This window comes from Drosophila pseudoobscura, chromosome X (assembly GCF_009870125.1).
Source record: "Drosophila pseudoobscura strain MV-25-SWS-2005 chromosome X, UCI_Dpse_MV25, whole genome shotgun sequence".
Lineage (NCBI taxonomy): Eukaryota > Metazoa > Arthropoda > Insecta > Diptera > Drosophilidae > Drosophila > Drosophila pseudoobscura.
The window spans coordinates 10,465,719-10,600,465 of NC_046683.1; the positions used below are offsets into that span (position 1 = coordinate 10,465,719).

The 134,747-nt window shown below is 45.0% G+C and overlaps 18 protein-coding genes and 4 long non-coding RNA genes across 37 annotated transcripts; 12 read left to right on the top strand and 10 right to left on the bottom strand.

Moving 5' to 3' along the window:
- Positions 1-9,121: 9,121 nt before the first annotated feature.
- On the bottom strand, positions 9,122-38,436 carry Imp (IGF-II mRNA-binding protein). Of its 9 annotated transcripts, none has more exons than XM_033383196.1 (7): positions 21,537-21,709; positions 18,952-19,290; positions 12,509-12,682; positions 11,723-12,097; positions 10,938-11,646; positions 10,617-10,772; positions 9,122-10,546 (listed from the first exon to the last, which is right to left on the bottom strand). In XM_033383196.1, the coding sequence occupies exons 2-7, from the start codon at positions 19,098-19,100 to the stop codon at positions 10,151-10,153; spliced, it is 1,959 nt and encodes a 652-aa protein (XP_033239087.1). In that variant the 5' UTR covers positions 19,101-19,290; positions 21,537-21,709; the 3' UTR covers positions 9,122-10,150. The 9 variants fall into 9 exon arrangements, with proteins under 9 accessions (XP_033239087.1, XP_033239088.1, XP_033239089.1 ...); XM_033383197.1 differs by having other exon boundaries at positions 18,952-19,295; XM_033383198.1 differs by having other exon boundaries at positions 21,661-21,675.
- Positions 29,555-33,019, bottom strand: LOC26533274 (uncharacterized). Its single transcript, XR_001452851.2, has 2 exons — positions 31,859-33,019; positions 29,555-30,126 (listed from the first exon to the last, which is right to left on the bottom strand). It is a non-coding gene; the product is annotated as an uncharacterized lncRNA (long non-coding RNA).
- Positions 38,437-50,757: 12,321 nt separating the features above from the next.
- On the top strand, positions 50,758-51,218 carry LOC4814771 (39S ribosomal protein L33, mitochondrial). The gene is made up of 3 exons (XM_001354923.3): positions 50,758-50,889; positions 50,959-51,062; positions 51,125-51,218. Exons 1-3 carry the CDS (start codon positions 50,849-50,851, stop codon positions 51,172-51,174), a joined length of 195 nt encoding a protein of 64 aa, XP_001354959.1. The 5' UTR covers positions 50,758-50,848; the 3' UTR covers positions 51,175-51,218.
- LOC6903978 (39S ribosomal protein L33, mitochondrial) lies at positions 50,758-56,047 on the top strand. Of its 2 annotated transcripts, XM_033385605.1 has the most exons (4): positions 50,758-50,829; positions 55,659-55,718; positions 55,788-55,891; positions 55,954-56,047. In XM_033385605.1, exons 2-4 carry the CDS (start codon positions 55,678-55,680, stop codon positions 56,001-56,003), a joined length of 195 nt encoding a protein of 64 aa, XP_033241496.1. In that variant the 5' UTR covers positions 50,758-50,829; positions 55,659-55,677; the 3' UTR covers positions 56,004-56,047. The 2 variants fall into 2 exon arrangements, with proteins under 2 accessions (XP_033241496.1, XP_033241495.1); XM_033385604.1 differs by lacking the exon at positions 50,758-50,829 and having other exon boundaries at positions 55,468-55,718.
- Positions 51,217-59,511, bottom strand: LOC26533390 (bifunctional lysine-specific demethylase and histidyl-hydroxylase NO66). 3 transcript variants are annotated; one of them, XM_033385598.1, is made up of 3 exons: positions 59,059-59,510; positions 57,828-58,986; positions 51,217-53,061 (listed from the first exon to the last, which is right to left on the bottom strand). In XM_033385598.1, exons 1-3 carry the CDS (start codon positions 59,312-59,314, stop codon positions 51,435-51,437), a joined length of 3,042 nt encoding a protein of 1,013 aa, XP_033241489.1. In that variant the 5' UTR covers positions 59,315-59,510; the 3' UTR covers positions 51,217-51,434. The 3 variants fall into 3 exon arrangements, with proteins under 3 accessions (XP_033241489.1, XP_033241488.1, XP_015035127.2); XM_033385597.1 differs by having other exon boundaries at positions 57,828-59,511; XM_015179641.2 differs by lacking the exons at positions 57,828-58,986; positions 59,059-59,510 and adding an exon at positions 53,243-53,663 and having other exon boundaries at positions 51,217-53,170.
- Positions 59,512-61,354: 1,843 nt separating this feature from the next.
- On the top strand, positions 61,355-61,934 carry LOC117185207 (39S ribosomal protein L33, mitochondrial). Its single transcript, XM_033385607.1, has 3 exons — positions 61,355-61,605; positions 61,675-61,778; positions 61,841-61,934. Exons 1-3 carry the CDS (start codon positions 61,565-61,567, stop codon positions 61,888-61,890), a joined length of 195 nt encoding a protein of 64 aa, XP_033241498.1. The 5' UTR covers positions 61,355-61,564; the 3' UTR covers positions 61,891-61,934.
- A 2-nt stretch (positions 61,935-61,936) lies between these two features.
- LOC117185203 (bifunctional lysine-specific demethylase and histidyl-hydroxylase NO66-like) lies at positions 61,937-65,395 on the bottom strand. Its single transcript, XM_033385599.1, has 2 exons — positions 64,946-65,395; positions 61,937-64,873 (listed from the first exon to the last, which is right to left on the bottom strand). Exons 1-2 carry the CDS (start codon positions 65,199-65,201, stop codon positions 62,151-62,153), a joined length of 2,979 nt encoding a protein of 992 aa, XP_033241490.1. The 5' UTR covers positions 65,202-65,395; the 3' UTR covers positions 61,937-62,150.
- A 1,846-nt stretch (positions 65,396-67,241) lies between these two features.
- Positions 67,242-67,821, top strand: LOC117185206 (39S ribosomal protein L33, mitochondrial). The gene is made up of 3 exons (XM_033385606.1): positions 67,242-67,492; positions 67,562-67,665; positions 67,728-67,821. Exons 1-3 carry the CDS (start codon positions 67,452-67,454, stop codon positions 67,775-67,777), a joined length of 195 nt encoding a protein of 64 aa, XP_033241497.1. The 5' UTR covers positions 67,242-67,451; the 3' UTR covers positions 67,778-67,821.
- Positions 67,822-67,823: 2 nt separating this feature from the next.
- LOC117185202 (bifunctional lysine-specific demethylase and histidyl-hydroxylase NO66-like) lies at positions 67,824-82,831 on the bottom strand. Of its 3 annotated transcripts, none has more exons than XM_033385594.1 (2): positions 82,398-82,831; positions 67,824-70,970 (listed from the first exon to the last, which is right to left on the bottom strand). In XM_033385594.1, exons 1-2 carry the CDS (start codon positions 82,654-82,656, stop codon positions 68,038-68,040), a joined length of 3,192 nt encoding a protein of 1,063 aa, XP_033241485.1. In that variant the 5' UTR covers positions 82,657-82,831; the 3' UTR covers positions 67,824-68,037. The 3 variants fall into 3 exon arrangements, with proteins under 3 accessions (XP_033241485.1, XP_033241486.1, XP_033241487.1); XM_033385595.1 differs by lacking the exon at positions 82,398-82,831 and adding an exon at positions 71,043-71,493; XM_033385596.1 differs by lacking the exon at positions 67,824-70,970 and adding an exon at positions 79,599-82,325 and having other exon boundaries at positions 82,398-82,830.
- Positions 73,340-73,918, top strand: LOC6903977 (39S ribosomal protein L33, mitochondrial). Its single transcript, XM_002136504.3, has 3 exons — positions 73,340-73,589; positions 73,659-73,762; positions 73,825-73,918. Exons 1-3 carry the CDS (start codon positions 73,549-73,551, stop codon positions 73,872-73,874), a joined length of 195 nt encoding a protein of 64 aa, XP_002136540.1. The 5' UTR covers positions 73,340-73,548; the 3' UTR covers positions 73,875-73,918.
- On the bottom strand, positions 73,921-77,160 carry LOC117183205 (bifunctional lysine-specific demethylase and histidyl-hydroxylase NO66-like). The gene is made up of 2 exons (XM_033385600.1): positions 76,720-77,160; positions 73,921-76,647 (listed from the first exon to the last, which is right to left on the bottom strand). Exons 1-2 carry the CDS (start codon positions 76,973-76,975, stop codon positions 74,135-74,137), a joined length of 2,769 nt encoding a protein of 922 aa, XP_033241491.1. The 5' UTR covers positions 76,976-77,160; the 3' UTR covers positions 73,921-74,134.
- Positions 77,325-78,057, top strand: LOC26534157 (uncharacterized). The gene is made up of 2 exons (XR_004470799.1): positions 77,325-77,696; positions 77,774-78,057. It is a non-coding gene; the product is annotated as an uncharacterized lncRNA (long non-coding RNA).
- LOC6903975 (39S ribosomal protein L33, mitochondrial) lies at positions 79,041-79,596 on the top strand. Its single transcript, XM_002136506.3, has 3 exons — positions 79,041-79,267; positions 79,337-79,440; positions 79,503-79,596. Exons 1-3 carry the CDS (start codon positions 79,227-79,229, stop codon positions 79,550-79,552), a joined length of 195 nt encoding a protein of 64 aa, XP_002136542.1. The 5' UTR covers positions 79,041-79,226; the 3' UTR covers positions 79,553-79,596.
- A 109-nt stretch (positions 82,832-82,940) lies between the features above and the next one.
- On the top strand, positions 82,941-83,738 carry LOC117185210 (uncharacterized). Its single transcript, XR_004470798.1, has 2 exons — positions 82,941-83,377; positions 83,455-83,738. It is a non-coding gene; the product is annotated as an uncharacterized lncRNA (long non-coding RNA).
- Positions 83,739-84,696: 958 nt separating this feature from the next.
- LOC117185208 (39S ribosomal protein L33, mitochondrial) lies at positions 84,697-85,275 on the top strand. The gene is made up of 3 exons (XM_033385608.1): positions 84,697-84,946; positions 85,016-85,119; positions 85,182-85,275. The coding sequence occupies exons 1-3, from the start codon at positions 84,906-84,908 to the stop codon at positions 85,229-85,231; spliced, it is 195 nt and encodes a 64-aa protein (XP_033241499.1). The 5' UTR covers positions 84,697-84,905; the 3' UTR covers positions 85,232-85,275.
- A 216-nt stretch (positions 85,276-85,491) lies between these two features.
- On the bottom strand, positions 85,492-88,530 carry LOC6903974 (bifunctional lysine-specific demethylase and histidyl-hydroxylase NO66). The gene is made up of 2 exons (XM_002136505.3): positions 88,077-88,530; positions 85,492-88,004 (listed from the first exon to the last, which is right to left on the bottom strand). Exons 1-2 carry the CDS (start codon positions 88,330-88,332, stop codon positions 85,492-85,494), a joined length of 2,769 nt encoding a protein of 922 aa, XP_002136541.3. The 5' UTR covers positions 88,333-88,530.
- A 307-nt stretch (positions 88,531-88,837) lies between these two features.
- LOC117185211 (uncharacterized) lies at positions 88,838-89,414 on the top strand. The gene is made up of 2 exons (XR_004470800.1): positions 88,838-89,053; positions 89,131-89,414. It is a non-coding gene; the product is annotated as an uncharacterized lncRNA (long non-coding RNA).
- Positions 89,415-90,373: 959 nt separating this feature from the next.
- LOC117185209 (39S ribosomal protein L33, mitochondrial) lies at positions 90,374-90,952 on the top strand. Its single transcript, XM_033385609.1, has 3 exons — positions 90,374-90,623; positions 90,693-90,796; positions 90,859-90,952. Exons 1-3 carry the CDS (start codon positions 90,583-90,585, stop codon positions 90,906-90,908), a joined length of 195 nt encoding a protein of 64 aa, XP_033241500.1. The 5' UTR covers positions 90,374-90,582; the 3' UTR covers positions 90,909-90,952.
- Positions 90,953-90,954: 2 nt separating this feature from the next.
- LOC117185205 (bifunctional lysine-specific demethylase and histidyl-hydroxylase NO66-like) lies at positions 90,955-93,787 on the bottom strand. The gene is made up of 2 exons (XM_033385601.1): positions 93,334-93,787; positions 90,955-93,261 (listed from the first exon to the last, which is right to left on the bottom strand). The coding sequence occupies exons 1-2, from the start codon at positions 93,590-93,592 to the stop codon at positions 91,169-91,171; spliced, it is 2,352 nt and encodes a 783-aa protein (XP_033241492.1). The 5' UTR covers positions 93,593-93,787; the 3' UTR covers positions 90,955-91,168.
- A 289-nt stretch (positions 93,788-94,076) lies between these two features.
- On the top strand, positions 94,077-101,758 carry Abcd3 (ATP binding cassette subfamily D member Pmp70). The gene is made up of 8 exons (XM_033385603.1): positions 94,077-94,807; positions 98,782-98,894; positions 98,974-99,164; positions 99,234-99,331; positions 99,397-99,860; positions 99,927-100,362; positions 100,441-100,615; positions 100,702-101,758. The coding sequence occupies exons 1-8, from the start codon at positions 94,695-94,697 to the stop codon at positions 101,113-101,115; spliced, it is 2,004 nt and encodes a 667-aa protein (XP_033241494.1). The 5' UTR covers positions 94,077-94,694; the 3' UTR covers positions 101,116-101,758.
- On the bottom strand, positions 101,728-104,945 carry LOC4815283 (uncharacterized). Its single transcript, XM_001354921.4, has 5 exons — positions 103,840-104,945; positions 103,059-103,769; positions 102,583-102,983; positions 102,278-102,512; positions 101,728-102,216 (listed from the first exon to the last, which is right to left on the bottom strand). Exons 1-5 carry the CDS (start codon positions 104,818-104,820, stop codon positions 101,923-101,925), a joined length of 2,622 nt encoding a protein of 873 aa, XP_001354957.3. The 5' UTR covers positions 104,821-104,945; the 3' UTR covers positions 101,728-101,922.
- Positions 104,946-110,857: 5,912 nt separating this feature from the next.
- On the bottom strand, positions 110,858-128,307 carry zld (zinc finger protein zelda). Of its 3 annotated transcripts, XM_033382327.1 has the most exons (3): positions 127,359-128,307; positions 122,397-127,136; positions 110,858-112,156 (listed from the first exon to the last, which is right to left on the bottom strand). In XM_033382327.1, exons 2-3 carry the CDS (start codon positions 126,781-126,783, stop codon positions 112,056-112,058), a joined length of 4,488 nt encoding a protein of 1,495 aa, XP_033238218.1. In that variant the 5' UTR covers positions 126,784-127,136; positions 127,359-128,307; the 3' UTR covers positions 110,858-112,055. The 3 variants fall into 3 exon arrangements, with proteins under 3 accessions (XP_033238218.1, XP_033238217.1, XP_033238216.1); XM_033382326.1 differs by lacking the exon at positions 110,858-112,156 and having other exon boundaries at positions 120,213-127,136; positions 127,476-128,306; XM_033382325.1 differs by lacking the exon at positions 110,858-112,156 and having other exon boundaries at positions 120,213-127,136; positions 127,359-128,306.
- Positions 128,308-134,747: the final 6,440 nt, after the last annotated feature.

A 134,747-nucleotide genomic window follows, 5' to 3' on the forward strand; every position in this document is an offset into this window, starting at 1 on the left:
TTTTGTAAGCATTTGGCAAAGGACTTCATCCTTTACAAGGAACATTCACAAGCGCACATGGATACTAATAGTTTGATTGATTGCGTGGCTCTGTGCAAAGATTAAAAATGCATAAAAATATCAAGTGCACAATATACATTTTCTTATTTACGAAAAATCATTTATTGAGTAAATTTCTTTTCGATTTCATTTTTTTTTTTCACATGTTCACAAAATTGTATTTGGGTTTTCTAATTTTTTCCTTGGCCTTGGGATACAATGTAAGCTTGTGGGTTGTATTTTTTGTGGGTTTTGTATTTGTGTTAGTTAGATTTTGATGTTTGTTTAATTTGGTGTGGTAAATTTTCGTATTGAGCGCTAGCAATTAACATTTAATTACACCGAAATGGGGAAAACATCTTACGCAGATTAGTACGAGTATACATCTATGTATATTTGTATAGGTTTTTGGTTTTGGTTTTGGTTTGGGGTACGGGTACGGATACGGATTGAAATTATAGAGAAGTACTTTGTAATTTTGATAATTGGTAAACAAATGCCATTTACTCGCTGGTAAATACTTGGTTCTAAACTTATATGATACAACGGCAGACATGACATGACATCCATTAGTACGTTAAATCTCTAGGGGGCGGTTTGCTTTAGCCTATGTAATGTAGTTTATATGGTTATATTGTGGTTTGTGTGTACTTTATGGCAGATATAAACACACAGAGTGGGTACAGCACATACATATGGATATGTATACATATGTATATGTGGCGTGGTGTTGTTATTGTAGAATGTACATCCAGATCCATAACAATATTGATGGCATTCTGATTGGGCATACAAATACTAGTACCTCTCCGACGTTCTTGCTCATGTCTTTTTGTTTTGTTTTTTTTTTTCTTTGAATTTCTATCTTTTTTCATAGGAAACAACAAAAATGGACGCAAAATTATTGTTATAGTAGTAGTTAAGTTGACCCATTTTGCTTTTTATGTTTGTTAAACTATTTATGTATATAGGAATATGCAAAACGTACACTTAATATATTTTATTTTTAGGTATTTTCTCGCTTTTTTTTCCCACGTTACTTCATTAAGGTTTCTGTTACTATATAGTAAATGCAGCTCTAAAACTTTGTATTCTCTGACATTGTTTATTTTTAATTTCTGTGTGGGTATTGTATATAGTCCTTATGCCTGCTCAAATACATTTAATAACATTTCTATAGAAATATTCAAAGCTGAGGTAGTTTATTCATTCATTATTCATTTACTTTAGTTTATGTTTAGTTTAGTTTACGTTTACTCCATATAGTATATATATATATGTATATATATATATACATGTATATACACGCACGTGGTTAGCTTACGGGTAGTATGACGGTATTACAGGTGTAGTCATCTGTAAACACAACTGTACCTCCATCTCTGGCATCTCATCTTATCGGTCATATTTAATTCATTTGGGGTTTCAGGGGGGTTCTGTGTTTGTGGACAATTTACTCGTAGAACATCGAAAGCGTTTCGGAAACGAACGGATCAGTTTGGATAGGACTTGAGGAATTCAGGAAACGAAACCAACTGAAACCCGACGGGGCCAAACCGAAGCGTAAAACCGGGTACAACAAAAAATAAATTACTGAAAATATGGAAACACTGAACTACAGATAAATTAAAGAAAATAATAAAAACAAGGGTGTAACAAATTTTTTTGTTTGTTTTTTTTTTGGGTTTTTTTTAATAATATTTTACTCTTTTTTTGTTATATTTATAATATTTATAGATATTTTAGCTCTGTAATGTAGATACAATTTACAATGCAGATACATCCGTGTCGTCAAATCAATCCGATTAAATGAACTTAACGTAAGATGTAAAATGTAGACGACGCAAAAAAAAAGCTCTAAACTAATTTTAGATAAAGATTACAAATAAAGGTAAATTTAAAAATAATTAATGTAAAAATATTGTGTTTTTTTTGTGTGTTTTTTTGAAACTTTTCATATTCATTGTTATTTTTTGTATGTTTTTCATGGGTTTTTTTTTAGTTTGGTAGGTATACATATATATAAATATATATATTTTTTTAAAAGGCTTTTTACTATGTAGTTTTGCTCGCCATTCAAAAAAATGATAAAAATGCTTGGTGTATATATTTTGTAATTATTTTACTGTTACGATGAGAGGGTGAGGTGTGGTATGGTGGGGCTGTTGGAAGTGTTTGGGGATATCCAGCGAGGGGCTTTAATTATAAACTACTATCACACAGGCAACCCATCGCTGGATGGAGTTATTAGGAGAAAACGGACCTTGCGGATCCAGGGGCTTCTAAGGTTTCTGGGGGCTTTATGGCGGCAAAATGAAATACACAACAACAAAAATGATACAAAATTAATCAAATTAAAGTTAATCAAAGAGGATGCCCATTATGGGTACACAATCAATTGGAAATCCAATCCTCTTCTCTCTCTCTCTCGCTCTCGCTCTCTCTCGCTCTCAAAATGCCTTCGGCTTAGTACACAACGGGTATGATACGAGTAACTATATCGTTGCTGGTTGCATCTATACACATATTGAATAGGTACTGTATATATTTATGGGTTTATTGTAGATTACGGGTTTCGGTTAAGAGTTTAGAGTGGCTTGGGCGGGGGTGGGGGAATCATTTTAATGTTGCATTTGTTGATGAGTATGGGGGGTGGCTGTGGGTGGGGTGGGGTTGCTTGTATGTGTGTATCTTTGCAATAAACATAACGGTAACTAAATATATGTTGTAGCTCAGTCTCCAGTTGATTACCGTGTATAATTTATTACAAATCGAAACAATAAAAAAATATATATAGGTATATTTATAATATTAAATCGTATTAAATTAAGGACTATCATATATATATGTATATGTATATGTATATAGAAATATATATCATATATTCAAAATGCTTGAAATGTACAAAAACAAACAAACAAAGTTTAGTGGGCTGCGGTTTAGGGTAGGGTTTTCTGGTTCGATTCGTAAAAGGAACGTACGTTTCCAGTTTCCTATTTCCTCTCCATTCCACTCGTTTCGCGTTTCGTTTCCATGCATTGGCTATACATAATATTATTCATGCATTTTCGTAGAACTATAGCAGATTTTTCTTTTTTTTTTCTGTTTCTGGTTCCTGTTGTGGTTGTTGTTTGTGTGTTGTGTTATACATTTAAATTTACGAATAGAGTGTGGTTCCGCCTATCGAATTTCACATAGAGAATTCAGTGTGTGTGTATGTGTAGGGGGGTGTATCAAAATTTCTTGATTTTTGTTTTCTTATTTTTTGTAGTAGTAATATTGTAGCTTTTTCTTTGATTATTTTTTTTGGGCTTCCCTATTTTTTTGGGGCTTTTTTAATGTTTTTTTTTTTTAGTACATTTCTCTTACGGGCTGACACAATAGGTTTATTTCTCTTCCGTTTTCGGGATGGGATCTTAAACGCTAAAAATATATAGTAAATGTTGAAAGTTGTATTTCATGTTTGTTTTCTCGTTTGCATTGAAAAATGTTTTTCGGTTTCTGTTTTTCTCGCTTTGTTTTTGTTTTTGTTTGTTTTGTGTTTACTTTTTCTGTTGTTCCGCTGTTCCAATCTCTGCGTTTCGCTAAGTTGTTTGGTACAGTTTCGGAAATTTGTTGTTGTTTTGTGTCGCGACGTCTTTCAGAGTGGGTCTGATTTTCCTTTCATTTTGTTTCATTCTGACTAACTTTGCTGACTCTTTTCGTCCTTGCTGGTATTCCTGATTTTTGCTGCTCTTGATTCTGGCTGGATTTTGCGTCCAAATTTTTTTTTCTTTTCGAAACTAAACAAAATAACCCCCAATTTGTATTTTAGTTTTTTGTTTTTTTTTTTTTAATTCTTATTCAACGTTTTCATGATCTGATCTCTTTTTCAAATGCTATTTCATCGGATCTTTATTTCATTTATAATTATTTTCTTAATTCTTCTTCTTGGTTCATTTTCATTATAGTTTTATAGTTTTCATTTAGCTCTCTTTCTGCGTGTCTGCGTTTCCCTATCGTCGATTTCACTGTGTGAGAGGCGTCTTGCGTGCTGGGCTATTTGCTGGTTTACTGCTTTGCTCTGCTTTCCGGCTTTCCGGCTGTCCGGCTTTCCTGATTTCCTGCTTTCCTGCTTTGTTATCGGTTCTGTACTCCTAGTCTAGTTGGCTTTCTTCGTTAAGTTCCTGTTGCTGCTGGCTAGGCTTACGTTAAAACTCGCTTCACATCGTTATCCCTATCGCTATCGCTAATCGTTATCTTCGCGTTTTAAAAAGAATGTCTCTGTCTCCTGTCTCACCTCCCTATCTATCTCCTGCCTTCCTGCCTTAGTGCCTTAACAATTTGAAAAACAAATCTCCCATATTTCCTCGTATAGTAATGGCTTAAAAACTTTCATTTAAATATGTAAAACTCCATTCTCATAGATGTAGATGACCAAAAAAAGATTCGAAATAAAAAATACAATAATAATAAAACTCTTGATTTGTACTCGTGTTTGTACCGCTAAAAACGTTTTCTTTCTCTCTTCAATTTTTCTTCCTTTACTTTTACTTTTACTTTTACTTTTACGTTTCCTTTTTATCTTTTTGTTTTTCTTTGTTATATAAATATTCTTGTATATGTACATACATATATAAAAAAATATGCCTTTTTTTAAAAGTATTCCCCTGCCTTGCGCTTTCATTTTCAACTCACTTCCCATCGGTATTCCTTTTAAGCTTCTTCTGTATAGAGTTTCCATTTTTGCTTTCATCTTTCATCTCATCATCTTTCAAAGAGTACAAACTGCCTTTAGTTATAAGAAATTAAAACGCTTAAAAAAAAAAAACCAAACGAAATTAAATCTTGTCAAATCTTGTGATGGCAAAGCAAATTTTTGGTTGTTTTTTTTTCTGGTTGAAGTTGTGGTTCTGGTTCATTTGGTCTTCTTCCTCTGCTGTTCCTGAATCGAGTTGTCAAAGTACTTTTGTGGTTTGGTGTGTGTCTGAGTCTGAGTTTGAGTTTGAGTGTGTGGTATTTTTTTTTTTTTGCATGTGTGTGTGTGTGCGTGTGATTGAGAGTGTTTAGGTGTTTGTGTATAAAATGTACATCAAAAGCATTTTTTGTTGTCGTTAAATAATAATAGTAGATTTGTTTTATAAATTTTAATTTTTTTTTTTTTTTGTCGTTTTGCTTTAGTAAGTAGTTTTTTATAGTTTAAATAGTTGTTAAATTTAAAAACGAGTTTATCACACCTTAAACGTTATCAGTACTTGGCACAACTTACAACACAAAAAAGTACTTTTCTCTTTTCCCATTCATTTTTCACTTTTTTCCTTCTTCCTTCTTCTTCCTATTATTTTAGCTTGCCCAAAAACTCAACTGAATTTCAACTTTTCAAACATTTTCCGAAGGTGGGAAAACTGCACAAAAAAAAAAGCGGCATGTGTGTGTCGAGGCCAACGGCCAGGATTGTCGAAGAAATACAGACACATGCCAGGGTATTTCTCTGTTCCGATTTTTGCTCAGTTTTTGCATTTTCCTTGGGTTGAAATCCAGTTTTGCTCTTGCCAAACATCCTCACATTTTCCGCTTTTATGTATGTTCGTTTTCGTTTCCTTTCTAACCGTTGCTCACCTTCTTTCTCACTTCATGCTTTAATAACGATATAAAATAGCCTCTAAATACTAAAAAATAATTTCGTTTCTGCTGTTCACTTTCCGTTCTCGACATTCCCCAAATTACAACTCTTTCGTCCTTCGTCCTTCGTCCATATCCATATCGTTATCTTTATCCCTATCGTTATCTTTGTCTTCGTTTTCAACGTTTCAACGCGCACGCTAACTCACAAGTTTTCATTTTTGTTTTTTTTTTATGTTATCCGTTCTCATCGTTATTTCTTGTTTTTGTTTATACTCGTATTATAGTATCATATCATATCATATCATTTCATTTTTAACCCCCATCGAAATAAACCAGAGCTATAGCTTAAATAAATCCTCTTTCCTTCTCTCCTTGATTCCGTCTCTCTCGCCTCGCCTCGATCTGATCTGACTTTTCTTTGATTCAGCATTTGGAATAATAGTTTTCATTTCTTTGTTCTTTCCTCTCTTCTTCGAATTCTCCTCTTTGTAGCCGGGGAATCTTTTAGAAAAATTCCTCACTTTCGTTCTTTATAAATATCGTTCTTTTAATCATAGTTCCACATGTCTATATATATCTATATATATGTATATGTATAGGTCTTTGTATTGACAACTTTGGACATTTTTCCATAGAAAAAAATAAAAAAAAATATATAATTATAATTATAATAATCCATTAGAATAATTATTTTTATAAAAAAGGGACAAAAATGATTAGATTTTGTATATATATAAATATAAATATATCTATAGATACACATTTATAGATTCTCAAGTATAACAAAACAAAATGTCACGCATTTTCAACATATACATATATATAATCGCATATATATATAGTGGCTTGATTCCCGTATATATAGATCAATGTTAATGCCTAGCAACATTCTTATATACACTTCCCATCCTATCTGCATCTGTTTATCCTCAGACTCCTACTCCTAACTCCTCCTTCTCCTTATCCTGCTCTTATCCCTCGATTTCCTCAGTTGAATCTGCTTCTGTTTCAGGTTCAGTTTCAGTTTCTGGTTCTGTTTCAGTTTCAGTTGGTCTGGCATATGTATATTATCTGGGTGGGGAGTTCGACCCGCAACAAATCTTTTGTCGCATAGGGCTTTGGTGGGTGGGTGAGTGATTGATTGGTTTGATTGGTTGCTGTGTGATTTGATTGGATTGGATTGTGGTTAGGCCTTAGCTAGTGGGATACCTTTCCTAAAAGATTCTTTTTGTCTGAGAAGATTTACGATCGAAATTGGTTTGCTTGCTTTCTTTTAGTTTTAAATGATATGCCTTTTCCAAAGTTTGAATCATTTTCGTTTGTTTGCTTGTTCTGGTTCTGGTTCTGTTTCTGTTTCCGGTTGGTATTTCTTTCTGGATTTCCTTTCCTTTCTTTCCTTCTCATTTTTATTTTTATTTTGTTTTCGTTATATTTATGTTTTGCTTACACACTAACTTTAAGGTTTAGGTTTCTCGTAATTCGTTTCATTTTCTCTTTTTTTATTTTTATTCCATTTCTGTGTTTAGCTCATTTTTAGGATATCTATTCATTATGAACGTTCTTTGTTTTGTTTTTTTGTTTTTTGTTTTTTTTTTTTTTGTTTCTTTTTGCTTTGTTTTTTCTTTTTGTAGAAGATAATGCACTTACATTGAGGTATTTTAATTACTTTTTCAATCTTCTTCATCAAAGTTCTTCTTGTGGTTTTCATCCCTTTGTTTCTTCTTAAAAAGAACAAGGAAAATCTGATATTTCAAAAAATTGGGCTGCCCCTAAGCTTGTACACGCTGCTTGCTGGCTTAAAATGCTTCTTGAATTTTGTCCAAAAATGTTGTTCTTCTCTTCTTTGTCTGATTGTTTGCGTTTTTCCACAAAATTTTGCCACTCGAAAGTTTTCATCTTGTTGCTTGTTTTGACCGAAATGTTTTTTTTTCTTTATGCTCTTTTGCGCTTGTTGTTTTTTTGTATTTTGTTTTGTTTTTGGTTTGCCGAAATGTTGATTTTTCTTTTTAGTTTTTATTTATTTTGGGTGCCTGAATATAACAGTTCTCTCTCCCTCTCTCTCTCTCTGTCTGTCTCTGATGCAAGTGTTATACAAACAAAAGGGTTGGGGCTGGCTGGGGCTTCCGGGTGTGGTTTGAATTTGATTTGATTTGATTTGTTTGGTTACATTAATTCTATGGAATAGCTACTAGCTACTAGTTGTAAGATTTACGTTAATTATTAGTTAATAAGTAATAGATGATGCCTTAAAACATCACAGAATTGGGCTATTGCTGATGCTATATGTATGTATATGTATGTATGCTTTTGGCTTGATTGTTGATTGTAGTTTGATTGTTTGCTGCTCACGGGATTCAGTTACTTGGATTGCGGTTTCTTTAGCTATGGCTTGATTCTGTCATATACTGTTCTCTACTGCACTCAACTGTGCTACTGTGCTACTGTTCTACTGCTGTCATATGGTTTGAACCATATTAAATGCACTCTTCAGTTTTATTTACTTGTGATTGTGTGTGGGGGTCAGTTTGGATTTTTGATTTTGGATTGTGGCTATGTCTATCTATGTCAATATTTCTGTGTGGTGTCCCATCCATGTATAACAGCTTGTCTCTCTCATACACGCTCAAACGTTATAACGTAACACTTAATGTAACGTAACGTAACGATAAACTTTTCTTCGTTCGATTAAAAAAAATTAACATTTCAGCACCGTTATTTCATTTCTAGTTAGTTTCTTTCACTTTCACTTTCGTTTCTTTTCGTATTCGTATTCGTATTCATTTTTTTTCTTTTGTTTTCATTTCAAGGCAAACACATTACAATAGTTTCTTTAACACTTATACTCTTTTCTTTCGCTATCGCGTCCGCTCTAGCTCTTCTGCGCTCTTCTCGTGTCTCCCTCTGTCCTCCTCTAAGTATAATCAACAATTCTTGTAACTTCTTGCCACACACACAAACAAACAAAAAGAGCTATCAATACAAACAACTATCTTTTCCAGGCATCGACAAGACTATTTTACAGCTGTACAGTACAGTTAAACATTGCTCTCGCTGGGCATTACCGGGAAAGGAAATCAAATCCCGCATAATGCCCACTCCTCTCCTCTCCTCTCCTTCCATCCATCCATCCATCCATTACATCCATTACAATGGCAGCTCGAGACTAACTCAGCTACTTACTATATTGTATACATTAGATAGTTGGGTTTCTTTCCTTAGTTATTGGTGGTTTGGTTGTTTTTAGTAGGGTAGGGTTGGGTTGGTGTTTAGGTATCTCTCTGTTACATGTACTATGTAAAACTGTTGTTGTTGGGCGTAACACCTACATCGACTGTTGGACATTGTGCTGCATATAACTGTGACAGTTTCCTGGCTGGCTTTTTCTTTTCTTTTCTCGTGTGTTGTTGGTTTTTCTTGTTGTAAATCGGCTTGAATCTCTCTTCTGTACTTTTCGGTTCGGTTCTTATCTGTTCTGTTCAATCGTTCATTGAATCTTTCGTTTTATTCTGTTTTGGGTTACAATTTCGTTTATAATTTTGCATGTGTACAATAATTTCTCTGTTGTAATTGTTGTCCAAACAAAACAAACTTTTCTTTTCCTTTCGCTTCTGCTCTTTTCTATTTCGTTCTCTTGTGTTTCTCCTTCTTTATACTCTTTCCGCTGATCGGCTTTCAATTCTTGTTTTCACTTAAATTTAAGCTTACTAAAGGTTTTGTTTAAAAAAAAAATTAAGAATTAACTTTTTATAATTAAATATATTTAAAAAAATCTAACGCATACAATGCTCAATTTTTCCTTTTCCTTTTGCTTCTGATTTCTGCTTTTCCTTCATGCACTCCATTCTGCGGGGATGTTGGGGAAGGGGGTGCGGGGGTGGTAGAATTTCTTTGACTGTGGACTTTGTGCCGTTGCTGTTGTTGTTGGTGATGGAATAACATCCCACAGTTATCTGTTTACATGGGACACACAGCACAAAGTGGGGGGAGGGTTTTTTTACCTTCTATTCAAGAATTTCGCTTTATTTCGTAGCATGCATTGATTAAACATTTTCTTGTGTTTTGTTTAGGATGGTTTCTAGTTGCCTGCTATACAACTGCAACTGTTATACACTGTTATAAACTAGGAAGAACCTCTTTCACACATGACGATTTCAACCTGTTTCTGTTTCTTTATATGTTTTCCTGTTGCGGATTGGTCGCCTGTGCCAGCACGAAGGTGGCGCCTATGGGTGGTTGTGGTAGGGTAGGGTAGGGTATGGTATGGTATGGTTTGTGGTTTCTGCTTTTGAGACGAGGGTAGGAGGTAGTATTGATGGTAGTAGTAGTAGTAGTAGTATTAGTTGTGGTAGTAGTAGTACATAAAAGAAAACCCTGCCTTGGCTATTGCTGATATCGATGGTTGCTGGTTGCAGCCTCCGATTGCTGTTGTGGCTGTTGCTGTTGCTGGTTGTTGCGGCGCTACATCTTCTCCTTCCTCGTTTCAAGTGATTTTTCTGCTTACTACTTCTTACTGCTGCGAGCTCGCCAGCTGCTGCTGGGAGGTGGCCAGAGTTTCATTGCTAGCGCTCAGTGGCGGCGACGGTTGCTGCTGCAATTGGTGCGAAGTCGCTGCCGACGACGCCTGCTGCTGTTGCTGCTGATGATGGGCAGGCGGCGTCGATGACGACGAAGACGCCGACACAGATTGATGGTGCGATTGCGGCGGCAGTGGCTGCTGCTGTTGCTGCAACGTCGGCGAAAGTTGCTGCTGCTGCTGTTGCTGAAGCTGCTGGGATCCACTGGTCGCAGCACCGGCTAAGCTCAGTTGCTGTTGTTGCAGTTGTTCTTTGGCAGCTTTCTGTTTCTTGGTCACTGGCGGCGGGTTCGTGGACAACATCATGGCCCGGATGCGACGCTGGGCGGACTGCAATAATATACATGGATGGATCACAATCTGGCGCCACTTCTCTCTTCTCTTTTGGCAAGCCACTCACCTGTACGCTGTAGAATGGCCCAATGATGTGAACGGGCGTCTCCTCATCACCGCCTGCTGGCGGGGCCAGGGCATGCTCTGGCAGCTTGATGACACTGCCCGTCACGCGCTGCAGTTCGCGCACATTCTGACCTCCCTTGCCGATAATACGGCCGACCTGTGTGTGTGGGTGTTTGTGTGTGTGCAAAAGAAAATCCATTAGTTTAAAGGAAACAAGGGTATTTCATGGCAATATATAAATAAATAAAACCCGAAACCGATCCGTATACCCATCATTCACAGATAGCCCCCCTTCGAGATAAACATCGGTATGGTTTATTACCTGAGAGCTTGCCACAAGCAGTTCGACCGTTAGACGAACATCATCGGTGCCGCACATGAAACCCTCTTCGCGCATCTTCTCAAAGATCATGTACTGCGCCTTCCACTGACCCTCCGGTGTACCAACAATCGTCACTTTACGTTCCGTTTGTTGGTCCAGCGGCTTGTCGGCATCGAGGGGTGCAATCTTCAGGGATGCATTCGAGAATCTCATTATGCTACGTATATGGGAGCCCTTAGTGCCGATGATCGCCCCAACGGCATTGTTCGGTATATAGAGATATGTCGTCTCCTGCAGATCGTTGGGGAAGACCGGCGGAACTACGCTGGCCGGCGTCTTGGACATGGCAAAGCTCTGACACGATGGGAATGGCATGCTTGTGTTAAAGACCATGCCATTGCCGGGTGTCGACATCATTGCCATGGGATGAAGGCCGGGGAACATGAGGCTCTGCGGTGCCATCGCCTGTAGGTCATTCTCGTAGCTCTGGCGCAGTTTGGTGCTGATCTGGTTCTCGGCCCGCGACATATTCTCGATCAAACCCTTCACCGTGATGATGCGCTCCAGATTGAAGCTGTTGATGTCATTGATCGAGCTGACGGTGATCTTCGTGTCGGTGTCCTGCATGATCCGTTTGATGGTGTTCCCAGACTTTCCAATGATCCTTCCAATCAGATTGTTGTGGGCCAGTATCTTCAGGCAGATTTCACTGTGGAGATGGATGGAGTGCATAGAAATGGTATGAAGGGGGATCTGACGTATGTGTTTCAGTGATTAGTGCTCACCCCTTATTCGTGGAGAGGGCCTCCTGTTGCATGACCTCCAGAATGCGCTTGCAGGCATTGGTGCAGTTCTCCGGATTACCATAGATCGTGATCGACTTCTCCAGGGAGCCGACATTCTCCTTGCGATGCACATCCACACGGGCCCGACTCTGCTGTGTGATTGTCCGGATCGTGCTGCCCTGTCGTCCGATAATGGCCCCAACCATTTCGCTCTGGACGAGAATGCGCAGCGGGAAGTCAGCCTGGCGCCCGGGTCCCGGCATACCCGGGTACGTATTGCGCTGATTGCGCTGACTGCGACGCTGGTTTTTATCCAGCTGCTCGCAATGGAGCTTGTTGCCCTCGAATTCGACTCCGTTGAGGCCGCCAGCAGCTCTGTGGATGGAAAGGGTTTCGAGATGACATACATATGTATCCATTAGTGGGGAATTTTATAGAGTGGAGATGTTGAGATCGGGGGTGTTTTGATTTCCTAAACATTGAACAACGGAAAGAGGATGCCCACACACAGACACACACACACACACAAAGTCCAAGCCCCAGCTCTCTCTCTCTCTCTCTCTCTCTCTTCTAAGAAATATATCCATGCTTAACACCGAGATTAACACAGAGATTGCTTGCTATATAATCTCGAAACCAAATGGGATCATATATCGTATTGGATTTTGCTCAATGACAATCCCGAATGTTAAGCCAGGATCTGTTGGGGGTTGGGGGTGGTGGGGGGGTCAATTGGGTCGATTGGGTAGATGGTTTTGATTTTGTTTTTGTATTGGGGGTATATACCTTTGCGCCTGCTCAGGGTTTTCGAATGTAATATGTACTGTTTGAGTAGATTGGTCCTTACTAGAAATAGCCTCGCATTGTTTCACGATGCCGAAGGGCTTCAGTAGCGGTTCGATGTCTTCGAAACGTGTTTGCATCGGTATGCCGCTTATTAAGAGTTTTGATGTCGTAACACTGCGAAGAAAATGGCGTGAAAAAAACACACACACGGTGAAAACAAAACAAAAAAAAAAAGATAGAAAAACGAAAACAAAAAAATAGTAGTAATTGTAGTAGTTGTAGTAGTAGTAGTAGTAGAAACAGTAGTAAACCGAAAACACATAGAAGAAAAAAAAAAACAACACAAAACACAAAAAAGGAAAGATGCGAAAGGTTAGGATATGGATAAGATAAGTAGAGAAATGGCAGGGAATGTGGAAAAGGGGGAGGGAGGGGAATGAAGAAAAAGAAATGCCATGAAAGGATAACGGATAATGCAATAAATAGAGCAGCGTCACAGCGAAAGCACGTCGCATTAAAAGAGGGCGACAGACAGGCAGACAGGCAGACAGACAGAACAGAGAGCTAATCAGCAAGAGAGAGAGAGCAAGAGAGAGAGAGAAAGAGAGAGAGATAAAGCCAGAGATGTAACATCGCAAATAGCATCTAGAATTTAGCGTTCCTATAGGGGTACGTATGGATGTGTGTCTGTGTTCAAGTCTGTACTAAGGGAATCGCAATCCACTTACACGAAAAGTCAGGTTATGTTGCACTAAAGAGAACACACACGCGCGCGCACAGGACAGCCAGGGAATAGGAGCACTAAAAACTAATACCCGCAGTAACGGTAGCTTTACTAAATCGCGCAGTCTATAGTTGCTGTACTAAATAACGGCTCACGCAGGCCAGGGTTGTTCTAAATAGAGCGCACGCGCAAAGGCAGAGAAACAGAGCGTCAATACGAATACACACACACACACACACATACATTTGCCGGCAAACTTTTTACCACAAGGAGGCGCCAAAAAAGGCCCGACAGAGGGCGTGTGCGCTGTGTTAGTTGTGTGTGTGTGAGTGTGAGTGTGAGTGTATACGTGTGTGTGTGTGTGCAAGCCTAAAAAACGTACAAAATCTAAGCACATTTTACAAGCCGTGAACGAACACGTGAGTTAGTTGCTTACAAATATATGTATGTATGTGGGATAAATGGGAAAGGATCTTGGTGTTAAAAAGAGACTTTCAATACTTAAGCAAACTACATATAAAGAGGATGTGAGAGATGTGGGGGCGCCCTCCCGATACACCCAACAGCAACCGTTACCTGTGCTTCGCCAACACCGTCGTATATTGAACCGCTTGATTGTTAATGTAAAATGTATAGATACAATAAGAAATCGTATCCTCATTCCATATCGACATGGTAAAGCCATCCATTATCAAAAAAAAAACCACAATTAATCACAAAAAATCGAGAGAGCCAGTCGAGTGTTCGAAATGAAATGAACTGAAGCAAACAAAAATCTGCGAATCCGGTCACAAAATCAACGCAGAACGGCGACAACGGCGCCGCTTTTGTGCTGCTGCGCCGGCGCCTCAGCCTGCTATTTTTTTTTTGTCGCCTTCTTCTTCTTCTTCTGTCTAGTTGCTGCTCGCGCTCTGCTTTGCAACAAACGTTGGGCTCAAGGCCTATGGAAATAGGGTAAGGCACTCTCCCAATTGACTATCGTTGGAGGGAGAATGGGACTTGAATGCCTCACCTTATATATAAATATTCGACCTATTTTTTTGTGTATTTTCCTCTAGCTACTGATGTTCTAACGTTCTTCTTCCTCGGCATCTTGCCCTGCAGAAAGCCACCATCAACGAAGCGTATGTATGGGCATGAGGAATGAGAATGAAAGAGGGCAATGCAATGGCAAAAACGACGCCTGGAATGTTGCACATTTAATATCGTGTTTATTTTTCTTGGAAGTAATTTCACTCCAGTCGCCCGACGGCCGACCGACGACGACCGAAGTCGCGTCGTCGCCGCCAACAACATAAAGTTGCAAAGAAGAGCGAGCGACAGAGAGAGAGAGAGAGAGATCAAATGTGAAGAGAAGCAGCAGACAGGAAGGAGGAGAGAAGTCGATTTTTTTTGCTCATTTTCATTTTGTTTTTTAATTTAAATTTCAGTTTCTGCTTCTTGTGAATGATATCCATATGTATGTATGTATATACCATTTTGTATATGTATTGCCAAACTGTTCAGTACTTGTCAAACTGTATGATGGCTTCCTTAAACTGAAAAGCTCTCAAACTTTCTCTCTCAAACTATACAATAGACAACCGGCAACGACAACGAGAAAAAGAGGGCAAAAAAATGATCTGCAGCGCATTCCATCCAGCATTCCAATCGCATTTTACCATTACAATGTACTTTGCCCCCTCCCTGACAAACGGTTGACCATCGATGCCATTTTTTCGCTCTCATGCCGTCATTGCCGTTTGTTTTTTTTTCCTTCTGCGCCGCATTTTTCAGGCGGCGGCTATGCACGCGCTCCGGCTCAGGCTCTATAGATATTTAAGTTTTTTCTTCCCGGAATTCCAGGCGAATTCTGCCAGCGTTTGCTATTTTGTTTGGTGTTGCTGCTCTCTTCGCTGGAATCTGATCGCGCCCGTTTCATCCAGTGGCCTGGATTCTGGTGGCCTGGCTGCCCCCCAGCCACATACACATACATATGTATTGAGATGTATGTATGTAACTGTAACTGCTGAGCATGCGTCACACGTCTGCATTTGAGGGCTGCAGCCCCAGCCGCAGCGCCCCAGCCTCTGCCTGAATATGCATGCAAATGTCATGTTGCAGTTCGTTGACGCTGACGCTGACGCTGGCAGAGCAGCGACCGCAGTGCATATCCAATGAGAATGCTCCATTGCTCCATTGTCTTTCTTTATTTCTCCCAGCAGCAGCAGCATTCATTACAGAGTCTCTGTTGCATTTCACCTTTCCTGCGTTCTTTTCTATTTTTTTCGACATGTGACTAAGTAAATGACCTATGAGGTCCGTGAGAGCGAGAAAGGCGCTTTTTTGCTGTTCTTCCGTTATCAATGCCGGGCGAGACACTTCTCTGCTTACCAGTTAACGGTACTACTACTTTACATGGTCTAAAAGTAACCAGCCAACACTCCCCGCTAGTGACAGAATTCATTCAGAAGTAGTCATGGGTGGTTCCCCTAGGAAAATCACCCCCTTCCACATTAGATACATTTTTCGATTGACGTGTATTAAACAATGAATGACGTTTATTTGCTGTCAGTTGATGTCACTTGGATACAAATGACACGACCAGATACCATTCGCTTTCAGTGATTTTGGCATTTTTACAATGAAATACTGAAGAGATATTGCGTCAAGTGACAGGCACACTCAATGCTAAGAGCGAATTTATTCTGAGCATCTTTCTAAAATGCTTCAAAATTGTTTAAACTTTGTTTAAACTGGTACTTTAAATTAAATATTAAATATCATTAAGTACAGATCAGAATTTGTTTTTCGTGATGGTGGAACCAACCAATCTAATCAAGATATCACACATTTATGTAACCACGGGTTTTTACATAATTCTCAATGATTTGGCAAGCACCCATCATATGTGCCGCTCACGTACACGTGTAGAACAGGGGTTAGATCCAATAAATAGTTCCGTTTTGCCTGCCGACCCCTGGTCTAAATCAAAACATTTCTTATGAGGGGAGTAAAAACCTATTTTCGATACAAAATGTGTTTTTTGTTCAATTAAACGGAAAGATCCAAATAAGTAGTTAACATCGAATGTATGCACAGCTCCATTCTGGAGTTCAGTTCCTCCCACTAGCAGCTCTTCGGTGAATGGCCGTGAATCCGCGTAGTGAAAGTAATCAGGTGTAGCCACCGGCCGGCTAGTAATTCACCGGTGAATAGCCCGCTGACTGCTTCACGAGGGGTGCCCTCTTACCCACCCTCCCACCACACAACCAATACAGGCGCAGCGCCGCAGTCAGCAACGGGGCGCCGTTGCGTGTTCTTTTTCTCTGCTCTCTGCATTTATCTCTTTCGCACATATAGAAGAAAAAAAACCCGACTCAATGCACTCACAAACACACGCATCGGCCTTTAATGCTGCGCTCGCTCGCTCTCTTGGTGCGTGTGTGTTTCACTTTGCTTTCTTTCTTCCTTTTGTTGTTGTTGTGTTTTTGTTTTGTATAACTTTTATGAATGAAAAACTCTGAAATCTGCTTTTGACGCGGCCTGAGTTGCTTTTTATTGCAACTTTATTTCTGTCTCTTGCTGGCGGACGCCGACAAACACGTGAACACATGCACAGTCTGTCTGTGTGCAGTGAATGCTCTACGGATGTGTTGGGTCGCGTGAGCGGGTGTGAGTGTGAGTGCGAGTGTGCTTCTCGTGTTCTATTTTCATTGCATTCCACAAGTTGCTGGTTGCGATTGTGGTGCAGTTAGATAGGTAGAGAGAGACAGAGAGACATAGAGAGAGAGCGGGTGAGAAGTTGGTTTTTTTTATTATTATTTGCAGAGCTTATCTATTCACCCCCTACTCTTCGCTACACTTGGCGAAAAACTGCATTAAAACAATTTGTTTTGTGAGCGAAAAAAAAACTTGTTTCCCCCGAGAGCGTGCAACCAAAAAAGAGCAGCCAGCAGCAGCAGCAGCGCTTTGACCTAAATTGGTTTTGCCTGCTTCCCCTCATTGCCTTCTCGATTGTATGGATGTACAGTGGAACCTTCCACTTGTTGCACATTCGTATAGCGTGCTCCGATTTGGATCATATTTGACAGGTTTCTGCGGATTGATGCAGTGACTGTCGTCCAAAGAATCTATAAGAAGTAAAGAGTATTCATTGGATCTATGGAGGGCCCTAAATACATAATCGCATCATATCATCTGTTTGTATCTGGTGGTTTAATTTTCGGTATATTCCCGAGCATACTTCCTTGAGCATACTTTGAGAGACCAAAGCGTGCTCCTTTTTCCGTGTATCTGTATCTGCATCTGCATTTCAAATATTTATTGATTTTATTCTCTTCCCGTGGGGCTCACTGTAGCTTTTATTAGTGCATTCCTCCTCCCACTACAATATAGTCATATGTATGCGTATATCTGTGACAAATTCGTTATTATGTGTACATTCATATTGCCGCTCTTCCCATTGCCCTGCCTCGTTATTTCTGTTTGCTTTTTATTTATTTTTTTTTTTACTTTTTTGCGAGTCCATCAACATGGAAAAGTGACTGCAAAGGACAAAATGGCGAACAAGGAGTGTGTGCTTGGAGTTGGAGGGTGGAAGGAAGGCAAGAGGAGGCTGGTGGTATTCATTGGTTGCAGCCAATACTTGAATGTGCGCTGTGTGCAACAGGGTGCAAGCAGGCGGTGTCGGCGGTGGGCGTGCCACAAAGCTGCCATATGGAGACGACAGCGATGAGACCATTGAAAGTGGACAAAGAGCCGCACCAGCAACCAGTCAACGCCACCATGCCACCATGCCACCAAGCTCGAAAGCAAACAATTACGGATGCATATATGAACTCATAGTACGCTTTGGCCACTGCAGTGGCGGCAGTGGGTTGTTTGGATTTTAATCCACTTAGGATCATATTTATATCTTCATATTCATTCTAGCTGGCATATGAAAAAGATAAGCCCAACGGACAGGGCACGTCCATGCTCCTATCGCTCCTATTTGCAAATGAGAATGTTAAAAAACAACATGCATGTTGTGTGCATGATGGGGTTTTTCTTCTTGTTGGACTCCTGATTTATAGCATAGATATTCCAGTCAAATTTCAGATGTTGCGTCCGCAAGGGTATCTCAGAGTTCGCATTTCGCTTTGGCTTTGCGTTTCATTTTAATTTGAACCAGATGACAGAATGATGAATGATATAAAGGATACACACACACACACGGAGAGAGAAAAAGAGAGACAGGGGAAATGGTGAAACTTTCTTTCACTTGAACTGGGATTAATGACCGGACATTCCCCTTAGCCACTACATATGCATGATATTTATGAATGCACCGTTCCTCCTACACCACCTACATACATACATATGTACATGCCATACTCGTATGCTCTGTATCTCATCTCTCCCATATGCGGCGGATGTAATTTATCCGATTAGTTTGATTTTGAATAGATTGATTGATTCAATTATTATCGTATGCCCCTGCCCAATAAAAGTGGTATATCTCAAAAGTTGGGACCACCACAACCACAAAATTGCAATTCCAAAAGTGTGGGAGAGAAAGAGAGAGTGTGTGAAAATGAGTACACGAATACGGGGACCAGAGATATTGTGTGCATGTAGTACATGAATGGGTGCGGATGGTGGGGTGAGGAGCGGAGGGGGAACACACACAGACGGGTGGGGCGAGGTAGGGGGGGGGGGGGGGGGAGACCGGAGACCGACCCAATAAAACACTCACCGATCCAAGTACCGTATAAATGTAGGTTGTTTTTGTTGATAGAAAACGTTGTTGTTGTTGTTGTTGGGTATATTATTGTTAATATTATTGTTATTATTATTGAGTCTGTTTTGGTTGTTGTGGATGTTGATATTGTTGTTTGCGTGCATTTTTGCTTAGTTTTTATATACTTTTATGTGTCTAGTGTGGAATTCACGAATTTCGAACTTTTTCTTATAATATTATACAAATATTATTTAACGTTTAACGCCCAGGGCCCGCGCCGCTTCTTCCACTTGCACTTCCAGACACCTTCCACTCGATCTGATCTTTTTTTGTGTGTGTTTTTCTCTCGTCTGTCTATACTTCAAAATTCGCAAATGGGAATAAGCAATAGATAGATAGATAGATAGAGAGAGAGAGAGAGGGAGACCATGAGAAGCACGGTAGAAGTGAGATAAAGCACAGTGACGTTTTTGGAAGCAGCCGAAGTCTTCTCCTACTGCTTCCGCGTTCCATTACTCTTTCACTCTCTCCCCCTCTCTCTCTCTCTCTCTCTGCTAATTATCTCTAACAATATTTCATCTCTCATTCACTCTATAATCTCTCACTTTTCACAAGATTCGAGCGCTCTCTTTCTCTCAAAAAAAAGAAGCTTTTGCTGATATGATTTTCGGTTTTCTTTAGCTTTTCTGTTCTCTGTTCTTCACTCTCTCTCACTCGGACCCAGTGCTTCTTCATTAAGCTCTTTCTGTTCCCACTCCCTCGCTCTCTGCTGGTGCTTCTTCTAGTTCTGTTCTTGTTCTTGTTATTTTTAGTGGTCATGCGTATGGGCTTTAGTTTTCTTTGTGTTTCTTTTTGGTTCGCATTTATTCTATTCCACAGCATGACTCACATGAACACTAACGCACACACATCCGTAGGGAAAGAAAGAGAAACAGCCGAAGAGAGAGAGAGAGAGAGAGAGAGTGAGGGAGCGAGCGTGTGATCGCCTATCACGCATTAGTGGGACAAGCCGCAGCACCACGCCGTGATTGAACCATTTCTAATCCGAGATCCGAAACGTGAAACGTGTTTGACTAATTAGCAGAAGCGACAGCCACAGCCACGGCCACACACTGCAGTCCGCAGTAGTCCGGTCTGGCCAGGGTTGCCACCACCAGCAGCAGTACGCAGCACCAGTTACCGTTATAGCATGGGAATGAATGCCAGAGACTGCTCAAAGCAGACGCGGGCAAAGTAGGTCAGTGTCCAGCTGCTGCTGCTGCTGCTGCTGCACGGCACATGGCACACAGGGGTTTTGGCACCAATTGATTTTCACCGTGAGTGGTGCACACTTTTCCAACAACAGCGAAAATGGCGCAAAAAAAAAAACCTTCAAGAGGAGGATCGTTAGATAAGAGCTTTCTTCATATCTTGTGCTGGCGAATTCCGACCACCACAGCAGAGCAGCAGCAGAAGCTGTAAACTGATCAGGACCATAATTCTACGAAGATGAATACGAATCTCCATTGGCAACACCCGCCGTTATTTTCCTTCTCCGATTGGGTTGAATTTTCCACAAATTGTTGGCTAAACTGAAAACTTTAAGATTTGTGTCTGCCACAGCAGTTTTCCAAAGATAAAATTGCACGAATTCAACATGATCTCCGGGTTCTGTGTCTGTGTCTGTGTCTGACACTGGCTTTAGCTCTCACTCTCAGATTCTTGGAAACAGTTTATGGGATCATCATCATCATCGACGCGATGCGATGCGATGAGACGCGGAGATGGCTTTGGTTTCCTCTGCCCTATGCTCTACTCCACGCGAGGAGCCGGGTATGCATAGTAGAAAGGCAACCAAAAGAGACGGTGAGACAGAGACTAAGAGAGAGATGAGAAAATGCGGCGCCGGCGGAAAGTGGCACACCGGTGTCTGTCATAACGGTATCCAATGCAAAGATTTGTTATTTTTGTTTTGTGTGTGGCGTTCTTCTCCACTTCACTTCACTTCACTCTACTCCACTCCACTCCATTCCACTCTTCTCACGTCTTGTCTGCTCTTCGGTCCACTCTCCATCTACACTTTATATGTATGTATGTGGATGTCTGCATGTGCTTGAGCGTGTTTGTGCCTCTGTGTGTGTGTGTGTTTTTGTAGATAAACGCACGACCACACGACAATCAGTCAGAACACGAAGAGGAGGAAGAGGAGGAGGAGGGAGAAAGAGCTGGCAAAAAACTACGAAATAGCGTGGGCAGGAGATTGGGGCTAAAGACACGACACACACTCTTGCTTTTTTTCGGCTCATTCCTTGTTGCTGTTTCTGTTGTTATTGTTGTTGTTGTTGCTTTTTTGCACTATTTTTTGGGTGTTGCAGTGACAAACAAATATTTAAAAAAATAAAAACCGGAATATTGTATCAATCATATTTCCTTTTTTCAGAATTTGATCTAAAAGCATGAGCGCTCGTAGTGTGCAAATGAAAGAATACAAAAAAATATATACATATGTATATATTCTCAAAAAAAAAAAAGAACCACACGTACACGTAGTACGAACGCACACAAACAAACACACTCATATGAACACATGCAAAACCACTCACACACACACACACACACACCAATTGGCTGTCTTATAATATTTTATAATTGTTGCTTTTGTTGTTTCTGTTCTGTTGCTTTTTGTGCAACTACGCCGCGTATTTCCAGACAACCGCAAAATGCAGAGAGTATTCGAATACTGACTTCGCCAAAGAGAAGCAGCAACAGTCAGCACAGGCACACCAGCCACACCATCACCGGCAGGCAGGCAGAGCCCCAGTAGTGGAGGCAGCGGCAGCGGCGGCGGCGGCCCCAAAGCAGAATGCGAGAGTAGCAAAAATGGAATGGTGCGGGGGAGGGGGCGTGCGGGAAGAAGGAGACGAACGAGACATGAACCCAGTCAGACGGCGACGACGACGACGGTGGCGGCGGTGGGCCGACAGTCTCCCTCCGCCAGCAACAGAAAGAGAGAGAGAGCAAGGATGGGAGAGCAACCAAGTGGGGAATGACGATGAGCGAGTCAAAGTTTCGGAGCGAACGCCAATAAAACTTCGGTGTCTCGTGTGTTTTGCGAAAAGACGGAGGAGGTAAAGTAGGAGAAGTGATGACGGAGTAGGCCCCCACAATTTACGTAAAACCATTACGTGCTTTGCCAAAGCGTGGCCAGACCGCCAAAGAGGGGAGCACGGGATTGGGTTTGGAACATTGTGAGCGTACAACAAAAAAACTTCGATATTTGATGGTCCCACATGTGCACGGAGGCAATGCAAATATTTAATCCGATTAATTAGGTTCCACTTTCACGATCCACAAGCGCGCCCGCCAGTCTGGCAACGCTCGCCTGCTGTCCGTCAAGTGTCGCAAAGAGAGCACGACCGTTCTCTTTCCCAATTGTTGCGCTCTTTACTCACGCTCTACCCTCTCTCGTGTGAATGATCAGCGGCGTCGTGCGTTTGTGTGGCTGTGTGTACGTTCATGTTTCGGCATAGTTTTTTTTTGTTTTGCAGGCGGTGGGTTCTCTTTTCATTCACGTTCTCTCTTTGTGGTTTCTCTTCCATCGGCAAAATGCAGTCTTGATTACGTGATTACGTCACGCCTTGCATGCGTGCATCGCTGCTACCGCCACGCGTGCCTTTGTATGCGTGTGTGTGTGTGTTTTTGTTGTTGTTCATGCGGTTGTTTTGGCATGGCACCCGACCCTCGACCCCCGACGCGACCCCGTCGCAGCAAAACAAAGACAACAACAGGAGCGCGCGCGCGTCAACTATTTGTTATTTCCGGTCATTGATTGCCTTTACATACAAACATCTGTACATACATTTCAGTGTCTCCATACACATGCATGTGTGATAATTACACGCTTGCCAACACTGTCAGCGCCAGCGATACATACATACATAAATACATAGTATTTACATATGTGTGTGTGTGTGTACATATGCAACCATATGCTGACCGCAAAAAAAAAAGCCCAATAATAAAAACGCGGCCAGCAAAAGTTAAGTGAATAAAGCGAGAACAACGGTTAAAACAGTTGTAAACAGGCGGCAACAAACCGCTTAACTTAATACACAAGAGAGGGAGAGAGGGAGAGGGAGTGACAGAGAGAGAGAGAGAGAGAGAGAGTGTGTGTGAGAGTGAGAGCGAGAGCTCTGCCCCGCTGCTCATTTTGGAGGTTCAATGGCCTGAACAGCGCTTCCCCCCCCCGCCCTACTTTCCCACACGTTCCCCAAAGCTCCCCCCTAAAAACCGACCGACCAGCCGACCGACCGACCGGCCGGCCGGCCACGTTGATCATGAATTGCTGATAGTGCGACGACGACGGCGGCAGAAAGAGATCGCGACTGTGGTAGCAGCGTGCTTAAAGCGCAGCAGCAGCTGGGTTGGAGCCGGGAGAGCTTTCGGTTGTCGCGGAGAATGGAATGGCATGGAATGGAAATGGAAATGGAACCCCGATACGATCGCAAACGATCGGCCAACCCTTTTTCGCGATTCGCGCGGTGAAATGCTTTCTTCTCTCTCTCTCTCTCTCTCTCTCTCTCTTCGCACACGAATAGAGGGAGAGAGTCGAGTCCTTGTTGTTGCGGGTCACTTAATTTCTATGCCCCTACCTGCGTGTCGAGAACACACGCAAGGACACTGCAAGGAGAAAAGGGTTGCCTGGCTCCCGCGATCGCGCGGCGGCTACTTGCAGCAGCTGCCACTCGCGAAAAGAAAGTGATCGCGCCACCGAAATAACGGGTATACTATTGTATGGGATGGGGGAAGAAAGCCCAAGTGTCCTGTGTGGTAAGAACAGTTGGACGAGGGAACCTCTTAGACCTCATGATGATGTTCGTTTCGTTTCAAAATGAAGGCACACCAAACCACCTCTAAAACCTTCAAAAAGAAAAAAAAAACAAAAAAACGAAAGAAAAAGGAAGCCCCAACGACGCGACCCTTCTCTTCTGCCGCCGCAGCCTCCTACTCCTGGATGTGTGTCCACTACCTTACTCTCATCGCATCGCATCGCATCGCATCGCACCATCTTTCTCCTGCATGCCTCTGGTGCCTGTGCCTTCCTTCCTTTGACAGCGTGTTTTTTGTTTTTTTGTTTTTGGTTTGTTTGAAAAACTAAGCCAGCAGTAACACGAATCTCGAGATACACATACAAATATATACATATATACATGCCCATCTCCTCACGTGTGTTTCTGTGTGTGTGTGTGTGTGTGTCGTTGTCGCTGTGGAATTCTTGGAAATTTCTAATGAACACAAACTCAAAAAGGAGCACACAAAAATGTAGTTAAACAACAAAGCAACAACAGGCAAGAATGTGCTGCCACAGAGAGAGAGAGAGAGGAGGGAGAGAGAGAGAGAGAGCAATGTAGCGCGGGAGAGCAAGAGAGATCGTTCAACAATTAGATGCCACACGATCGATACCTTGATAAATGATAACTTTAAAGAGAGATAGCGAGAGATATTCAGAGAATTCTCAAATGTATCTTCAGGTATCTTTCATGACCTTCGGCACATTCGATAACGATCACTTCGATACAGCACTACCAGGATCTTCGATATCTATCGAAGACAATCCATCAACGGAGTCGGGTGGAGGTGCCCCGCCCCAGCTTCTCTTTTATACCCGGTACTCAAAAAGAGTACTGAGGTACATATATAAGGTTTGTGGTCACAGTGCCTGAGGAAGCGTTTCCGACCCCATAAAGTATATAGTATATTCGTGATCAGCATCAATAGCCAAGTCCGTCCATCCGTCTTGCTTGGCGCCTAGTTCTCAGAGACAATAAGTTCTAGAGCAACCGAGGCCCGCCCCGCTCTCTTCCGCCTCCTCAAAGGACGCAGATTTGTGGGACCCGAAAAGGCAGAATCGTAGAGAATGACCATCAGACGAATCAGTGTTCTAGCCAAAAAGAACAAATGAAATCGCTCGGGGAATACCCTCTCTTTCACACACTCTTCGTCGTGCAGTGTGCGCCCTCTGGCGGAGGGGAACGGGTATAAATGTGCCAACGTTCCCGCTCGTTTCGTATTCTGAATGTCATTTCGAGATTCGATTCCCGAATACCGAACCGAATGTCTGTGCGTGTGTGATTACAACATATTGAAATTAGGGCAGGGCAAGACTCCGACTCCTACCACACATTGCTCCTACCTGACATCGACTCTCACACACACCACACACACACACACACAGAGAGAGAGAGAAGAACTCTGTGCCGGCGGCCGCCTCCGCGGGCTACCCGCCTACCTGCCCTCACACACAAAAACATTTGCATCCTGTTTGCCTCAGAGTCCAAAGAAGAAGTCGGTGTCCTTCTGCTCTTCCGCTGTGCCGAATCCGTACCGGCGGGATCCAGCCACGAACAATATGGGGCAACAAATACCTCAATTCGGGGCCAAAATGTAGGTAAAGTGTCCGCCGCCGCCTCTCTGTCCCACTGCCAGAGAAGAGAGTCTCTCCGTCTCTCCGTCTGTACCCCGTCTGTCTGTGGCCCTCCAGTACTTGATTTCATTCAAAACGTTTGATTCTCTATAAAGCGTAGAGTTCTTCTTCTGTTCTTCTCACACACAGGCACACAAATCTCGTGGGTCTGGCGTGAAACTGGTTTCATTTGATGCCCCACCGAAGAGAGAGAGAGGGAGAGGGGTAGAGAAGCCAAAATGAGATCGATTTATTCCATAAGCTAGCATAGGAATGTTCGGAATTCCCTGTGCAGGATATGCATTCCAAAGTATACATCAAATATCATGTATCCTTTCGCTTACGGGAAATTCGTACAGATAATTTGGATAGCCAAAAAAGAGGTCTGAATTAATTGTAAGGGTATTTGAAGCTTCGTTCGTTCGTTTCTCGCGTCTCGCTTCTAGCGTTCTTCTTCGATAAACAAAGGCGGGGGCGAACGATAGGGAAAGGATGGAGAACGGAGGATGGAGGATGGAATGGTGGAATGAATGGAAGCCGAGCAATGGACCAAGGTCAGGCGTCGAACACAGCCACAGCTGCCACAGGAGCAGCAGCAGAGCAGACTGCTTAGATTCAGCCAGGATCTAGAACCGATCCGACCGATCCAACCCCCAAAAAGCAGAGCAGAGCAGAGCAGTGAAAATACTCGTTGGCCGCAGAGCCGAAAGGATCCTTCTACTAATTTGACTGTCAATCAAAAAGCAAAAGGCGAGCAAGGACACGGAACAGGAAGCAGTAGCAGCCTCCAGCCTCCAGCCTCCTGCCTCCTGCCTGATAATCGATGGGAATCAAATTTGCTTCCAAATTTTCCCAAAAAAACCTTCTTAGAAGGGGAGCGAGCGCGAGAAGGTGCTCAAACAAGCGCCTAAGTGGCAAGCGATACAAAGATACAACAGATACCCAGATACCCAGATACACGATACAACACAGATGGCAGAAAAAGGGTTGGGAGAGAGAGTGAGATTAGATGGGAGGCAGGGAAGATGGAAGACAAATTGGCAAACGACTGGGCTTCCAGCCTCGAAGCCTCATCCCCCCCCAAGCCGCCTATCCACAGACACTGCCACGGCCACAGCCGCGGCGTTTGTCTGCCAAGTGAACAAACATTAGATGGACATACAAAAATACAAAAAAAAAAGAATGGAAAAAGGATGCCAAGGCATCCTTCATATAATTAAAAATGTTTGAGCACTCGGAGAGAGAAAGGGAGCGAGAGACAGAGAGAAACGAACGCTCTTTGGAAATTTGAGAAACGTGTTTCTGCCTAGAAAAAAAATCACACACACTCACACACAACTCTGAACAGAAGCCGAAGCCAGAAGGAATTGTGGAAGGGGAGGGAAGGGAAAAGCCCCTTCTAAACCTAAAAAAAAAGGCCAAAATCATATTTCCTCCAATCTCCAAATAAGAAATAAAAAATTGTTCTACTGAGGAGGAAACCTGATCATCATATGAGGGGCACACACACTCGAAGATACATATGAGAAGATCTCAAAGATACAACCCTTCTTTTCTAAGCACAAAACCTAAAGCAGAAGCTGCCTCCTTGTGGCAAGCGGCATGTTTCCTTTGGAGGATTAAACCAAATGCTACAGAAAAACGATTTCATTCTCTCTCTCTGTCTCTATGTATATATCTCTATATCTCTGTGTGTCTCTTGTTTCCCTGAGATCTTTTTTTTTATATTTATTTTTTTGTTTACTTTGAATTCCTGCAAAGAAATTAGTAAGGATTTTTGTTTTGTGCTGCTGCTGTGGCTGCTGCTGGGTTTGCCTAGCAGCTTAGCTGTTGTTGCAACAAGCGGCTTAACACGCAACAAGCTGTGGCAACCAGACAGCAACACAGATACACACAGTCACACCGAGGCAGATTTAAATGGCATTTAAAATGTGCTTAATAGTGGGCGAGAGAGAGAGAGAGAGTCCCGTAAGCACAACAGCCACAGGATGCGCTCAATCACAGTTCTAGGGCTTAGTGGTCCGCTTTCGGGATGAACGCAAAGCTCTCACAGATAAAGCTCTTTCTTTCTATTATTGTTAAGAGATCTTTCTCTCTTGTTTTCCATCAATGCTACCTTGAAATTTACAACACAAGCTCTGAGCTCTGATGAGCTCACATCGCACCCTCATGATGCCCAGAATTGCATTGAATTGTACATGTCGCGTGCATGATTGTATACACCGAGCAAGGCTTTTTGGCTCTACTCCAAAGATCCTTTGGATGACATAATTTTTGGAGAACTTTCCAACATCCGGAAACTTATTTTCTCCACAGAACCACAGCAGAATCTGTTCATTCATTCAGAAAATACGGTAGTACATATTCCCATCGCCTTTTTGGGATGGAGGACTGGAGGTCTTCTGTTTTCAGCCAAGAAATGATCTGTTTAGGTCTTGGATAAACATTTTCTTTTGCACTTCTTTGAGAATGGTTGGGAATGGGAAGCTGAAAGCCTCAAGAGAGTTGGGTCAAACTTTGATTTTCAGTTTGACAATTCCCATTCCCCTCCCCCCAGCTGTCTGTCCATCATTGATCTCTCTTCGCACCCTATTTGGACTCGATTCCTACTCTTCGGAGTCCAGCGTGTGTGCGTGCGGTGCGGTGCGGTGTGGCAAGTATATCAATTTTTGTCAGATCAGGAAGACTCCTCAGGCTTCGCGGGAAGGAAAGCATAAAAAGGGTTAGAGCTTAGATGCAGGTAGAGCCACTGCTTTGTAGAGCCCTTGGGGTCTCTGGTCTTTGGTTTTTATGTGACAATGATGATAGTTTCGCCTGCCCTGCCCGTCCCCTTCCCTACCCACCCTACCGTGAGGTGAGAGTTCCGTTCCATTCCTAGGGCTGCTGGGGCTGTTCCTTCCAGTGTTTGCTTACACCACTTGAGCCTTGAGGGAAACGTTGATGAGGGTCAGAGGATGAGCATGAGCATGAGGAGGATCTTTTCCTGGTCGTCTCCCTGCTCTGAGAGCCTTTTTTTTTGTTCTGCTGCTGCTGCTCCTGATGGTGATGGTGATGGTGATGCTGCTGCTACTGCTGCATGCCACTGGGTGATATGCCCAATTTATCACAGGAAATTAGCTGCTATTTAGCAGCGTTGTATGTCCAAAAGGAGTTGGTTTTGTTGTTGTTCTGCTGCTGCGGGTGTGGCACAGAGCGAGGGGCAAGCTTCATGTTATTTGGCGTGATAATTTGTGCAATTGTGGATTGGCCAGAAAGACCAATCCCTGCCCCTTTTTGCTAGGGCTTTCCATTACTTATGAGACGTTATGGAGAGTAGAGTAGATTTTTGTGGGCAGCCCAAACGAATTGGTCGCCATTTTTTATGAGAAGAATTTCAGGCACAGTCTCAAGTACTTTGGGAGTAGGGAGTAGGGTCTGGGGTCTGGGGTCTGATATCCCTGTGTTCTTGTGGGTGGCAAAGCTACAAAGCATCACACAAACAAAACTACACAAAAAAAAGGCTACAGTTTACAGTTTACAGATTACAGTGGTGGGGTGGGGTGGGGTGTGGTGAGTGGTAGGGGATTATGGGGAGTCAGTGATAGTAGATGGGTGGATTGGTTGGGGTATGGTTTTGGTTTTGGTTTTGGTTTTTCGGTACAGAGAGATAGAGGAGTATTGGATCCTTTTGGATCTTTGGTTTTTTTTTGTATACATACCTTGAGGTGCCAGCACCTTCCAACTGCTGCCGATCCAATGGCGGATCGAAGATCTGTTCGCGATCCTCCTTCGATAGCTCCAAGTCGGCGAACTGATCCAATTCGGATGCCATTTTTGCTGATTTCGTTTTTTGTTCTTTTTGTTTGTTGTTGCTTTAACGAGGATTTTGTTGTATTTGATCGAATTTCTGGCTTTGGCTTAGCTCGCGTTTATATATCTATGTATAAAGTATTTATACGATATATATATAGTGTCTAGTAGTATCTATAGGAATAATTATGTTTTCTTCTCTGCCTAAACGATATCGAAACGAAACCGAAACCGAAACTTGTGTGTGGTTTTTTTGGGGTGGAGCACTTTAGAATTCTTCGAATCGGGGATTGGTGGCGGGTGGTTCCAATAGAGCTTTCAAAATGGCTTACTCTTCGTACTCTTACTCTTACTCTTACTCTGCACTTTCTCTTTTCTTAGCTTTTCCCCTGTTTTTCATGTGTGTTTGGTGTTTTGTTTGGTGGGAGGATGGAATGATGGAACTTTTTCTGTTTTGCTCGCTCAATTAATCGATTCACACATGTCCTTGACAGATTAATTTTTAAAAATGCGTGTGTTGATTTTTTGTTGTTTGGTTTTTCGATTTGGTTTTGTTTGTTTATTTATTTGCTCTTGGTCGAAGAAACAAAACTTTTGCTGAGCCCGGAATAACTTTTGGCTGGTCAGGGATCTGGCGAGTTTTTAGTTATTTTTTGTTTTTATTTTTAATTACTTTTTCGTGTTGTCGAGTTAGCATTTCTTATGTTTTACTTATGGCTTTTTTTTTTGCTTTTGTTGTGGGTCTTTTCACCGTTCTCCGTTTTTATTTTTTCTTCGTTGTTTAATTTGTTGAAAACAGTTTTGTTGTGAAATTTTACATTGGGTTTTTTTTTGCGCTCGAATTTGTGTTTTCCTTGTTCCAAAAAAGGGTTTTTGTTTTTTAGGATTTTGTTGTTGCTGTGTGTTTTGTTGTTGTTTTTTTTTTGTGGTGTCAATTGAGCCAAAAAGGGAAGAATAATCTGTGAAAGAGAATGGTGTTAAGTGGAAGAGTATGGTTAGTTTTGTGGATGGCCGAAAGAAAAAGACAAAAAATTAAGTTTTAGGCTGTGATTTTCCGAGGCGGACAGATAGAGAGGGAGAGAGAGAGAGAGAGGGGGACACGCAGAGCTTTTTGTTCCGTGTCCACCCACTGAACAACAGCTGTTTCGCCCAGCACAGAGATCGCCGGCCGGCTTTCTTTTCTGCTTTCATTGGCGCACGCACACACACACACACGCACACGCATACACTGCTCTTTGCTTTCGTCATCAAGCTGCTCAGAGAGAGGCAGAGAGCGGGAGAGCTGGCGACTATTCGTGGGACGGTGGAACGTCGGGACGGTGGGACGGTGGGGTGGTGGACCATTAGAATAGATTTATGCGTGAGAGCGAGAGCTTTTTTGGCGGCTGCTGGCGCTGTCCCCAAAAGCTGATGACTTTGATCATGGACGCCCCACGCCCCACACAACCACCCCCCTCCCCATCGCCTTTTGTCACTCTCCCTCTTTCTCTATATTCCCGTGTGCGTATGTTTGTGTGTGTGTTAAAAAAGTACCACTTCTCGCATATGGTCTCTACAAAAAAAACAAAAAAAATGTGCCCAAAAATGGGGAAATTTTTTTCTGCTGCTTTTCTGCTTTTGTTTTGTTTCGTTTCTTTCTGGTGGCTTACATTTTGTTGTTGTTGTTGCTTTTGTTGCTATTTCTTGTGTTTTAATTTTTTATGTTTTCTTGTTGGCAGTTGGGGGGGGGGGTTGGGGCAGGGAGGTGGGGCAGCTGTGCGGAGTAGTACCGGTTAGGGGCGGGAGGGGAGTGGAGCGCAGATGATGTCAGAGTGCCGTCTTTTTTTGTGTGTTTCTTTTGCTGCCACTGCTGTTGTTTTTTGTGTGGATTTTGACTTTGATTTTTTGTTTGCACGCGTTTTGATAGTTTATTTTTTTTTGTGATTGCCAAATTTACAGAATGGAATGTTTTCAAAAAAAGGTTTTTTTTTCGGTTTGAATTTACTTATTTTGTTGGCAGGCGATCTTTTTTTTTTTGGGCAACACCAAAAAATAACACAAAAAAAATATGAGAAAAACAATATTTAGGGGACATTATTTGAAATATACATATATATTTTTTTTTGTTGCACACCCACACACCCGCACACTTACACCCGCATCGCACAAACACAAAGCAAGGAAAAGGTAAAAAAAAAAAATGTTGGGAAAAAACAAGTCAAAGTAAAAAATATGCCACGAAAAAAAAGTAACAGCAAAAACAACAGTATGGAGCAGCCCAGCCCCCCTCTCGCACTCACTACACCCCCGCGCGCTCTCTCCAGTGCTCTCTGGTGGCTCTCCTCTCTCTCTCTCCGCCTTGTTGTTTTTGTTCAAGTTTTTCTCTAATTATTTGGGGACGCAGGCGTAGGCGCACATGGGGTCGGGGGAGAACAGTGGGGGCCGCCCGTGACTGAATGAATGTCGGATCCGTGGCGCGAAACGTGGAAAAACTTGAATACTTTTTTTGTTTGTGATAACAAAACCAACAAATAAAAAAATGATAGTATGCTTGTCTTTGCGTCGTGCGGTATTTTTGTGTGTTTGGTTTAAACAAATTTGTTGTGGTATTTGTGTATATTTTTGATGGTTTTTTGGGTTTTTTCTTTCTTTTTTTTTTTTGCTGAAGGGGAGAAGGCGCTGAACACGGATCCGCGACGTTGCGTTGCTTACAGTTAGGATGGTTTTGTGGGATAATATCAACGGAAACGGAACTACTTTTCTGAATTCGGTTAAAAGCGCCAACCGCCAAAATTTTAACCAAATTTCTGTTGTTTCGTTGCCGCGGCCGAGAAAAGATTGAGGCAGCAAAAGTCCACAGTGTCTCCTTTTACATTTTTCCACAACCACCGTACAACCCGTCGCCCGACGCGCCATCGCTGCTGGCGTCGCTGTCGCTTCGGATTTTGAGTGTGATTTTGAGCGCCGCTCGCGCCTTGAGTGTTTGTTATTTTTTGAGCTGATTGTTATTTTGAAAATAGCAATTACACTCAATTGGGAGAGCTGGTATGAAAGTTTCCATACCCTATGTTTCTATGTAATCAAATGTAAACGATGCACGAGAGTGATAGTTTGTTGATAAACCTAGAAACCAAATGTTGGCCAATTCTACTTGCAAGTTACTGGTAATCCTAGTACTGTTGCAGGGAAATGTTTTGTTGAGTATGGAGCTTCCCTTCATGGAGGGAATGGAGCTTCATCTCAACCATTGTATAGTGTCCTTTTTCAAGCGTGTTCAAATGTTGCCCCATCTGTGCTTAAATGTTGCTGTAAAACGTGCCCAGAGAGACCTGGAGCGCCAAGCCGAGAGCGCCGCTCTTGCGCGTTGAGTGTGATTATTATTCGTCCCCATACAAATGACACTCAAAATCCCAACCAGCGACCGCGACGCCAGCAGCGTTGCCTGCTCGGTCTGCTTCGTTTCTCGCGATCGTCGCTGATGTTGTTGAATTGGGATGCTGAGTGCGTCTCTTATTTCTGAGTTATTTCGCTTGAAGAGAACTAACTGTTGCTGTAGCTACTAGACTCCGGCTTTAATAAGTGCAAACGTCTCATCAATTTTATATTATCCTAATTTTTCAAGGGTAGCAAGAGAAAACTCTGCTGGCGTTGCTGCTTGAGTCTAATGACTACTTTGTATGAGGGCAAGAGAGCACCAATGCTCAGTTTTGCGTGATGAGCGAGTTAGAGGCAAAATGTCATTAAAAATTTCCCTACTTTTTTATGATAAATATCAAATGTAAATAATATATTTTTTATATAAAAAATACATTTATGATATTTTTAAATATTACAACCCTCTCTCTCTCAACAGAGGATTTTGAAGTAGGCCGCCATCAAAGAGCAGCAGAAGCAGCAGCAGCAGAGCTGAAAGAGCTGCTAACAGAAGCAGCAACGAGAGAAGATAGCAGCAGCAGCAGCAGCAGCAGCGCTGCGACAGTTTCACTCGAACCACATGCCTTGTGATTCTTCTCTTTTTTCGGCAAACGTCGTTGTCGCTGCTGCCCAAAATTCCTATGCGCGTAGACAGCGTCGCGACGACGCTCACACAAGCAAACACACTCACACGCATACTCACACAGCCGGAGAGCACAGCGGCAGCGGCAGCGACAGCGACAGCACCGAACGGAACAGCAGGCAAGAAGACGCACAAAAGCAAATGCGATTGCGGTATGTATTGCCGAAAATTTCAGTGAGTGAGCGAGTGAGCTGGTGACTGAGTGAGTTGCCAAGTGGCGTCGCAGTCGCCGTCGCTGTCGCTGTCGCCGTTGCCCAAAAAATGAAGAGAACCCAGACACAGATATATATACACACAGATATACACACATACACACACCTACTGGCTGGCACACGGGGGAACCATTGTGGATGGAGAGAGATGGTGACGACGACGACGACGACGACGGCGCTTAAGCTCGAAAAGGAAGAAGGAAGCGGCAAAGGAAGTGGACACAAAAGCTGCTCCTGCTCCTGTTGCCCTCTGCCGTTTCTTAGAAGGCAGCAACAAAAAACCAAAAAAAAAAAGAGCGCAAAAAGCTGCCAAAAATTGAAAAACGAAAACGAAATGCGAGCAGTGGGAAAGGGGATGGGGGAGATTCTGTCCAAAATGCTTTAAGCTCGTTTCACATGGAACCTAGTCACAGGGGAGAGGGAAACAGAGAGGTGTTTGAGGAGGGGTGGAACACGGGGCTAGTCCTTGAGTTTATGTTTTATTTTTTTTCTTTTCGTTTCTGGCAAAAGTTTAATTCCAAAAGTACGATTAGTCCTGTTATTTTGAGCCCACACACAAAAAACAATCGACTTTTTACTATGGAGATTTAACCATGGAAAATTCCATACTCAAACTTGATTTAACTGATCCAGGAAATCCCAGGCTTCAGAGTTTTCCCATAAAGCTATGAACGGATACCAATTCTGAAGAGCAGAAACATTATTCAAAGATCCTTTAAGATTCCTCCATTATAGGAAATCCGAAGCAAAGCCAAGAATATTCTGTGTAAATGGCACGTTAGCAAAATTGAATGGAGAAATCGAAAACGTGCGGAAAGGGGTCTCCCGGAGCCCCATCATTCTATGGGAATTTCATTTCCCATCATTGGAGCCTTTCCTCTCAATTTCTCTCATGATGTTGGCATTCTTTTCGCTCACTTTCCACGTGCCCCGTCGTCCGCTGGCATTTCCTGTTGCAATTATCCAATTGAAAAGGGTTTGCCTGAAGGTCACTTGTTGCATGCAACGCGTTGCAACACTTCCACTTCTGCCAGGCTCTGGCACAGGCGCAGGCACACTCCCGTCCTCCCTGCCCTGCCCTGCCCTGCCCTGCCCTGCCGTCTTCTTCGTATTCTGCTTCTGGTTGTAAGCCCTGCACGCGTCGCAATCAAAACAAAATCAGAATCGACAAGAGTCAGCAGGGTGGAGGCAGGAGGGTACCGAGGCAAGAAAAGGAATGGAAAGGGTCCATGGTCCAGGGTCCAGGGTCCAGGGTCCAAGGGGTGTGTATATGTGGCAGTGGCTGTGGCAACTGCAGCAATTGCAGTTGTTGAAGGTGACATTAATTGGCGTTTAATAGGCATCATCTCCGACCGTTGAAAGGGTGCCGTGCCGTGCCGTGCCATGCCCTGCCGAGTCGTGCCGCCCAAGGGTTGGCGGGCGGATAGTGCATGCCCCGAACCGAACCACAACCAAAACCAAAACCGAGCCGAACCGAGCCGAATCCCCTTTCCTGACAAGCCAATTAGCGGCTTGAAAAGCTTCCTTGTTGCTGCCTCCGCAACAAAAAGCTGCAACAAAAGTGCATCGTCAGAGGGTTCAAGCAGCACCACAACCACCACAGGGGTGGCTATGGCTATGACTCGTCACGTTCCACGTTGGTGGTCGGCCGGTCGGTCGGCCGGTCGGTTGCAACAAAATCCTCCCACCACAAGGGGTTGCCCTGGCTGTTGAGTGGTCCGTCAGTGCGTCAGTGGGCGTGGGCAGGCGGTCTCCTCCTCCTCATCCCACCCCCATTTGTGCGCCATCGGCGAATAACCGAAGGCTGTCTGTCGTTCGACCCGTACCGACCCCATCCAGCCTGTTGCACTCTTTGTTGCATGCGGCACAAAATGGCGCGCGCGCAGCAAACTGCAGCAGCAGAGGCCAGAGTGTGTGTGTGTGCGGTGTGCGGTGTGTGGTGTGTGGCGCAGCAACCCCTCAAAAGTATGCAATAGCAGGCCTATCCAGCCGCCACCCCCCCACACCCGCCCACCAGCTCACGTGGCAGAGCGAAAGAGAAGGAAACCGAGTCCTGCGAATGGCATTGTCGAGAGCTATGTGCATATTTCCGTATCCGCCTGCTCGTCTGTCCGTCTATCTGTCTGTCTGTCGGTCTGCCCCTCTGCTCCTGCATATGGGTCTCTGGGTGGTGGTCATTGGATGGTGGGTGCTGGGTGCTGGGTGGCGGCCAAGTGGTGGATTGCAATTTGACGAATGCAATGGCGAATGCAGATAGACGGACAGTTGATAGATTGAAAGGAAGAAACCAATTATAATGAAAATATTGTTTGGATTGGTCTGCCACTCTTTCAAGACTTAAGATCCTTCAGTTTTTGTAATTTGTTCCTTTCTTTGCTGTTTGTTCACTTCTAAACATATGTGCTAAAAGTGCAGTCCATAATTTTCAAAGGCGAAAATATTGTCACATTAGAGACTTTCCCTTGCCAGTGCGGGATTTCTATGAAAAGTGAGCAGAATGTTATTTTTAAAAAGATGATGACCATCATTTGCTGGTCTGTATCTTGTATATATATCTAACTACATATCTTTATGTCTTATAGATTAACCACTCGAAGGACACTTCAACGGGGAAAAAGACATTTGAAACTCTCTTATGGGTAGATTTGGAATCAATAAATAAATCCCGATCAAGACAGCATTAACACGCGAAAACCTCCAAATATATGAATAAGTCGGTACCGATAATAACAAAGCACTATCTCAAATACATAACACATCGATTATAGATCATATTATATTATTGTTTATTATAGAAGCCAAAACTCAAGAAATTGTATTTTTGCAAAATACCAATCCCCGTCCCCTTTTTGTTTCAGTTTCTGTTTGTATTTGAAGATTCCATCAGAATCATAAATCATATGGTAATAGCCAGAACGATGGATCTGCCAGGGGTATCGTATCTGAGAGCAGGAAGGCGGCATGGCACAGACAAATGTGACACCGCTCTAGGGTTAATCTCTGGCATATATCCTGACGCCGGCTCTCTATCGCACACACACACATACATACGCAGGCAAAACAGAACACAGGACATTAAACAATTGAACGCGAAATGATTTGAGGGACGGGGGGAATCGGGGGAACGGAGGGGCAACGAGTGGCTACAGGACACACCATTCACCATTCACCATTATATAATAGGTGAAGCGTGCAACGGCAGAGATCGCGGGGCAACCAGCTGCCTACCTAAGCTTTTTCTTAGAGCCAAAGGCTTTCAAGGACAGGGCCACAAATCATCTCTACGCTCAAGTACAGTTGTGTCCGTTCGGGGAGAGTGCGGATTGCGGATTGCGGAAGAGAAAGAAAGAAATGGCGGGAAGAGTGCCAGAGAATATCGTTGGGGGGGATCCTCCCACAGATATCAAGGAATGTTGAGGGTTTAGGCTAATTCTAATTCAAATTCTGTTCGCTGTAGAGTTCTGTTTGTGTCCCCCGCCCCCTCCCCGAGGATGGGGAGGGGCTGTTGAACTTTAAAATTGATTTGATTTTTCGCATCTTCCATGCGCCTTTGGCCCCACTCGAGAATGCATTAAATTTAGACAGATAAGAATGAGGAAGGAAGACGAGAGAAGCAGCAACAGCATAGAGAGGCAGACACTTCATTCATGCCACGCGCGTCCCGTGCCGTCGACATTTAAAATAGACACGGATACCTCGGCATCTACCTCCGCCAGTGGCACGCCACATCCAACGCATTCATCCACAGTGGAGCCCTACCATTCTGGCACAGAACCCTCTCAACGGTGGCTCTCCGCGCCGGCTAGTGGCCAGTGGTGGTCACACTGTGGTGGTGCTACAATGTTGCTACTGTGGCAACTGTTGGACGTTGGCGTCTAGAGTTGGGGTCTAGAAATCTCCCATTAAAATTATGAATGGAAAGGACAGATGTGGGCCCCCTAGGAATACGCCTACACATAGTAGAGAATGAATCGGAATCAATGTGAATAAGAACAGAATGTAGGAGACAAAGATCGCCCACAAGCGGAGAGTGAATAAGGACATAAGGACATAGCCCTATCAGGGTCTCTTAAGGACATCTGAGAAACAGATCCCCACGGATATCAACTACTTTCTCGCAAAGATATCCTTGCCTTTTAGCAAGTATCTTAATCTACTCGTACAATCGCAGAGTTATAGAAGATTGTAAAAAAAAGCCATGGATTTTCTGCAGGTCCCATCATCATCATCAACCAGTAGATGCTCAATCATTTCAGTAACGAAGATCTCACATCCTTAGCTCTTTTAGGAGATTTGATTGATATAGAAAGCATTTCATGGTATCCCTTTGTTTAAAATGTGTTAAGTACGAGTAGATGATCGTCGACCATACTTGGTCTGATTCTGATTATGGATTATGGAATTGGTTGTACGAGTAATGATAGCCCAGATATACTCACAAATTAAATTCGATTGGGGGAATCTGATCATTCACGAGATAGATTTTGACTGATTGATTCATACAGACTGAAACAGATTGGATGCTTGGATGACGGCGGGACTTATGTATGGTTGATAGAGCGCTCCAGTGCCTATTGATTTGATCAGTTTCCAATTAATCGAACTGGGCTTCGATTGTAGGGGCTTGGGTTATGTACTGTCGAGAGGTTTGCTGTGAATGAAAGTATGTGAGCCTTCCAGCTCTACTTCTAATACATTCCGCAATCCATTTAATATGTTCCATACAATATACAACGTTGACTTTGTTGAAATGATGATCTGCTAGGGATCACTATTGATTATAGATCTGAACCGATTGATGGATCGAATCGTTGGGGTAGTTGCCTAATTTCGAATGTGTAACGAAAGGTCTGTGTCTGTCTGTATGTGTCTGGGGGCGGCTGGTTATGGGTTTTTTTTGTTTTTCAATACACTGATGGTTATATTCCGCGTGCCCGATGGTGTGATAGTGGGAGAGTGTGATTTTTGTTTTTTGAAGAATTTGGCAAAACGAGAAAATTTTTAAACTGAATTGAAAAGGAACTAAAATTTATATTGAACTGACAGGAGGGTAAATGTTGTTCGAGTTCGAGTTGGGAGATCAGAGTTTTCATTTTGTTTTTGTTCAGGTTGGCATATGGGTGGGTAGGGGGTGGGTAGGGGGTGCACTTGTATTTTCTTACGATGAAGAAAGTTGAAGAAACACACAAAAGTTTTGTTTTGCTTTCATTCGATTGGATTCCTTTTTTTTTTTGGGTTCCTTCTATGGTTTATTGATTTTTGCTTAGGTGACAACTCTGGTTTTGGGGTGGCTATGTGCGTGTATGTATGCGTGTGCGTGTGTGCTGGTGCGAGCGAGATGGCAGTAGCTGGAAGTGCGTGAAGTGCGTACAAAAAAAAAAAATAGAAAAGGAAAACGAAAAAGGAAAGCTGGAAAACGCTGTCTCTTCCTCTCTCTTTTCCTTGCTCTTCCCACTCTCTCTCTCTCTCTCTCTCTCCGTCTCTCTGTCTCTTACACTTCCTCCCTCTCTCTATATCTTGTTTAAGCTGCTTACAATATTGAGGATTGAGGATTTTCGGAATATTTTGTTTTTTGCGGAATGAAATTCCTTTCGTATTTCTTGGGCTCACTTTTTCACTTGTACAATATTTTCGTTTTGGTATTTGTCACTGGCATTCAGCTGGAGGTTGCATCAACTTAAAAAAAACGACGATAACCGACGGCGTCAGATTTTTCCGGCAGCTAAACGATAAGCGATATAGCGATATAGCGATACAACGATGGCGGTTACTGTTCCGGTGCTATAGCTGGTCGCTGTGGCTGTGCCTGTGCCTGTGCCTGTGGTGCTGTGGTTGGACCTGAACCTGGAACTGGACCTGGACCCTGGACCCTGGAGCTGTGACTGTAACTGTAACTGTGACTGTGACTGTGACTGTGGCTGGAACTGTGGCTGAGAGTCGAGTTGAGAGTCAAACGAACTAATGCGACGGCGACGACGAGTGAACTGGCAGCCCGGGCACTGGCGGCGACCCTCGGATGTATGTGGCTCGATGGAAATGCGAGGAAAACTCTGCGCCAGCAGAGCCAGCGGCAGAGCAGCCGGCAGCAAGGCAGCGGCGTCACATTTTCCCCATACAGAACACACACACACACACACACAAAGCGGTAGTGAAAGTTAAGTAAAGACCTCGGAAACCAAAATGGCTGACCATCCCATCCGTGCGGGTCGGTGTCGGTGTCGGTGTCGGTCGTCCCCCCGTGTGCGGCGTCTGTAATCCGCCTGTTTATCCGTTCCGAAGAGCCAGCAGCAGCAGCAGCAGCCTGCTTACAGCACAGTCACTCACAATTGTGTTCCGCCATCCATCATAAGCGCCATTCCAAGTGCAGGAGTGGGCGAGAAAAAAAACGCCATAAACTCCACACAAAAATTGGTGCCAATAGCCTACAAATTGCTATAAAAAATACGGGGGAGCATTCCACATATTAATTTGTAGTTTAAAAGTATAATGGAAACCACAAAAAAATTGTTGAACAAACTGGTTTTAATGTGGGCAAAAAAGGAGCAGTATTTTTTTTTTAAATTTGTAAAACTATTTAAAAAAAAATTGTTTAAAAATAGGTAAAGGGTGTTTGGCCTAAGTTTACATATTTCTCCATCAGTATAAATTTGATTTTCAATTATTTAACTAATGGCTTAGAAGTTAAAGCACTTTTATGGTCATGTTTAAGAATATGAATTTGAATAGATTCTGTGAAATTTCATTGATCTATCTAGGATTTACACTGTCATCGAATTTCACTCTGTGCATCTGGTAAATATTGACAAGAATTTAAAATGGCATTTAAGGGTATTTAAAAAGATTTTGTAGTCTATGCAAAGTATCCTATTTCCTATGCCAACTCATTGTTTTTAGTTCAACTTTTTCAAATTCGAATAAAATGTAATTCGGTTAATTTATCTTTTAAAAGGCACATATATATGTAAGTAGAGGTATAAAGATTAATTATAAGATTAATTAATAAGATTATTAAGATCTAGATATCTGAAAAATAAACACAGAATCATGAATTACAGACGTACAGTCATGGAAAAAATAATATGAAATGTTACCTCTATAATTTGTCTACAAGCATTTTAGAAAAAGATTATAATAAGAATAAGATTTTGGCAAAAACAGATGGTTTTTTGTATTTTTTTTTAATATATTTGTTAACAAAAAAATGTTCACCGAATAAAATTTAAAAAAATACGCATTATGAGCATTACTTTTTCCATTTCCATTACTACTTCCATCGTACAGAACTTGGGGCATTATTCTTTTCCTGTCTGTTTGATCTCGAGGAGGGGAGGGGCATCGCATCGGGGGTAGAAGGACTTCTGGCGCTCACTGTCACGATCCAGGACGGGCGGCCTGGACCTGTGGGCGGCCGGCGGTGTTAAGGCTAAGAAATGCTCTCTGGGCACCTAGGGAAAAGTGGCAGAGAGCGACGACGGATAAACGTATGTATATTTTCCATCTGATTGGTTTGGTTTTGGTCTTCTGTTAAACGGTGACGACGCTGCGCAGTCGACGCAGGCATTGGCGTTGTCGTCGGCGTCGGCGTTGGCGTTGGCGTTGACTCTGCTGCGCTGTCGACGTCACGAGGGTGAGTGTGAAAAGCGAAATTTTCATTGTCACAGAACACTGCCGGATAGGCAGAGGAGGGAAAACTCATGGAAAACTCTAAAAACAAGGGTAGCAAGAGCAGCAACAGACGCCAACGCTCACTCGCTCTCTCTCTCTCTCTCTCTCGCTCGCTGTCTCTCTTTTTTTCCGACTGTCTGTGTGTCCGTCCTCGTGTCTGTTTTCCCTGTTGGTTCGTATAAATGTCGGAAAATTCTGCTTGTCGGCACAGCTGCTCTGCTCCTCGATGAAAATCTACTCAGGAATTGGACAGGAAGAAAGGAAGAAGGGAACAGAGAGAGCGATAGGAAGGAAGCGAATGAGGATGAGAGCAATATGGGAAAAGAGAGAGAGAGAGAGAGCATATTGACAAATTTAATTTTGTACCAAAAAAGAAAACTACAATAAATGTACCCACACACAGAGATGTACCCAATTGCAGCCCAAGATCATAACATTTCCAATTTGTTCCAACCGCAATTTATTGGAATACATATGAGATTTTGTGTGTACATGTTTTTAGCTTTCTTTTCTGTCAAAGGTCATGCAATCAGAGGCAGTGAAACATCTCATTTCTGTGGAAATTCGTTCTAATAAATAAAGGTAAATAAATAGAGGTATACATAGATATATTTAGACATTCCATTGTAACTGTTACTAAGTGGGGATCTCTGGAACTGCTGGAAACCGAAAAGTCAGCAAAACTTAATGGCAGAGAGTGCCTTTAAGCCGTGGTGCCCATCCTTTGAAGTATCGTATTAATACTGAAAAAATACTAGTAATACTGTAATTAGAAATAAATACTGTACCAGTGCTGGTACCAAATGAATCGAATAGAAGGCAGGATCTAAACAATAGACGATCAACAGGAATTAAAAGGAATTCGATAGAAGAACAGAAGAAAGAAGAGAGTCCAGAATGGTGTAGAAAGAGGATAACAGGAGCAGAGGAAGAGTGGTAGTGTTGCAATTAGATCAGGATGGACCCATTGATCTGTTCCTTGCACCGTCGTTATCACTCTCTTTTCTATGACCTTGCTGGTATGAATGTAAACACATTTCGTACGTCTGCTTCCTCATTTTCACTTTCCAATTTTCTTCCTCTTTGGCTGGCTCTGCCTCCTCTTTGTCTGCTCTTTCGCCATGCCGTCCACTTCGACCTTCCTTCGACTGCTTCATCTTTCACTTCCACATCCACTCCGACCTTCCTCTTTCGCTATAGAGCTAAATCCGATGCGCACCCCGAATAGCCGCAAAAATTCAGAAATATCCGACTGTTACCAACCCAACACAGCCCACACACACACACACACACACGCACACACACACACGCACACATACCCGAATTGTTTTCTATCCCGTTTCTGAATTTCATGTAACCGAACTGTTTTTTCAACCCCAAAAAACGGGACAAGGACAAGGTCGAGGATACGGCATATGTCTGCGTGTGTGTGTGTGTGTGTGTGTGTGCACGATGCGTGTGCGTGCGGCAGGAATATACAGGACCTTACAGCCGGCTCTCGCACTGTCCTGGGCCGTAGCTCTAGCTCTAGCTCTACCTCTAGCCATGATTGAGGGGGGATACTGCGAGAGTTAGACAACAATCGACGAGCCACCACCCACCCCCGAGGACGAAACTGCGACGCACTTTTCAATATCGGGTTGCGATTTTGATTCGGGATAACGGTGAGCATTCCTTTCCATTCCATTCCGTTGCGTTGCGTCGCTACGACGCTACGCCTTCCACCGACGGCATAGAGAATGTCCTCATGTGCAGATTTACCCTCCAACAGTCGGTTCACACTGCCCACCATCCCACATCAACTTCTGGGATGACCCGTAAGGATTTTCCGTTCCGAAAATGTATCAGATATTCCGCCATTCCACACGTTTCTATGCGATGTTTAGCCGATAGGTGTAGAAGGTGTTGTGATCGATCGAGAAAATGGAGGAATGGTGAAATCTCCGTAGAAAAATCGCCATGGCCTACTCCATTTACTAGCCATCTCCATTTCTCTATGTATATCGACTGTTTCCTCAGTCTCGATCTGGCCAGCGAATCGCTTGAATGGCACATGCCATGGTAGAAAAGCGTCGGTGGAAAAGGTGTCGTGTGGCAGTAGTTTGGGCGAGTATCCCGTTTGTCATGCCGCTGCTGCGGATCGAAAATCGGATGTATGTACATATGTATATGATAAACGGGACTTTGTACAGCAGCCACCCCGCCGCACAGCCAGCACTCTCCTCCCCTGCCCTTGGCTTATTTAATTTTTTTTTATTATTATTATTTCATTAGATTGCAACCCTCGTGTGTGTCAACCCCCCTTTCATAACCATACACATGCCCATTCCCCTTTACCCCTCGGCTGCTGTGTTGTCCCGTGCCGGAATAGAGGACCGGGGAGGACGGAAAAGTGCGTATCTGGACGGGATGGGTTCCGTTCCGGAGTCCTGGCTTGGGGTGAGGTGATCTGACGTCACCAAGTGGAATGTCGTTCCGAAATGGTGCAGGTTATGGATCACCTTAATCCTTAATGGATCATATCCCATAGGAGTGATGTCTGAAAGAAGGATCTGTGGTGAAAGGATGCGAAAGGGTATAGGTATGTATGAGTATGTCCAGAACTGAACACAGGGGCAACGTGTGCCTTTGATTAGTTTTATTCCTCGTATTCTGCTTTTCCCGTTTCATCTGCTTATTGGAACTTGTATCCTTTCTCTTCTTGTTCTAACAGTTCTTCATTCTCGCCTTCTGCTTCATTTCCTTCACTTCCTCACCTTCACCTTCCTGGTGCGATGACCTCAATGCGTTTTTAATAAGTTCTGCCTCCGACACCGCCAGTTCTCCCGAACTCGGTCTAGGCTGATTGGATGATGATAATCTCACGGCAGGACCCTTGCTCCACTCTCCCCATTCTCTCTCTCTCTCTCTCTCTCTGTCCATGGCAGAAGAAGAAAGCGCATGCGGCATGCAACATGCATCCTGCGCGGCCAGTCAGCGAAAGTGCCTGCCAGTCGCACTCTCCCTTGGGGCCAGGTCAGCACCCGTGCCGTGCCTCAACTGGACTGAACCCTATCATCGGCAATCGGGGATCGTGGATCGAGGATCGAGGATCGAGGATCGGCGATCCTTGATCTCCTCCATCGTCATCAGGTGCACCTGCTGCTGCCGCTGCCCGTGTTTGTTGGTTTTTCTTTCATTTAGCAGCTCCCCCGTTTTGGATTCTTCTCGTTGCCTTATTATTTTGGCCATCAAAGGGGTATTACCGTTATAGCCAGAGCTGTGCCACCACCACAGAAGAAAGCATTGCAAAGGACATTCAAATATATTTAAATTTATGGAAACTTTACAAATTTTGCCTAAATCGTAATCGCAAGAATATTGCGAAAACTGGAGCAGGGCTGATCTGATCTGAAGAATGCATCTGCAAAGGGTATCCAGAAGATTCGGTCTCTCTCTCTCTCTCTCGGTGCTGTTCCCCCATTTCTTGGTTAACGGTGAACGATGAACGGTGAATGGTTAACGGGAATGCAGTTGAGGGTGTGACTCAGAGAGGGGGCAAAGGCAGAGACAGAGGCAGAGGCAGAGCTGTTGCAATAGATGCTGCTGCTGCCTGACCCTAACCCATTCCCCTACCATTCTCCTGGCACCATTCCCTGGCAATGCACCGAACGGGCCGTGCCATGTCATGCTCTCCTTCCCTCCACTTCCCACCCCACCCGTCGGCGGTGCCATTCGATACTCGTAATCTTGACTCTTCTCATAATTATCATATCAACAACGACAACAACCAGCTCAAAGAAGAAGGGGGGAATGAAGGATAAAGGATTGCATTTCGCCAAGGTGGTAGGTGCCGTGCCACGAGAGGCAGCAAGGAGACGGTGGACGGGGGATGGGGGGGGAAATGCAGGACCAAGTCGCGTGCCCATTTGCCGGTGGATGGCCAGCCAGCCACAACCCCTCTCTGCTGTGTGCACTGTTGCATCGTTGCAGACTCCCTCTTTCTCTTTCTCTTTCTTCTTCTTCAGTAGAGAGAAACGCGTGTGCCACATGGCTCCTGCCTCTGCCTCTGCCTGTGCCCCTACCCCTGCCCCTACCCTTGTGCAGTGCAGGCAGGATCTTGTGCAATCTGATCTGCCTGCATCGCGTTGTCGCTTTGCATATTGTGGTCCCAAGTTGCAGGTTCCATGTTGCAGGTTGCAGGCTGGACGGTTCCCCGACGTTTACCAGCTCGTCCCAAGTGTCTTAATCAGCGCTTAATGAGTTGTGATTGCGTAATCGGAGAGGACTCCGAGAGCACACGGGACAGCGAGAGGTGGGGGATGTGGCAGCCCCAACAGCAGATGGTTTACCTGTTGAGGCTGCTGTGCGGTTGTTGGTGCTCGCCCCAAATATAGCAATTATGAGAAGTCGCAGCTCCGACATCCTGCCCCCAAGAGGGAGGTGTGGCCCGATAATGTTGTCAGCTCAATTACAAGAAACTGACGGCCCCTCCTCTACCCTTCCCCCCCTTTCCCCCTGTTCAAGGAGCTGTGGAGCAACAAAAAGAATGCAACGCGAAAGGAAAAAAATGGAAACGGGAAACGCAGCGCAAATGAAAACATAAAATTTCAATATTCCAGCATGAACAAACAAAAATAAAGGATAAAGGATAAAGACTACAAATTGGTGGGTAGGACTAGTGCCAGCAGAGACTAGGGCTACGAAGGGCTGGGGGCCCTGGAATTGCCTGGAATCATCTCTCAAGTGGCAGCAAAGCCCCTACAAATGCAGAAACAAGTAGACAGAACCCCTGGTACCCTGGTTATTTATGGGAAAATCGATTCTCAGGGAAACGATACAAAAAGATTCGATTCAAAGGGCAATTGATTGAACGGGAACAGCTGTTGATAAAAGAATTCCAGGATAGCGAAAATATAAGCCACAGACACCATTGAAAGCTTTCCAATGTTAAAAGAGTGTTAGGGAATCGATGGATGGGGAATCTATTAATTAACAAACTAGTAGAGCAATTCTGGAAGGAAGAATTGGAATAGGAAGGCAACTTATTGGAAGAGGAGTCATTGATACAGGTCTGATATATGGGGGGTACCTATAGATGGAATACCGGAAACGGTATGAACGGATTTCAGCAGAAAGGGTAAACAGTAACGGCCCTCGAAAAGCGGTCGAATGGAAAGAGGAACAATGGAAGGAGACATTCTTGATTCGGAACGATGGGAAGACTAAAGTGCGGGACAGGGAATGGTAAGGATTGAAATCATGTAGGGAAGGCTGTATAGGCAAAAGATCATACATATGCATGTGCTCACCGATAAAGCAGATTCCTTACTTATACAGGATCGGATCCACTGATGCCCGGATTGCCAGCCCAACATTTTGAGTATCTCTCGCCTGATTGAAAGTCCAGTGCTGTCGCCACCTCAGGCACCTCAGGCACCTCAGGCACCGCAAACCGGTCAGTCATCAGCGCTTTGGGGTGTCATCGGCAGATTGCAGTTGCAGCCTTGTTACGTGTATGATCCCCTCAATAAAAAGTTTATTATTTATTATAAAAACAATCAGCAACTGAAAATTGAAACGACTTGCGCCGAAGGAGACGGAGGGACCGGGACCGGGACCGGGACCGGGACCAGGGCAGTTATTGGCGCGAGATCAAGGGAGAAGCACCGGGATAGTCCCTGACCATCTGCAGGCCACCCAGGACCATGCTTTGGGGTATCCTTTGGCCGGGTCCGGCCTCGTCGTGCTCATTAACGCCGCGAATTAACGGGCATTTAGCCACAAAACAAAAGGTGAACAAAATGTCCCTGGCACTGCCACTGGCAGAACACCAACGAAGCAGCAATAGCCTGGGTGGGGTATGGGGCATGGGGCATGCAGCTGAGGCAGGCTCGTCTTGCATGTCTGGCGGCCATAAAAAAATGCATATTTAAAATGCATAACAATGAGAAAGCAGCACGCAAAACTTTTACGGCCAGCGCTAGGATCGGCTTGGAGCGGAGCGGAGGGGATCGGATCAAGGAATCGGAACGCGGATATGCACCCACATAGGAGTGCCAGTTGCTCGAGGGTAAACCGCTGAGCAAACAGCCACAACACCACCACCAAAAAAAAAAAAACAAAAAACGAAAAACGAAAAACAAATGCAGCAGCAAAAATTAAGCTGGAATTTTGAGTGGCACGCGCCGTTCGCGATCCACGAGCCATGATCCACGATCCTCGATCCCCGAGCCACGATCCACGATCCTCGATCACCGAACCTCCTTCACTGCACTGCTTATCCTTAATTTTGTTGGCTCTTCTCCTGCTGTCCGGCTGTCGTCTGGCTACTGCTCTCTCCCTGTCCTGCTCCTTGCTCTCCTTGTGGGACAGGTGCAAAAAACTCTTCTTTTTTTTCCGTTTGTATTTTTGTTTTTCTTTTCTTTGTGTGTGTTTTTCAGACACACACAGACACAGAGACAGAGACATGTACAGTTCTACATCCCTGATCGTGGCTGCCCTTGTGCCGGGCTCTGCATTAATTCGCTTCTTTATTTTTCGGTAATTGCCGAAAAGGTTCCGAATGAACGAGCGAATCCTCGTGCTCATACACCCTGGCCAATGTCCCATGTCCCTGCTATTCGTGCTCTGATCCAGCGTCAGCCGGATTATAGCGACCAGACCACACCATCCTATACATATATGTACATATATGCACTACCATACTATACCCATACCCCTGCCCAAAACATCCAAAGCCGACTCTTACTGTCCCGTCCCGTCCTGTTCAGTTCAGTTCTGTTCTGTTCTGGGGCTGATCCTTTGCGCTTGATTACGATTTTTGGGGCACTTCCCATTTCTCAAAAGTCACCTCTGCAGCCGTGCGATCATTGACTCTTGTCAGGCAATGAACAGGCACTCACGCACACACTAGTGTGCAGTGTGTCCTGGATGTTTCTGGATGCCTTTAAGTTTGTAGTCTTTTCGTTGGGACCTATTTGGTATTTTACTTTGATTTTTCTATAAAACCCAAAAAATTTGAATCTTAAAAAATGTTGAAAATTACATAACACTGAGAGCAATGGAGGACAGGGACATATGTCCATATCCAGCAGACGCTAGAACGTTAGGATGACATGTTTCTTGAAGTTTTGGGCGCCATTCGAGAGCCACAGCAGATGCAGGGCATCTTCCTGGTCCAGTCCAGTTCTCCCTTTCGATTTTGGCTAATTTTGAATAACAAAAGGCCCTAAAATTGTAGCCTGATCCGTCTATACAAACCATATTTCCATATCCATTGTGCGGATCGCAGCGGCCGTCTTGGGATGCTGTGCGTCCGCCACTTCTCACGCTGACCAGTCCAGTCCACGTCCACTTCGACTGACCGCCCAGTCTGGCCCGTGTCCAGGTCCAGGTCCAGTCCCAGTCCCAGTCCGATCTGGTCCTGCCCTCGACCGGACAGCTGTGTCGCTGCCCAAAAAGCTGCGAAACTAGAAAAAGCTTATTGTTATTTGATTCCTTTGTTGTCCCCACAATAGCCACCAATGATCATAGTCCTTTGGACATCTTGGACATTTGGGTGCTGTGCTCTGGGCGGGTACAAAAATAAGAATAGAACAGGGTCGGTCCGGACCGGACCGGAGTGGACCAGACCAGAACGTTTCCAACTGGTTCGAAGGTAGGACTCTTTGAATGGAGCAATCTTTAAGCTTATTCTGCTCTTAGAAAATATGATCTATTCGAAGTAGGGGGAAATGTTCCCACAGTTACAATTCCCATCGGAAGTCAAATGCTGGTCAGTCCTGGCTGATCTCCACAAACAGATCTGACAGATTATATCTGAAATATAGAAGCTAGTTAAGATTTTGGAACGTCCTTCTACAGCAAGATGACTTTATGAGAGACTTTATGGATTGAACAAAATAGATCATCGAACAGCGGAACTATATGACAAAACTTATCTCCTTTCAGTAAGAAATAATCCTTCAATGTACAAGATATTGTTATTTATCATCTCTAAATGTCCTTTCCATTCGACCCTTGAAAGTAGTTAGTGGGTTTAGTGGAATAGGATTATTTGTTGAACCATTCCTTGGCGTCTGACAGATATAGGACCCTATTGATGGCCACTTTACGTTTGTTGATGAGTATATGTATAAAGCTCCTAGCATATGAGTCCAATTCATTTATCTCTGATACTTATGATAATAGTGATTATTTCTTAAGTCCCTATCAAATCAGGCTTGGCCAATATGATGGCCATTTTTGAATGTTTTGTACAGTCTCATTTAATAAATGCGTTCCGATAATTGCCATTTCGAGTGCCACATGATGTTCCCGATGTACTTAGAAGACATCTCGAGTTGATATCAAATCAATAACATCTGCATTATCAATTGTTGTAATTGTGTAAAAACCTAAAATACTCGTAAGCATGATAGTAGAATCCCAACCAATCGTAGACTATATTCCGCTTCCAGGGTTTTTTTTTTGCATATTAGCTCAAAAATTGTATGCATAATCTGCGTTTTTTTTTCATAAAAACTAGAACTCTGACTTGGAGGGCTGAAAATTTCTAAATTCGATCAGCTGAAACACTTAAACACACTTAATTTTGCTTGTATTTAATTTAAAAAAAACGGTCAAAAATATTGTATACGTGCACAGGTGTCGCTTTTGATAACTACATAAAATGTAGTTCTTATGTAGCAAATGTGTAGTTAGCGTGTCGTTACCACGATTTTATACCTAACGGCGTTGAACTGTTTAAATAGAGGGGGCTTAAGTGAGTTAAGTTATTGTGTTTCATCAATCTATTAAACTTAATTTTCAATGTTATATAGAAATCCAATAAAAACAAGAGTTTAAATTAAGCCAGTCAAGTAGAAAATTGATTCATTAATCGGATAAAATTATGTGGGCAGAACTCAGAGATCTATATAGCTGAGAATTTTTGACGGAAGAAAGAATAACCAGGAATTAGTCGTCATAACCGGTTGACAACAATGATTACCGGCAACACTAATTTTCATACCCTAGGGAAGAGGATATTATAGAGTTAAGAAAATGTTTGTCATCCCAAGCTCAGTAGGTATGAGGATCGAGGTAAATATATACAAAATGCTAATAAATAATAAATATGTCTAAAACGTATCAATTTGAGAAAAGGTCTTTATAAATTACGTTTTATCTTCATATCAAATTAACGAAATAGGGTATAAAAGTGCCTATACACGCAACCTGTCTTCAAATACCAGCAACATTGCGACTGTTTTTTTGGTTGACCTTTTTTGTTTAAACCTTGCTTACTAAAAACTAGCCAATCTTGTAGAAAATGTTTTCATTAATGGCCTGAAATTATACGGGAAAAGCTAAAGGTTTTAGTTAGGCAGCATTATTCAACGGTATAAAAAAATTGAGCAATTGGAATAATTTTTCTCTTACGTATTTTTGTGTGACCTATTTCGCAAAATCCTTGTTTTGTTTGAACTCTTTCGCTAAAACCTTTTTTAAACAAGATCCAACAAAAGCAAGTATTTAGAGTAAGCCAGTTAAGTGAAAAATTGATTCATCAGTCGTATAAAATTATGTGGGCATGGCTAAATATTCTATATAGCTGAGAATATTCCACGGACGATCAAAAACGAGCAATATGTAAAAAAGAATTTGAATTCGTCAGTACATTTACGGTATATTTCTGAGGGTCGGTCACACTGGATCAGCTGTTTCCCTGCTTGCACAACTTTTGCGGTGTTTTGTTGCAATTTTAGCCGTTTTTTCTATATAAAATCAAATTATTGACTCAAAATGCGCCTCACCAATGTCCTATTCAAGAAGGTGAAGAGCAAGTAAGTATGTTTACCTGAGAGACAGGGATAATTGGGTAATTTGTTGTCTGGTGTGTTGTGTTCCCGTAGACGCATCATGGTCGTGCTGGAGAGCGTGGTCAGCGGGCATCAGTACAATGCGTTCCGCGAACGCCTGGCCGAGAAGATCGAGGTGATACGCTTCGATCCGTACAGTGAGTATATATATATGGACAGCTGAAATAGAAATTTTTTCTCATCCGACTTATCTCCGCAGTTCAACAGGATAGCCTCTACCGCGAGCGCAAGAGAATCCGCAGCGCCTGAACATGTAGAATAAATAAATGTTACACCACACAAACACACGCAAATGTTGCATCCCTTGGATTATTTATTTGTTCTTTTAATTAATGTTCTTGTTAATTTTCATGCTGTTGGCGCTGCCCTAGGACTCGACACATAACATTAAAGACACTGCGGGCTAACAAAAATTACAAATGGTGAACAGAACAGGGAATATCTTAGATTACTAGGACTCGACTCTCGCTTTGGGTTCGTTTATTTTGAGGGGGGAAGAATTCCCGAGCCTATACTTTTTTGAAGGGCTTCTCAACCATAAGGATTCCGCGCTCCCAGAGGGCTTCGACAAACTCCAAGCGGTCTTCATCGTTTCCCATCGGGGGTAGATCTTTGATCTTTGTATAATCGGGATAGGCATGAATTAGCGTCTCAATAACAGTACCATGGAACGGTTCCAGCTCAAAGAAGTTTGGCTCATATTTACAATACTCCAAACCATTGTCCGTGTAGTAGTAGCAGCGCAGGACACCCTCGTCGACCGTCAGGCGTACGATATTGGCACGCAGCAGACGCACTGCCGTCCCCTCTGCGAGTTCGTAATCAAGTGAGCAATGGCCATTCCTATCGGCGGTAGCCTGTGCACCGAATACAGTGCGTTTCAACTCCTGGGGCGCAATGGTGGGTGGCAGGGCCTCGTGCTGGAATTTTATGGCCAATTGGTCCAAGGCCCGATCGATCTGACCCTCGGTGGGCACCAGACGCTGTGCTAGATTCTGGATATGCTGTATCAACTTTTGGCGATGCACGCCGTTCCATTCGGCGTTGGCCACGCCAAGGTTCTGAAAGATGTCCAGCGGAAGCCCCTTGCGCAGCTTCAAGGTCTGCTCGACACTCTCCTTAACAACCAGGGGCATGAGCTTCTCCATCAGATTGGCGTACGATTGCTGCTGGTAGGCGCTGAGGGTAATGTGCAGCGAATGGGAGTCCTTCTCTGTGATGGCCTGGTGGATCCAGCCGCGTGGGAAGTATAAGAGATCGCCGGGCATCAGTACTATATCCATTATGGGATCGCCCAATTCGGTCTGGCTGAGGTTGCCCGACGATTCACGGGGCAGTTCTTTGGTGGGGGCGTAGATGCGCCAGCGCTTCTTGCCCTCCACCTGGAGAACAAAGGCTTCAATATCATCGTAATGCGGTGCGAATCCCTGGCTCTCGGGGGGCGTCAGGTAGACATTGGCCCCCACCAGGCAATGGAAAAACTCCTGCAGCTTGACGCACAACTGCCTCAGCTGGACAAGGTAGCTGGAGGGATTCAGGATACGGATGCTGCAGCCGCGTTGATAGTGGGCCCAAACGCTAGGGGGCAAGGCACGACCGTCAGGGTTCAAGGTCTTCCGCACGCCGTCCTCATAGCTGGTTACATCGATGTTGGTGGTATACTCCACGTGGTTCTGGATCAGCATTTGGTCGATCATCTTGAACGATATTAGATTGGAGAATCCACCTGAGGTCGTTGTTTTCACTCTAAATGGACTCTTCTCCCAGTGGTCACGCAAGAAAGTGGCCATCGTCATCGGAGCAATGAGCTGAGCCAGGGTCCGCTTTCCCACTTCAATGCTGTTTTCCTTGTGCACTTCATGGCATGGCTCCAGGCGGTTTACGGCCTGACCAGCGCCAGCCTCTGCTCCTACATCACCTCCGGGTTGAACAGATTTAATTAAACCGATTTTAACTCTGCATAACATGCTGTCCCCTGGTTCCTTCTTGATCGACTGTGGGGACAGCAACGCGCGGTTAGGCGACGCCACCTCCACCTTGACTGGAACCGTATTCTTTTTGCTGGGCAGCGGACATGACCTACGTTGGAGGGGGCAGGAGGGCGCCTTTGGCTGCTGTATCGACCTGGCAGCCGATGTCGACTGGCCGACTGGAGTGGATGAAGTACGCTTGGCGCCGATGGGCTTGCTGCCCTCCGCATCATCGTTGCGACGCTTCAGTGACTCACGAGTATTAGCCGGAGTTTCTGGCGAGGATTGAGACGAGTGGCTGTTCAGCGTGTATTCCTCGCCACTCTCGGACGAATCATACAACTCACCACTGCTGTCGGTGCTGTCGTCCTCCTCGTCTTCGCCGCTGCTGCTGCTGCCGTTGTCGCCGTCGCTGTAGCTACCGTTCTTCTTTGGCGGACCCTTCTGCTTTCCGCCATTTTTGGAGGCCAAGTTCCTGTTGTTGTTTTTGGCGGCACCATTTTTGTCGGAATTCTTTGTTCCTTTTTGTACATCATTCTTTGAGGTTGTGGAGCCGCGATAGGCGGCAAAGGCCGAAACCTTTTTATTCTTGTCGGACATCTTTAAACTGTTATAATCTACAATCAGTCGATTGTCAAATACCAGTTACATCAAATCGCTTGTTCCACAAAAATAGAATACTTAATTTCACCGAAAATTATATTTTAACCTCTGGCTGGTTTTGGCAAGTTTTCGTTTCTTCGGATTTTTTTGAAAATGAGACGGTATATTTCGGTATATTTCTGAGGGTCACACTCACACTCCTGCAACGAAAAAATGAGTCGTCATTTTGAATGGGCTGTAAAAAAGGGTATGGACAGCAGGCAAAAACAGCCAAGGCAAGTTGCAAGGTTCCTACGAACCTCACCTCGCGTGTGAAGACAATATACCTAGAAGACAAGGTATATAAGGCAAAGGGGGGAGTTTTACCTTGCGCGCGTTGCACTTTCAGTTCCGTTTTGGCTGTTGTCCATACCCTCTTTCTCATCCCATTCATGTAGCACGTGTGTAGTAGCCGTGTAGAGCTGCCAAGTAACATGTAATAAACTGAGCAAAATGTAAACATTTTAGAAATTCAGAAATTCCAATTTTTTGAACCGATCGGGTGGGGTGCTGCGCGTCGTTGCAAAGTAAATAAAACAAATTTGGTAACGCCCTTCTACAGAAAGACGATAATAGGTACAAGTTATCCGCCCTGATGTTGCGTTTCTTTATGGATTGAACAAAATAGATCATCGAACAGCGGAACTATATGACAAAACTTATCTCCTTTCAGTAAGAAATAATCCTTCAATGTACAAGATATTGTTATTTATCAACTCTAAATGTCCTTTCTATTCGACCCTTGAAAGTATTTAGTGGGTTTAGTGGAATAGGATTATTTGTTGAACCATTCCTTGGCGTCTGACAGATATAGGACCCTATTGATGGCCACTTTACGTTTGTTGATGAGTATACATATGTATAAAGCTCCTAGCATATGAGTCCAATTCATTTATCTCTGATACTTATGATAATAGTGATTATTTCTTAAGTCCCTATCAAATCAGGCTTGGCCAATATGATGGCCATTTTTGAATGTTTTGTACAGTCTCATTTAATAAATGCGTTCCGATAATTGCCATTTCGAGTGCCACATGATGTTCCCGATGTACTTAGAAGACATCTCGAGTTGATATCAAATCAATAACATCTGCATTATCAATTGTTGTAATTGTGTAAAAACCTAAAATACTCGTAAGCATGATAGTAGAATCCCAACCAATCGTAGACTATATTCCGCTTCCAGGGTTTTTTTTTGCATATTAGCTCAGAAATTGTATGCATAATCTGCGTTTTTTTTCATAAAAACTAGAACTCTGACTTGGAGGGCTGAAAATTTCTAAATTCGATCAGCTGAAACACTTAAACACACTTAATTTTTCTTGCACAGGTGTCGCTTTTGATAACTACATAAAATGTAGTTCTTATGTAGCAAATGTGTAGTTAGCGTGTCGTTACCACGATCTTATACCTAACGGCGTTGAACTGTTTAAATAGAGGGGGCTTAAGTGAGTTAAGTTATTGTGTTTCATCAATCTATTAAACTTAATTTTCAATGTTATATAGAAATCCAATAAAAACAAGAGTTTAAATTAAGCCAGTCAAGTAGAAAATTGATTCATTAATCGGATAAAATTATGTGGGCAGAACTCAGAGATCTATATAGCTGGGAATTTTCGACGGAAGAAAGAATAACCAGGAATTAGTCGTCATAACCGGTTGACAACAATGATTACCGGCAACACTAATTTTCATACCCTAGGGAAGAGGATATTATAGAGTTTAGAAAATGTTTGTCATCCCAAGCTCAGAAGGTATGAGTGCTAATAAATAATGAATATGTCTGAAACGTATCAATTTCAGAAAAGGTCTTTATAAATTACGTTTTATCTTCATATCAAATTAACGAAATAGGGTATAAAAGTGCCTATACACGCAACCTGTCTTCAAATACCAGCAACATTGCGACTGTTTTTTTGGTTGACCTTTTTTGTTTAAACCTTGCTGCAGTCAAAATACAATAAATGGGAGTACTAAAAACTAGCCAATCTTGTAGAAAATGTTTTCATTAATGGCCTGAAATTATACGGGAAAAGCTAAAGGTTTTAGTTAGGCAGCATTATTCAACGGTATAAAAAAATTGAGCAATTGGAATAATTTTAGCCGTTTTTTCTATATAAAATCAAATTATTGACTCAAAATGCGCCTCACCAATGTCCTATTCAAGAAGGTGAAGAGCAAGTAAGTATGTTTACCTGAGAGACAGGGATAATTGGGTAATTTGTTGTCTGGTGTGTTGTGTTCCCGTAGACGCATCATGGTCGTGCTGGAGAGCGTGGTCAGCGGGCATCAGTACAATGCGTTCCGCGAACGCCTGGCCGAGAAGATCGAGGTGATACGCTTCGATCCGTACAGTGAGTATATATATATGGACAGCTGAAATAGAAATTTTTTCTCATCCGACTTATCTCCGCAGTTCAACAGGATAGCCTCTACCGCGAGCGCAAGAGAATCCGCAGCGCCTGAACATGTAGAATAAATAAATGTTACACCACACAAACACACGCAAATGTTGCATCCCTTGGATTATTTATTTGTTCTTTTAATTAATGTTCTTGTTAATTTTCATGCTGTTGGCGCTGCCCTAGGACTCGACACATAACATTAAAGACACTGCGGGCTAACAAAAATTACAAATGGTGAACAGAACAGGGAATATCTTAGATTACTAGGACTAGACTCTCGCTTTGGGTTCGTTTATTTTGAGGGGGGAAGAATTCCCGAGCCTATACTTTTTTGAAGGGCTTCTCAACCATAAGGATTCCGCGCTCCCAGAGGGCTTCGACAAACTCCAAGCGGTCTTCATCGTTTCCCATCGGGGGTAGATCTTTGATCTTTGTATAATCGGGATAGGCATGAATTAGCGTCTCAATAACAGTACCATGGAACGGTTCCAGCTCAAAGAAGTTTGGCTCATATTTACAATACTCCAAACCATTGTCCGTGTAGTAGTAGCAGCGCAGGACACCCTCGTCGACCGTCAGGCGTACGATATTGGCACGCAGCAGACGCACTGCCGTCCCCTCTGCGAGTTCGTAATCAAGTGAGCAATGGCCATTCCTATCGGCGGTAGCCTGTGCACCGAATACAGTGCGTTTCAACTCCTGGGGCGCAATGGTGGGTGGCAGGGCCTCGTGCTGGAATTTTATGGCCAATTGGTCCAAGGCCCGATCGATCTGACCCTCGGTGGGCACCAGACGCTGTGCTAGATTCTGGATATGCTGTATCAACTTTTGGCGATGCACGCCGTTCCATTCGGCGTTGGCCACGCCAAGGTTCTGAAAGATGTCCAGTGGAAACCCCTTGCGCAGCTTCAAGGTGTGCTCGACACTCTCCTTAACAACCAGGGGCATGAGCTTCTCCATCAGATTGGCGTACGATTGCTGCTGGTAGGCGCTGAGGGTAATGTGCAGCGAATGGGAGTCCTTCTCTGTGATGGCCTGGTGGATCCAGCCGCGTGGGAAGTATAAGAGATCGCCGGGCATCAGTACTATATCCATTATGGGATCGCCCAATTCGGTCTGGCTGAGGTTGCCCGACGATTCACGGGGCAGTTCTTTGGTGGGGGCGTAGATGCGCCAGCGCTTCTTGCCCTCCACCTGGAGAACAAAGGCTTCAATATCATCGTAATGCGGTGCGAATCCCTGGCTCTCGGGGGGCGTCAGGTAGACATTGGCCCCCACCAGGCAATGGAAAAACTCCTGCAGCTTGACGCACAACTGCCTCAGCTGGACAAGGTAGCTGGAGGGATTCAGGATACGGATGCTGCAGCCGCGTTGATAGTGGGCCCAAACGCTAGGGGGCAAGGCACGACCGTCAGGGTTCAAGGTCTTCCGCACGCCGTCCTCATAGCTTGTTACATCGATGTTGGTGGTATACTCCACGTGGTTCTGGATCAGCATTTTGTCGATCATCTTGAACGATATTAGATTGGAGAATCCACCTGAGGTCGTTGTTATCACTCTAAATGGACTCTTTTCCCAGTGGTCACGCAAAAAAGTGGCCATAGTCATCGGAGCAATGAGCTGAGCCAGGGTCCGCTTTCCCACTTCAATGCTGTTTTCCTTGTGCACTTCATGGCATGGCTCCAGGCGGTTTACGGCCTGACCAGCGCCAGCCTCTGCTCCTACATCACCTCCGGGTTGAACAGATTTAATTACACCGATTTTAATTCTGCAAAACATGCTGTCCCCTGGTTCCATCTCGATCGACTGTGGGGACAGCAACGCGCGGTTTGGCGTCGCCACCTCCACCTTGACTGGAACCGTATTCTTCTTGCTGGCAGCCGATGTCGACTGGCCGACTGGAGTGGATGAAGTACGCTTGGCGCCGATGGGCTTGCTGCCCTCCGCCTCATAGTTGCGACGCTTCAGTGACTCACGAGTATTAGCCGGAGTTTCTGGCGAGGATTGAGACGAGTGGCTGTTCAGCGTGTATTCCTCGCCACTCTCGGACGAATCATACAATTCACCACTGCTGTCGGTGCTGTCGTCCTCCTCGTCTTTCTGGCCGACTGGAGTGGATGAAGTACGCTTGGCGCCGATGGGCTTGCTGCCCTCCGCCTCATCGTTGCGACGCTTCAGTGACTCACGAGTATTAGCCGGAGTTTCTGGCGAGGATTGAGACGAGTGGCTGTTCAGCGTGTATTCCTCGCCACTCTCGGACGAATCATACAATTCACCACTGCTGTCGGTGCTGTCGTCCTCCTCGTCTTTCTGGCCGACTGGAGTGGATGAAGTACGCTTGGCGCCGATGGGCTTGCTGCCCTCCGCCTCATCGTTGCGACGCTTCAGTGACTCACGAGTATTAGCCGGAGTTTCTGGCGAGGATTGATACGAGTGGCTGTTCAGCGTGTATTCCTCGCCACTCTCGGACGAATCATACAATTCACCACTGCTGTCGGTGCTGTCGTCCTCCTCGTCTTTCTGGCCGACTGGAGTGGATGAAGTACGCTTGGCGCCGATGGGCTTGCTGCCCTCCGCCTCATCGTTGCGACGGTTCAGTGACTCACGAGTATTAGCCGGAGTTTCTGGCGAGGATTGAGACGAGTGGCTGTTCAGCGTGTATTCCTCGCCACTCTCGGACGAATCATACAATTCACCATTGCTGTCGGTGCTGTCGTCCTCCTCGTCTTTCTGGCCGACTGGAGTGGATGAAGTACGCTTGGCGCCGATGGGCTTGCTGCCCTCCGCCTCATCGTTGCGACGGTTCAGTGACTCACGAGTATTAGCCGGAGTTTCTGGCGAGGATTGAGACGAGTGGCTGTTCAGCGTGTATTCCTCGCCACTCTCGGACGAATCATACAATTCACCATTGCTGTCGGTGCTGTCGTCCTCCTCGTCTTTCTGGCCGACTGGAGTGGATGAAGTACGCTTGGCGCCGATGGGCTTGCTGCCCTCCGCCTCATCGTTGCGACGCTTCAGTGACTCACGAGTATAAGCCGGAGTTTCTGGCGAGGATTGAGACGAGTGGTTGTTCAGCGTGTATTCCTCGCCACTCTCGGAGGAATCATACAACTCACCTCTGCTGTCGGTGCTGTCGTCCTCCTCGTCTTCGCCGCTGCTGCTGCTGCTGCCGTTGTCGCCGTCGCTATAGCTACCGCTCCTTTTTAGCGGACCCTTCAGCTTTCCCCCATTTTTGGAGGCCAAGTTCCTGTTGTTATTTTTGGCGGCACCATTTTTGTCGAAATTCTTTGTTCCTTTTTGTACATAATTTTTTGAGGTTGCGGAGCCGCGATAGGCGGCAAAGACCGAAACCTTTTTATTCTTGTCGAACATCTTTAAACTGTTATAATCTACAATCAGTCGATTGTCAAATACCAGTTACATCAAATCGCTTGTTCCACAAAAATAGAAGACTTAATTTTCACCGCAAAATTATATTTTAACCTCTGGCTGGTTTTGGCAAGCTTTCGTTTCTTCGGAATTTTTTTTAAAAAGAGGCGGTATATTTCGGTATATTTCTGAGGGTCACAGTCACACTCCTGTAACGAAAAAATGAGTCGTCATTTTGAATGGGCTGTAAAAAAGGGTATGGACAGCAGGCAAAAACAGCCAAGGCAAGTTGCTAGTTCCTAAGAACCTCACCTCGCGTGTGAAGACAATATACCTAGAAGACAAGGTATATAAGGCAAAGGGGGGAGTTTTACCTTGCGCGCGTTGCACTTTCAGTTCCGTTTTGGCTGTTGTCCATACCCTCTTTCTCATCCCATTCATGTAGCACGTGTGTAGTAGCCGTGTAGAGCTGCCAAGTAACATGTAATAAACTGAGCAAAATGTAAACATTTTAGAAATTCAAAAATTCCAATTTTTTTGAACCGATCGGGTGGGGTGCTGCGCGTCGTTGCAAAGTAAATAAAACAAATTTGGTAACGCCCTTCTACAGAAAGACTATAATAGGTACAAGTTATCCGCCCTGATGTTGCGTCTCTTTATGGATTGAACAAAATAGATCATCGAACAGCTAGCGGAACTATATGACAAAACTTATCTCCTTTCAGTAAGAAATAATCCTTCAATGTACAAGATATTGTTATTTATCATCTCTAAATGTCCTTTCCATTCGACCCTTGAAAGTATTCAGTGGGTTTAGTGGAATAGGATTATTTGTTGAACCATTCCTTGGCGTCTGACAGATATAGGACCCTATTGATGGCCACTTTACGTTTGTTGATGAGTATATGTATAAAGCTCCTAGCATATGAGTCCAATTCATTTATCTCTGATACTTATGATAATAGTGATTATTTCTTAAGTCCCTATCAAATCAGGCTTGGCCAATATGATGGCCATTTTTGAATGTTTTGTACAGTCTCATTTAATAAATGCGTTCCGATAATTGCCATTTCGAGTGCCACATGATGTTCCCGATGTACTTAGAAGACATATCGAGATGATATCAAATCAATAACATCTGCATTATCAATTGTTGTAATTGTGTAAAAACCTAAAATACTCGTCAGCATGATAGTAGAATCCCAACCAATCGTAGACTATATTCCGCTTCCAGGGTTTTTTTTTGCATATTAGCTCAAAAATTGTATGCATAATCTGCGTTTTTTTTTCATAAAAACTAGAACTCTGACTTGGAGGGCTGAAAATTTCTAAATTCGATCAGCTGAAACACTTAAACACACTTAATTTTGCTTGTATTTAATTTAAAAAAAACGGTCAAAAATATTGTATACGTGCACAGGTGTCGCTTTTGATAATTACATAGAATGTAGTTCCTATGTAGCAAATGTGTAGTTAGCGTGTCGTTACCACGATTTTATACCTAACGGCGTTGAACTGTTTAAATAGAGGGGGCTTAAGTGAGTTAAGTTATTGTGTTTCATCAATCTATTAAACTTAATTTTCAATGTTATATAGAAATCCAATAAAAACAAGAGTTTAAATTAAGCCAGTCAAGTAGAAAATTGATTCATTAATCGGATAAAATTATGTGGGCAGAACTCAGAGATCTATATAGCTGGGAATTTTCGACGGAAGAAAGAATAACCAGGAATTAGTCGTCATAACCGGTTGACAACAATGATTACCGGCAACACTAATTTTCATACCCTAGGGAAGAGGATATTATAGAGTTGAGAAAATGTTTGTCATCCCAAGCTCAGTAGGTATGAGGATCGAGGTAAATATATACAAAATGCTAATAAATAATGAATATGTCTAAAACGTATCAGTTTGAGAAAAGGTCTTTATAAATTACGTTTTATCTTCATATCAAATTAACGAAATAGGGTATAAAAGTGCCTATACACGCAACCTGTCTTCAAATACCAGCAACATTGCGACTGTTTTTTTGGTTGACCTTTTTTGTTTAAACCTTGCTGCAGTCAAAATACAATAAATGGGAGTACTAAAAACTAGCCAATCTTGTAGAAAATGTTTTCATTAATGGCCTGAAATTATACGGGAAAAGCTAAAGGTTTTAGTTAGGCAGCATTATTCAACGGTATAAAAAAATTGAGCAATTGGAATAATTTTAGCCGTTTTTTCTATATAAAATCAAATTATTGACTCAAAATGCGCCTCACCAATGTCCTATTCAAGAAGGTGAAGAGCAAGTAAGTATGTTTACCTGAGAGACAGGGATAATTGGGTAATTTGTTGTCTGGTGTGTTGTGTTCCCGTAGACGCATCATGGTCGTGCTGGAGAGCGTGGTCAGCGGGCATCAGTACAATGCGTTCCGCGAACGCCTGGCCGAGAAGATCGAGGTGATACGCTTCGATCCGTACAGTGAGTATATATATATGGACAGCTGAAATAGAAATTTTTTCTCATCCGACTTATCTCCGCAGTTCAACAGGATAGCCTCTACCGCGAGCGCAAGAGAATCCGCAGCGCCTGAACATGTAGAATAAATAAATGTTACACCACACAAACACACGCAAATGTTGCATCCCTTGGATTATTTATTTGTTCTTTTAATTAATGTTCTTGTTAATTTTCATGCTGTTGGCGCTGCCCTAGGACTCGACACATAACATTAAAGACACTGCGGGCTAACAAAAATTACAAATGGTGAACAGAACAGGGAATATCTTAGATTACTAGGACTAGACTCTCGCTTTGGGTTCGTTTATTTTGAGGGGGGAAGAATTCCCGAGCCTATACTTTTTTGAAGGGCTTCTCAACCATAAGGATTCCGCGCTCCCAGAGGGCTTCGACAAACTCCAAGCGGTCTTCATCGTTTCCCATCGGGGGTAGATCTTTGATCTTTGTATAATCGGGATAGGCATGAATTAGCGTCTCAATAACAGTACCATGGAACGGTTCCAGCTCAAAGAAGTTTGGCTCATATTTACAATACTCCAAACCATTGTCCGTGTAGTAGTAGCAGCGCAGGACACCCTCGTCGACCGTCAGGCGTACGATATTGGCACGCAGCAGACGCACTGCCGTCCCCTCTGCGAGTTCGTAATCAAGTGAGCAATGGCCATTCCTATCGGCGGTAGCCTGTGCACCGAATACAGTGCGTTTCAACTCCTGGGGCGCAATGGTGGGTGGCAGGGCCTCGTGCTGGAATTTTATGGCCAATTGGTCCAAGGCCCGATCGATCTGACCCTCGGTGGGCACCAGACGCTGTGCTAGATTCTGGATATGCTGTATCAACTTTTGGCGATGCACGCCGTTCCATTCGGCGTTGGCCACGCCAAGGTTCTGAAAGATGTCCAGTGGAAACCCCTTGCGCAGCTTCAAGGTGTGCTCGACACTCTCCTTAACAACCAGGGGCATGAGCTTCTCCATCAGATTGGCGTACGATTGCTGCTGGTAGGCGCTGAGGGTAATGTGCAGCGAATGGGAGTCCTTCTCTGTGATGGCCTGGTGGATCCAGCCGCGTGGGAAGTATAAGAGATCGCCGGGCATCAGTACTATATCCATTATGGGATCGCCCAATTCGGTCTGGCTGAGGTTGCCCGACGATTCACGGGGCAGTTCTTTGGTGGGGGCGTAGATGCGCCAGCGCTTCTTGCCCTCCACCTGGAGAACAAAGGCTTCAATATCATCGTAATGCGGTGCGAATCCCTGGCTCTCGGGGGGCGTCAGGTAGACATTGGCCCCCACCAGGCAATGGAAAAACTCCTGCAGCTTGACGCACAACTGCCTCAGCTGGACAAGGTAGCTGGAGGGATTCAGGATACGGATGCTGCAGCCGCGTTGATAGTGGGCCCAAACGCTAGGGGGCAAGGCACGACCGTCAGGGTTCAAGGTCTTCCGCACGCCGTCCTCATAGCTTGTTACATCGATGTTGGTGGTATACTCCACGTGGTTCTGGATCAGCATTTTGTCGATCATCTTGAACGATATTAGATTGGAGAATCCACCTGAGGTCGTTGTTATCACTCTAAATGGACTCTTTTCCCAGTGGTCACGCAAAAAAGTGGCCATAGTCATCGGAGCAATGAGCTGAGCCAGGGTCCGCTTTCCCACTTCAATGCTGTTTTCCTTGTGCACTTCATGGCATGGCTCCAGGCGGTTTACGGCCTGACCAGCGCCAGCCTCTGCTCCTACATCACCTCCGGGTTGAACAGATTTAATTACACCGATTTTAATTCTGCAAAACATGCTGTCCCCTGGTTCCATCTCGATCGACTGTGGGGACAGCAACGCGCGGTTTGGCGTCGCCACCTCCACCTTGACTGGAACCGTATTCTTCTTGCTGGCAGCCGATGTCGACTGGCCGACTGGAGTGGATGAAGTACGCTTGGCGCCGATGGGCTTGCTGCCCTCCGCCTCATAGTTGCGACGCTTCAGTGACTCACGAGTATTAGCCGGAGTTTCTGGCGAGGATTGAGACGAGTGGCTGTTCAGCGTGTATTCCTCGCCACTCTCGGACGAATCATACAATTCACCACTGCTGTCGGTGCTGTCGTCCTCCTCGTCTTTCTGGCCGACTGGAGTGGATGAAGTACGCTTGGCGCCGATGGGCTTGCTGCCCTCCGCCTCATCGTTGCGACGCTTCAGTGACTCACGAGTATTAGCCGGAGTTTCTGGCGAGGATTGAGACGAGTGGCTGTTCAGCGTGTATTCCTCGCCACTCTCGGACGAATCATACAATTCACCACTGCTGTCGGTGCTGTCGTCCTCCTCGTCTTTCTGGCCGACTGGAGTGGATGAAGTACGCTTGGCGCCGATGGGCTTGCTGCCCTCCGCCTCATCGTTGCGACGCTTCAGTGACTCACGAGTATTAGCCGGAGTTTCTGGCGAGGATTGATACGAGTGGCTGTTCAGCGTGTATTCCTCGCCACTCTCGGACGAATCATACAATTCACCACTGCTGTCGGTGCTGTCGTCCTCCTCGTCTTTCTGGCCGACTGGAGTGGATGAAGTACGCTTGGCGCCGATGGGCTTGCTGCCCTCCGCCTCATCGTTGCGACGGTTCAGTGACTCACGAGTATTAGCCGGAGTTTCTGGCGAGGATTGAGACGAGTGGCTGTTCAGCGTGTATTCCTCGCCACTCTCGGACGAATCATACAATTCACCATTGCTGTCGGTGCTGTCGTCCTCCTCGTCTTTCTGGCCGACTGGAGTGGATGAAGTACGCTTGGCGCCGATGGGCTTGCTGCCCTCCGCCTCATCGTTGCGACGGTTCAGTGACTCACGAGTATTAGCCGGAGTTTCTGGCGAGGATTGAGACGAGTGGCTGTTCAGCGTGTATTCCTCGCCACTCTCGGACGAATCATACAATTCACCATTGCTGTCGGTGCTGTCGTCCTCCTCGTCTTTCTGGCCGACTGGAGTGGATGAAGTACGCTTGGCGCCGATGGGCTTGCTGCCCTCCGCCTCATCGTTGCGACGCTTCAGTGACTCACGAGTATAAGCCGGAGTTTCTGGCGAGGATTGAGACGAGTGGTTGTTCAGCGTGTATTCCTCGCCACTCTCGGAGGAATCATACAACTCACCTCTGCTGTCGGTGCTGTCGTCCTCCTCGTCTTCGCCGCTGCTGCTGCTGCTGCCGTTGTCGCCGTCGCTATAGCTACCGCTCCTTTTTAGCGGACCCTTCAGCTTTCCCCCATTTTTGGAGGCCAAGTTCCTGTTGTTATTTTTGGCGGCACCATTTTTGTCGAAATTCTTTGTTCCTTTTTGTACATAATTTTTTGAGGTTGCGGAGCCGCGATAGGCGGCAAAGACCGAAACCTTTTTATTCTTGTCGAACATCTTTAAACTGTTATAATCTACAATCAGTCGATTGTCAAATACCAGTTACATCAAATCGCTTGTTCCACAAAAATAGAAGACTTAATTTTCACCGCAAAATTATATTTTAACCTCTGGCTGGTTTTGGCAAGCTTTCGTTTCTTCGGAATTTTTTTTAAAAAGAGGCGGTATATTTCGGTATATTTCTGAGGGTCACAGTCACACTCCTGTAACGAAAAAATGAGTCGTCATTTTGAATGGGCTGTAAAAAAGGGTATGGACAGCAGGCAAAAACAGCCAAGGCAAGTTGCTAGTTCCTAAGAACCTCACCTCGCGTGTGAAGACAATATACCTAGAAGACAAGGTATATAAGGCAAAGGGGGGAGTTTTACCTTGCGCGCGTTGCACTTTCAGTTCCGTTTTGGCTGTTGTCCATACCCTCTTTCTCATCCCATTCATGTAGCACGTGTGTAGTAGCCGTGTAGAGCTGCCAAGTAACATGTAATAAACTGAGCAAAATGTAAACATTTTAGAAATTCAAAAATTCCAATTTTTTTGAACCGATCGGGTGGGGTGCTGCGCGTCGTTGCAAAGTAAATAAAACAAATTTGGTAACGCCCTTCTACAGAAAGACTATAATAGGTACAAGTTATCCGCCCTGATGTTGCGTCTCTTTATGGATTGAACAAAATAGATCATCGAACAGCTAGCGGAACTATATGACAAAACTTATCTCCTTTCAGTAAGAAATAATCCTTCAATGTACAAGATATTGTTATTTATCATCTCTAAATGTCCTTTCCATTCGACCCTTGAAAGTATTCAGTGGGTTTAGTGGAATAGGATTATTTGTTGAACCATTCCTTGGCGTCTGACAGATATAGGACCCTATTGATGGCCACTTTACGTTTGTTGATGAGTATATGTATAAAGCTCCTAGCATATGAGTCCAATTCATTTATCTCTGATACTTATGATAATAGTGATTATTTCTTAAGTCCCTATCAAATCAGGCTTGGCCAATATGATGGCCATTTTTGAATGTTTTGTACAGTCTCATTTAATAAATGCGTTCCGATAATTGCCATTTCGAGTGCCACATGATGTTCCCGATGTACTTAGAAGACATATCGAGATGATATCAAATCAATAACATCTGCATTATCAATTGTTGTAATTGTGTAAAAACCTAAAATACTCGTAAGCATGATAGTAGAATCCCAACCAATCGTAGACTATATTCCGCTTCCAGGGTTTTTTTTTGCATATTAGCTCAAAAATTGTATGCATAATCTGCGTTTTTTTTTCATAAAAACTAGAACTCTGACTTGGAGGGCTGAAAATTTCTAAATTCGATCAGCTGAAACACTTAAACACACTTAATTTTGCTTGTATTTAATTTAAAAAAAACGGTCAAAAATATTGTATACGTGCACAGGTGTCGCTTTTGATAATTACATAGAATGTAGTTCCTATGTAGCAAATGTGTAGTTAGCGTGTCGTTACCACGATTTTATACCTAACGGCGTTGAACTGTTTAAATAGAGGGGGCTTAAGTGAGTTAAGTTATTGTGTTTCATCAATCTATTAAACTTAATTTTCAATGTTATATAGAAATCCAATAAAAACAAGAGTTTAAATTAAGCCAGTCAAGTAGAAAATTGATTCATTAATCGGATAAAATTATGTGGGCAGAACTCAGAGATCTATATAGCTGGGAATTTTCGACGGAAGAAAGAATAACCAGGAATTAGTCGTCATAACCGGTTGACAACAATGATTACCGGCAACACTAATTTTCATACCCTAGGGAAGAGGATATTATAGAGTTGAGAAAATGTTTGTCATCCCAAGCTCAGTAGGTATGAGGATCGAGGTAAATATATACAAAATGCTAATAAATAATGAATATGTCTAAAACGTATCAGTTTGAGAAAAGGTCTTTATAAATTACGTTTTATCTTCATATCAAATTAACGAAATAGGGTATAAAAGTGCCTATACACGCAACCTGTCTTCAAATACCAGCAACATTGCGACTGTTTTTTTGGTTGACCTTTTTTGTTTAAACCTTGCTGCAGTCAAAATACAATAAATGGGAGTACTAAAAACTAGCCAATCTTGTAGAAAATGTTTTCATTAATGGCCTGAAATTATACGGGAAAAGCTAAAGGTTTTAGTTAGGCAGCATTATTCAACGGTATAAAAAAATTGAGCAATTGGAATAATTTTAGCCGTTTTTTCTATATAAAATCAAATTATTGACTCAAAATGCGCCTCACCAATGTCCTATTCAAGAAGGTGAAGAGCAAGTAAGTATGTTTACCTGAGAGACAGGGATAATTGGGTAATTTGTTGTCTGGTGTGTTGTGTTCCCGTAGACGCATCATGGTCGTGCTGGAGAGCGTGGTCAGCGGGCATCAGTACAATGCGTTCCGCGAACGCCTGGCCGAGAAGATCGAGGTGATACGCTTCGATCCGTACAGTGAGTATATATATATGGACAGCTGAAATAGAAATTTTTTCTCATCCGACTTATCTCCGCAGTTCAACAGGATAGCCTCTACCGCGAGCGCAAGAGAATCCGCAGCGCCTGAACATGTAGAATAAATAAATGTTACACCACACAAACACACGCAAATGTTGCATCCCTTGGATTATTTATTTGTTCTTTTAATTAATGTTCTTGTTAATTTTCATGCTGTTGGCGCTGCCCTAGGACTCGACACATAACATTAAAGACACTGCGGGCTAACAAAAATTACAAATGGTGAACAGAACAGGGAATATCTTAGATTACTAGGACTAGACTCTCGCTTTGGGTTCGTTTATTTTGAGGGGGGAAGAATTCCCGAGCCTATACTTTTTTGAAGGGCTTCTCAACCATAAGGATTCCGCGCTCCCAGAGGGCTTCGACAAACTCCAAGCGGTCTTCATCGTTTCCCATCGGGGGTAGATCTTTGATCTTTGTATAATCGGGATAGGCATGAATTAGCGTCTCAATAACAGTACCATGGAACGGTTCCAGCTCAAAGAAGTTTGGCTCATATTTACAATACTCCAAACCATTGTCCGTGTAGTAGTAGCAGCGCAGGTCACCCTCGTCGACCGTCAGGCGTACGATATTGGCACGCAGCAGACGCACTGCAGTCCCCTCTGCGAGTTCGTAATCAAGTGAGCAATGGCCAGTCTTATCGGCGGTAGCCTGTGCACCGTATACAGTGCGTTTCAACTCCTGGGGCGCAATGGTGGGTGGCAGGGCCTCGTGCTGGAATTTTATGGCCAATTGGTCCAAGGCCCGATCGATCTGACCCTCGGTGGGCATCAGACGCTGTGCTAGATTCTGGATATGCTGTATCAACTTTTGGCGATGCACGCCGTTCCATTCGGCGTTGGCCACGCCAAGGTTCTGAAAGATATCCAGCGGAAGCCCCTTGCGCAGCTTCAAGGTCTGCTCGACACTCTCCTTAACAACCAGGGGCATGAGCTTCTCCATCAGATTGGCGTACGATTGCTGCTGGTAGGCGCTGAGGGTAATGTGCAGCGAATGGGAGTCCTTCTCTGTGATGGCCTGGTGGATCCAGCCGCGTGGGAAGTATAAGAGATCGCCGGGCATCAGTACTATATCCATTATGGGATCGCCCAATTCGGTCTGGCTGAGGTTGCCCGACGATTCACGGGGCAGTTCTTTGGTGGGGGCGTAGATGCGCCAGCGCTTCTTGCCCTCCACCTGGAGAACAAAGGCTTCAATATCATCGTAATGCGGTGCGAATCCCTGGCTCTCGGGGGGCGTCAGGTAGACATTGGCCCCCACCAGGCAATGGAAAAACTCCTGCAGCTTGACGCACAACTGCCTCAGCTGGACAAGGTAGCTGGAGGGATTCAGGATACGGATGCTGCAGCCGCGTTGATAGTGGGCCCAAACGCTAGGGGGCAAGGCACGACCGTCAGGGTTCAAGGTCTTCCGCACGCCGTCCTCATAGCTTGTTACATCGATGTTGGTGGTATACTCCACGTGGTTCTGGATCAGCATTTTGTCGATCATCTTGAACGATATTAGATTGGAGAATCCACCTGAGGTCGTTGTTATCACTCTAAATGGACTCTTTTCCCAGTGGTCACGCAAAAAAGTGGCCATAGTCATCGGAGCAATGAGCTGAGCCAGGGTCCGCTTTCCCACTTCAATGCTGTTTTCCTTGTGCACTTCATGGCATGGCTCCAGGCGGTTTACGGCCTGACCAGCGCCAGCCTCTGCTCCTACATCACCTCCGGGTTGAACAGATTTAATTACACCGATTTTAATTCTGCAAAACATGCTGTCCCCTGGTTCCATCTCGATCGACTGTGGGGACAGCAACGCGCGGTTTGGCGTCGCCACCTCCACCTTGACTGGAACCGTATTCTTCTTGCTGGCAGCCGATGTCGACTGGCCGACTGGAGTGGATGAAGTACGCTTGGCGCCGATGGGCTTGCTGCCCTCCGCCTCATAGTTGCGACGCTTCAGTGACTCACGAGTATTAGCCGGAGTTTCTGGCGAGGATTGAGACGAGTGGCTGTTCAGCGTGTATTCCTCGCCACTCTCGGACGAATCATACAATTCACCACTGCTGTCGGTGCTGTCGTCCTCCTCGTCTTTCTGGCCGACTGGAGTGGATGAAGTACGCTTGGCGCCGATGGGCTTGCTGCCCTCCGCCTCATCGTTGCGACGCTTCAGTGACTCACGAGTATTAGCCGGAGTTTCTGGCGAGGATTGATACGAGTGGCTGTTCAGCGTGTATTCCTCGCCACTCTCGGACGAATCATACAATTCACCACTGCTGTCGGTGCTGTCGTCCTCCTCGTCTTTCTGGCCGACTGGAGTGGAGGAAGTACGCTTGGCGCCGATGGGCTTGCTGCCCTCCGCCTCATAGTTGCGACGCTTCAGTGACTCACGAGTATTAGCCGGAGTTTCTGGCGAGGATTGAGACGAGTGGCTGTTCAGCGTGTATTCCTCGCCACTCTCGGACGAATCATACAATTCACCATTGCTGTCGGTGCTGTCGTCCTCCTCGTCTTTCTGGCCGACTGGAGTGGATGAAGTACGCTTGGCGCCGATGGGCTTGCTGCCCTCCGCCTCATCGTTGCGACGGTTCAGTGACTCACGAGTATTAGCCGGAGTTTCTGGCGAGGATTGAGACGAGTGGCTGTTCAGCGTGTATTCCTCGCCACTCTCGGACGAATCATACAATTCACCATTGCTGTCGGTGCTGTCGTCCTCCTCGTCTTTCTGGCCGACTGGAGTGGATGAAGTACGCTTGGCGCCGATGGGCTTGCTGCCCTCCGCCTCATCGTTGCGACGGTTCAGTGACTCACGAGTATTAGCCGGAGTTTCTGGCGAGGATTGAGACGAGTGGCTGTTCAGCGTGTATTCCTCGCCACTCTCGGACGAATCATACAATTCACCATTGCTGTCGGTGCTGTCGTCCTCCTCGTCTTTCTGGCCGACTGGAGTGGATGAAGTACGCTTGGCGCCGATGGGCTTGCTGCCCTCCGCCTCATCGTTGCGACGGTTCAGTGACTCACGAGTATTAGCCGGAGTTTCTGGCGAGGATTGAGACGAGTGGCTGTTCAGCGTGTATTCCTCGCCACTCTCGGACGAATCATACAATTCACCATTGCTGTCGGTGCTGTCGTCCTCCTCGTCTTTCTGGCCGACTGGAGTGGATGAAGTACGCTTGGCGCCGATGGGCTTGCTGCCCTCCGCCTCATCGTTGCGACGCTTCAGTGACTCACGAGTATAAGCCGGAGTTTCTGGCGAGGATTGAGACGAGTGGTTGTTCAGCGTGTATTCCTCGCCACTCTCGGAGGAATCATACAACTCACCTCTGCTGTCGGTGCTGTCGTCCTCCTCGTCTTCGCCGCTGCTGCTGCTGCTGCCGTTGTCGCCGTCGCTATAGCTACCGCTCCTTTTTAGCGGACCCTTCAGCTTTCCCCCATTTTTGGAGGCCAAGTTCCTGTTGTTATTTTTGGCGGCACCATTTTTGTCGAAATTCTTTGTTCCTTTTTGTACATAATTTTTTGAGGTTGCGGAGCCGCGATAGGCGGCAAAGACCGAAACCTTTTTATTCTTGTCGAACATCTTTAAACTGTTATAATCTACAATCAGTCGATTGTCAAATACCAGTTACATCAAATCGCTTGTTCCACAAAAATAGAAGACTTAATTTTCACCGCAAAATTATATTTTAACCTCTGGCTGGTTTTGGCAAGCTTTCGTTTCTTCGGAATTTTTTTTAAAAAGAGGCGGTATATTTCGGTATATTTCTGAGGGTCACAGTCACACTCCTGTAACGAAAAAATGAGTCGTCATTTTGAATGGGCTGTAAAAAAGGGTATGGACAGCAGGCAAAAACAGCCAAGGCAAGTTGCTAGTTCCTAAGAACCTCACCTCGCGTGTGAAGACAATATACCTAGAAGACAAGGTATATAAGGCAAAGGGGGGAGTTTTACCTTGCGCGCGTTGCACTTTCAGTTCCGTTTTGGCTGTTGTCCATACCCTCTTTCTCATCCCATTCATGTAGCACGTGTGTAGTAGCCGTGTAGAGCTGCCAAGTAACATGTAATAAACTGAGCAAAATGTAAACATTTTAGAAATTCAAAAATTCCAATTTTTTTGAACCGATCGGGTGGGGTGCTGCGCGTCGTTGCAAAGTAAATAAAACAAATTTGGTAACGCCCTTCTACAGAAAGACTATAATAGGTACAAGTTATCCGCCCTGATGTTGCGTCTCTTTATGGATTGAACAAAATAGATCATCGAACAGCTAGCGGAACTATATGACAAAACTTATCTCCTTTCAGTAAGAAATAATCCTTCAATGTACAAGATATTGTTATTTATCATCTCTAAATGTCCTTTCCATTCGACCCTTGAAAGTATTCAGTGGGTTTAGTGGAATAGGATTATTTGTTGAACCATTCCTTGGCGTCTGACAGATATAGGACCCTATTGATGGCCACTTTACGTTTGTTGATGAGTATATGTATAAAGCTCCTAGCATATGAGTCCAATTCATTTATCTCTGATACTTATGATAATAGTGATTATTTCTTAAGTCCCTATCAAATCAGGCTTGGCCAATATGATGGCCATTTTTGAATGTTTTGTACAGTCTCATTTAATAAATGCGTTCCGATAATTGCCATTTCGAGTGCCACATGATGTTCCCGATGTACTTAGAAGACATATCGAGATGATATCAAATCAATAACATCTGCATTATCAATTGTTGTAATTGTGTAAAAACCTAAAATACTCGTAAGCATGATAGTAGAATCCCAACCAATCGTAGACTATATTCCGCTTCCAGGGTTTTTTTTTGCATATTAGCTCAAAAATTGTATGCATAATCTGCGTTTTTTTTTCATAAAAACTAGAACTCTGACTTGGAGGGCTGAAAATTTCTAAATTCGATCAGCTGAAACACTTAAACACACTTAATTTTGCTTGTATTTAATTTAAAAAAAACGGTCAAAAATATTGTATACGTGCACAGGTGTCGCTTTTGATAATTACATAGAATGTAGTTCCTATGTAGCAAATGTGTAGTTAGCGTGTCGTTACCACGATTTTATACCTAACGGCGTTGAACTGTTTAAATAGAGGGGGCTTAAGTGAGTTAAGTTATTGTGTTTCATCAATCTATTAAACTTAATTTTCAATGTTATATAGAAATCCAATAAAAACAAGAGTTTAAATTAAGCCAGTCAAGTAGAAAATTGATTCATTAATCGGATAAAATTATGTGGGCAGAACTCAGAGATCTATATAGCTGGGAATTTTCGACGGAAGAAAGAATAACCAGGAATTAGTCGTCATAACCGGTTGACAACAATGATTACCGGCAACACTAATTTTCATACCCTAGGGAAGAGGATATTATAGAGTTGAGAAAATGTTTGTCATCCCAAGCTCAGTAGGTATGAGGATCGAGGTAAATATATACAAAATGCTAATAAATAATGAATATGTCTAAAACGTATCAGTTTGAGAAAAGGTCTTTATAAATTACGTTTTATCTTCATATCAAATTAACGAAATAGGGTATAAAAGTGCCTATACACGCAACCTGTCTTCAAATACCAGCAACATTGCGACTGTTTTTTTGGTTGACCTTTTTTGTTTAAACCTTGCTGCAGTCAAAATACAATAAATGGGAGTACTAAAAACTAGCCAATCTTGTAGAAAATGTTTTCATTAATGGCCTGAAATTATACGGGAAAAGCTAAAGGTTTTAGTTAGGCAGCATTATTCAACGGTATAAAAAAATTGAGCAATTGGAATAATTTTAGCCGTTTTTTCTATATAAAATCAAATTATTGACTCAAAATGCGCCTCACCAATGTCCTATTCAAGAAGGTGAAGAGCAAGTAAGTATGTTTACCTGAGAGACAGGGATAATTGGGTAATTTGTTGTCTGGTGTGTTGTGTTCCCGTAGACGCATCATGGTCGTGCTGGAGAGCGTGGTCAGCGGGCATCAGTACAATGCGTTCCGCGAACGCCTGGCCGAGAAGATCGAGGTGATACGCTTCGATCCGTACAGTGAGTATATATATATGGACAGCTGAAATAGAAATTTTTTCTCATCCGACTTATCTCCGCAGTTCAACAGGATAGCCTCTACCGCGAGCGCAAGAGAATCCGCAGCGCCTGAACATGTAGAATAAATAAATGTTACACCACACAAACACACGCAAATGTTGCATCCCTTGGATTATTTATTTGTTCTTTTAATTAATGTTCTTGTTAATTTTCATGCTGTTGGCGCTGCCCTAGGACTCGACACATAACATTAAAGACACTGCGGGCTAACAAAAATTACAAATGGTGAACAGAACAGGGAATATCTTAGATTACTAGGACTAGACTCTCGCTTTGGGTTCGTTTATTTTGAGGGGGGAAGAATTCCCGAGCCTATACTTTTTTGAAGGGCTTCTCAACCATAAGGATTCCGCGCTCCCAGAGGGCTTCGACAAACTCCAAGCGGTCTTCATCGTTTCCCATCGGGGGTAGATCTTTGATCTTTGTATAATCGGGATAGGCATGAATTAGCGTCTCAATAACAGTACCATGGAACGGTTCCAGCTCAAAGAAGTTTGGCTCATATTTACAATACTCCAAACCATTGTCCGTGTAGTAGTAGCAGCGCAGGACACCCTCGTCGACCGTCAGGCGTACGATATTGGCACGCAGCAGACGCACTGCAGTCCCCTCTGCGAGTTCGTAATCAAGTGAGCAATGGCCAGTCTTATCGGCGGTAGCCTGTGCACCGTATACAGTGCGTTTCAACTCCTGGGGCGCAATGGTGGGTGGCAGGGCCTCGTGCTGGAATTTTATGGCCAATTGGTCCAAGGCCCGATCGATCTGACCCTCGGTGGGCATCAGACGCTGTGCTAGATTCTGGATATGCTGTATCAACTTTTGGCGATGCACGCCGTTCCATTCGGCGTTGGCCACGCCAAGGTTCTGAAAGATGTCCAGCGGAAGCCCCTTGCGCAGCTTCAAGGTCTGCTCGACACTCTCCTTAACAACCAGGGGCATGAGCTTCTCCATCAGATTGGCGTACGATTGCTGCTGGTAGGCGCTGAGGGTAATGTGCAGCGAATGGGAGTCCTTCTCTGTGATGGCCTGGTGGATCCAGCCGCGTGGGAAGTATAAGAGATCGCCGGGCATCAGTACTATATCCATTATGGGATCGCCCAATTCGGTCTGGCTGAGGTTGCCCGACGATTCACGGGGCAGTTCTTTGGTGGGGGCGTAGATGCGCCAGCGCTTCTTGCCCTCCACCTGGAGAACAAAGGCTTCAATATCATCGTAATGCGGTGCGAATCCCTGGCTCTCGGGGGGCGTCAGGTAGACATTGGCCCCCACCAGGCAATGGAAAAACTCCTGCAGCTTGACGCACAACTGCCTCAGCTGGACAAGGTAGCTGGAGGGATTCAGGATACGGATGCTGCAGCCGCGTTGATAGTGGGCCCAAACGCTAGGGGGCAAGGCACGACCGTCAGGGTTCAAGGTCTTCCGCACGCCGTCCTCATAGCTTGTTACATCGATGTTGGTGGTATACTCCACGTGGTTCTGGATCAGCATTTTGTCGATCATCTTGAACGATATTAGATTGGAGAATCCACCTGAGGTCGTTGTTATCACTCTAAATGGACTCTTTTCCCAGTGGTCACGCAAAAAAGTGGCCATAGTCATCGGAGCAATGAGCTGAGCCAGGGTCCGCTTTCCCACTTCAATGCTGTTTTCCTTGTGCACTTCATGGCATGGCTCCAGGCGGTTTACGGCCTGACCAGCGCCAGCCTCTGCTCCTACATCACCTCCGGGTTGAACAGATTTAATTACACCGATTTTAATTCTGCAAAACATGCTGTCCCCTGGTTCCATCTCGATCGACTGTGGGGACAGCAACGCGCGGTTTGGCGACGCCACCTCCACCTTGACTGGAACCGTATTCTTCTTGCTGGCAGCCGATGTCGACTGGCCGACTGGAGTGGATGAAGTACGCTTGGCGCCGATGGGCTTGCTGCCCTCCGCCTCATAGTTGCGACGGTTCAGTGACTCACGAGTATTAGCCGGAGTTTCTGGCGAGGATTGAGACGAGTGGCTGTTCAGCGTGTATTCCTCGCCACTCTCGGACGAATCATACAACTCACCATTGCTGTCGGTGCTGTCGTCCTCCTCGTCTTTCTGGCCGACTGGAGTGGATGAAGTACGCTTGGCGCCGATGGCCTTGCTGCCCTCCGCCTCATCGTTGCGACGGTTCAGTGACTCACGAGTATTAGCCGGAGTTTCTGGCGAGGATTGAGACGAGTGGCTGTTCAGCGTGTATTCCTCGCCACTCTCGGACGAATCATACAATTCACCACTGCTGTCGGTGCTGTCGTCCTCCTCGTCTTTCTGGCCGACTGGAGTGGATGAAGTACGCTTGGCGCCGATGGGCTTGCTGCCCTCCGCCTCATAGTTGCGACGCTTCAGTGACTCACGAGTATTAGCCGGAGTTTCTGGCGAGGATTGAGACGAGTGGCTGTTCAGCGTGTATTCCTCGCCACTCTCGGACGAATCATACAATTCACCACTGCTGTCGGTGCTGTCGTCCTCCTCGTCTTTCTGGCCGACTGGAGTGGATGAAGTACGCTTGGCGCCGATGGGCTTGCTGCCCTCCGCCTCATCGTTGCGACGTTTCAGTGACTCACGAGTATTAGCCGGAGTTTCTGGCGAGGATTGATACGAGTGGCTGTTCAGCGTGTATTCCTCGCCACTCTCGGACGAATCATACAATTCACCATTGCTGTCGGTGCTGTCGTCCTCCTCGTCTTTCTGGCCGACTGGAGTGAATGAAGTACGCTTGGCGCCGATGGGCTTGCTGCCCTCCGCCTCATCGTTGCGACGCTTCAGTGACTCACGAGTATTAGCCGGAGTTTCTGGCGAGGATTGAGACGAGTGGTTGTTCAGCGTGTATTCCTCGCCACTCTCGGAGGAATCATACAACTCACCTCTGCTGTCGGTGCTGTCGTCCTCCTCGTCTTCCCCGCTGCTGCTGCTGCTGCCGTTGTCGCCGTCGCTATAGCTACCGCTCCTTTTTAGCGGACCCTTCAGCTTTCCCCCATTTTTGGAGGCCAAGTTCCTGTTGTTATTTTTGGCGGCACCATTTTTGTCGAAATTCTTTGTTCCTTTTTGTACATAATTTTTTGAGGTTGCGGAGCCGCGATAGGCGGCAAAGACCGAAACCTTTTTATTCTTGTCGAACATCTTTAAACTGTTATAATCTACAATCAGTCGATTGTCAAATACCAGTTACATCAAATCGCTTGTTCCACAAAAATAGAAGACTTAATTTTCACCGCAAAATTATATTTTAACCTCTGGCTGGTTTTGGCAAGCTTTCGTTTCTTCGGAATTTTTTTTAAAAAGAGGCGGTATATTTCGGTATATTTCTGAGGGTCACAGTCACACTCCTGTAACGAAAAAATGAGTCGTCATTTTGAATGGGCTGTAAAAAAGGGTATGGACAGCAGGCAAAAACAGCCAAGGCAAGTTGCTAGTTCCTAAGAACCTCACCTCGCGTGTGAAGACAATATACCTAGAAGACAAGGTATATAAGGCAAAGGGGGGAGTTTTACCTTGCGCGCGTTGCACTTTCAGTTCCGTTTTGGCTGTTGTCCATACCCTCTTTCTCATCCCATTCATGTAGCACGTGTGTAGTAGCCGTGTAGAGCTGCCAAGTAACATGTAATAAACTGAGCAAAATGTAAACATTATAGAAATTCAGAAATTCCAATTTTTTTGAACCGATCGGGTGGGGTGCTGCGCGTCGTTGCAAAGTAAATAAAACAAATTTGGTAACGCCCTTCTACAGAAAGACTATAATAGGTACAAGTTATCCGCCCTGATGTTGCGTCTCTTTATGGATTGAACAAAATAGATCATCGAACAGCTAGCGGAACTATATGACAAAACTTATCTCCTTTCAGTAAGAAATAATCCTTCAATGTACAAGATATTGTTATTTATCATCTCTAAATGTCCTTTCCATTCGACCCTTGAAAGTATTCAGTGGGTTTAGTGGAATAGGATTATTTGTTGAACCATTCCTTGGCGTCTGACAGATATAGGACCCTATTGATGGCCACTTTACGTTTGTTGATGAGTATATGTATAAAGCTCCTAGCATATGAGTCCAATTCATTTATCTCTGATACTTATGATAATAGTGATTATTTCTTAAGTCCCTATCATATCAGGCTTGGCCAATATGATGGCCATTTTTGAATGTTTTGTACAGTCTCATTTACTAAATGCGTTCCGATAATTGCCATTTCGAGTGCCACATGATGTTCCCGATGTACTTAGAAGACATATCGAGATGATATCAAATCAATAACATCTGCATTATCAATTGTTGTAATTGTGTAAAAACCTAAAATACTCGTAAGCATGATAGTAGAATCCCAACCAATCGTAGACTATATTCCGCTTCCAGGGTTTTTTTTTGCATATTAGCTCAAAAATTGTATGCATAATCTGCGTTTTTTTTTTCATAAAAACTAGAACTCTGACTTGGAGGGCTGAAAATTTCTAAATTCGATCAGCTGAAACACTTAAACACACTTAATTTTGCTTGTATTTAATTTAAAAAAAACGGTCAAAAATATTGTATACGTGCACAGGTGTCGCTTTTGATAATTACATAGAATGTAGTTCCTATGTAGCAAATGTGTAGTTAGCGTGTCGTTACCACGATGTTATACCTAACGGCGTTGAACTGTTTAAATAGAGGGGGCTTAAGTGAGTTAAGTTATTGTGTTTCATCAATCTATTAAACTTAATTTTCAATGTTATATAGAAGTCCAATAAAAACAAGAGTTTAAATTAAGCCAGTCAAGTAGAAAATTGATTCATTAATAGGATAAAATTATGTGGGCAGAACTCAGAGATCTATATAGCTGGGAATTTTTGACGGAAGAAAGAATAACCAGGAATTAGTCGTCATAACCGGTTGACAACAATGATTACCGGCAACACTAATTTTCATACCCTAGGGAAGAGGATATTATAGAGTTGAGAAAATGTTTGTCATCCCAAGCTCAGTAGGTATGAGGATCGAGGTAAATATATACAAAATGCTAATAAATAATGAATATGTCTAAAACGTATCAGTTTGAGAAAAGGTCTTTATAAATTACGTTTTATCTTCATATCAAATTAACGAAATAGGGTATAAAAGTGCCTATACACGCAACCTGTCTTCAAATACCAGCAACATTGCGACTGTTTTTTTGGTTGACCTTTTTTGTTTAAACCTTGCTGCAGTCAAAATACAATAAATAGGAGTACTAAAAACTAGCCAATCTTGTAGAAAATGTATTCATTAATGGCCTGAAATTATACGGGAAAAGCTAAAGATTTTAGTTAGGCAGCATTATTCAACGGTATAAAAAAATTGAGCAATTGGAATAATTTTAGCCGTTTTTTCTATATAAAATCAAATTATTGACTCAAAATGCGCCTCACCAATGTCCTATTCAAGAAGGTGAAGAGCAAGTAAGTATGTTTACCTGAGAGACAGGGATAATTGGGTAATTTGTTGTCTGGTGTGTTGTGTTCCCGTAGACGCATCATGGTCGTGCTGGAGAGCGTGGTCAGCGGGCATCAGTACAATGCGTTCCGCGAACGCCTGGCCGAGAAGATCGAGGTGATACGCTTCGATCCGTACAGTGAGTATATATATATGGACAGCTGAAATAGAAATTTTTTCTCATCCGACTTATCTCCGCAGTTCAACAGGATAGCCTCTACCGCGAGCGCAAGAGAATCCGCAGCGCCTGAACATGTAGAATAAATAAATGTTACACCACACAAACACACGCAAATGTTGCATCCCTTGGATTATTTATTTGTTCTTTTAATTAATGTTCTTGTTAATTTTCATGCTGTTGGCGCTGCCCTAGGACTCGACACATAACATTAAAGACACTGCGGGCTAACAAAAATTACAAATGGTGAACAGAACAGGGAATATCTTAGATTACTAGGACTAGACTCTCGCTTTGGGTTCGTTTATTTTGAGGGGGGAAGAATTCCCGAGCCTATACTTTTTTGAAGGGCTTCTCAACCATAAGGATTCCGCGCTCCCAGAGGGCTTCGACAAACTCCAAGCGGTCTTCATCGTTTCCCATCGGGGGTAGATCTTTGATCTTTGTATAATCGGGATAGGCATGAATTAGCGTCTCAATAACAGTACCATGGAACGGTTCCAGCTCAAAGAAGTTTGGCTCATATTTACAATACTCCAAACCATTGTCCGTGTAGTAGTAGCAGCGCAGGACACCCTCGTCGACCGTCAGGCGTACGATATTGGCACGCAGCAGACGCACTGCAGTCCCCTCTGCGAGTTCGTAATCAAGTGAGCAATGGCCAGTCTTATCGGCGGTAGCCTGTGCACCGTATACAGTGCGTTTCAACTCCTGGGGCGCAATGGTGGGTGGCAGGGCCTCGTGCTGGAATTTTATGGCCAATTGGTCCAAGGCCCGATCGATCTGACCCTCGGTGGGCATCAGACGCTGTGCTAGATTCTGGATATGCTGTATCAACTTTTGGCGATGCACGCCGTTCCATTCGGCGTTGGCCACGCCAAGGTTCTGAAAGATGTCCAGCGGAAGCCCCTTGCGCAGCTTCAAGGTCTGCTCGACACTCTCCTTAACAACCAGGGGCATGAGCTTCTCCATCAGATTGGCGTACGATTGCTGCTGGTAGGCGCTGAGGGTAATGTGCAGCGAATGGGAGTCCTTCTCTGTGATGGCCTGGTGGATCCAGCCGCGTGGGAAGTATAAGAGATCGCCGGGCATCAGTACTATATCCATTATGGGATCGCCCAATTCGGTCTGGCTGAGGTTGCCCGACGATTCACGGGGCAGTTCTTTGGTGGGGGCGTAGATGCGCCAGCGCTTCTTGCCCTCCACCTGGAGAACAAAGGCTTCAATATCATCGTAATGCGGTGCGAATCCCTGGCTCTCGGGGGGCGTCAGGTAGACATTGGCCCCCACCAGGCAATGGAAAAACTCCTGCAGCTTGACGCACAACTGCCTCAGCTGGACAAGGTAGCTGGAGGGATTCAGGATACGGATGCTGCAGCCGCGTTGATAGTGGGCCCAAACGCTAGGGGGCAAGGCACGACCGTCAGGGTTCAAGGTCTTCCGCACGCCGTCCTCATAGCTTGTTACATCGATGTTGGTGGTATACTCCACGTGGTTCTGGATCAGCATTTTGTCGATCATCTTGAACGATATTAGATTGGAGAATCCACCTGAGGTCGTTGTTATCACTCTAAATGGACTCTTTTCCCAGTGGTCACGCAAAAAAGTGGCCATAGTCATCGGAGCAATGAGCTGAGCCAGGGTCCGCTTTCCCACTTCAATGCTGTTTTCCTTGTGCACTTCATGGCATGGCTCCAGGCGGTTTACGGCCTGACCAGCGCCAGCCTCTGCTCCTACATCACCTCCGGGTTGAACAGATTTAATTACACCGATTTTAATTCTGCAAAACATGCTGTCCCCTGGTTCCATCTCGATCGACTGTGGGGACAGCAACGCGCGGTTTGGCGACGCCACCTCCACCTTGACTGGAACCGTATTCTTCTTGCTGGCAGCCGATGTCGACTGGCCGACTGGAGTGGATGAAGTACGCTTGGCGCCGATGGGCTTGCTGCCCTCCGCCTCATAGTTGCGACGGTTCAGTGACTCACGAGTATTAGCCGGAGTTTCTGGCGAGGATTGAGACGAGTGGCTGTTCAGCGTGTATTCCTCGCCACTCTCGGACGAATCATACAATTCACCATTGCTGTCGGTGCTGTCGTCCTCCTCGTCTTTCTGGCCGACTGGAGTGGATGAAGTACGCTTGGCGCCGATGGGCTTGCTGCCCTCCGCCTCATCGTTGCGACGGTTCAGTGACTCACGAGTATTAGCCGGAGTTTCTGGCGAGGATTGAGACGAGTGGCTGTTCAGCGTGTATTCCTCGCCACTCTCGGACGAATCATACAATTCACCACTGCTGTCGGTGCTGTCGTCCTCCTCGTCTTTCTGGCCGACTGGAGTGGATGAAGTACGCTTGGCGCCGATGGGCTTGCTGCCCTCCGCCTCATAGTTGCGACGCTTCAGTGACTCACGAGTATTAGCCGGAGTTTCTGGCGAGGATTGAGACGAGTGGCTGTTCAGCGTGTATTCCTCGCCACTCTCGGACGAATCATACAATTCACCACTGCTGTCGGTGCTGTCGTCCTCCTCGTCTTTCTGGCCGACTGGAGTGGATGAAGTACGCTTGGCGCCGATGGGCTTGCTGCCCTCCGCCTCATCGTTGCGACGTTTCAGTGACTCACGAGTATTAGCCGGAGTTTCTGGCGAGGATTGATACGAGTGGCTGTTCAGCGTGTATTCCTCGCCACTCTCGGACGAATCATACAATTCACCATTGCTGTCGGTGCTGTCGTCCTCCTCGTCTTTCTGGCCGACTGGAGTGAATGAAGTACGCTTGGCGCCGATGGGCTTGCTGCCCTCCGCCTCATCGTTGCGACGCTTCAGTGACTCACGAGTATTAGCCGGAGTTTCTGGCGAGGATTGAGACGAGTGGTTGTTCAGCGTGTATTCCTCGCCACTCTCGGAGGAATCATACAACTCACCTCTGCTGTCGGTGCTGCCGTCCTCCTCGTCTTCGCCGCTGCTGCTGCTGCTGCTGCCGTTGTCGCCGTCGCTATAGCTACCGCTCCTTTTTAGCGGACCCTTCAGCTTTCCCCCATTTTTGGAGGCCAAGTTCCTGTTGTTATTTTTGGCGGCACCATTTTTGTCGAAATTCTTTGTTCCTTTTTGTACATAATTTTTTGAGGTTGCGGAGCCGCGATAGGCGGCAAAGACCGAAACCTTTTTATTCTTGTCGAACATCTTTAAACTGTTATAATCTACAATCAGTCGATTGTCAAATACCAGTTACATCAAATCGCTTGTTCCACAAAAATAGAAGACTTAATTTTCACCGCAAAATTATATTTTAACCTCTGGCTGGTTTTGGCAAGCTTTCGTTTCTTCGGAATTTTTTTTAAAAAGAGGCGGTATATTTCGGTATATTTCTGAGGGTCACAGTCACACTCCTGTAACGAAAAAATGAGTCGTCATTTTGAATGGGCTGTAAAAAAGGGTATGGACAGCAGGCAAAAACAGCCAAGGCAAGTTGCTAGTTCCTAAGAACCTCACCTCGCGTGTGAAGACAATATACCTAGAAGACAAGGTATATAAGGCAAAGGGGGGAGTTTTACCTTGCGCGCGTTGCACTTTCAGTTCCGTTTTGGCTGTTGTCCATACCCTCTTTCTCATCCCATTCATGTAGCACGTGTGTAGTAGCCGTGTAGAGCTGCCAAGTAACATGTAATAAACTGAGCAAAATGTAAACATTATAGAAATTCAGAAATTCCAATTTTTTTGAACCGATCGGGTGGGGTGCTGCGCGTCGTTGCAAAGTAAATAAAACAAATTTGGTAACGCCCTTCTACAGAAAGACTATAATAGGTACAAGTTATCCGCCCTGATGTTGCGTCTCTTTATGGATTGAACAAAATAGATCATCGAACAGCTAGCGGAACTATATGACAAAACTTATCTCCTTTCAGTAAGAAATAATCCTTCAATGTACAAGATATTGTTATTTATCATCTCTAAATGTCCTTTCCATTCGACCCTTGAAAGTATTCAGTGGGTTTAGTGGAATAGGATTATTTGTTGAACCATTCCTTGGCGTCTGACAGATATAGGACCCTATTGATGGCCACTTTACGTTTGTTGATGAGTATATGTATAAAGCTCCTAGCATATGAGTCCAATTCATTTATCTCTGATACTTATGATAATAGTTTTTATTTCTTAAGTCCCTATCATATCAGGCTTGGCCAATATGATGGCCATTTTTGAATGTTTTGTACAGTCTCATTTACTAAATGCGTTCCGATAATTGCCATTTCGAGTGCCACATGATGTTCCCGATGTACTTAGAAGACATGTCGAGATGATATCAAATCAATAACATCTGCATTATCAATTGTTGTAATTGTGTAAAAACCTAAAATACTCGTAAGCATGATAGTAGAATCCCAACCAATCGTAGACTATATTCCGCTTCCAGGGTTTTTTTTTGCATATTAGCTCAAAAATTGTATGCATAATCTGCGTTTTTTTTCATAAAAACTAGAACTCTGACTTGGAGGGCTGAAAATTTCTAAATTCGATCAGCTGAAACACTTAAACACACTTAATTTTTCTTGTATTTAATTTAAAAAAAACGGTCAAAAATATTGTATACGTGCACAGGTGTCGCTTTTGATAATTACATAGAATGTAGTTCCTATGTAGCGAATGTGTAGTTAGCGTGTCGTTACCACGATTTTATACCTAACGGCGTTGAACTGTTTAAATAGAGGGGGCTTAAGTGAGTTAAGTTATTGTGTTTCATCAATCTATTAAACTTAATTTTCAATGTTATATAGAAATCCAATAAAAACAAGAGTTTAAATTAAGCCAATCAAGTAGAAAATTGATTCATTAATCGGATAAAATTATGTGGGCAGAACTCAGAGATCTATATAGCTGGGAATTTTCGACGGAAGAAAGAATAACCAGGAATTAGTCGTCATAACCGGTTGACAACAATGATTACCGGCAACACTAATTTTCATACCCTAGGGAAGAGGATATTATAGAGTTGAGAAAATGTTTGTCATCCCAAGCTCAGTAGGTATGAGGATCGAGGTAAATATATACAAAATGCTAATAAATAATGAATATGTCTAAAACGTATCAGTTTGAGAAAAGGTCTTTATAAATTACGTTTTATCTTCATATCAAATTAACGAAATAGGGTATAAAAGTGCCTATACACGCAACCTGTCTTCAAATACCAGCAACATTGCGACTGTTTTTTTGGTTGACCTTTTTTGTTTAAACCTTGCTGCAGTCAAAATACAATAAATGGGAGTACTAAAAACTAGCCAATCTTGTAGAAAATGTTTTCATTAATGGCCTGAAATTATACGGGAAAAGCTAAAGGTTTTAGTTAGGCAGCATTATTCAACGGTATAAAAAAATTGAGCAATTGGAATAATTTTAGCCGTTTTTTCTATATAAAATCAAATTATTGACTCAAAATGCGCCTCACCAATGTCCTATTCAAGAAGGTGAAGAGCAAGTAAGTATGTTTACCTGAGAGACAGGGATAATTGGGTAATTTGTTGTCTGGTGTGTTGTGTTCCCGTAGACGCATCATGGTCGTGCTGGAGAGCGTGGTCAGCGGGCATCAGTACAATGCGTTCCGCGAACGCCTGGCCGAGAAGATCGAGGTGATACGCTTCGATCCGTACAGTGAGTATATATATATGGACAGCTGAAATAGAAATTTTTTCTCATCCGACTTATCTCCGCAGTTCAACAGGATAGCCTCTACCGCGAGCGCAAGAGAATCCGCAGCGCCTGAACATGTAGAATAAATAAATGTTACACCACACAAACACACGCAAATGTTGCATCCCTTGGATTATTTATTTGTTCTTTTAATTAATGTTCTTGTTAATTTTCATGCTGTTGGCGCTGCCCTAGGACTCGACACATAACATTAAAGACACTGCGGGCTAACAAAAATTACAAATGGTGAACAGAACAGGGAATATCTTAGATTACTAGGACTAGACTCTCGCTTTGGGTTCGTTTATTTTGAGGGGGGAAGAATTCCCGAGCCTATACTTTTTTGAAGGGCTTCTCAACCATAAGGATTCCGCGCTCCCAGAGGGCTTCGACAAACTCCAAGCGGTCTTCATCGTTTCCCATCGGGGGTAGATCTTTGATCTTTGTATAATCGGGATAGGCATGAATTAGCGTCTCAATAACAGTACCATGGAACGGTTCCAGCTCAAAGAAGTTTGGCTCATATTTACAATACTCCAAACCATTGTCCGTGTAGTAGTAGCAGCGCAGGACACCCTCGTCGACCGTCAGGCGTACGATATTGGCACGCAGCAGACGCACTGCAGTCCCCTCTGCGAGTTCGTAATCAAGTGAGCAATGGCCAGTCTTATCGGCGGTAGCCTGTGCACCGTATACAGTGCGTTTCAACTCCTGGGGCGCAATGGTGGGTGGCAGGGCCTCGTGCTGGAATTTTATGGCCAATTGGTCCAAGGCCCGATCGATCTGACCCTCGGTGGGCATCAGACGCTGTGCTAGATTCTGGATATGCTGTATCAACTTTTGGCGATGCACGCCGTTCCATTCGGCGTTGGCCACGCCAAGGTTCTGAAAGATGTCCAGCGGAAGCCCCTTGCGCAGCTTCAAGGTCTGCTCGACACTCTCCTTAACAACCAGGGGCATGAGCTTCTCCATCAGATTGGCGTACGATTGCTGCTGGTAGGCGCTGAGGGTAATGTGCAGCGAATGGGAGTCCTTCTCTGTGATGGCCTGGTGGATCCAGCCGCGTGGGAAGTATAAGAGATCGCCGGGCATCAGTACTATATCCATTATGGGATCGCCCAATTCGGTCTGGCTGAGGTTGCCCGACGATTTACGGGGCAGTTCTTTGGTGGGGGCGTAGATGCGCCAGCGCTTCTTGCCCTCCACCTGGAGAACAAAGGCTTCAATATCATCGTAATGCGGTGCGAATCCCTGGCTCTCGGGGGGCGTCAGGTAGACATTGGCCCCCACCAGGCAATGGAAAAACTCCTGCAGCTTGACGCACAACTGCCTCAGCTGGACAAGGTAGCTGGAGGGATTCAGGATACGGATGCTGCAGCCGCGTTGATAGTGGGCCCAAACGCTAGGGGGCAAGGCACGACCGTCAGGGTTCAAGGTCTTCCGCACGCCGTCCTCATAGCTTGTTACATCGATGTTGGTGGTATACTCCACGTGGTTCTGGATCAGCATTTTGTCGATCATCTTGAACGATATTAGATTGGAGAATCCACCTGAGGTCGTTGTTATCACTCTAAATGGACTCTTTTCCCAGTGGTCACGCAAAAAAGTGGCCATAGTCATCGGAGCAATGAGCTGAGCCAGGGTCCGCTTTCCCACTTCAATGCTGTTTTCCTTGTGCACTTCATGGCATGGCTCCAGGCGGTTTACGGCCTGACCAGCGCCAGCCTCTGCTCCTACATCACCTCCGGGTTGAACAGATTTAATTACACCGATTTTAATTCTGCAAAACATGCTGTCCCCTGGTTCCATCTCGATCGACTGTGGGGACAGCAACGCGCGGTTTGGCGACGCCACCTCCACCTTGACTGGAACCGTATTCTTCTTGCTGGCAGCCGATGTCGACTGGCCGACTGGAGTGGATGAAGTACGCTTGGCGCCGATGGGCTTGCTGCCCTCCGCCTCATCGTTGCGACGGTTCAGTGACTCACGAGTATTAGCCGGAGTTTCTGGCGAGGATTGAGACGAGTGGCTGTTCAGCGTGTATTCCTCGCCACTCTCGGACGAATCATACAATTCACCATTGCTGTCGGTGCTGTCGTCCTCCTCGTCTTTCTGGCCGACTGGAGTGGATGAAGTACGCTTGGCGCCGATGGGCTTGCTGCCCTCCGCCTCATCGTTGCGACGGTTCAGTGACTCACGAGTATTAGCCGGAGTTTCTGGCGAGGATTGAGACGAGTGGCTGTTCAGCGTGTATTCCTCGCCACTCTCGGACGAATCATACAATTCACCACTGCTGTCGGTGCTGTCGTCCTTCTCGTCTTTCTGGCCGACTGGAGTAGATGAAGTACGCTTGGCGCCGATGGGCTTGCTGCCCTCCGCCTCATAGTTGCGACGCTTCAGTGACTCACGAGTATTAGCCGGAGTTTCTGGCGAGGATTGAGACGAGTGGCTGTTCAGCGTGTATTCCTCGCCACTCTCGGACGAATCATACAATTCACCACTGCTGTCGGTGCTGTCGTCCTCCTCGTCTTTCTGGCCGACTGGAGTGGATGAAGTACGCTTGGCGCCGATGGGCTTGCTGCCCTCCGCCTCATCGGTGCGACGCTTCAGTGACTCACGAGTATTAGCCGGAGTTTCTGGCGAGGATTGATACGAGTGGCTGTTCAGCGTGTATTCCTCGCCACTCTCGGACGAATCATACAATTCACCACTGCTGTCGGTGCTGTCGTCCTCCTCGTCTTTCTGGCCGACTGGAGTGGATGAAGTACGCTTGGCGCCGATGGGCTTGCTGCCCTCCGCCTCATCGTTGCGACGCTTCAGTGACTCACGAGTATAAGCCGGAGTTTCTGGCGAGGATTGAGACGAGTGGTTGTTCAGCGTGTATTCCTCGCCACTCTCGGAGGAATCATACAACTCACCTCTGCTGTCGGTGCTGTCGTCCTCCTCGTCTTCGCCGCTGCTGCTGCTGCTGCCGTTGTCGCCGTCGCTATAGCTACCGCTCCTTTTTAGCGGACCCTTCAGCTTTCCCCCATTTTTGGAGGCCAAGTTCCTGTTGTTATTTTTGGCGGCACCATTTTTGTCGAAATTCTTTGTTCCTTTTTGTACATAATTTTTTGAGGTTGCGGAGCCGCGATAGGCGGCAAAGACCGAAACCTTTTTATTCTTGTCGAACATCTTTAAACTGTTATAATCTACAATCAGTCGATTGTCAAATACCAGTTACATCAAATCGCTTGTTCCACAAAAATAGAAGACTTAATTTTCACCGCAAAATTATATTTTAACCTCTGGCTGGTTTTGGCAAGCTTTCGTTTCTTCGGAATTTTTTTTAAAAAGAGGCGGTATATTTCGGTATATTTCTGAGGGTCACAGTCACACTCCTGTAACGAAAAAATGAGTCGTCATTTTGAATGGGCTGTAAAAAAGGGTATGGACAGCAGGCAAAAACAGCCAAGGCAAGTTGCTAGTTCCTAAGAACCTCACCTCGCGTGTGAAGACAATATACCTAGAAGACAAGGTATATAAGGCAAAGGGGGGAGTTTTACCTTGCGCGCGTTGCACTTTCAGTTCCGTTTTGGCTGTTGTCCATACCCTCTTTCTCATCCCATTCATGTAGCACGTGTGTAGTAGCCGTGTAGAGCTGCCAAGTAACATGTAATAAACTGAGCAAAATGTAAACATTATAGAAATTCAGAAATTCCAATTTTTTTGAACCGATCGGGTGGGGTGCTGCGCGTCGTTGCAAAGTAAATAAAACAAATTTGGTAACGCCCTTCTACAGAAAGACTATAATAGGTACAAGTTATCCGCCCTGATGTTGCGTCTCTTTATGGATTGAACAAAATAGATCATCGAACAGCTAGCGGAACTATATGACAAAACTTATCTCCTTTCAGTAAGAAATAATCCTTCAATGTACAAGATATTGTTATTTATCATCTCTAAATGTCCTTTCCATTCGACCCTTGAAAGTATTCAGTGGGTTTAGTGGAATAGGATTATTTGTTGAACCATTCCTTGGCGTCTGACAGATATAGGACCCTATTGATGGCCACTTTACGTTTGTTGATGAGTATATGTATAAAGCTCCTAGCATATGAGTCCAATTCATTTATCTCTGATACTTATGATAATAGTTTTTATTTCTTAAGTCCCTATCATATCAGGCTTGGCCAATATGATGGCCATTTTTGAATGTTTTGTACAGTCTCATTTACTAAATGCGTTCCGATAATTGCCATTTCGAGTGCCACATGATGTTCCCGATGTACTTAGAAGACATATCGAGATGATATCAAATCAATAACATCTGCATTATCAATTGTTGTAATTGTGTAAAAACCTAAAATACTCGTAAGCATGATAGTAGAATCCCAACCAATCGTAGACTATATTCCGCTTCCAGGGTTTTTTTTTGCATATTAGCTCAAAAATTGTATGCATAATCTGCGTTTTTTTTTCATAAAAACTAGAACTCTGACTTGGAGGGCTGAAAATTTCTAAATTCGATCAGCTGAAACACTTAAACACACTTAATTTTGCTTGTATTTAATTTAAAAAAAACGGTCAAAAATATTGTATACGTGCACAGGTGTCGCTTTTGATAATTACATAGAATGTAGTTCCTATGTAGCAAATGTGTAGTTAGCGTGTCGTTACCACGATTTTATACCTAACGGCGTTGAACTGTTTAAATAGAGGGGGCTTAAGTGAGTTAAGTTATTGTGTTTCATCAATCTATTAAACTTAATTTTCAATGTTATATAGAAATCCAATAAAAACAAGAGTTTAAATTAAGCCAGTCAAGTAGAAAATTGATTCATTAATCGGATAAAATTATGTGGGCAGAACTCAGAGATCTATATAGCTGGGAATTTTCGACGGAAGAAAGAATAACCAGGAATTAGTCGTCATAACCGGTTGACAACAATGATTACCGGCAACACTAATTTTCATACCCTAGGGAAGAGGATATTATAGAGTTGAGAAAATGTTTGTCATCCCAAGCTCAGTAGGTATGAGGATCGAGGTAAATATATACAAAATGCTAATAAATAATGAATATGTCTAAAACGTATCAGTTTGAGAAAAGGTCTTTATAAATTACGTTTTATCTTCATATCAAATTAACGAAATAGGGTATAAAAGTGCCTATACACGCAACCTGTCTTCAAATACCAGCAACATTGCGACTGTTTTTTTGGTTGACCTTTTTTGTTTAAACCTTGCTGCAGTCAAAATACAATAAATGGGAGTACTAAAAACTAGCCAATCTTGTAGAAAATGTTTTCATTAATGGCCTGAAATTATACGGGAAAAGCTAAAGGTTTTAGTTAGGCAGCATTATTCAACGGTATAAAAAAATTGAGCAATTGGAATAATTTTAGCCGTTTTTTCTATATAAAATCAAATTATTGACTCAAAATGCGCCTCACCAATGTCCTATTCAAGAAGGTGAAGAGCAAGTAAGTATGTTTACCTGAGAGACAGGGATAATTGGGTAATTTGTTGTCTGGTGTGTTGTGTTCCCGTAGACGCATCATGGTCGTGCTGGAGAGCGTGGTCAGCGGGCATCAGTACAATGCGTTCCGCGAACGCCTGGCCGAGAAGATCGAGGTGATACGCTTCGATCCGTACAGTGAGTATATATATATGGACAGCTGAAATAGAAATTTTTTCTCATCCGACTTATCTCCGCAGTTCAACAGGATAGCCTCTACCGCGAGCGCAAGAGAATCCGCAGCGCCTGAACATGTAGAATAAATAAATGTTACACCACACAAACACACGCAAATGTTGCATCCCTTGGATTATTTATTTGTTCTTTTAATTAATGTTCTTGTTAATTTTCATGCTGTTGGCGCTGCCCTAGGACTCGACACATAACATTAAAGACACTGCGGGCTAACAAAAATTACAAATGGTGAACAGAACAGGGAATATCTTAGATTACTAGGACTAGACTCTCGCTTTGGGTTCGTTTATTTTGAGGGGGGAAGAATTCCCGAGCCTATACTTTTTTGAAGGGCTTCTCAACCATAAGGATTCCGCGCTCCCAGAGGGCTTCGACAAACTCCAAGCGGTCTTCATCGTTTCCCATCGGGGGTAGATCTTTGATCTTTGTATAATCGGGATAGGCATGAATTAGCGTCTCAATAACAGTACCATGGAACGGTTCCAGCTCAAAGAAGTTTGGCTCATATTTACAATACTCCAAACCATTGTCCGTGTAGTAGTAGCAGCGCAGGACACCCTCGTCGACCGTCAGGCGTACGATATTGGCACGCAGCAGACGCACTGCAGTCCCCTCTGCGAGTTCGTAATCAAGTGAGCAATGGCCAGTCTTATCGGCGGTAGCCTGTGCACCGTATACAGTGCGTTTCAACTCCTGGGGCGCAATGGTGGGTGGCAGGGCCTCGTGCTGGAATTTTATGGCCAATTGGTCCAAGGCCCGATCGATCTGACCCTCGGTGGGCATCAGACGCTGTGCTAGATTCTGGATATGCTGTATCAACTTTTGGCGATGCACGCCGTTCCATTCGGCGTTGGCCACGCCAAGGTTCTGAAAGATGTCCAGCGGAAGCCCCTTGCGCAGCTTCAAGGTCTGCTCGACACTCTCCTTAACAACCAGGGGCATGAGCTTCTCCATCAGATTGGCGTACGATTGCTGCTGGTAGGCGCTGAGGGTAATGTGCAGCGAATGGGAGTCCTTCTCAGTGATGGCCTGGTGGATCCAGCCGCGTGGGAAGTATAAGAGATCGCCGGGCATCAGTACTATATCCATTATGGGATCGCCCAATTCGGTCTGGCTGAGGTTGCCCGACGATTCACGGGGCAGTTCTTTGGTGGGGGCGTAGATGCGCCAGCGCTTCTTGCCCTCCACCTGGAGAACAAAGGCTTCAATATCATCGTAATGCGGTGCGAATCCCTGGCTCTCGGGGGGCGTCAGGTAGACATTGGCCCCCACCAGGCAATGGAAAAACTCCTGCAGCTTGACGCACAACTGCCTCAGCTGGACAAGGTAGCTGGAGGGATTCAGGATACGGATGCTGCAGCCGCGTTGATAGTGGGCCCAAACGCTAGGGGGCAAGGCACGACCGTCAGGGTTCAAGGTCTTCCGCACGCCGTCCTCATAGCTTGTTACATCGATGTTGGTGGTATACTCCACGTGGTTCTGGATCAGCATTTTGTCGATCATCTTGAACGATATTAGATTGGAGAATCCACCTGAGGTCGTTGTTATCACTCTAAATGGACTCTTTTCCCAGTGGTCACGCAAAAAAGTGGCCATAGTCATCGGAGCAATGAGCTGAGCCAGGGTCCGCTTTCCCACTTCAATGCTGTTTTCCTTGTGCACTTCATGGCATGGCTCCAGGCGGTTTACGGCCTGACCAGCGCCAGCCTCTGCTCCTACATCACCTCCGGGTTGAACAGATTTAATTACACCGATTTTAATTCTGCAAAACATGCTGTCCCCTGGTTCCATCTCGATCGACTGTGGGGACAGCAACGCGCGGTTTGGCGACGCCACCTCCACCTTGACTGGAACCGTATTCTTCTTGCTGGCAGCCGATGTCGACTGGCCGACTGGAGTGGATGAAGTACGCTTGGCGCCGATGGGCTTGCTGCCCTCCGCCTCATCGTTGCGACGGTTCAGTGACTCACGAGTATTAGCCGGAGTTTCTGGCGAGGATTGAGACGAGTGGCTGTTCAGCGTGTATTCCTCGCCACTCTCGGACGAATCATACAATTCACCACTGCTGTCGGTGCTGTCGTCCTCCTCGTCTTTCTGGCCGACTGGAGTGGATGAAGTACGCTTGGCGCCGATGGGCTTGCTGCCCTCCGCCTCATCGTTGCGACGCTTCAGTGACTCACGTGTATTAGCCGGAGTTTCTGGCGAGGATTGAGACGAGTGGCTGTTCAGCGTGTATTCCTCGCCACTCTCGGACGAATCATACAATTCACCATTGCTGTCGGTGCTGTCGTCCTCCTCGTCTTTCTGGCCGACTGGAGTGAATGAAGTACGCTTGGCGCCGATGGGCTTGCTGCCCTCCGCCTCATCGTTGCGACGCTTCAGTGACTCACGAGTATTAGCCGGAGTTTCTGGCGAGGATTGAGACGAGTGGTTGTTCAGCGTGTATTCCTCGCCACTCTCGGAGGAATCATACAACTCACCTCTGCTGTCGGTGCTGCCGTCCTCCTCGTCTTCGCCGCTGCTGCTGCTGCTGCTGCCGTTGTCGCCGTCGCTATAGCTACCGCTCCTTTTTAGCGGACCCTTCAGCTTTCCCCCATTTTTGGAGGCCAAGTTCCTGTTGTTATTTTTGGCGGCACCATTTTTGTCGAAATTCTTTGTTCCTTTTTGTACATAATTTTTTGAGGTTGCGGAGCCGCGATAGGCGGCAAAGACCGAAACCTTTTTATTCTTGTCGAACATCTTTAAACTGTTATAATCTACAATCAGTCGATTGTCAAATACCAGTTACATCAAATCGCTTGTTCCACAAAAATAGAAGACTTAATTTTCACCGCAAAATTATATTTTAACCTCTGGCTGGTTTTGGCAAGCTTTCGTTTCTTCGGAATTTTTTTTAAAAAGAGGCGGTATATTTCGGTATATTTCTGAGGGTCACAGTCACACTCCTGTAACGAAAAAATGAGTCGTCATTTTGAATGGGCTGTAAAAAAGGGTATGGACAGCAGGCAAAAACAGCCAAGGCAAGTTGCTAGTTCCTAAGAACCTCACCTCGCGTGTGAAGACAATATACCTAGAAGACAAGGTATATAAGGCAAAGGGGGGAGTTTTACCTTGCGCGCGTTGCACTTTCAGTTCCGTTTTGGCTGTTGTCCATACCCTCTTTCTCATCCCATTCATGTAGCACGTGTGTAGTAGCCGTGTAGAGCTGCCAAGTAACAAACTGAGCAAAATGTAAACATTATAGAAATTCAGAAATTCCAATTTTTTTGAACCGATCGGGTGGGGTGCTGCGCGTCGTTGCAAAGTAAATAAAACTAAATAAGTGTATAGAGCGCAGCCTGCAGCCTTTAATCTTGTGTAATTCAGACGTGTGTAATTACTAGACAAAGCGATAAGCGGCGGTGCAGAAATTGAATAAATAAAAGGGACCGTGTGTGTGACAATCACTTGGCACAATCCAGTCGTCAGCGTCAGGACAGTCTGACAGGGGGTCAGGCAGGGACAGAAGCGTGTAAATAGGCAGGGCTGTTAATCGCGTGAGAGCGGGACGAGAGAGGACGAAATCAGGTGTTTACAACTCTCTCTCTTTCTCACTCAGTATATATTTGTGTGGTTGGGTGTTCCTGTGCCCGCCTGTGTGTGCATGTGTGTGCGTGTGCGTGAATAATAATATCAAACAATTCATGCAATAAATTATAATAGTTTACAGATAAATAACATCAATTGTTTATTTTTTTATATATAAATTTTTGTATGGTTGTTGTTGTGCCTTGGGACACACAGCGGAGAAAACGAAAATTTCAAATTCAAACAATTTGGTTTTTAACAATTTGAAACCAAAATGGCCCCGGCACTAAGCAAACTGGCCAACAATCGGAGCGCCATTGTTGGTGTGGCAGGCATGACGGCAGCCGTGTGGATAATTGCCTACGCCAAGATGTCCAACAAAAAGAGGTGAGTCCCCCCGCTGAACCGTACGATCCATACCCATCCTCCCCACAACCAACCTAATCAAAATATCATCAGTACAATAATAATCTCTTCGGCGTGTACGATCTCCTCGTACGGCTCGCATTAATACTTATACTATTATATTTTTTTTTGATCAGCCAGCCCAAAACATTGAGGAAGGTCTCGGTCGGGATCTTTCAAAAATTCGGCTTGACATTGAATTTGATTTACGGTACGCGAGTATTTACGCTAAGCCTGCACTCTGCTCTGCCTCCAGCCTCCCCAGTAGTCCGGAGCTGAGACTCGAGTTTTTTTTTGCAATCTTTGCGGTTCTCTGGCGCTCTCTCTCTCTCTGCTTGTGTGTGGATCGTACGATGGCCGGTAGTGGGTCGTCTGTGTGGAACTTAAAACTGGTTTAGTGACTACCTTGTGGCCATATTTGATGCATTTTATCTTCATCCATTTGCCTTTTCGATTTTCCTACCCACTAGCCTCAAGGACACCTAGCCATGAGCAGCTGTTCCATTCCGTTCCGGCTGATCTTGTTCCCTCCCAAGATCTCAATGCAAGAGGAAGGGGTTCTGTGCCCCAGTTTAGGCTTTCACTCTGCCTGCCTGTTTTTTTTTTTTTTTTTTTCAAGTGCCGCTCTGCTGCACTTCTTGCATGGCCTTCCTTTCTGATCCCACTCTCCACTCCTCTAAGTACATATCTCTAGAGAGCAAGAGAGAGATTAAAAGTTATCTCCATAACATGGGGATCCGCAGTTTAAAGCTTTCTCTTCAATCATTCGCTCTGAATTGCTAAAATTGATACTGATCCCCACTCAACCACAATGTATCTCTTAATCTCTATAAGAAAGGGCTCTTCACTGCTTCCTCATTTGAAGCTTTCACTCCACTGTCCCCACTTACTGCCCCCAAGTACCAGTCTGAACAGCCTGCATATGGAAAAACGATTTAAACAAGTGCTGCATCGATGGCCGGCACAAGAGATCACTGTGCAAAGTCTCCCCCACTCTACAGTCCCACTTTTTACAGTCCAATTTTTGATATGCAGACGACGGCCACGTTTCGGGGTTCTCGTTTCAATGGACTTGGGGTTTCGGGGGCGCTAATCTTATCTGCTGGCCAGACGACTAGACGAGTCCATATTAACCAATGCTTTAGCTATCGCTAGTGGTGCGCCTGTACATGATTAGACTGATTGCCTGTTACCACCCCCATTGCGGGGATCGGTGGGCTCCATGCGATACGGAAAAACCAGCATTATTCGATCTATTTCTGGTCTAATTTAATTGAATTCCAAATGCTGGTTCTATTTGCATGACCAAAGCAATTAATTAGAGACTGAGAGAGAGGGAGAGATTGTGGATTGTGTGTGTGTGTGTGTTTGTGGGATTTGTGGGGAATGCGGACCACTCGATAATTGTCTCGATAATGGTCTCGATAGCAGCCAGCAATCGACTTGTTGTTTGCTCTTTCCACACTTTCTGTGCACTTTGGAAAGCAATAAAAAACATTTAATGGTCTGGCCGCCGTTGCCCGCTGCCGCCCGTTGTGGAATGGCCGGTAAATTTATGCGACATGTTGCATATATTCGCGCCCTACGCCTGATCTGTTGTGGCATATCAGTTCTGCTGATGCCATTAGTGTGATGATGCGTGTGAGTGAGAAGCTGGAAGACTCAAATGACACAGCAGGGTGTGCATCGGGTATAGACGAAAGTCTACTCCTACCCGCGCGCACACTCGAAATGCAAATGCAAATCTAGACGACCCCGAGCCGCAAGTCCAACAACTTTGACTTCCAGCAGCAGCAGCCCCTGCAATGCAATTACACACGTAGCCAGCCATTGTGCTGCTGTATGAGTGGTATGGAGTGGGGGTGAAAGCGTATTTGGAGTTGGCCAACAATTGCATCATCCATATGGACACATGGAGGACAGGTGCCACAAGTGTCACAATTTAATGGCATCCCGAGTATCAAACATAAACATTACGAGACACGAGTGCGGCGCGAGTACCCGGTAGCACCTTAATGACTGGAGATAGAGAGAGAAAGAGATGCTTCCTGAAACCTACCAAGGGGCCGGGGCCGGTACTGGGACCGGGACCGGTCTCCACTTATAGAAATGAGACATTGTACGATTCTGGTTTCGTTTTGTGTAGGTTTTTTTTGTTTTGCGGGTTCCCTTTTGCTATTCCAACGCCGAGTATTTGACCGACCCGCAGACAGACATACAGACAGACCGGCCAGAATAAATGCTAATTTGTGTTGTAGTTGTAGCGTCCGCGTCGTCATATTCCACAGGTAGACACACGGACAAGAGAGCGCACTTCTCTTCTCACTTCTTCAGGTGTGCGAGTGCGAGTGCTTGTGTGTGTGTGGGTTTGGGTAACTGTTGCGTAACATTGGCAAAAGACGTTTACGTTTATTTCGGGCCACAGCCTGAACGGTAAACGGCGAACGGTAAAATAGTTTTTGCTTGTTGCTTATTTTTCTTCATTGCCATTAATAACTGTTTGCCTGATCATATTTGAGTTCTATTACGCCTCAATTAGTGCCCAAACATTGGGCACCGGCGTTCGGGGGTTAACACTGCTCTTTGTGTGGCCTGGTCTGGTCTGGGGCCCTGGTCCTCTCTCGTTCTCCTCTGTTTGGCTGCCTTTCGCTCCCTGTTGGCAACAGTTGGTCGTCGCCCCGTCTCTCTCTATGTAATGTAAATCTTATTCTGATGCTGTAAATTTCCACATCCAATGTCGCAGTTTGTGTTTCGTGTAATTGCGAGCCAAACTAATTTTGCGCGTGAAATTAAGTCCCAATTGGAATGCTGATTTACGGGGGATGCATTTACAAAGCCGCCAGACGGAAAAGCCAACGGACAGACACCCGCAGTAGCCAACCGGATTGCAGTAACTTCTGGAAGATCGATAGATCGATCGAAGAAAGTGGTCTCTCTTAGATATGTACATACGTTCGTGCACACATATGCGTGTATGAACCATAACGGGAATGGGTTTGTTTTCTTGGCACATGTTCATCGGAAGGGAGCGGGCGAGAGAGAGAGAGAGAGAGATGCAAACAGGAATGGGTGTATGTATGTATGGCTTGCACATACATCTGTATTCGTTTGCAAAATGTTTATCAGTACGATAAGAGAGAGCGAAACGGGCGATCAGATACGCAAGGGGCTAGGCTAGGCCAAAAAGAAGTGAAACATTTGAACTTTGCTCCCCTCCTCGCGAAATCAGGTCGGCCCCTGAGTCAGCAGGCCCGCAAACTGTGTTGCTCCTCTTCCTCTCTCTGCTGTGTTCATCTCGTGTTTGGGTTCAATGTGCCGCCAGCCAATCGATCGCCGGTGGGCGATAAGCAGTAGCGAGAAGACAGTTTCGATCCACCGAAAGATAGAGATGGGAGGTGGGAGAGATGGCAGATGAGAGGTGCTGTTGTGTTGGGTGATTAAGAGCACGAGGGAAAGATGGAGACTCACCGGGCTCGGACTCGCGATCGAGCGACCTATGGACCCAAACACATGTTGCACGAGCGGACGCGCGTCCGCGCAGGCGGGGAAACAAAACGAGTTTAATACACGGATTTCCAAATAAGGAAACGCGGAACGATAAATACAGACAATACAAGAGCATTACGAATAAATTAGAGAGCCGCCGCTGCCGGCCCATGGCGTTTGGAATTCAAGAAATGCCCAAGTCATCGCGACTCATCATCTTTTGTGCGACGGCTGCGCGCGACACCTAGAGCATAGAGAGGCATGATAACACGAGCTTTGTACTTTGACTTGCCCCAGCCCCGGCCCCGGCCCCAGTCCCAGAGCCCCGAAGCTGCAATCCCCGATCCGCAGCAGATAACGATGTCTGCTGCACTCCCACCTGTCTGACCTTTGGCCACTCATCACTCATCCCCTACATTTCACTCTTCCCATATTCACATGCCAACTTGAACCGCCTTTGTCCTTTGCAGAAAATCCAGCTATGAGGACAAGATTCAGTACACAATTGCCGAAAAGAAGGATAAGAAGGCGAACAAGGCCCATGTCAATTCAGTATTCTTCAAACAGCTGCGAAAGCTGCTCCGTAAGTGACTCAAATGATGCCCATGACGGCCATGACCCTGGCGTGCATGCTAATGCTCTGCATCTTTGTTATTTTCCAGCCATACTCATTCCTGGATTCTGGAGCGTGGAGACGGGACTGCTGTTCCTGGTGGCCGCCGCACTGATTGGCCGTTCGGTGAGCGATATCTGGATGATCCAGAACGCGACGGTTGTGGAGAGCACCATCATACATATGAATAAAACCAAATTCAAGGCGGCACTGCTCAAATATCTAACAGCCCTGCCAGCGGTAAGGCATCACAGTTCTGTCTAGAACTTTGGGAAGTTCCTAATTGCCGATCCCCCCCTCCAATTGCAGATCTCTGTGGTAACCAATGTCCTAAAGTGGAGCCTGGGCGAGCTGAAGCTCCGCTTTCGCACAAATCTGACGCATCATCTGTACAATCAATACCTAAAGTGAGTTAAGGATTGGATCTGGAAATCTGTACAGACATTTTTATCTGATTTCTCCTCTTCTCCAGCGGCTACACGTACTACAAAATGTCGAATCTGGACAATAGAATAGCAAACGCCGACCAGCTGCTGACCACGGACATTGACAAGTTCTGTGAAAGCGCGACGGATCTGTACTCGAACATTAGCAAGCCCGTGCTGGATATTTTCATCTACGTGTACCGCCTGACGGTGAACCTGGGCGGCAAGACGCCGTCGATACTGATGCTGTATCTGCTGATCGCTGGCGTGTTTCTAACACGTCTGCGCCGTCCCACCGGACGCCTGACGGTCGAGGAGCAGAAGCTAGAGGGAGAGTTCCGGTATGTGAACAGCAGGCTGATCACCAACTCGGAGGAGGTGGCCTTCTATCAGGGCAATGTGCGCGAGAAGCTCACCCTGCTGGCCAGCTACTCCAAGCTGCGTGCGCACCTGAGCAAATTCCTCGAATTCCGCGTCAGCATGGGCATCATCGACAACATCATTGGCAAATGTAAGTCCACACACACACACACAAGCAGTATACTGCTAAGCGACTAACCACTCTATCTCTTTGCAGACTTTGCCTCCATCGTTGGCTTCTACGCGGTATCCATACCCTTCTTCACCGACAATCATCCCCTGCTTTCTGGGGAGCAGAGCGGGCAGCGTCTGCAGGCGTACTACACCTACGGCCGGATGCTGGTTAAGCTGGCGGAGGCTATTGGTCGTCTGGTGTTGGCCGGACGGGAAATGTCACGCCTTGCGGGCTTCACCGCCCGCATGACCGAACTGATCAAGGTGCTGGGTGATCTCAACAAGGGCACCTATGAGCGAACCATGGTCAATGGCAACAACATCAACCTCACCCAGAACGCCAGCGGATCTGCGGCGAATAGCTTCGGGCCAAATAAGGGGATCATGTGCTTCGAGGACAACATCATCCGGTTCGAGCAGGTGCCTCTGGTCACGCCCAATGGCGATGTGCTGCTCAATGAGCTGACATTTGAGGTCAAGTAAGTGGCTGCACTGGTACAGGCCCTTTTGGCCTCTAGTTCATGGCAAATCATTATCTGTTCTGTATTCTCTCGCAGATCTGGCACCAATGTTCTGGTTTGCGGACCCAATGGCTGCGGCAAGTCCTCGCTGTTCCGCATCCTTGGCGAGCTGTGGCCCACGTGGGGCGGCAAGGTGACAAAGCCATCAAGGGGCAAGCTCTTCTACATACCTCAGAGGCCCTACATGACGTTGGGCACATTGCGCGATCAGGTACGCGATTACAATGGCTTACAATGGCAAAAGCCAAAAGGGGGGAGGTTGACACTCGTTCACACACTGTTCTCTATTACCTGTAGATCATCTATCCGCACACGCGCGAGGATATGCGACGAGTGGGTCAGTCGGACGAGGATCTCATGCACTATTTGGACACTGTTCAGCTGACGTATCTGGAGCAGCGGGAGAATGGGCTGGATGCCATCGAGGACTGGATCGATGTGCTGTCGGGCGGTGAGAAGCAGCGCGTGGCCATGGCCCGACTCTTCTACCATCGGCCGCAGTTTGCCATTCTCGATGAGTGCACCAGCGCCGTGTCCGTGGATGTTGAGGGCAAGATGTACAGCTATTGCCGGGAGGTGGGCATCACGCTCTTCACTGTCTCGCATCGTAAATCGCTTTGGGTCCATCACGACTACTATCTGCAGTTCGATGGACGGGGCAGCTACGAGTTTGAGGCGATCGACCAGGACAAGGAGCATTTTGGTTCCTAATGAGCTAATCTTCCACATTCATCCCGCTTCCGTTTTTTCAATGCCCAATGATCGAGAGCAGGCAGCAGTGTGCGATTCTCCAAAACCCACGTGCAATTCCCGCTCCATTTTAGGCTGTAACTTTTTTTGGTGCTGGCAAATCCTTGCTCCTACTCCGCCTCCACCTCTTGGCTCTGTGTCTACCTCTACCTTTACCATTTCTTGCTTCGTTTTGTGATGTGTGTGATTTTTATTTGTTTGTTTTGTTTACTCGCTTATTCTATTCCATAGCTTAATTCTGGGCTTAGTCGGCTTTTAGTTGTATTTTCGAGAACAGAGTTTTGGTGATTAGAGATTTAAGCGTAAAGTAATAAACCCCCCTACCCCAAAAGATGACGATCGCGAGAGTCCATATAGCAAAACACATTTTAGTAAATTTATACAACTAATATACACAATACAAATCCATATATATATATATATATATATATATATATATAGTACAAACTATATATCGATTTCGCACACAAATACAAATGTCCAGTCCCCCTAGTAATTTGTAAATTACACATTCGATTATCCCATTGTATCCTTTTGCTTTTATGCTTTTGTATTTATCGGTATAAATTGGAGTTGTTTTTTTTTTTTTTAAATTAATCTTTTTGCAAAGAACACACGGGCTGTGCGTGTCAGTGCGAAAAAATGCAGTGAAGTGTATATAAATATATAAAATAATAAAAAAATACGAGTGTAAATTAGATTGCTTACTTAGGGCGACACTCGACACTAAGCTAAGATGTCCAATATCGAATGTACGGAGCGGAAGGATCAATTCTTTCGCTTGGGCTTTTTGCTTTCCATCAGACTCATGATGGTCTTGCGCATGTCCTCGGTTTCCTTGAGCTCCGTCTCCAGATGCTCGATCTGCTCCTTCTTCTCCTGCAGCTGCGTTTCCAGCACGGAGACCAGATCCTCACACTTTTTGCGACCCTCGCGCTGCTCCTCGAGGCTCTTGTGCGTTTTGGCGAGCTCACGATCGCGCTCCTCAATGCTGCGCACCTTCTCCTTGATGTCCTGCTCATAGGCCAACACGGATTTCTTCAGTTTATCGATGCGTGAAATCTACAAAACAAATGATGCGATTTCCATACTGGTTATTTGGAATGGTGCTGCTCGGTCTTACGCTGTCCTTGCTGAGGGCCTCCAATTTAAGGAGCTCGTCGCTTTTTGAGCTCAGATTTGTTTTCAGATCTTCGCAATCCTTTCGGAGGCTGGCCACCTCCGATTTCTTAACGGCCAGGCGGCGCTCGCTGGCCTTCAAATGATCCTCGTTCTCGGATAGTTGCTTCAGCAAGTTGCTCATGTTGCTCTTCAGCTTGTGAGTCTGCTGTTTGAGATCCTTGCACTGCGTTTGCAGTCTAAAATAAGAGGGTAAACAAATCATAAGATCCTAATAGTCCTAAGTCCTAATTGGTGATTGCCACTTACCGCTCCTGGCTGATGAGCAGCTCAAAGTTCTTGGTCTGAAACTGTTCCAGTTCAGCGTTCTGGACATTGGCCAGCTGTGTACTGCCAATCAATTGGTTGTTGGCCTGCTCCAGTCGCTGTTGCAATTTCAGCATGCTACTGTTGAGGCTGTCTATGCGATGGTTGTACAGCTCGATCACCTGAGAGACGGGCGCCGACTGCAGTTCATTGCGCCTGACAATGCCGCTTATGTTGTCCAACAGTGCCTCGATGCGCTGCGATAGCTCCTTGTTGGTGAAGGTGCGATGGCACTTGAGGATTGTGTTGAGATTATACCACTGCTTGGGTGCTTCACTGCCGCAGCCGGCGGGCGGAGCGACCGACGAGCAACTGAGACGTCCATTGTTGATGCTTGCCACATGCTTTGGAAGAGCCGACGGCAAGCGATAAGCGATATGGATAGACTAGAACATAATGTAATGTGTAGTGATGCTCACCTTGGCCACGGCTGCCTTGGGGAAGCGCTCGAATCGGGCAATCTGTAGAACGGCCTCCACCAGCTTCTCATTGCCGCTGTCCATGCCCCGGGCCAGGGCATACTGCAGTTGGGGCTGCTCCAGTAGGGAGCAGCACTTTTCGAAGTACGCCTTCTTGGCAATGTTGGAAAAATTTATGAGCAGCAGCAGGCAGAAGATCGCCTTCTCTACCTCGGCCTGTCCCAGCGATTGGCCGCTCAGGCATTGTGGTGTCAGGGACAGCGGAGCGGCCAGAATTTTGTCAAAGTACGACTCGGATATTTTCGATAGTACCAACTTTTCAGTCTTGGACTCGCGCAGCAGATCCAGCAGCAGACGTAGAATGGCCACGACTTGAGCGGGCTTCGTTTCGGGCCGCTCGGCACTGGCCACTAAGCTGACTAGATTGGTGGGGTCGCGGGCTATCAGCTGGGCCACAACGGCACCCTTGCCCCGACGCAGCAGAGTTGAGACAAGCTCAATGGCCGCCACGCCGCACAAATCGGAGGCCAGCCATTCGCCGATCAACTCGTACAGACGCGGTGTGATGGCGTCCAGGCTGATGACACTGCTCTGCTCCTCGGAGAGATCTAGAATGTAGCTGATGAGGCGAAAGACCAGATGAAGGCAGATCTGTTGATGCTTTCGCGTATCCTCGTGAGAGTCGTCCATGGCGCAGCTCGAACTGATTTGCTGAAACGTTTAGCGAGCGACAGAGCATGATAATGAAGGACAATGGATCTATGATATTCTTATTGCTTACATCCAAGAGTTTTTCCACATCCTCGCAGTAGTGGCTGTGGGAGAGCATGGCCTGATGGAGGCCCGCATGATCCTTGGAGTCCAACATGTAGTCCACAATGTGCCGCAACTGGGCTACATTCCAGTTCTTGAGACAATCCTCGATACCCGCAAAGCATGTGCGCAGGAAGGTGTGCAGCTCGCGCTGCTCAAACGCGTGCACATCTTCGGAGAGGATGATGAGCATTTTGTAGGCGAGCAGGCCGTAGTTTATGATCCGTTTGCAGAAGCTGGATATGTTCACGCTGCGCAGGAAGAGGAACAGCACCACGAAATTTTTATAGCACAGATTCACCAGTATCGAAAGGGCCAGCAGGGCGTGCGATGTCGGCTGCGCGTCGTCAGTGTCGCCCTCCACATTGTGGACAATGTCTACCAGGTGCTCGAGCAGGACTGGCAGATACGGCTCCTCCCAGGCGATGTGTATGCCATAGGTTAGGTCCTGCAACAGGACCAGCAGACGATATACCCGCTCCTCGCGCTCAGTTTTCTTCAAAAGAAAACTCAACATCGGCACAAAGCAGTACTTCTCGATAATGGCCCCACGCGCCTCTAAATTCCGGCTGCAGTGCTGAACCAGCGCTACGCATGCCCACAGCACCTCGCACTCCCCGTCCAGCGCACTCATCAGCGCGTGCAGATCCATAAAAAACCTAGCCAGCTCCAGATTTCCGGGAGTCGGTGCATAATAGTGCGAATGCACTTTCGTTCCCAGCAGCGCGATGCTGCGGTGCAGATACACTAGCGACTCCTCGGACTTTAGCTGGTTGTAGTTGTCTACTTGGCTGCTGAATTCTCGCATATACCCAATGGCCTCCGCCACTCCTGCGTCCTGGTGGGCCAGCGATGAATGCTGCTGCTGCGGCGACTCGTTGTTATTGTTGTTGATGGTGCTGCTGCCATTATTGTTAATGACAACTGTGGGATTCCTAAGCGAAGACATTTATTTATCTTTCAAAATTTTCCACTTTATCACAACAAAAAAATTAGTTTATTTCGAAAGTGTGTGATTTCGCGCTAGTACTTGTAATACAACCAGTGTGACTGACCCTCAAAATATACCGTAACATACCATCTCATTTACCAAATATACCGTAAATATACTAACGAATTCAAGTTCTATTTTACATATTCCTCGTTTTTGATATTCCGTGGAATATTACTGCTAGATAGAAAATTTTGCCATGCCCACATAATTTTATACGATTTGTGAATAAATTGTGTACTTAACTGGCTTACTCTAAATACTTGCTATTATTGGATCTTGTCTAAAAAAATGTTTTAGCGAAAGAGTTCAAACATGTATCATATTTGTATGGTTGGCAACGCGGTATAGCGCCAAATCTGCCTTTTCAACAAGGTTGGCAGGTCCGTTTTGACATGAGCGCGTATTAATTTGAATTTGAATTTGAAAAATATACTTTTTTCTAACCGCAGATTTCTCTTTGCTGAAACGGTAAAAAATTAATGAAAAATGTTTGAAATAGATTATCATGCTCCATTGGGTAATGAAAGCCATTAGAAACTCTACAATACATTTAATTTTAGCAAATAACCTTAAATTTTTTATTGTTTTTTCATTAAATTCAAATAAATCCTAAATCCCTATTTGGTGGTTAGGCGGAACCCCCTCTTCAGCTTTGGGTATTTCATTTTTGCACAAGCAAATACACGAGCACACACACACACGTGCGTTATATTTCAAATGGCGCATAAAATTTGAAAAGTCCATGCAAAATCAAAACGAAATTTCTTTGCTGGACAGCAGCGCCCCCCCCCCACATATGGACAAGTGGTTGGTTGGGGCTCTACTCTGCGTTTCTCTGGGTGGTATGGTGGGGCCACATGTGTGTTCTTCCATCCTGCTGCGGCTGCTGCTGCTGCTACCCTGCTACCCCCTTCACATCACTGAATTACGCATGCTTTCAGCTCTAGGCATTGTTTGGCTAGTGGTGAGGGGGTTGGGGTGGTGCCTATGTATGTATGGCTGAGCTTCAAAATGTGCAGAAAGCATAAGCCTAAGCTTTTTTATCGCTTCGGCCATGAGGCAGGCCACGGTCAGGGCCAGGACCAGAAAAAGTGAAAGAGGGAATATTTAAATGGTATGCGTATGCGTGTATTTGTGTGCGTATGTATGTACATACATATGTGCTGGCTTTTGTATAGTTGAAAGTTTCAATATTGGATCTGCAAAGGATGTGGAGGAGGAGGCTGTGTGGGTGAAAAGTGTTTGCCCAACTGCCCAAAAAACGTCCACAATGACAGCGCATAAGCATACTCACACACACGCGTACGCACTCGGCTCTGCTCTTATATGCGTATGTATGTAAATATATTTACATTATTCATACACACACACACACACATGGGCACTTTTGAGAAATGCGTTTTATTCAAAAGCGGAAGCAGCCGCTTTTGACCAAGGAATAGTGGGATGGTTTGGGGTGGTGGGCTATTTTCTATGGATAGATTCAATCCCGAGATGATTTTGCTATGTCCATTCTTTGGAAGCCACGTGCCAAATCCTTCGTTTCGCCATTATACACAAATTTAATATCACAGCAACACCAGATCTTAATGTATATACGCGTAGATCTTAGTAGAGCACTCCTCAAGTCCGCTATCTTCTATGTACCTCCTGCGTTCCCTATTTTGTAATTTACTTTAAGTAGTTCTCATATACATATGTACACACACACAATTTTCAGAGGGGGGTGGGGGACAACCAATTGTCACATTCTAAAATACAAATACACTTGCACACACACACATACAGAATGGAAAGTTATGTGATTATATGTATGTATGTGTATCCCGCCCTTTTGGGGGATGGCCGATTGAACAGGAAACTTCTCTCCAGGGCATTCGCCATTCAGTATGCAAAAAAAATAATATATACACCCCCCAAAAAAAGCAAGTGTGAAAACTGGGAAAAACTGGAGCGACTATGGCGTGTACCTCTGATTCGATTTTCCTTTGAAGGAATTGGAAGAGGTGGCAGTGGGGCGTAGGGGGGATCTGTGGCATCTTAGATCATTTGAGAGCCTTTATATTCAAGAACCACTATAAAAACTATATTCCTTGACGGCAATGATAATGTTTCCATTGGGTAAGAACAGTACTTACCATTTTACCAGCCTACCATTTGAGTATTATGGTCTATCGCATAAGTCTTCAATGGAAATAGTTTAATTTCCTCTATGAAACACCATCTAACGAGTGTACCCCATCAACCCCATCGAATGCTGGGTGTAAAACAACAACACAAATTTCTCATCCTTTTGTTTGCCCAGCCATCAACAGTGTCCTGTCCTTCCGCCCCCACAACCCCGCGTGTGTGTGTGTATGTGTGTCTGCGTCCAGATTTATCCATGTGTGTAGGTGTGTGTGCCTAGCGTAAGTGTAAGCCGCTTTTAGGCGCTGCTAACAGAGAAAAGCGCTTTAAAAGGTTTTAAATTTAGCCCACAGGCTGGAGGCGGGCAATGGGGAAGGAGGAACAGCAGCAGCAGCAGCAGGAGGGAAGTCTCCTGATGGATGGGGGCAGAGGGGGCTCAGAAACTGAAAACAACTTTCACTGCGATCTCGTGATCATGACCCGCCCCAACATTGATACCCTTGAGCAGGGCCTGTTGGTCTTTCTGCTTCACTCCTCGGCACTGCATCGAATGCAACCAAATGGGATTGTTCAATCAAAAGGCCGCCCGCACACACCCCCACACAGCGATAGACACGCACACGCACACGCACAAGCACACGGATCACATGATCACGGATCGGGGAAACAACATTTGGACAATGGACACCAGACAACAGCAGGACAGTTGGGACGGTGGGACAGCAGGACATGAACATGGATAGGTTTTCAGATAGATCTCTGTTGTTTTGTCTTTTCTACCTGCGATGCCATTATTTTTCCTGATTTTCCACTGGATTAACTGAAGAAAGGTGTGTTTGTGTGTGCGTGTCTGTGTGTGCAACAAAATCTCGTTTTCTTATTCTCCTTCTTTCCATTTCCATTTCCCTCTCTCTCTCTATCTGTCTCCTTCTGTCTGTGCCTCATTGTTCCACACACACACACAAACACACACAGGACGCACTCATTAACGTGGCATGCAACAATAAATTACCACAATTCGACATACGGACAACACTGAGGGACGTGAAAATGGGAAAACTTCTGCTCTCTCAGCCGTCCTTGAGCTCTCAGCGTTTATGCGGCACCTAAATCGTGATCATGAACTGAAGAGTGGAGTCAGAGAATATATCTCAATGATATCCATACATATTATGCAGATTCATTCATCAAATACATATGTTTCAACATGTATTAGCCATAGGTTCATGATTATTATTATTCGAATTAGGGCTTCGAGGGCGTCGACTCAAACGCTCTAGTATTATATGTTATACTCTATGTATTTTTACTTTTTATTTGTATGTGCTGTGTTCTATTCTTTCCAGTAAGGTTCTACCTCCGCCCAGGCCCAAGACCTTTTGCTTACAGAAACGTTTCTCCTTGCATTCATGATACGAGTATTACGCATTGTTTTACGCATAAACCATGGTGCATGGTTCTCGCAACCTGATTTTCAATCGGCAACAACAACCACTGCAACTGCAACTCCAAATGCAAGTACAAGTGCCTCGACTCGCCCACTTTTCCCTTGTTCTCTACTCGCTTCCCGTTCCTGGCTCTTTGCTGTTCGATTCGATTTGAGTGCGTTTTGCCGAGCACAGGAAACTCCGTGTGGTGTGCCCATCGTCTGGCCGTCGTCGTCGTCGTCATCGTCGCCACCACCTGTAGATTTTCTTGATTTCGGCCCTGGCTGCATTCGAAATGATGTACGGCGCCTTTTAATTGGACACGGTCTGCGTGATTGCGCCTGGGCCCCATCCCTGTTGCCCGCTGCCTGCTGCCTGCTGGGTTCTGAAGTGCGTGTATCTCTCTGTCTCTGTCTGTGTCTCTGTCTGTGTCTGCGTCTGCATGTGTCTGTATGTCTGAGTGGGAGGGTGTGCTGGTGTCCGTGTTGCATCATCAAAAGAAAAATCAAGTTTCAAGTTCAACATTATCATCATCATTATGTGTAATTATGCTTTGGAAGAGAGGAGCAAGAGCAGGGGCTGGCCTCGCCTCGCCTCGCCTTGCTGGCATCTCTTCTTCGGTAGATGCAGATGCTGTAAAGAGATGGTTGTTAAAGGATATACATATATATGTATATAGGAGCGTATATATGCCACCCACATCTACATATATTCCCTGCCTAAATCCGTGCTACAATAAAAACACAATTCCAGAGTGTAGTTTACATTCTTTATTTCGGTTCCAAAAAAAATTCATCTTTTTTTCGTTCTGTCATGTGCCCTGTCTTTTGTTCCTGAATATTTCTGTATGACAATATGGTTTTCTCCTTTTGTGGTTTGTGTATATAGTCGAGGGGGTACAGTGTGTAGATACCATATATCTAGGTTTCTATAAGCAAAGGAGACAACTTTATTCTCCGCCTTGATTCTTGTACATAAATTCTCAGATATACTCGTATAGTTTATAGATTTTTGGGCTTACGTTCAGGTGGAATTTTTAAGGAATACTGGGAATATATTGGGGACTACTCCCCATAAAATCGCTCTGATTGTTGGTGCTACGAGTATGCAGAGAATGCCCAGAGAATTACACCAAATACGAGTATAGTTCATAGATTTTCTCTTGGTTCTCAGTGGCATGGCATTGATTGTGGTATTGGTATTGGATGGAGAGAGAAAGGTACACGATTCCTTGTCAATTTATTGTATCCATTTTGGCTCTTATCTTTTTTCATTCTTTTTGCTTTTCTCCTCCAGGGAATGCATGGAGCTATTCCCCGGTAGTTTCTTTCAATTATCAAAATTGTTCGACTTGCTTTGAAATTTTTCAACTTTTCTTTTCGTGCATAACATATATGTTTCAGATCATCTGCATATATACCCTTTAGGTATATGCGATTATGTTTTCATTTTTTGTGAATGCATTTCGGGGCTTTCATTTCATTTCGTTTCGTTTCGTTTTATTTAATAATTAATTGCTAAAATTTAACATGTAGTTGCTACATAATTCAAATATGTTTACCATTTTTCACTTTTATTTTCAAGAAATTGCTGCAATCGGAACCAAAGAGTTGCCTGCCACACGCGTATATTGCTTAGACGTTCTGCTCTAAGAAAAAAACCTTTATATATATTTATGTATAAAACCTAAACGTAAACGAAACGAACAAAAATTTGGAAGATCAACGGAAAGGAGGAAGGAAGTTCTGGTTTCGGGCGAGAGCCGAAACAATTTGATATCCTTGCAGATTCATCGATAGTTTGTGGGCCATAGATAGTCCACGTGGAAGTGTCTGAAAATGGGAAATGCAGGAAGTTTTTGTTCTTGGGAATACTCATACATACTCGTATGTCGAATGGATTCAAAGTGGATGGATGTACATATGTACCTATAGTATTCCTTCGATATCTCTACAGATCTTGAAGAGCAGACAAATGCAGATTTCTAGGCTTCTCGGATGATCTTCATTTGCAAGGCTATCGCAATCACTTGTTATGGTTTTCCTTCTGATTTTCTGTGTTCTTTGTGCTTAATGTAATTCTCAATTAGTTTTCGTTGTTGAGATAGTTTTTTTGGGGGGATGCTCGGGGGTTTCAGGGTACAACTCCGCCTTGCCCCTCCTCTGCTCAGACACTCGGTCACCGCCCCCCGTTGTGGGTTTTTCCTTTGGGGTTTTTGGGGTTGTCATATGAGAAACAAAATTATCGTAGATGGCCAAAAACTGTAAAGATTCAAATTTAAACCGATGACAACCGCCGGGATGGGGGGAAGGGGTGGCCGAGCGAGATCTGACGAGGGAGTGGGCGCACATTAAGCCTAGAAGTATAATTTATATATATATATATATATATGTATGTATATATGTTTGTGTGTATACAATTATAAACAATTATATATTTAAAGTTATTTGTTTTAGTTTTGAATTTTACGTATAATTAGTTGACATTTTGCTTCGATTTGCTTGCGATTTTCGTTTTTTGTTTTTAGTTTTTTCTTTGTTTTTTTTTGGAAGAAGAATCGAACGGAATATTTTCCTTTGCTGATTTGTTTTTTTTGTTGTTGTTGTATTTAGCTTTTCGTTTTTTGTTTCATTTATTTCTAACGAGGTAGATTTCTATTACGTCTTGAGCCTGTCTTCGTCTCCTGTTTTTGAGGTAATTGTTTTTTTGTTTTTAAGCATTGCTTACATTTAATAATTCATTAAAAAAAAGGTTTAGTATTTGACTGGTTCGTTATATGTATATTGCACACAGTGAACACTCCCATTTGACGGATGAAATGCATTTTGGCACAAGAAAAACAATTCAATTTCAACTAAAATTATTGCTCCTGCTACTGCTTATCCTTTTGCTATTTAAGTTTAATTATTGTTTTTTTAGTTTTACTCAGTTTTTTTTTTGCCCAATAAATGATATGCACAATGTTGATATAGGAGACAATCTTCTGCTGCCGATGCTGCTGCTGCCCTCTTCATTCGTTACCGTTCTAAATCGCATCTTATATGCGCCTATATACAGCTCAATGAAATGACATTTGCTTTCTTCCTCAGTGTTTCTTATTTTTGTAGTTAGTTTTTCCATTTTCCATTTTCTGTGCGTTCTGCTTTGGCAAGTGTTTCCAAGAGGTGACTAAAAAGTGACTAAAATTACGAATATACCTGTTTCAGTACACATACACATACAATACAACATAATTGAGCGGGTGTTCTGTGCAATAGGTCTGTCTGCTTGTGTGTGTGTTCTAGTGTGGTATGTGGGGATGGGGATCTACTTTCATTTGTTTAGTGAAAATTCAACATTGTTTGCCCCAACTTTTATAAAAGAAATTGTATACCGATTGCACTTAACCATTTTATCAACTAAAATCTTTAGCCTAAAACCAAAAACATTTACGCTTTGAGTAGACTTTCCGAGTGGTGTGTGTGTGTGTGGGTGTGTTGGGGATGTTGCTAAGGATGTTGCTAAATATGATGCTAAACATGATGCTGTTGGGTGGCTGGGGTCGGGTCTAAACAGTTATTCGTGGAGGGGAGATTGTTATACTATATATATATCGTTCGATATAGCCCCGATCTGACGGTGTGTGTCCGAAATGTTTCAATTCGCATAAATTTTGTTCCGTCTCTGCTGGGCATTGGTTGGCCTTCGAGTCGCCGCTGGCCAGGAGCCATGATGGGCCATGGTTTGCCTTCTGGGTGCTGCAACGAAAAAGAAGCAAAAAGTATTGGTTAGAATGGACGGCCAGTGGGGGTGGTTGTCAAAGATTAATGCAAATGTTAGCTGGAACAGATCCCCGATCCCCCAATCCCCCCCGATCCCACACCGAATCCAGTCCCAGACCCAAAAGCTGTGTTGGCCAATTAGTCAATGTCGCTGGGGGCTGGACAGATGATGACATGAGACGGCTCGGATCAGTAAGAGTATCTACATGTATCTGTATCTTTATCTGTATCCACATCGGTATAGAGAGTGTATAAGTATCTATATCTGTATTTGCAGCTGTTTTCAGCTGGTTTCGGCTTTCAGTTTCAATGTAAAAGTTGATATAAAGAAATCAAACAGCAAATCAAATCCAATAAATCTTTAATCCAATTATAACTCATTATGCTTATATGCACACAAGGTCCCCCCCCCCTCCCCCCCTCAGAGAAATCTCAGAGAGCTCTATAATCTGATATCTAAGATGTCTCTCCCTCTCCCTCTACCTTTCCCTCTTCCCCTCTCCTCTTCAGTTTCAGCGTAATTCTTATAATTCGTATAATTCTTCTTCGTTTTGTTGTTTGCTGTCTTTTTTGTATTTTTTTTGTTGGTTTCTTTTCTGTGGGCCACAATCTACAACAACCACGGGGGGAACGCCTTAATTTTTTCCCTCTTCTAATATCGGTTCGAATATCTTTTTTTTCTTCTACTTTTGAGTGTGTGTGTGTCTGTGTGTCAGGCTGCGGCTTAGATTGTACACTGAGAGAAATAAATGGAAAATTAAAGATTAAGGGAGAATCTTTTAACGGGGAAAATGTTAAAAAGAAGAAATTCCTCGCTTGGAGGAATAAACAACAGAAGGTTTATATATTTATTTCAGAGTTTATCCTGAATAAGAGTGGGGTTTTCTAGTATTTATTCGAAACGAGTGAATGTGAGGTCGATGCTATGAAAAAGTATGTAAATTATAGCAATAATAATTTCCAGATACTTAAAATCCTTTCTTTTGGCAGTGCATCTAAGTGCAGTGCATGAAGCCTAAAACAGATGATCAATAATATCATTATAAGAGAAAGATATAGCCAATTAGAACGAGAGAGAGAGAGAGAGACAGAGAGAAGGAGTGTAGAGAGTGAGAGAGTGAGAGAGATGAAGAACTTAAGTCGGGCGTGTGAAATTATGGAATGAAATGGAAAATTCTTCGTTTTTCTTAATCGCTCTAGCCCCTGCCCCCTGCCCCCTGCCACCCCTCAACCATTTGATATTCTTATAATTAAAGCGAATCTAGTTCTTTTAATTTGGTGTTCCCCTGCTGCTCTGTTTCTTCTGTCCCTCCCTCTATCTGTCCATTGGGGTCTTCGTGTTACGTTTTTGGATCATGCCCCGGCCCCGACCCCGACCACTGCCATGGCCCCTGCTTCTACTCCTCCTCGCTCGCTCTATCCTCTCTATCCTGCCCAGCCATCCATCTTGGTTGCTGCTGGATCTCTGGGCTTCAGTTAATCTGCAGCGCATCAGCAATTAGCGGAAACTCGTCATAAAAAATACAACAAATACAAAGATACAACAACAACAACAAATCAACAACAAGCAGCGCACAAAATCGGATAAGGCGCCGACAGCAATAACAACAACTAATGCTCCGAAAAAAAAGTTTTGCCTAAACTTTATTTTGGATACCCTACCCTCGTGCCAAAACGGGGCAATCCCCAATTTGCCGAGCAGCTTGCCACGCATAAGGGGAGCATAAGATCCTCAGCAATCTGCATGTTGCGCGTCATGCTGCAGCGCCCATCGGTCGGTTCTGCCTCGGATCAGCGCGTAAAAAAAGGTTCGTGTGGGTGTCCCTGATAAATATGCTCCTCTGCATGAATCAATGTACACTAGCAGCCATAATTCTCTCTCCATAATTCATCCAGTTTCCTTATTCAAACCGGTATTCGAATTTTCACCGGCTTTGGATAGTCCTTTGCCCCAGTGAAGCCCCTTTCATTGCCGAACAAAGTGTATTTGGTAGATCGTAGATCGTAGATCGAAAGAGCATCTAATGCTTCGATCCTCCTACAAAGGCAGGCCTTTCTTTCCTAATGTTGTTGCTATTTTTGTTGAAACTCGTTCGTGGCTTGGTTTTCGGTTCGTTTGCGGGGCTCAAAAAGATTTATTTTTTTCGTTACTTTTGTTGTTTTTGTTTTCTCTCTTTTTTAACTGATTGTGAGACAAAAATTTCTGTTGAATTGGAATTAGGACACACACATGAAGTGAAGCTTCAAAATGTAGCAACAATTTCTGGCCAGCAACGCAGCTGTGCGCCATTTGACGACGACGACGACGACGCTCCTCGTTTTTGCCATACCGCTGCTGCTGCTGCTGCTGCCCCGCCCACCCAGTACACCCCTTCTGCTGCATACATATATATACGATATATATCATTTTATATAGTGCCGCAAACTTGGACACTTCTCTCTGCCTCTGTCTCTCTTTGATTGCGGTGGGTTTGTGCAAAGTTCGTGGCCTAAGTCTTTTGTTTTCTATGGGAAATACAGTTAAAGAGCAATTGAATTGTATTCGAATGCAGATTCGATTATTCCAAGATGGCCTTGAGACTATAAAAAAGGACTTTAGATGTCACAAGTACAGGAAGAGGGAATTGCAATTAGCCGAGCATGGATCTTGGATGCAAGAAGATCTGCCCTATCTGAAGAATACACACACGAGAGCAGGTCAATGGACAGATTTAAATTGGGATAGAGACATTGATCTAAATATCAAGAGAAAACATTTAAGATGTGTAATAGATCTATTCATATGTAGAATATATAGCTAAAGTAAGGTACGACCTGGCTATCTATAAAGCTAATTGACTGTATTGTTTATGGTTTAATGGTTTTTCCTTCGTGCTTCCTATTGCCATACGGAAGTATTGCCAGTGAAGTGCCGCAAATGCAAGATGTATGGGATAACAAGATGAGTAGAACAAAAACTACACATAGATCGAAAGATAAACAGCATAAAAGTTGCAAGTAGATGAGTGACAGAAAAGTACAGAAAGTAGATTGAGATTCAAGATTGTACTTGAAAAGGATTAACCAGATTAGCATTATCTAAAATTGCAGATCATATAATGACAGAAATGTATCCTTTTATGTGAAGATAATACTTAAAGAGATCTCTAGACGAATATTTGTATGCGAGTAGACTAATGGGTGGCTCAGAGAGCTCTCTGATACATATATGTATCTCTTCTTTGAAAAAACCCCCACTAGATTTCTATTGCTTGATCATATTTTTGGTGGCTTCTTTTGTGGAATCCATAAACTGCTTAGCCATCGATCGGCGAGCATCTGATTATTTTTGAGGCCATTTTCCAAGCAAGCCTCATTGAGGAGGTTCAAACAAAGAGTCTTGGCCAGAGGCGGCAGATGCTCAGGATAATGATGAGCGAGACGATGATGATGATGATGATGCTGCGACCGCCATGCTGTCCTGGCATGTTGTTGTTGCTGCTATTGCTGTTTGGCATTGAATTTTTGTTGGAAATCAAATATCTAATGCCATAACCCTGGGGGTAGGTTTCTTCTAGCTCTTTCTGATTCGGTTTCTGATTCTGTTCAGAGCTCAAACACACACACACACACATATGCCCAAAATGGCAGCAGAAAAGGTTAATCGAAGAGCCACAACAGAACGTAAGTGCATCTGTATGTATCTGTGTGTGTGTGTGTGTGTGTGTGTGTGTGTGCTTGTGTGTGCTTGTGGGCAACACAACAAGCATCTCAGGATGCTGTCAAATGTTTGGTAATTAAAAAAGAAGAAGCAACAGCGACAGCCACGCTGGGAAAGTAATGGGAAAGAAATTTCTTGGGCCAAACGAAAGTCAAATGAAAATGAATAGACGAAGAAGAAAAAACCAAGGAAAATTTTACAGTTTTCAAGGGAAAGAAAGCAGATGAAAATCCCACATCCCAATATCTCTCAGATGTCTGTCTGAGAGGGAGGAAGGGTAGGGGAGCAGCGGTTTCGAGGGGGTTGCTTAATTTCAATTATTTCATTTTCCTTTTTTTTTTTTGTTGTTTTTTTTCGAAGCTAATTTGATTGAGTTCTTGTGTAAGATGTCAAGGATTTTTCAGCTGTGATTCGGGCAGTGCCTTTTTTGACAGCTCTAATTTAACCTTTTTCATCATCTACTCGTCGGAATCTACGCTCGGAAAATGTTCACAAGGGTTCGATAAGTAACCAAAGATGTTAACGAAAATTTCTATAATTTATATTCCCATCTTTATGAGGAAAACCATAAAAAAAGCAAATGGAAGTGGAATAAATTTCGATTAAAACTTTTGCGAACTGATACAAAAATCGTTGGGAAAGAAATCCTGAAAGGCATCTCTAAAAATAGGTCAAATGGGAAAATATCCCAAGTCTATATTCTGGAAGAAGTGGAAAGGAAGAGGGAAGGGTTTATTTAGGAATTTAAAGGTGGATTTGGGAGTGGATTTGGGCTATCTTTTACTCTGATATCAGAACCATTTGATGCTTGTTGGAGATACTGATTGTTGGGGATCTGGGGAAGGGGTGCCCTGAGAATGTCAAATAAAAAAGACCCGTTATGCGAAGCAAATCCCCGGACGGAGAGCAAACACAAACCACAAAAACACAGAAGGAAAGACAATGAGAATGAGGAAAGCAGGGAAGTGAGACAGACCATCTCGTCTTAACACATGTTTGTGGAACTGGAGACCCGAAGAGGGGGAAGTTCTTTTGGTGTGGCAAAGGAGGGGAGGGGGGGGGGGGGGGGAGAGATAATTCCACAATTTGCACATCGATCATATAGCATGAAAGGAGAGAGATAGAACTTTGGTTTGTTCCACTCTACCTCTGCTCTCTGCTCCTCTTTTACTCCTGTACTCTTCTCTCTTCTCACTTCCCACTTCTTGTCTTTCCACTTTCCTCCACTCATCGTATCATCTCCTCCTCCCTGACTGTCCCTCCCAAAGACACAAAAGCCTGTCAAGGCAAAGAAACTATTGTGCGAGAAGTTTTTTCCGTCTTTTGCTTGAATCAAAGGAAGATTCTTTTTCTTTTTCCTTTAGCGGATACATATGTATGTATGTACATACCACTAGCCATCCCGCTATATATGTATGTATCTGTATCTGTAGCTGTATCTGTAGCTGTAGCTGTAGCTGTAGCTGCATCTGTAGCTGTATCTGTATCTGTGCATAACTATGAATCATGGTAAGTGCTAACGCTGTATATATGTACTAGCGTAGAAGGAGAAACAGAATGAGAGAACCGAAAAGGGAATACGAGAAGTAGAAAGAACAGCACAAAGGCAGAGCCAGAGCCAGAGCCAGAGCACATTTCAAGGATTACACACTTGGATGTGTGCGTGTGAGCGAGAGAAAGAGATCTACTGTCTTTTCAAGGTATCTACAAGATACACACAGGCACACACTCGCACACGGATGCACGGATACGAAACAGAGGTAGACAATTTCTACCTGGACAACAACCGATCAAAATCTCTGCCGAAAAAAAAAAATAAAAGAAAACGAAAACGAAATGTGGAGGAAAGAGGAAGATAGAAGGCAGTAAAGGAGAAGCGCGAGAGCGAGAGAGAAGGAGAGTGTGTGTGTGTGTGTGTGGGGCAGACGGAGAGAGCAACATCGTTGCCGAAAAATTAAAATTACAGATGGTTTTGTTGCTGGATGAGCATATGTACAGGAAACCAGTTTTTATGTTCAACAAACAAAACCAAGAAAAACGCACGAACGAGAATCGAGTGTAGAAGATACACACACACACACACAGCACACACACGCACACCAAAAGGAGAATAAGAGGAAGAGGAAGAGAAAGACGATGGACAGAGCAGCGTTATGATGACATAGCCGCCACGCCGCCGCTGCTGCTGTTGCTGCCGCTGCTGCTGTGGCTGCCGCACATGCGCAACGCCAGCTTCGTGTCGCTCCGTCAATTGTGTATCTTCGAGATACAACTTGGCACTAGCACAAACTACAGTGCGTTCAGCCAGCATTAGATTGGGTGGTGCTGGAGAACAAACTGTACAATGAACGCCTAGTAGCTGCTACCTCCTTTGGGGGAGGATCTCCCCCGATGGCCTCTGGTTGGGGGACAGGTCTCTAAGGAGAACGTTTCGTTTCGTTTCGGTCCTTGAAGCATCTCTTTGTTTCCTGCCCACAACCAGTTCTCCTTGGCAAGCATTTGGCTGTAGATCGGTTGAATCATTGTGAATAGCTGGGTTTTTGGGTCGTATACTTCTGGCCCGCACTGTGGCCTGTGGTCTATTTCATGTGTGAGTGTTTCGTACAATTTGCTCTGCTGTTGCTAGCCGTCTTCGGCCGCTCCTACCCTCCACAGCTTCTTTGCCCCTCAGCATGGTCTTCGTTTCTATTCCCCCTCCCCCCTTGCCACCCTGAGGCACAGCCCGAGAGAAACACAAAGAAGTTGAGATACGTACGTGCAACATGTGTGCGTGAGATGTTTTTGCTAGGCTCAGCGTCGGCAACGGCGAAATCCTGGCTATGGCCATAGAAATGCTTTTTCACGCAAGGCAAGCAGTTTTCAAGGATAGCACAGCGATCGGCAGAGTCCTTTGTCCCTCACATCCTCAAGGATGTGCGCACATCGCACACCGGGGAAGGGAAGGGAAGCCAGTTCCTGCACACACGCACACACACATATCCGTATCTTTGTATCTACACATGTTTCTTGTCGTGTCTTGTCTTTCTTCCTCCTCACTTCTCGCCATCTTTCCTTCGCTTCTTTCTTCGCCAAAAATTGTGCCGCAAACAAAAACCCGCCTGAACTTTTCCGTTTTCTGAGATTCTCAGCCTCAGCTGGAGAACAACAAAGAGCAGGGATATAGAGAGACACACAGATATATATATATACATAGAGGGAGAGAGAGAGAAAGAGAGACAGAGAGAAGCAACAGCAGTGAAGAAGAGATATTAAAGACACGCACGTAATTTCTTTGGAACTAGCAGCCGAATACACAAAACTGAAACCACAACAACAACGAATTTCTACAAAAATAATTAAGAAACAAAAGAGCTAAAAAAAAAACATTTATTTAAAATTGAATCGTGAGAAGGGAATGGGTCCAGCCTTAACCGATAACATGTACCTACTACCGCACGATCTGGTAGAGTTTTCAACTAAAGTCCAACTAAAAGACATTTTTAAGGCTATTATAATCCTATAGATGTAGGCATATCCTGTATACATGCACATACAAATATCCTAGTCCTTGGCCAACAAAAAACTTAAGAGTTCGAAAAGGTATGGGAATGGAAAAACAAAACTCTACGAAAATCGTTTGAATTTAGTATGGAATATTCTATAAAAAATGTTATTAATTTGATATTTAAAAGAAATTCCAGGACAGATGCAATGAGGAATGATTGTAAAAATTGACTAGTAAAACAATCTAGCAGAAAACCCGCATAAAAGAAAGAGTTAGGTACAAAGAAAGAGTCAAAAAAGGACCTAGTAGAGGTTTAAGAATTATAAAAGTAGCCGCAGAGGTAAAGAAAAATAAAAACCTGTATGTTGAGGCAGGAAAAAAGGCAGGCAAAATAACTTGCTTCTCCAAAATAATCTAAAATCGATGTGATCTTTGTAAGAATGATACGAGATACCACTGTCTGGTCAAGATATTTGATCCTTAGTGTTGAACCTTTCGAAATCAGACCCATGGCCCACTGGAAGCCCACTCCAAAGGCTGTGTAAAAAACTGAAAATCAAAATGCCACCAAAAATATGGAAATAATAAAAACATAAAATTTGTAATTTTCACTTTTTTTGTTTCTTTTTTGTCTCGTTTATATTTGTCATTTAAAAAAATACTTAGAAGGCGTGCCAAAAGGGAAAGCGTTAAGTAGGTTAACAATTAGGTTAAAAAAAAAAATAATTGTATAATAATAATAAACAAGATCTTCGAGCAGTTGGATGAGGGGGGGGGGGGGATGAGGAATGTGGGCATGCGTAGTGTTTTTTGTGGGGAGTGGGGGGAAATTAAAAATAAATGAAAAGTTTAAATAATTACAAATGGATTTATTCGTGGAACATAAATTAGGGGCAACTAAACGTAATAAATATATAGGTTTATGTATAGGTTTATATATGTATATATACTATATATATACGCGTGTTTGTTTGTTTGTGTGTGTGTGTGTGTGTGTGTATGTGTCTCTATATGGTATAATATCCCTGATTTATCGCATTTGGCGTTTTTAAGGCTAACAAATACACATGGATATGTATGTCTAGTATCTAGATATAGTATATATATCAATTGGCATTTAGTTTCTGCTTTTTAGTGTACATATCGTGTATATGGCATTTGTGGTTCTCTTTCTATACTCCTCTGCTCTCGTCCTCGCGCTCTGTTTCTGTCTCTGTCTCTCAAAAGAGAAATCATATTAAAAAAAACAATCATTACAAAATACTATTCGAAAAAAAATACATATATATATGCTCTAAGATTAAGTACAATTCGAATATCCCAAGCTTTATACATATGGTATGTATATATATAGAGTTATATATATTCTATGTATGTATGTATATGGTTGGGAGTATATACACATATACGCGGGGCGCCCTGTTGGTATAAGCGTTTCGTTTCGGTGTTTGCTGCTGTGTTGCTGAGGTATACTTGGAGGTGTTTGTTTTTGTTTATCATTTCACATACAAATTAAAAGTTTTTTAAAATTACAAATTAAAATAGGGCATAGGGCGTAATTAGAGTACAAATAATAATACAACATTTAACATACGAGTAAAATTAAATAATTTGCTGCTACAACAATTAGGAATTCTCTTGCTTTTCTCTGCATTTCGTTTTCTTCGTACCTTTTCTCTGGAGAGATACTTTTCTCTATATATATGGCAATCTCTAATTACAGGAATGAATTGTGGAATTCTGGAGTGTTTAATGGGTTGGATTTGTTGGGGGGAGAACAGCCTAAGGAGTGGCAGTCAAGTCATTGAAATGCTGCGGCTTTGGTGATCAAAATCAAAGTTACAAAAATAAAAAATACTTTTAAAAACAGCAAATTATTGCCTGCCAGGCAATAAAATATGTTTTCTTAATTTGAAAACTAAATCAATGCGCGAATTATATGACATTTTAAGCACAAAATCATGTTTAAGTATGACATTGTATAGTGACACTCAAACTGTGGGTCGGTGGACTGCTTGCTTGGACTGCAGTGCAGCTGTATGGGACTGCTCGGAGCGGAAATCACTCGACACTGTACCACTTGGAAGCAGTGCTCATGTCAATCACTTGGCTGGCCCTCAACTGCAGTGCGGGTCAAACTGTCTCTCTTTCTTTGCCACAAGGCTCAGAGCATTTCACAACTTAATAAGCCCACAAATCCGATCTGATCCTAGTCCCTGATCCGTGATCCCTGATCTTTGATCCCTGACCCTATTAATACAATTCAATATCTTTCTCAATCATCTCGTACTCCTCGTCGGGAAACTCGTCTTTGATCAGCAGATGGTGGCTGTCCTCTGCGGCGGCTGTGACCAACAGGATTTGCTGCGCCTCCATTTGCTCCACCATCTGATCCTCCTCAGCCTCGTCCAGCAGCAGCTCCTCCTCCCCCTCCTCCTCATCCTCATCGTCCTCCAGCAGGCTGTCATCGTCGGCGGCCACATCGTCGATGGATCGCTTCAGATTAAGACTGAGACCGGGATTCAGATGGGGATTGGAGTTGGGAGTGCTCCTGGGCGACAACGACGACACGGCCGTCATCGTCAGGGAGCGGGCAAAGGCCGCCTTAATGGGATTAATGGACGGGGCAGAGGCAGGAAGGGTGGATACAACAGTAGTCACCAACTGTTGCTGCTGCTGTTCCGACTGCGAGGCTGCTGCAGCAGCAGCGGCTGCCACAACGGCGGCGGCTGCGGCTGCGGCGGCAGCAGATTTCTTGCCCACAACCCGGGGTCGATTGTGGGTCTCGAGGTGCTTGCGCAGGTGATCCTTGCGACAGAAGCCCTTCTCGCAAATGTCGCACATATGCTGCTTGAGCCCCGTGTGGATGGCCTCCACGTGGCGCCGCAGATCGGTCTTGTGATGGAACTGCTTCGGACAGAGCTCGCACTTGTGCGGCTTGTCCTGGGTACGGTGCCGGCCCAGGTGTGTCGTGTAAACGTCCTCGCTCTGGAAGCGCTTGCCGCACTTCTGGCAGCGGAACGGGTACTCACCGGAGTGGAAGCTCTTGTTGTGCTGCGTGAGGTAGCAGTTCTTGGTGAACTCCTTGTCGCACTCCAGACACTTGATCCGCCCCGAGGGCAGCGTTGTCGAGTGCGGCGATGTCGATCCCACGCTGCTGTTGCGTCGCCGCTTCGTCGTGGATGGTGTGGCAGCGGCCGTTGCTCTCCGCTTTTTGGGCACCGACTGTGCCACCGTTTGCGTCGGTTGCTGTTGCTGCTCCACCTGCACAAGTTGGATCTGCTGCTGCTGCTGCTGCTGCTGTTGATGCTGTTGCTGTTGTTCCAGGGCCTGCTGCTCCATCTGTTGGTGGTGATGGTGCTGCTGGAGCTGGTCGATCTGATGCTGCTGAATCTGATGCTGGTACTGCTCCAGCTCGTAGTCCTGCTGCTGCTGTTGCTGCTGCAGCAGGCTGGCCATGTCCAGCTCCAAAGCGGGCGTGGCCCGCGAGCTGCTCACCGTGGGGGAGTAGGGGGTGCTGAGCACCGTAAGCGTGGGCGTGTGCGCCTGCTCCTGCTGTGCCTGGGCGTGGGCCTGGAGGGCCGTCGTCAGGGTGTGCACCGGCGGCAGGTCCCCCTCCTGTGGCGATCGCTGGGCCGCCACCGTCGAGTAGGGCGAGAGCGGGGCATAGGGGGCAAACAGGGAGGCGGGCATCAGCTGCAAGACCTGGCCGTCGCTGGTCGTGATCTGGTGGGGATGCCCATTCGTGGTGTAGCCAGACTCGACGCCGGAACTACCAATAATAGTGTGATAGCTCGTTGTGGGATCCAGCGGCTGCAGCTGCTGGTAGCATGGCGGCGGCGGCGGCATGATGGGCATGTGCATGGTGTGCGGCATGGGCATGGTGCTGGTGATGTGCAGCGGCGGCGGCTGCAGCTGCAGCGGCTGCAGCTGCGGCGCTGTGGTGGTGATGGGCATGTGCATGGTGGGCGGCATGGGCATGGGCATGGTGAGGGTGGTGTGGGTGAGCGTGTGCTGCTGCTGCTGCTGCAGCGGCGGCGGAGAGCTGCTGGTGCCCGGCGAACTGCTGCTGTGTGGCATATTGTCCTGCGGCAGGATTAGTGCCCCCGGATCCTGCTGCTGATGCTGCTGCTGCTGCAGGTGCTGGTGATGATGCTCCTCCTGCTGCTGTTGTTGTTCCTCCTCCTGCTGCTGCTGCCGATGCTCCTCCAACTGCTGCTGCTGCTGCTGCTGATGTTGGTGGTGGGGGTGGAGCAGCGCCTGGTAATGGTGCACCAGCTGCTGCGGCTGCTGCTGCATAGTGTCCATACTGGTGGTGGTGATAGTAGCTAGCGGCGTGGTGCTGGTGCTGCTGCACTGCAGCATACTGCTGGGCATGGGCATGTGCATGGGCATGGGCATATCCAAAGCCAGCATGTTGTAGTCCATTCCCATAGGCGGCAGCAGCGACTGCTGCGGCTGGCCCATTCCCATAGGCGGCAGCGGCTGCGGCGGCGGGGTGGTGCGCGAGAAATCCATTGCCTGCTGCTGCTGCTGCTCCTGCCGCAGCGGCGGCTGCTGCTGAAGATGGTAGATAGTAAGGGGCGAGAGTCTGCTGTTGCTGCTGCTGATGCTGCTGGTGTTGCTGCTGCTGCTGACCGCCGTGTTGGGAGTGTTGCTGCTGCTGCTGTTGCTGTTGGAGCTGTAGGGACGAGATGCCGCCGATGCCGATGCCAGCAGATAGCTGACCTGCTGCTGCTGTTCCTGCTGCTCCAGCTGCTGCTGCTGCTGCTGCTGCTGCTGCTGTAGGTGATCTACTGCCCGCTCCTGATCCTGCTCCTCCTCCATGGCCATTAAGCTGCTGCTGCTGCTGCGACTGTTGTGGCTGTTGTGGGTGTGATTGCTGTCCTCCAGATGTTCGATCTTTATAGCTGCCATTGCTTCCGTTTCCATTGGCATTGTGGCTGTTGTTGTTGGGGTGGTTTTGGGGGTGGTGGTTGTTGTTGTTTCGTTCAGCAGGCCCCTCATTTGGGAGGACGGCATTTGTGTGATGTTGTTGTTGTTGGTGTTGAGTGGGGCGGAGGGACCTGCTAGCCCGTTTGGGTGACCGTTCAAAACGGAGTTGTTGTTGTTGCTGCTGCTATGCTGCTGCTGCTGCTGCTGCTGCTGCTGTTGCTGCTGCTGTTGGAGATGCTGCTGCGAATGCGAATGCGGATGCTGCTGCTGCTGATGACTGGAAGCGTGCTGTGGTGAAGCGTTTGTCGTGGATTGCACTTGTTGCTGCATGCCGTAGCCGTAGCCATTGGCGCCGCCGTTGCCCGGATACCCGTTGCCGTTGGCCTGCTGCTGCTGCTGGAGCTGGTGTTGGTGGTGCTGCTGCTGCGTGGTGGGCGATGGCGAGGCCGAGTACTGGGACATGGCAGCGCCGCCCACCGCTCCCACCCCGCCTCCGCCGCCATAGTCGGGCGGACTTCTAGGCGGCTCCGGTGGTTGCACGTTGGCCGGCGGTGGTGGCTGCACTTGCGGCACCGCCGAAGCGGCCGCGGCAGCTGCAGCAGCGGCCGCAGCTGCGGCGGCGGCATTTCCGCGCCGACTGGGCTTCGTTACGGGATCGCGCGACGGATGATGGTGCGCCGAGATGGGCAGCGTGGCCGGATCTGGCTGGCCGCTCGACTTGACCGCGTTCTTGTGCAGCGTCGTGTTGTAGTGGCGCTTCAGGTGTCCGGAGCTGGTGAACCACTTGTTGCAGGCCGTGCAGTTGTAGGTCTTGGGCCTGCGCGCCTCATTCGACTTCCAGGTGGCCGCCTTGGCCGTAAGGCTGTTGGCCGGCAGCACGGAGCTAGAGCTGGGTGGCTCGAAGCCGCGATAAGCGGCCTGCTGGCCCACGGCCACTGCTGGCGGGGCGCCATCCTGGCCCGGTCCGCCCGTCGTTGTGCTGGGGAACTCGGCCGGACTGGTGGCCACATTGGCACACAGATCGACGCCTCCGCCGCTGCCAGCCGTCGGATCGAATGACTTGTCCACGTAGTGCTGCGAGTCAGGGTACTCGGACTTGATCAGCCCGTGTCCTCCGTACTCCTGCTTGATGAGGGTAGCTCCGACGCCGACTCCTCCGCCCGCCTGGTGGTAGGGCGACTGCTTGGGCGAGTAGTACGGCGACTTGTCCACGCCGACGCCCAGACCGACGCCAAGGCCGAGGCCGAGTCCCGGCTGCTGCTGCATGTAGGGGGGCAGTCCCTCGACTCCCACTCCCGTCTGAGGCTGCTCCCAGCTGTGGAGGGCGCGCTGCTGCATGGACTGCATGGAGTGGAGGGGATCGGGCAGCGACAGAGGCAGGCCGGCGACGACAGCCTCGTGCTGGTGCTGTTGTTGCTGCTGCTGCTGCTGCTGAAGCAGCTGCTGGTGGTAGACCATCTTCTGGGAGTCGAGGTCGAGCAGCTCTCCGGGATTGGATCCGCCCGGTGGCTGAGGGGTGGGCATCTCCTCCTTGATGTACGGCGAGCTGGCGTACCCGCTGCTCCCGTACGGCGACTCGCCGTGCACGTTGGCGATGTGCTCCTGCAGCTCCTGTTCGTTGGTGGTGAGGATGCCGCACTTCTTGCACTGCAACTTGCAGCCCCCTCCGCCGCCGGCTCCGTTGGGGGAACCGGGTGGTCCACCCAGCTGGAGGTGCGAGGAGGTCGATGTGGGACTGCTGCTGCTGACGACGCGCGGACTCATCGCCGATGTGGTGGTGCTCACGGCGCTGGGAGCACTCACCGCCTCCTCCGCGGCGCTGGGTAGGGCCGATGTTGGCGTCTGCAGGTACGGATGGTACCGCACCCCTGAGCTCTGTGCCGCATGCTTGCCGTAGTCGCCGCCGCCCACCAGTCCACTTCCAAAGCTGTAGTCGCTGCTCTGCTGCTGCTGTTGCTGTTGCTGCTGGTAGAACTGCTCGTAGCTGTTGATGTAGCTGCTGGCGTAGCTCTGCTGCTGCATTTCACCGCCGTATAGGCCGCCGTACAGCTGTTGCTGCTGCTGTTGTTGTTGCTGCTGTTGCTGTTGGGGCTGGCCACTGGCGGAGTACATGTGATGTGTGGCATAGGGCTGGTGGGTAATGCCCGTTACCTGTGGATCCGTGGCCATGCTCTGCTGCTGCGCTTGTTGCTGCTGCTGTGGTTGCTGTTGCTGCTGCTGTTGTCCCTGGGGCTGCTGCTGCTGGGGTGGCTGCGGTGTGCCGGGCTGGTTATCACTGGAATCGGCTGCGGCGCTTATTGTGGCATTTGGGGTTGCCGGGGCACTGTTGACACCGCCGCCGGCTGCTCCTGTCCCAGCACCACCACTGCCGCCGCTGCCAACTGCTGTCCCTCCTCCTCCTCCGCCGCCGCTGTCTGTGGCACTGCTTGAGGCCAGAGCCTCTGCCGCATGCAGTGGCGGCATTTCACTTTTTATGCTCGCCATGTACCGCTACATAAGTCAACGGCGTATCGCTCGTGCTCGTGCTGTTGCTGTTGTGTCTGCTGCTGCTTCTACTGCTTGGGCTGCGGCTGCGTGTGCTGCTCATGTGGCCGCTCTTCCTGGAGGTGCGTGCTGCTGCTTGAACTGCTTCCTTCCAACTGCTTTAACACTCCTGCTTCTTCTTGTGCGTATCGGGCCTAGGCTTGCATCCGCGCTCGCCTCTTTTCCTTCTCCTTCTCTTCTTTAGATTTTGTTTTCTTTTTTGTTGCTTTTCGTTGGCTTTTTGTTTTACCGTTCGTTTTATTTGTTATTTTTTGTTTTAATTAATTTTTGGTTTTCATTTGTTGTATTTGGAACTGCAAATAATTAAATTATTTGATTCGATTATTAATTGTTTTAAGCAAAAAAAAAACAAGAAAAACAATCGCACACACACATACACAGACAGACAATCATCTAACTGTTCTTTGCATTCATTTTGGTTCGAGTTCTCTTTTCCTTTTTTCTGCACGTTTTTTTGCACTTTTTTGAGAAAATTCTTAAGAAAATACAAATGTAATTATAGTTTTGGTTTTTACATTCGAAAAATGTTTTTTTCTTTTAGCTTGGCTTCCGATTCTTTCACACCACTCGAAAAAAAAGAAATTCAACTGTGCAGCTTCTCCATGTGGCTCCTCTTTCGGGTTTGTGCTTACTTTTATGCGCCTGTATGCTCTCCTGCTGCTGGTGATACTCCTCTGCTTCTTCTACTGCTTGTCTGCTGCTTTCTTAACACAAATCAACAGAATGGGGTGCGGGTAAAAATGAACGGAAGGAAACAACAAAAAATGGTTTCAAACTTTTGCTCGGTGCGGCCGCCTCACTGTGCTATGCAAATTTTGAATTTTGTATTTTGTGTGCAAGAGAATGAGCGTGTTCAGTGCGACGTCTCTTTCGCTGCTGCCTCTTTTGCTCGCCTGATTCTTGGCTGGTTTCTGCGGCGAGTGACTGCGAGAGATCTCCGATTCTGCGATCTCCGACGACACGACGACGACGACGCTCTTTATTACATTTACCACAAGATCACTTTTTGGTTTGTCATTATTCTTTTCGGGGAAATGAACATAAAAAAATTGTTTACAAACACAATATAAACACTTGGAATTATTATAAACTTTTTAAGGTTCTTTGTTTTTGGTTTTGGTTTAAGTCCGAAATAGAGTTTTAGTTTTTCTTTAATTTGCCGAGAATTTTGTCCAAAAATTTGTGAGGTTGATTTTGCCGTTTGGATTTTGGTTTTTTTTTTTGTTTAGTATGTAAGAAAATGAAACAAAAAAGGGCGCTAAAAGCTAAAATAGCCGCTCCACTCCGTTCGCACGCTTCGTCGCTTGTTCCCGTGTCCTTCTCCCTGCGTCCAAATACAAAATACAAATGACCGACGCCGACGTGCCGGCCAAGTTAAAACAAGGCATTTTTCATTCACGTTCACGAGTTTCGGGGCGGCAGCATGCCCACAGTGCTAGATGTTGCCGGGCTACACCAAAATGTTGCTAGCTTTTGCGCATGCCCAGCGGCACTCAATTTTGCGTTCCATTTGGTGAGTTTCGGGCAGCGACGGCGGCAGCGACGACAGCGACGCCAGCAACATTTGCTCCGGCGGTGCTTGTGTATGTGTGTGTGTGCGTGTTGCCGCTCTATGTATATAGCGAAGCCGAGTTTTATATGACCGTCGCTGTGTCTTCTGTCTCTTTCTCTGCTTGCTGCATTTGTTTTTGCTTTGACTCTGCTTTTGCATTGTGTTTTTGCGTTTGATTTTGCTTTTTTTTTTATCATTTATTGTATATATATGTATAAAAAATATATGGAAAAATAAAGGGGAAGCGACAGTGCTGCTGATGGAAATAATGATGTTGCAGACTTACGAAAATTCTCTACTCTACTGGATAACCTCAAGCCGGGTTTGCGTTCGGGTTTGGGTCAACCAACCTATTGGAACTCAGCTTCTGGGGAAGCTAGAGGAACCATTCAAATGGCTATTACTTGCTTTTGGATAAATTGAACAAATTAGTTAACTTTGCGATCGGCGTTCGGCATAGTTGTATCTTTATATCTGCATTAATGCTGAACAACTGCTGACGATGAATGTTGACTGTACTGCTGGAAATAATTATTAATTACTTTAAGCAGTTACATATTTGAATTGCAGATCGGTGTTTGGGATGCCTCGCATATCATCAGCACTAAGCAGGCATACTGCTGTTGTTGATGATTAATGTTGATGGTTTCAGTTAAAGAACCTTTCAATTGGCTAAGACTTTCTTTTGAATGCTTTCAACAAGTTAATTGACGTTCAGATGAGGGTTATGCATGGTTCCCACAGTATTCAAAGGCCCAATTCAACCACGTGACAAGCACACAGCTGTGCTACAGTGGCGATGCATATGATTAACGTGTTCCGATAAGGCAAGACCTATTAATAAACTTACCATTTCGCATTAGTCAGCCATTGACTCACACTAACGTTAAGTGGCCCAGTCCAGTCCAGGCCAGTCCAGTCCAGAGCAGAGCTTACACTACTAGCCTAGTTTCGGACTCGAGTTGAGGACGGGTTGCCGATTGCCCGCGTCACAGGTCTCGTAAAAGTTGTCAACGCTTAAAAAATTAATAAACCCAACTTTTATTATGCACAGCATACGAAAATAAAGCGAAGAAAGACAACAAAGAGCAAACTAAAAATAGCTGCGGGAAGGGTTTCGGCATGGGTACGTTTGGTTCTGGCTTTTTTTCATGTTAGCATTTGGGTCTGGTCTGGGATATTCAGCCCAAAAGTATTTAAAAATCTTGCAAACGAAAATGTGAAGAGCTAATGGAGCCCAGATACTCGTACAAACGGACACGGGGATGTGGATGTGGATGTTGATGTGTTTGTGGATATGAATCTGGACAGGGGGCTAGAGGCAAGAGGCAAGCGGCAAGCGGCGGGCAACACACAAAGATACCCATTTATTCGACGTTGTGTCTGTGTCTGTGTGTGAGCGAGGCCTTGAGGAAGAGTTGAGTGGAGTACTAAAGAGTGAGCGGGACAGAGGGGGAGAGAGACAGAGAAGACAGACCGAAAATTTACATACATGATTGTCATAAAAAATCAGCAAGCAAATTGTCAAATCCCTAAACTGACAATAAAACAATAAAGAAAACGGAGAGCGAAGAGCAAAGCCAAGACGAAGAGTCAGAGATAGTGGCAGAGGAGTGCGGGATTCGAGAACGGCTGACAACTCGAAAGTACAGTGGGACCTGCTAGATTACGATAGGAAAATATAAAACCATCCCTAATGGGATTTATGGGAACTTAAGGCGAATTAAATTATTTTATCACTTTGTCTTACTACGCAAAATGCTAGTTCTTCCTCGAATCGACTACTTTATACATACAAATTAGACTGAAATTTCAGGATTTATATGTATGTACTGCATGTATTTCCCATCCGTCTTAGGCGGGCTTCACAGTACCCACATTGTCTGCATATGTCGGGCGAGCAAAGTAGGGCGAAAGCACGCGGAATGGCGGAGGAAAGAAGAGCCGAACGCAAAAGCAGAAACCGCATGCAAGCCTGTTGGCTATCATTGCATAGGGAGGGGGAGATAAAAGGGAGAGCGATTGAGCGAGATAGCGGCAAAAGAAGTACGCCGAATGAGAGAGAGGGAGAGAGAGCTTTGGCGCAACAGCTGATGCAACCGCTGCAGCCGGCTTAGTGTCTGCTATGGGATTAGACCGTTTTATGGCGCATTTATGGACACGCAACAGTTGCTTGGCAGGGCAGGGCGCGCAGGTAGGCCCTGCATCGTGCGCAGGAGGCTGAGAGCTGGCAGTTGCAACTCCTAATTGCAAGGTGCACGAGGGGGTGGGATGAGTTCTTGCTCTTGCGTGCTGGTGTCAATCAAATCCCAGTTGCAGTCACAGCGGACTCAATTTCTTCTCGCATTTCTTTTTGTTGGCCTCTCCCTGAGACTGCGTGAGTGTTTGTTTGCATGCACGTGTGTGTGTGCAGTTAATGACTTTTTAATTGAGCGCGTACAGCAGCTGTCACTGTCAGCGCCGTTACTTTTCAATTACGTGAGAGCGAGATGTACAAGAAAAGAGTGAGGCAGCGGAGAGAGCCAAGCGCCGCCAGTTGCTGGCTCTCTCCCTCTCTCTAAACTTAGCTCGACGCCAAGGTGTATTTTGGCAAGGTGAGATCTTACTTGCGTCTCACATAGTTTGCCACTCAAACTAAATATGCGGCTACATTAGTTACAATTTTATTTTGGCAATCCAGATCTGCCAATATTATGCCCATTCTCTCTCGGATTGAGGCATTTCTGTCATCGTTACCCTGTATTAGTTTATACCTTGGCCAGAACGAAGCGCTGCCAGGGGCTTTCTTGCAAGCTTCAACCGAGTCTTCGGCTCGGCTCCGAATTCGGCTTATGTAACGCTGGCGCCGCCATCAACGACGACCGCGCTTCTTATGACTCACTGGAGCCTCAGGGCCGACGCCAACCAAGTCGCTGCTGCTGCTATCGCCACCGGCAGAGCGGTGGCGGCTGCGCCGTTTGTTGTGGTTTCTCCGCGCCTACCGCCTCCCCTGGCTACTCTCCTGTTTGCGCTCTCTTCGTGTTCGTGTTGTTCTTGTGGCCCGGAGCCGGCTTCAAGTTTGCTTTGTTGTTATTCTTCTCCTTCTCCCCTGCCCATATTCTTCTTCTACTTGTTGACTTTGTCTCTGCGAAGTACACATAACACATGCACATATGTACATATGTATGTATGTACATGCATACATACATATGTACGTAAGAGCAAATAGAGTATTCGTCATACACATGACCTGACAACGACCCTGTAACGGGGCCCCATGAATCGAACTGCTAATACAACGATTGGGGTTCCGTCTAAGGTACTCGCATATGTTAACTATCATTTTCAATACACTCTTTGGAATTTCTTCTTAACAATAAAATAATACCAAAGTTGTAGCTTAATCATTTTAAAGAGATGAATCTCCAAATAGGAAACATAGGTGAAGTTTTTCATGTGGATTTATCTGTCTGAATACCAACAGATATACTGGAACGATCTGCATTACATATGTACATATGTTGTATGTCAGTTTTAAGCTCACTCCCGTAGAGGCCTTGGAGCAATGAATATTGGAACACAAGACAGATTTCACTTTATTCTAGAACTTGGTTCCAAAACATACATATGTACATAAGCACATGAATATGCATTTATCTACGTGTATTAGCATATGTACATATGTGTATATGTACATATGTACATATGTATATATTTGCTCTTCACACGACGACAATTGTGAATTACACAGCAAGATTTACTTGTCCTCCTTCTTTTCTCGCTTTTTATTGTACTTCTTATTATGTATTTTCGGTGTTCTATTGTTTTTTTCCTGTAGTTCTTTTTGTTTTTTCGTTTCTGTGTAGTTGTTTTTTTTTGCTTAAGAAATATTTTGTCGTCGTTTCTCATTTCCCTGTAACACATACAAATCATCACGTTATGGGACTTTTATGGCATTTAATTTTCCAATTATTTGCTCAAAACTTCTTGTATATTTTTTAACCCAATATATAGGAACTATTTCTATGGAGTTTAAAGCGTACCGTATATATTTTCGATCAGCAAGGTGCCAAAGAACGATAGATACATATGTATATGGATGTACAAGCTGGTCAAAATTTCAGGCCCCGAAGCTAGCCATCCTTTCTTATTGTACTACTTGGTTGATTTCTTCTGGTCTTCTTATGGTTCTTCTTTCGCACATTCATGCCCGTTGTTGTTCTTCTATTCTTCTTATACTTCTTTCTTTCACGTCTTGTGATGATGTCTTCAGTTGGTTTTGGGGGGCGGAGGCCAATGCCTCCTCTCGTATTTGCATATTTCTCAAGATTTTGCCACTTCCCAATTTCTAGGTAGAGAACAGAACGGGATAGCGATATACTAAGTGTCAAAGATGGGAAGGGGAGAGAGGAGCTAGATAAATAGGCCGAAATACATTGAAGAAATGCCAACAGCCAACGGCAAAACGTTATTAAGAGGGTGAAAAGCGAGAAAAATATCGAGAAACAGAACAAAAAAACACGCACAGAAAAAAAAAACACAGAGAAGGGGAAACTAAGCCAAAACCAAAATAACAAAACGAGCGACAAATGCTGCTCGATCATAATTGAAAAATGCATGCCACAAAAACAACAAGAAAAAAAGATGACGAAGAAGAGAAAAAAGAAGAAGAAAATGATGACAAAGACGAAAGAAATGATGTCGACACTCTTGATACCCTTGGCGAACCTTTACGTTTCCCTCCAATGGAATCTCGTTGATCTAGTGTTCTAATTTTCTGGGTAACTTTAATTTTCGGCATATACATATATGATCCCTCTCTGAAAAGGTAAAACTTCAAGCTTTATTCCCTCATACATTTTTTTAAAATTTTTGTAGTTGAGAAAAAAAGCCGAATATTAAAGTTACCCACTGTACATATATACTATACATACATATGTATGTATTCTTTAGGATCCACAAATTAATTCTTCTTACTATGGTGCAAAAATCTGGTCGAAACCATCACACCCTCTGCAAGGGTATAGCAATAAGTGAAGCACGAACAGCAACAGCTCTGTGAGAGCAGCAGCAAGGCAGAAGGACAGCAGAACAGCAGTACAGAAGGAGCTGGAAAAACAAAAAACAGCAGATGCACAACGCATCGAACAACAATAACCAAAATGCCAACACACGCAAGCAGTAGAGAACGGAACGGAGGGAGGGAGGGAGAACAGCCAACACTAGCAAGCAGCAGAAGGAGAGGGAGGGTGGCAGCCAGGCAGCAGGAACGAGAGCGAGAGCAAGAGAGATAGAGAGAGAGACACGCATAGGAATTGAAATTTTAAAGGAATTCAATTTGAAATGCAAACAATGCTGCACATACACACACTCGCACACACTCTCAGACATTTGCCCGCCAAGAAGTGCAACAAAATGGCAATGAAACATGAGAGCCAGGCGGCAGCGAAATGAGCAGAGCGGTAGCAGCAGCCGCAGCAGAAACAGAAACAGAAACAGCGAGAGAGACTACGTTGAGAGAGAATGTTGTGGGGAATGGAGAGGGAAAGGGCGCTATGCTGTAAAACGGAATGCTGTCTGCATTCCCCGCTGCGTCATGCGCCCGCCCCGCCTCCGGCACCGCCCGCCCGTCGTGCATGGCTAATCCTTGTCTGTGTCTTTATTTTACGTGTTTTTTGCAACTTGGTCGCCGGCGGCATGTGCAACACGTTGCAAAACACGAACAACAGCAGCAGCCACATGATGGCCAGGCGATGCAATCTCGTTTTGTGCTCTGAGCTCTAATTTTGCCCTGCATCCTCTCTTTCGTTTCTGTTCCTTTGTGGTTTTTAGCTGTTGCTGTTTTTTTGTGTGCGTGTGTGAATCGGCAGCGACAGCAACAAAACGGCAAACGGCAAAAGAGAGCGAGAGAAAGAGCTACAGCGACACCCGCATGCTTTACTGTTAGCAACAAGTTGATTGCAGCTGTTGTACTGCTTGCATACGTAATGTAAAAATGATGTTTGAAAACTGCTTGTTTTTCTGTCAGCTCGCGTGTTAAATGCAGTTTTAGCTGCTTCCGCTGCCACTACACTGCTTGAGCTGTTCTGCTTCCACTACCGCTAAAACTGCTTTTCATGTTTACCGAAACTATTTAATGCAAGTAGCTATGCTGCATTTCCAGTGCATGCATTCTGATGGTTCCGCTTCTGATATTTAAAATGCCGTTAGACAACTGCTAGCTGGATGTCTAAAAATAACAGCAGTACCTCCCGTACTTGTATGTAGTCGTATGAAGACTAACACCAACTGAACAACTTTTCGCAATCGTATTATGACTAAGACCAACTGAAAGTTAAAGTAAACTAAACTCTAAAAATAAATGACTAAGGCT

What these genes read in the sequence shown, in the direction of transcription:
- LOC117185206 (XM_033385606.1), top strand. Translation starts at nt 67,452, where the DNA reads ATGCGCCTCACCAATGTCCTATTCAAGAAGGTGAAGAGCAA. An exon ending in TTCAAGAAGGTGAAGAGCAA is followed by an intron (nt 67,493 to 67,561) that starts GTAAGTATGTTT and finishes GTGTTCCCGTAG; the next exon opens with ACGCATCATGGTCGTGCTGG. An exon ending in GATACGCTTCGATCCGTACA is followed by an intron (nt 67,666 to 67,727) that starts GTGAGTATATAT and finishes TTATCTCCGCAG; the next exon opens with TTCAACAGGATAGCCTCTAC.
- LOC6903975 (XM_002136506.3), top strand. Translation starts at nt 79,227, where the DNA reads ATGCGCCTCACCAATGTCCTATTCAAGAAGGTGAAGAGCAA. An exon ending in TTCAAGAAGGTGAAGAGCAA is followed by an intron (nt 79,268 to 79,336) that starts GTAAGTATGTTT and finishes GTGTTCCCGTAG; the next exon opens with ACGCATCATGGTCGTGCTGG. An exon ending in GATACGCTTCGATCCGTACA is followed by an intron (nt 79,441 to 79,502) that starts GTGAGTATATAT and finishes TTATCTCCGCAG; the next exon opens with TTCAACAGGATAGCCTCTAC.
- LOC6903974 (XM_002136505.3), bottom strand. Translation starts at nt 88,332, where the DNA reads ATGTTCGACAAGAATAAAAAGGTTTCGGTCTTTGCCGCCTATCGCGGC. An exon ending in CGACAGCACCGACAGCAGAG is followed by an intron (nt 88,005 to 88,076) that starts GTGAGTTGTATG and finishes AATCCTCGCCAG; the next exon opens with AAACTCCGGCTTATACTCGT.
- LOC6903978 (XM_033385605.1), top strand. Translation starts at nt 55,678, where the DNA reads ATGCGCCTCACCAATGTCCTATTCAAGAAGGTGAAGAGCAA. An exon ending in TTCAAGAAGGTGAAGAGCAA is followed by an intron (nt 55,719 to 55,787) that starts GTAAGTATGTTT and finishes GTGTTCCCGTAG; the next exon opens with ACGCATCATGGTCGTGCTGG. An exon ending in GATACGCTTCGATCCGTACA is followed by an intron (nt 55,892 to 55,953) that starts GTGAGTATATAT and finishes TTATCTCCGCAG; the next exon opens with TTCAACAGGATAGCCTCTAC.
- LOC117185207 (XM_033385607.1), top strand. Translation starts at nt 61,565, where the DNA reads ATGCGCCTCACCAATGTCCTATTCAAGAAGGTGAAGAGCAA. An exon ending in TTCAAGAAGGTGAAGAGCAA is followed by an intron (nt 61,606 to 61,674) that starts GTAAGTATGTTT and finishes GTGTTCCCGTAG; the next exon opens with ACGCATCATGGTCGTGCTGG. An exon ending in GATACGCTTCGATCCGTACA is followed by an intron (nt 61,779 to 61,840) that starts GTGAGTATATAT and finishes TTATCTCCGCAG; the next exon opens with TTCAACAGGATAGCCTCTAC.
- LOC4815283 (XM_001354921.4), bottom strand. Translation starts at nt 104,820, where the DNA reads ATGTCTTCGCTTAGGAATCCCACAGTTGTCATTAACAATAATGGCAGC. An exon ending in ATGTGGAAAAACTCTTGGAT is followed by an intron (nt 103,770 to 103,839) that starts GTAAGCAATAAG and finishes TAAACGTTTCAG; the next exon opens with CAAATCAGTTCGAGCTGCGC. An exon ending in CCAAGGCAGCCGTGGCCAAG is followed by an intron (nt 102,984 to 103,058) that starts GTGAGCATCACT and finishes GCTCTTCCAAAG; the next exon opens with CATGTGGCAAGCATCAACAA.
- LOC6903977 (XM_002136504.3), top strand. Translation starts at nt 73,549, where the DNA reads ATGCGCCTCACCAATGTCCTATTCAAGAAGGTGAAGAGCAA. An exon ending in TTCAAGAAGGTGAAGAGCAA is followed by an intron (nt 73,590 to 73,658) that starts GTAAGTATGTTT and finishes GTGTTCCCGTAG; the next exon opens with ACGCATCATGGTCGTGCTGG. An exon ending in GATACGCTTCGATCCGTACA is followed by an intron (nt 73,763 to 73,824) that starts GTGAGTATATAT and finishes TTATCTCCGCAG; the next exon opens with TTCAACAGGATAGCCTCTAC.
- LOC117183205 (XM_033385600.1), bottom strand. Translation starts at nt 76,975, where the DNA reads ATGTTCGACAAGAATAAAAAGGTTTCGGTCTTTGCCGCCTATCGCGGC. An exon ending in CGACAGCACCGACAGCAGAG is followed by an intron (nt 76,648 to 76,719) that starts GTGAGTTGTATG and finishes AATCCTCGCCAG; the next exon opens with AAACTCCGGCTAATACTCGT.
- LOC117185203 (XM_033385599.1), bottom strand. Translation starts at nt 65,201, where the DNA reads ATGTTCGACAAGAATAAAAAGGTTTCGGTCTTTGCCGCCTATCGCGGC. An exon ending in CGACAGCACCGACAGCAGAG is followed by an intron (nt 64,874 to 64,945) that starts GTGAGTTGTATG and finishes AATCCTCGCCAG; the next exon opens with AAACTCCGGCTTATACTCGT.
- Abcd3 (XM_033385603.1), top strand. Translation starts at nt 94,695, where the DNA reads ATGGCCCCGGCACTAAGCAAACTGGCCAACAATCGGAGCGCCATTGTT. An exon ending in AAGATGTCCAACAAAAAGAG is followed by an intron (nt 94,808 to 98,781) that starts GTGAGTCCCCCC and finishes TGTCCTTTGCAG; the next exon opens with AAAATCCAGCTATGAGGACA. An exon ending in ACAGCTGCGAAAGCTGCTCC is followed by an intron (nt 98,895 to 98,973) that starts GTAAGTGACTCA and finishes GTTATTTTCCAG; the next exon opens with CCATACTCATTCCTGGATTC.
- LOC117185202 (XM_033385594.1), bottom strand. Translation starts at nt 82,656, where the DNA reads ATGTTCGACAAGAATAAAAAGGTTTCGGTCTTTGCCGCCTATCGCGGC. An exon ending in CGGCAGCACCGACAGCAGAG is followed by an intron (nt 70,971 to 82,397) that starts GTGAGTTGTATG and finishes AATCCTCGCCAG; the next exon opens with AAACTCCGGCTTATACTCGT.
- LOC117185208 (XM_033385608.1), top strand. Translation starts at nt 84,906, where the DNA reads ATGCGCCTCACCAATGTCCTATTCAAGAAGGTGAAGAGCAA. An exon ending in TTCAAGAAGGTGAAGAGCAA is followed by an intron (nt 84,947 to 85,015) that starts GTAAGTATGTTT and finishes GTGTTCCCGTAG; the next exon opens with ACGCATCATGGTCGTGCTGG. An exon ending in GATACGCTTCGATCCGTACA is followed by an intron (nt 85,120 to 85,181) that starts GTGAGTATATAT and finishes TTATCTCCGCAG; the next exon opens with TTCAACAGGATAGCCTCTAC.
- LOC26533390 (XM_033385597.1), bottom strand. Translation starts at nt 59,314, where the DNA reads ATGTTCGACAAGAATAAAAAGGTTTCGGTCTTTGCCGCCTATCGCGGC. An exon ending in ACTCCAGTCGGCCAGTCGAC is followed by an intron (nt 53,062 to 57,827) that starts ATCGGCTGCCAG and finishes CGGCCAGTCGAC; the next exon opens with ATCGGCTGCCAGGTCGATAC.
- LOC117185209 (XM_033385609.1), top strand. Translation starts at nt 90,583, where the DNA reads ATGCGCCTCACCAATGTCCTATTCAAGAAGGTGAAGAGCAA. An exon ending in TTCAAGAAGGTGAAGAGCAA is followed by an intron (nt 90,624 to 90,692) that starts GTAAGTATGTTT and finishes GTGTTCCCGTAG; the next exon opens with ACGCATCATGGTCGTGCTGG. An exon ending in GATACGCTTCGATCCGTACA is followed by an intron (nt 90,797 to 90,858) that starts GTGAGTATATAT and finishes TTATCTCCGCAG; the next exon opens with TTCAACAGGATAGCCTCTAC.
- zld (XM_033382326.1), bottom strand. Translation starts at nt 126,783, where the DNA reads ATGGCGAGCATAAAAAGTGAAATGCCGCCACTGCATGCGGCAGAGGCT.
- Imp (XM_033383196.1), bottom strand. Translation starts at nt 19,100, where the DNA reads ATGCACGCAAACAACAATATCAACATCCACAACAACCAAAACAGACTC. An exon ending in AACCCTGAGCAGGCGCAAAG is followed by an intron (nt 12,098 to 12,508) that starts GTATATACCCCC and finishes TTCCATCCACAG; the next exon opens with AGCTGCTGGCGGCCTCAACG. An exon ending in GCCCTCTCCACGAATAAGGG is followed by an intron (nt 11,647 to 11,722) that starts GTGAGCACTAAT and finishes CCATCTCCACAG; the next exon opens with TGAAATCTGCCTGAAGATAC.
- LOC117185205 (XM_033385601.1), bottom strand. Translation starts at nt 93,592, where the DNA reads ATGTTCGACAAGAATAAAAAGGTTTCGGTCTTTGCCGCCTATCGCGGC. An exon ending in CGGCAGCACCGACAGCAGAG is followed by an intron (nt 93,262 to 93,333) that starts GTGAGTTGTATG and finishes AATCCTCGCCAG; the next exon opens with AAACTCCGGCTAATACTCGT.
- LOC4814771 (XM_001354923.3), top strand. Translation starts at nt 50,849, where the DNA reads ATGCGCCTCACCAATGTCCTATTCAAGAAGGTGAAGAGCAA. An exon ending in TTCAAGAAGGTGAAGAGCAA is followed by an intron (nt 50,890 to 50,958) that starts GTAAGTATGTTT and finishes GTGTTCCCGTAG; the next exon opens with ACGCATCATGGTCGTGCTGG. An exon ending in GATACGCTTCGATCCGTACA is followed by an intron (nt 51,063 to 51,124) that starts GTGAGTATATAT and finishes TTATCTCCGCAG; the next exon opens with TTCAACAGGATAGCCTCTAC.